The following is a 144,179-nucleotide window of genomic DNA, read 5'->3' as shown; positions in this document are numbered from 1 at the left end:
AAATATATGTGAAGAAAATGTCCGTTGAACAATCTTGAATACACTTGTTTAAAAATATGTCTGAAATAATGCACAGAAAGAGAAAAGACTATAACCATAAAGGATCTCTCAATTCTGATAGAAAGAAGTTTTAGGTACTAACCCAGAGGCACATACTTAAAACATTCAGTGTATTTTACAACACTGACATTCACAATTCAATAGAATTATCGAAGTTCACAAACATTCATCCAGTGGAAAGCTGGCTGTCTGCAGCCTCAGTGCTGTCCTGATCTCCTGCCCCAGGTTTCCACAGGCAGCGGATCCTGTGGCGCAGTAAGTGCCCAGCCACACTGGCAATAAATCATGTTTCCCAGCTTGTTCTTCTGAACTGCTCCGAAGAAATTTCCATCCCTTCCCTCTCTTTCCACAGTTGCACCAGTCCAACAAACTCAGCATAGGCTGAAGAGAAAATATTCCTCCTGTCAAATGGTATCTTTGGTTTGATAGGCAGCTAGAGCAGAGAGAGAGGTATTGGCTTTGTGTACAAGACAATAAAGTCTGGCACAGGAACAGTTTGATCCTGGTGTCAGAAAGAAAAGGGCAAACAAAAGGTGGATCAGAAAGAACAACAGAAATAATTTGTGTTATGGAAAGTCTAACGTAGGTACTGAAATCTGAGGTGCTCAGCCTGAAATTGGCTAAGCAGTGATTCAGTTATAGTCTAATAGTGCCAACATAAGAAGAAGGTTACTGGCTGTGGCTGTCTCTTTAATTTTGCAAAGTGAGAATAAGAAAGACAAAAAAAAAAAAAAAAAAAAAAAAAAAGAAGAAGCTGGAATGGGAGCAGAAGCTAAACAAAAACAAACCAGAAATAGCAGATTCCCAGCAGCAAGGGTGGATAATTAGCCACTGGAACAGTGTGCCACTGTATGTGGTGAAGACATTAAGTCTTCACAGCAAGGTCGGATCAACACAAGTTTTGATCTCTATGCAGAAATGACTGAGGTTTTTCTGACATGTGTTGTCCTGAACAGAGGACCTCATGACTTTTATAATTCCTTCTGTTCTATCAGACTATTTACGGGCTACATGATCTTTGTATACCAGGTTGGTAAAAGCATGCAAGTGATGCTATGTTGACTCTTTGTTCTACTTTTGTTCCTATTTATTAAGAGGGTTCTCAAAAGTCTGAGTAAGAGCCAGAATACCCTCAGGCTCTCCACAGTTGAATTAGAGAATAGAATGCAGCTGTACTGCCCAGGGGGTGTTGCAATGTGCCCTGCCTCTTCAGGAGGAATCTCCTGTCCTGGTTTGGACACTGCAGCCCATCCTGCAGTGCGTGAGAAGTGCTGCTACCTCAAGTGAGATTCAGAACAGGGAGCACACCAAGTGGGCAGAAAGCTAAACTTGCTCTTAGACAGTGCTGAGAGAGATGTTCATTTTTCCTTTTGTTTGGTCTAGTTTCGAGATGCAAGCGAGTAACCAGTGCTACCTCTGGATTCACAGAACAAAACCTGCTCTTAAATTGGAAAGCAAGGGTCACCCTGGCCCTTACCTAAAGAAACTGTCAGTTCTGATCAGCTTCAGCAATTGCCTGTCAGAAGACACTTGGCCAAGCACAGGTATTCATACCCTGGAACGGGATTCAAACTCAGCCTGGTTTAGACAATAGGTAACCCTGTGAATGTGAGCACTTTCCAAAACTTGCACTGAATACAAGGTGTGGCAAGCGCACTGGACCATGAAAAAGAAATTCAATTGGAACTACATGAAGTTTGGCTGTGTCTTACAATGGGAATAGAACTAAAAGATAAGTAAATTTTTAAGTACATCTATAGAACAAATGCCTCTGTGCTTCCCTCTCTAATGGTCTATCATTTTGTGCCTTTTTTCAGTCTAGGATTTTCACTCATCAGGTGTTATCACAGTGTTCAAATCACATCTTAAAAGTCCTGCTCCAAATCTGTCTTCGTGGTTGTTAACTACAGTTTATTCACATCCCATTAGTTTTAATTGTACATAAACAATTTTTGCCAAGTCCTCTCAAGGCAAAGATTTCAAAACACATGTGTTTTGAAAACAATGAGTAACGATGATAAGTAGCAATGATTATTTCTGCTAATGCTGGGATAAAGGTGAAGGTTAACAACTTATTCAGAGCAGAGACACAGAAGTGTCTAATTTTGTAGCAGCACAAGGTTACTTATCTGAGATCAGCATTAAGAGATTCGTCTCATGATGATCTTTTGATGGAAAGATTCTTTTTTGATATATTTCTGAATAAGCACAAAGGAGGCATGTTAACAGTAACTTCATAGAAATTCAAGGGAGCTCTGAAAAATAATTTTTAGGTGTTTTAGGGGTAAAGTTATGAACAACTATATCAGTGGCTCTGTATCATTCTTTCCTATTAAATGTTCAAGCAATAAAGGAGTTCGGGAATCGTTACACTAAAAAATGCCGTCCAGTACTCTCAACTTGTGCCCAGCAGATGTTTCAATGTACAATTTAAGAACTTCTCAGTAAGTGCGAGTTAGTTGTCCCTCATCATTGCATCTCCTCCTGATCCAATAAAGATTAGCCTACGCATGAAATTTTCTAGCTATTTCCCAAAACTATTGTCACTATTTATAATCACTTTAAAATTCTTTTTAAATTCCTTGTTCCACTGACTTTCTGTTGTTGGGAGTTCTGCTTTGCAGGTCGACTTTTCCACCATTCTTTCCTGAACTTGCTGTTTTCCTCTCTCCAGTGCTGTTCTTTGTATTTTAGATGGGAGGCACACTTGGTTACAGCATTATACCTTCTGCAGAGTTTATCATCCCATTCTTATCTCTGCAGCATATCCTGTCTTTAATTAACTGCATTCAGCAGAGCTCGAATGGCGCTCTGGTGAGAACCTGTCCTCTCTGCTGGCCTGATAAGGTTAATTGAGAATTCTCTAATGTTTGGTTAGTTCATATTTTCTCATCAACAGGGATGAAATTCACTCACCATCATTCATCAGGGTAACTGAGGTCTGAATTCCTCCTCAGCCCTCCGGTTCTTCTAAGTCACCTTGACTCATCTTTTCCACAGTGATCACCCCTCCTTCCAAGTCATATATGAGTGCATTTAATAAGCACAACATACCTAAACAAGCTGATGTATCATATCCTAATCTTAACCATTCTCCTTATCACAGCTTCTCCACCTGCCCTTCTTTTTGAAAACAGGTCACAGGAGGCTGCAGAAGACAACAGCCAACTTTTCTGGGCCGCACATCGAGTCACCAGCACTTCACAGACACCTCAATGCAAACTAGCCTGAAAGGAGCCAACAATGAGCAACACAGGCTAAAAGCAGTGGAAGGTGTTACCTGTTAGCAGAATGAGCTACTTCACAGCATCACTATATCTCCAGTCTACACCATAGGTATTGACAAATAAGCAAAAAAACCCCGCATGCCCTCCTAAAGATGTCTTCAGATGCTTTGGAGAGTCTGAATGTGGGATTGATGTTGATAATATTATATGTTGTCTACATCCATCAGATTTGATAAAATGCCAGGAAGCAGTGTAATAGAAACTTTATTTAAATCTCTGCTATTAAAGCTATTTCAGCCTTTATCAGGAATTTCATAACAATAAAAAACGCATTGCTATTTTTTTCACAACACTGAAACTTTACTGGTATTTTGCAAGGCCTGTGGTTTCTGTTCAAGTATAAAACAGCTCATATTTTCCTCTTAACTAATGCTGACCTTAAATTACATCCTGCACTATTGAACAGTAGGAGTGTTTCCTATAAGACTTGGGAATCTACCTTTAACCTTTCACATGGAATAAAGCTCCTGGGAATCATAGTAGATAGTTTTACATGGAAATCTAATTGGCTAAGGAGCCGGCCTCATTTTTCAGTACAAATGGCATTCAGAAATATACCAGCTAAGAATCTGATTGAATTTGTCCAAGATGAAGATAAATCTTTATAGAACAGCCAATAATAGTACTATTGCTGTACTACTGTTATGAAGGATGGGGAAAAAGGTTTAATAAAAAAATGCTCTGAGACATTTAAACATTTTCAGCGTACACCAAAGTTCAGTAAATTCCCTTTTACTTTTAAGCTTTTTACATACAAGGGCACTTTCTGCTTTCATCTTATGCTTTTTCTAGATGGATTTTGGGGGATTGCTATGCACAAGAGCTGCAGATTCGCTGGAGAAGGGAAGTTTGTTCTCCCTGGAGTTTAATTCCAATTTTTCACATTAAAGTTGTGATAAAGTATAGTCACATTTAAAAACTCCTGGCACTGTATTAATTACAGTGCCTGGGCTGTCGGCTTTGTAATGGATGGTCTGTGCTAGAGATGCAGAAGCTGTTCCTAGTCTGGGTGGCGTTTTGTACTGAGTTTTACATCAGAGCAGTTGATCCACTCACACTGAACTTACTCCTGCTTTCTTTGGCAGAGAAACCCTAATTTTCATCTGAATAACAGCAGCTCAGTTTAGGCACCTTAAGGCAGTTAGTTGAGGAGGCTGGCATGGTCCCTGCTGCAAGGAAGTGAATTTGGGGCAGACAACATTGATTCTCACTCCAGCCTTGTCCCTCCCTTGCAGTCTGACACCTGGGTCCTTCCAGCATGCCTGGATAGCTGTGCAGTGTCTGAGCTGTGAAATACCCAATTTTTGTCGTGCTGCCTACCCACATCAGCAAAGGGTATGAACCTATCAGGGACATCTGAATGCAGAACACTTTCAAAATACCGAACAACCCATACAGACTGAATATATTACAAAATTTTGTTGATACACAAGAATGAAAATGGTCCTTGTGTGCCGTGAAACTGCTGAAGTTTTTTTAGAAGTCGTTTTTCTCACCCAAACCAGGTCAAACAGGAAAACTTTCTCAACTTGGTCACTGTTAATAATAAGAAAGAATGGAAATTATTGTAACCTTTCACCACAAAAGTGTTTCATTTTTGTTTGAACATTGTAGAATTCTTTTTTGTACAAGTTAAATCAGTTTGCTGAAGTAACAGCCACCATAGAACAAACAATCTGAATTCTTTGGTTTGGAAATCAAACTCATTTTGTTGGATTCACGATATTTTTGTGAAACTAAATCCCAAATAAGAAGTTAACTAAAATCAGTTCTTTTTCCACAAATACATATGAATCTTCAGAGTAAAAACTTTTGATAAAAAATAAAAGGAATTTCTCTCTGCACTTCAAGTAAGAGTGAAACCTACCATTTATTACATCTTTCTTTTTGCAAACATCAGAGAGCTCCAACTTTTGTAACAACATGGTTAAATTTGTTATTTTTTATCTGCATAAATATTTCAGCAGCTGCTATAGGCTGCAGTGTCAATGTTTTTTTCTCAGTATAGGAACAACTTGTCCTTGGGAACCTCTTTTCCTCATTTTTATAAGCTTGTACAGATACGCTTAAACCAGACACATTAGGAAACGTGCCATCAGTGCATTTCATGACCATAGCAGTTTTACTACTGTTGTATTTGATTAGGCTGCTTTATTCATTCCAGTTATCTTCTTCAAGGTCAAAAAAGAAAAAAAATCAGTGCTGCAACAGCTGTTTTCAGAGTGCTTTTCCTGTGAACTAACCCATACCCTCCCAGTAACATAAGGTCAAATATAGTAATTAACTGTTCATAAACAAAACGGTGATATATTATAACTACAGCATGGAAAAAAAACCTTGCTACTTCCTGTAAATGTAAAGAGAGGTGATTTTCAATAAATTGAAGGGGAAAGATGGCACCATTCCCAGTTTTTCAAGGCTGTATGTATAAGGATCCATTTATCACCTTAGTGACAAGTTCTGGAACTCTTGTCATTAATGCTGAAGCAAAACACATTTGAATGTCATGTCAATAAATCATTTGCCAACTAGAGGGTTGAAGGGTTTTACAGTTGTTAATCTGGCTGGTCTGGGAATAGAATTTGCACACAATTTCCTTTCATTATCAGGAACAAAATAAATCCAGATTATTACAATCATGGAATAAAAGAGGGAACCTTTCAAAGATTATTAAAAATGCAGAACATATGCAAAATAACATTGTGATGTGTTTGTTTTTCTTATTTTGATGTACCTATGTTAAAAAGTGTGTAAAATCCAATCATTTGCCAATTGCTTAACCGAAAACTGATCACATTTTTTGTAGTCTGATTGATTGTGCTGTGTTTTTTCAAGAACCAGGCAAAACAAATGGGCACTGAAGCACAATCTGAAAATGAGCTAATCAAAGTTATTTTGGGCAAATGACAAGGAAGCACTGCAGACATGCAAGCCTGTAAGGTCAACATCTGTCAGCAGTTCACCCTGTCCCATGAAATGGAGATCAAATATCAGCATCTCGCCTGACTGTAATCATGTCAGTGAATCAGGAAGGGCATATTCAATGGGATCTCTCAGGCATCCACATCCTGGCTCTTTAGTCATTGCTATATCAGTTTATGCTCCATTTATGTCTTCCAGTGGATATAATGTAACTTTACACAGTGGAAGGTGCCATCAGAGCAATGAGGCAGAAGGCAAAATGCTTGTTAAACAAACATTTTTTATAATAGTTGAATTCTAATAAACAGTAACAACCACATAGATGTTCAAAATGTGAGAGATGCAAAATCCTTTCCCACCACTACCTTAACCAAGTCAATCTCTTGTATTTTTGGAGCCTGGAAAAGTTTGATCAAAACAAGAGTTGTCCACATAGAATTTTTTCAGTTTTGAAATTTAATGTGTTTTTCATTGGCTAAATAATAGGCCATCATGGTGAATAGAGAAAGAAAAATGTGTGAATACCTGTAGAACAATGTGTGCTGTGTGGTAGTGGTGGTGAGCAGCAGAAGCTCAGTGCTGGAGGTGTTACCTGTCATTTACAAATGTCTTGAGCAATCCCATTCTATTTCAACCTCCCAAAACAGAAATGGGCACATACTATCCAGTGGAAAAAGAGAGAATCAATCTCTATACCATAGACACCCCATAAATTCTGGTGTTTGCCATCCAGGTAGTAGGGAGGTTCAGTGCTTTTGTGTTAGCCCTCTTCTAAGGCAAAGCACCAATACAGAACGTTGATCTTTAATTAACATATGACATAGTAAATGTACAAAACACCATGGAGCTGCAGGGTAATACAGATGAGTGATATATGCCAGCTTTATAAAGAAAAAGGTTTGGGAAAAAAGTGGATTCCCCAAAGTTAGCATACTGAACTTGATGATATAGCTCACTTAGTTGAAGAAGACTAAAAATTCAAATGCATAAATGGCTTCTGAATATTTATGAGTAGCCTCAGTGTTGTACAGAGGAATAAATTTGGAACCAGAAAAATATCAGAGTACGAACCAAGCTCTTATGAGCTCTTCCACTTTCACCAGAGGCCGTCACAGAAGGAAAATGTTTACTCCAGCCAAAGTGACATGATGTTCAGGGGCTGGTCAGGATTCAAGAATAAGCAAGGATTGCTCATCCCCATGAAAAACAGAGGCATCTGGAAGACACAAAATAAAATGTCTCCTAGAGCATCTGGATCTACTGAAGAGCACGGAGAGTTACCATCGCCCTTGGATTGTTCTCTTTGCCTTTCATGCACGTGCGTTCAGTGTTGCTGGCCATGATGGGGATCAGCCTTGACACCCCATTTGTCAGCAAAAGGAGAGAGTTCTCCCCTTGAAGCTCTTAGGCTTAGTTTCTCAAGCTTGTGAGATGAGGGAAAATTATCAGTACAGAATCATAGAATATACTGAGTTTGAAGGGACTCGTCAGAATCATCAAATCCAACTCCTGGCCCTGTGTAAGACACACCAAGAATCACACCACATGTCTGAGAGTGTTGTTCAAATGAAATACTCCAAAAATAAGGCCTCCTTAATTACTAATTCACGAGACCTTCATTGAGAGGAGTACATCAGAATGGCTTACTGTAGAGAGAATAGCTTATGAATAAACATTTTATTACATATGTTAATTACTTTATTGGTATATTATTTTTATTAAGAGACCATATGAAAAAACAATTACTCTTGAGGGAACAATTAAATAGGAAATAAGTTGTTAACAGATTAAACAGACCAGATTTAACATGCCTTTGATAGCAAAAGCTGCTTCAGAAATGTAGTGAGTAGTACTTGTGTTGATTTCTTAGTACTTCTTTTGCTGCAGACATCACTGGAAAGTTCCTGTTGTGTTCTACAGAGATTAGGCTGTACATAATAGTCCTTACCGAAACTTCAGTTATACACTTGCAAGATGAAAGGCTATTGTAGAGTTTCAAAAATATAGCAGGTAACAAGTGTGTTCTTCAGCACTGAACAAAATTTAACTTGCAGTACCTGGAAGTATTTAAGAAGCCTAATTCTGGAGAATGAACAGGTTTTTTTTTAACTTGTATTCAATGAGTACATTCTTGAATAGATTGCCACAAGGTGGATTTCATTGATCTGCCTAAAATTACAGACAATTTCACTTTGAGTTACTTCTTACAGCAATGAAAATTCTGAGAAAAGCCATCATTTTAAATGTTTACTGCAATTGGTATCCAAAGGGATGTTAATGATTTGAAAAGTGTAAAAGCTCATTTTGAGAGAGTAGTTAAGTAGTTAAGTTTTAAGTTGCATATGCTTGGCTTTTGAGAGACATTTCACTTCCACTTCTCCCAGATAAAAAGCTGGTGGAAGAGCCCCCAGCATGATTTTTACTGTCAAGACAAGGTCCACATCCATGAGTTTGACAGTAGGCAAAATAATTCCCCCAAGATAAATTCCTTCTTATGTGGGGAAATATAATAGCATCACCAGTGGTGGTTTAAAATGAATGTAGGATATATTTCATCACTAGAACGTACAGTCTTTGGTTTCCTTGTTTCAAGAGTAAAAACCAGACTCATCATCTCATTTAGCTTCTTGTTGCCTCCATTCTTCTATAGCTCTGCCCAGGAATGTCAGTGCTCAAGCAGACAGCTCAAGATGCTGGTAGCAGGGTTGGAAGGGAACTGTTAATTAAGCACTTAAGTCTGGGGAGGGAAGACTTGCTGAGCAGACCTTGTAGAGGAGCACAAGATCTGGGTACACATCCACAGAAATCCATGAGCCAGATGGCGGATGTGTAGAAAAACTATGGAAGTGGAGTTAGCTCCTGCTGCTGGCCTCAGGCTTGCCCGAAGGTCCTCCTGCAAGTGGCAAGCAGATTGGAGGCAGGACAGATGCAATGGCAGGCAGCCCTGGAAAAGCACAGACCATTTTAAAAGGACCTAGATTTAGCTAAAAGCTTTTTGAAAGACACTTAGTGCAATGCTTCTCACCCAGCTATAATGGCCTTTGGCAGGTGGGTGTTCACTGCTTAGGTTTCCATTTTAGGCTCTCTGTCAAAAAAGAGGGAGAAATGGGCAGTCTTAAGCAGCAGTTCATCTGACCTATTTTAATGTGCTGCTGAGGAGGGTTTGAATTGCCCAGAAGTGCATATTTCTGGTCAGATAAATTTGGCAAATGGTCAAATGAAATGTGCTTTTATTCACTGCTTTGGGAAGAAGAGATTTCTGAGGAGGATCCCAGCATGGAAGGAGTGTGGACAGCTGCGGGTTGATTTCATTTTAGTTGCTCTGACTATTATTTAAGCCTGTGCTGAGTACTGCATGAATACCATGCTTAATGATGATAGAAAGTGTCAGATTCCCCATGTGTGGTGCACAGATGGTCCACAGTGACCCCGATTGTGCATTTAAAGTGTGCAGAGACCACTTGTACCACACATATTCAGGGGATTTGAAGCCTTCCAAAAACATCAGCTTTGCTGCACACATGGTGAAAAGTTGATCCTCACATAGCAGGAACCTGTGATGACAAAACTATTCCAGCTTGATCCTTTGTTAGCAGTAAATCCCAGTCAAATGTATACATTCCTTACATGCCACCATTAGCCAAGGTAATGTGGGGGAACCCAGACACTAGACAGCCCTACCATTCCTGTAGGAATACTAGAACAATTCCTCAGAGGGATCAGTGAGATAAACTACCATGACGGCAGACACTTGGCAGAGCAGAACTGTGTCATAGCAGGAGAAGTACTTTGAGGGTCAATTTAACCCAGGCTCCCAACAAAGAACAAACTGAAAATTGTATAGGAATCCTACAGGCTGAAATTTCACCTCATATTTGTCTCAAAAGCAACTGTGTCTTTAGAAAAGTCTGCTGGTACAATTGAATTCCAATGTATTTTCTGTTAGCTAATCAATATTTAGTATCTAAATCTGGCTGTTTTTCCTTGATTCAGCTACTATTTTTCATCAGTCCCGAGAAAAATTATCAAGACGGGGTATTTTATATATAGTGTCACTATTTTATACATAGTTCAAAAGAAGACCTATATTTTTTTGCAAAATGGTAGTTTCAAGCAATGTTTCAACCAGCTGTCACTGATACTGTGTTACCAGACGATTTTCTGTTTTCTAGAATTTTCTGCAGTTTGGGCAATGCATACAGTGGTAAATCAGTGTGAAACCTGCAGACATTCTAGACTTGTTCTTGTTTAAATTATACACAAATCAAGGATTATGGGCCATCAGATGTTGTATGGCATGTTAATGCATGACTGTAAGGTATTAAATGATTCTCGTCTGAAATTCTACATGCTGTTTTGGCAAAACTCTAGAAGACTAGAGAGTTTTAGAAACAGTTTATTTATTTACAGCAGTGCAAGCTTCTTCATCCTAAAGACAGTTGTACACTTCAGTGAATTTCTCCCATGTGTATGACTAAATTTAGTAATGAGAAGTAAAGAAATCCTCACTGACCAGCTAATGGGTTGGGATGCTTTCTGGACCTGAAAAGTCGGAATTTGATATTTTCTCTCAGTATAGGGGCACTTCAGGAGACTGCTTTAACTACTCCTCTAGAGAATATGATACGATGCAGGAAGGAAACTGTTAAAGCTAAGTTAGGTTTTGGGCAAAGTCCTTAAAGACTTATTGAAAGAAGGCAAAAAACTCTTGTTCAGTCAGGGAAGTGGACCTTGGCTTGCCTGAAAAAAAAGAACAGAATTTAAATTTCTCACTTTCTTCTGTATACAGTTCTCAGAACAATATCTGCATTTTCTATTAGTCACATTTGTTGAAATTGCTGTAATTGAAAATTAAATGTTTGGGTTTTTTTATTTTGGCTTGTCTTGTTCTTCAGTGTGAAAACAGGGAACAAAGCACTCATGTTTTGGTTAAAACTGTTCATTTTACTAGCTTGATTTGACAATGCCAAAAATTTAACCAAATTTATTCAAGGAAATCAGAAAAATTAGTTTTCTACTCAATCCTCTAGCCTAAAAAAAAGAGACAAAAAAAGGAGTTATTTCATGATGGATCCTGGCAGACCTATGTACAGGATTGAATGATGTATTTGTAACAACAGTAGCCTGGGATGGAACAGTCACAGTGAGTTTTTACACTCATATGTTTCTTTAGGTTTTCTCTTTGGGGTTTCTTGCTGCCAGTGTGAATAACAGGAGGAAGCTGCAATTCAACTTGCGATGTCCAGAGATAAGGGAAGGATTTTTTTTTTTTGAATGAGAGTGGCTGTAAAGTCTGTATTGAGTAGAGATCGAGGACTGTAGCCATGGGAACCAGGCTGATGCTGGTGTCTTTGTCTAAAGGAATCAAACCTCTCAAAACTCCCAGAAGCATCTTTATAAGAGCAACAGTAGCAGAACTGACAGCAGGAAGAAAAGCTATTGTTGCCCTGCCAGTAGAAAGTGGGAATGTCAGGGTTAGGGAAGACTCTGACCATGATTTAACAAAAAAAAATTATAGTATATACAAGAAAATTCCACCAAAACCCTCCCAAAACTCTAAAAGCTGCAAAAGGCTCTGTGTACCAGCTGTTGGGAGCATGAGTTTAAATGTAGGAGGGAATGACTCAGTCCTCAATTAAGTGAGTTTTGTGGGTATGAGTGTCACTTGCACGTGTATAGATGGAACAGGGGCCCCAGCTTAGAAAACAGAGTCAGCAGCTTTTAACCCTTGCATTGAAAAACTAACTGCACAGCATTTTTTCCCCCCAATGTGATAGGAACAGAGAAGAACTTTGGAATCATACGCAGCTCCTCTTCAGAAATACCAACTACCCAAAGCCTGAATACAGTAGCATCACAGAAATGTCTGCTCTGACAAAAACTGAGAAATTGCAAGCAGCACACTGTCCACCAACACAGCAAGAGACAAAATGGTTTCATATCTGTTTTGGAAGAAGAGAATCTCTAGGCAGATGGCATTTGGCCAGGGAGCCTGCTCCCAGGAGGCTGATCTCAGAGCACTGTCCCCAGTGTTTTCCCCTGCACCGGGCAGAAGACACACACCAGCAACTCTCCTCACACATGTGAGAAGTCAAGACCTTTCCTCAACACTCATCCTCCCAATGCCCAGAGCTGCTCTTGGGCTGGCAGCAAGTACAGATCAAGATATTTTAAAAAGGGAACATAAATCCAAAGTTCCCTGCTAAAAGCTGCAGTGGTCTGATCAGCACAGAGGCTGAACCTCTGATCTCACAGATGAAAGGGACTATCTCTGATGTGCTGACTCCCATCCAGCACACTCAGGGTATGCAGAGCTCAGCTTTTTGTGCTCTCCTTCAACAGTGCACCACGAGAGAAAATCCCCCGGTTTGCTCCCAGCCCATACCTTATGTAATATTTAAATGTAGCAACAGGATACCTGGAAGAAAAAGATCCAAATCTATACATGTGCTCTTCCATAAAATGGACTAAAACCTCAGGAGATGCTAGCAGTAGCCTAACAGGCACTCACCCAGCCAGACATCTAATAGTTTATGATGCTAATCAATAGAAAAGATTCTGGGAAGTGACCTTGAGAACTATTGTCCCAGTGTGGTGTATATTTTGAAGCAGTGGGAGATCCTGATGCTTTAATGCAGTAATTTTGGAAAAAGGATATGTGGAAGGGTAGTGAAGATCTGAAAGGGTGCTATTTGTGGAAGGAAGGTATCCAAAAAAGGGTAATAATAGTTAATAATAAGGGATAATCTTTTTTGAAAAAATGGTTAAAATCCAAAAGACTGAGTCAAGCTGTTTCAGCTGCGTTCACAGCTTCTCTGTGGGTTTGTTGAACACTCATTTTATGATCAACTCATGAAACTTCCCTTCTCTGAGGAAGGGGTAGGTATTTATCATGACAGCAAAATTTTGAAGGTTTATTCGCTACTATGGGAAATACAGACTTACACATGTTAGAAAGAGTAGAAAAGTTGCTTTTAACTATAAAGAAAAGTTTCTTTTCTTTGTAAGCTTAAAATTTATTATGTGTTGCACAAATGCTACACAGTATTCCAAGTACTCCTCCTATGCTGCCTTGTATTTTAAGAATATATTTACTTTTTAGTTCCAAACATATATTATGTCTTTTTTTCTATTCTGTATGCAGTTGGACCTTTTGGTTTGGCACTGGACACAATGCCATTAGATTTTGAACGGTTTGAACCACTGTTAATGCCATAATGACTTGGAGTAGTTTCTGTGAAAGAACACCTCTTTTGATCAATAAATGCTCTATGGCATATGTTTCTACATTTCAAGATCCATGTATTCGTATCTTTATTTCTGAGGAAGTCAGTATTCATTAAAAGGAATACACTTTTCAAGTGTATCACTATGGTAAGGCATTTTTCATGTAGAGGTAGAGAAGAAATTGCAAGAATTTTCATTCCCAGGTGTTAATATAAAGAGATTTAACCTTTTTTTTTACATACTCTTAGTTTTATTTGTGAACTTTCATAAAAGTCAGAAGACTAATGTCTCAGTCTGTAGAATAAAGTTAATGGCTCAGCTAAAAACATTTTAAAACGTGGAAAATCTGCTGAAATACAGCACCTTGCAAGATATGTTTCTTTAAATGCTTTCTTCTGTGTCCTGAAAACAAAACAAATGTAATAAACCACCAAGCTACCTTAAACACGGCTTGAGTAGAACAGTTGTTTGTGTGCTTAATTGCAAGTATATGAGGTGTGCAATTCCAGTATCTACAGTGAGGTCACTCACAAGTCTGAACACAAACAAGTGTTTAAGTACTTTGTTGGATCAAGTCTTTAGGAAAATTACTGTTGCAACAGAAAAATTAAAGTCTCACTGTTGGGATTTGACTCCAGGAAATTTAGCATAGGTGATACCACTCACAGAAACCCTTTGTGGTACCTCATATCAGGATAGACAAACAGCAATGCATTTTCTTCTTGCTTTGAAATGCAACAAATGTCCTTCTTGCCCTCCTTTTGACTTGTAAATATCAGAATTCAAAAGCATGCTCTGAACAATTTTGGGGTTGTTTTGGGGTTTTTGTTCTTTATAGTTGATTCTAATATAAACTAATTTTTATGTGTTTAGAGGATTGAGGTGAAAACAGGAATACAACAAGAAAGGAAGGAAAACTTGTTTGGAGAAGGAAGACTACCATGAAAAAGAGGGATGAAGAGAAATATTAAGTATTATCTAGAGAGAGATGAGGACAATAAAGGGAATGAGGTATTGTCAGATGAGATATTGTCAGATAGAATCTGCAAAGAATCTTGAAAATGAGGATGAGGAAGTCTGAATTCTGTAAGCAAGACCTATAGGGGCTGTGGTGAGTGAGCCTTAGGTTGGGTAAAGTTTATTTGAAATGGCATCCACTGTAAAGGTTAAAAAAGAAGGGTAATAGGAAGAGGTTAATGATAATTATGAGAGGATCAGTGTTAATTTTTTTAATCACATACCCACTAAAAATGGCTGCTGTGTTGAATATTCCAGATTAAGCAAAAAGAATTAGTGAAAGTCTTAATGTGAAGAGAATGAAGTGAGAGAGATCAAACCTAATACTGGTGATTGAGCAATGGGGGAGGGAAGGCATTTTAAGAAGAAGCAAGAGAAGTTCCATTTCAGAGCTGCTTGACCCTGAGAAACAACAGGACTTCCAAGAGAGAGTACCAGAGAAACAGATATAGACACAACATGCTCAGAGAGAAAAAAAAAAGGTTTTGGATTTGAGGGTCAGAGGTAGTGAGGGGAGAAAGAGAAAGAGAGAAAGAGAGAAAGAGAGAAAGAGAGAAAGAGAGAAAGAGAGAAAGAGAGAAAGAGAAAGAGAAAGAGAAAAAGAAAGAGAAAGAGAAATAGAAATAGAAAGAGAAAGAGAGAATGAGAGAAAGAGAAAGAGAAAGAGAAAGAGAAAGAGAAAAGAGAAAGAGAAAGAGAAAGAGAAAGAGAAAGAGAAAGAGAAGAAGAGAAAGAGAAAGAGAAAGAGAAAGAGAAAGAGAAAGAGAAAGAGAATAAGCCATGCTACAGGCAAGGCATGGTGAGCAATACAGGGGTGGGAATCTGGAGATGCCCAGGGAGCCACTGGAGCCCACAGAGAGGCTTCATCTTGGAAAATTCAGCCATTGAGTGATCACAGCTGAAAGCATAGGAAGTATATTTTTTTATGGAGGGATGGGAATGCTGTCAAAATCTCAGTCTTCTCTTCTCCCAAAATGAGATGTGCATTGAAGAAAAAGTAAAAGAAGCAGAATTTGGGAAAAGGGGGAGACAAGAGAAATAAAAGACACCAAATTATGTCAGGATAAGATGTTAATGCAGAAGAAAAAGAGAGAAATGAAAATGAGAGAACTGAAATTTGAGGCCACTGCTATAAAATCTGAAAGGACCAGAAACACTTTCTGGGATGGACTATATTTAAACTTTCCTCCAAATAATTATACCCTTGCAGAGCCATGATGTGTTAAACTAAAATGATGGCTTTCTCTTCCATGTCCGGCACAGTACTCGGCGGGTATTAAATGGGGATGTGTTGCAGTTCAGCTGCAGGTACAAGGCAAAATGATGCATTTCTTTGCTCGAGGCCCTCATTATGCTCTGTAAACAATCAGAATGGAGATTTATTCTCCACTCACTGATTTCCTGCTCTGGGGTAAAAGCACGGGGGGGCACGTTAAAAGAAAGCACTAAGACACTGATTATCTGCTTTCTCCAAGCCAAATTGGTTTAGGTTTCTTCAGGCCTCCTAGCAACAGTTTTATTATTATGGAGTCATTTCCCCCCAAATACTTCTAAAACAAGTATCAGATTCATGTTTCAGATAAAAAGAAAGTATATTCATTAACTCCCAGGGCCTGTCTATTGAAATAAAAGCCTCAAATGAGACATGCAACTATGGTTTCATTATAATATGTTGACTTTAATTTTTTGGTTTTGTTGGGGTTTTTTTTACATTATTTAACAGTGAATGGTTGATGATCAATACATAATACATCTATTCCATAGACGAGAAAAAAATAATTCCTGTTAGCGAATATTTTTCTGCAGTATTAGCATATTTCACATTTCTTTTAATCTAGCTGTAGATATGAATCATCGCACACACATGCATCACTGTTGTTTACTTATAAACCAGCTATACTGCATATTATGTTGGAAGTAAACACATATATGAAGAATTTATTAAGTTCTACTTAATTGTACTTTCGATTGTTTACAATCTTATGGCATTCATATTTCTTTTGATATCCCAGGAGAACTGTGGTATGTTAAGAGAATTGAGCTAATCTCATAAATATGTATTCTTTGTTTCATGTTAAATTTTTCAGACGTTGTTTTGTTACTCAGATGCATAACTCCTTAATAACCATTATTTTAATCCCCAAGTAAAAGATTATTATGTAGTCTCCTTTTCAAAAGTAGCTTGAGCACCAAGAAGTTGGTGAGACTTGGGCTCATATGGAAGTTTCTGAAAAAAAAAATAAATAAATTCTTCAAGCTTTGAAAGACAGTAAATTCTGCATGGAGAAAAGATACACAATGGAGCACATTTCTCATTCTCTGATTTTTCTGCTATGTTAAAATTGTGATTTTTCAGAAGGAAAAATGTATCGTTTTGGTCATTTGTCTTGCCTTAACCACAGCTGTAACCTTCCCAATATCTCTATGGAGGAATGGTAGCTGAAAACTCTTTTCCCCCTTTCATTGTTTTCCTTTATTGAGGGGGTGTCACAGCAGTGAGGTCTCTGGTGGGGCCAACAGCTGGTTTTGTAGTGTCACTTTGCTCAACCACACCATGAATTGCAAAGGACTGGGCCAAGCAGATTCTTGAGGACACAGGTTTAGCCAGGGCAGGCGTGCGCTGCTTCCAGGGGAATGTGGGGAGTATCTACAGTTTTTCTAGTGAACTTGACTAAAGAGGTAGAAACTGTTACATCCATATTGCAACATGTAGGCGCTTCCTTGGTAAAATGCAAATTGACAAGAGTTTCAACTGTAAAAGTCTTTTTAGCATTAGAAATCTTGCTGGGTAATTTACAGAACGTGACTCCCTTGAGGGCTGAGTCAGTTTATATCTAATTCACTGTGTTCCTAGAGATGTTTGTTCTGCTCCTTCCTTCAAGAAAAGCTCAGGGGATATGCCAAGGAAGACCTGGACTTGTGAAGGAAAATGTACTCTGTTAGACCATTCTGGTCAAGTGAGATTTTAGCACCTTCTTATGATTGAACTTCATTCAGGTGCAGAGAGTTTCCCATTACTCCTTCTACCAGTGGCACATGTAAAGACAAAGACTTTAATATTAGAAATATAGAATATTTAAAGTTAGCAAGCATTCTTATACAGCCAAAGTTGCAAAATACATTGAAGTTTTAAAAAATGAAATCTTTCAAAATGTCAAGATCTCACCTGGCAAGAAATTTGATAGGGAATATGCAAAGGGAATACATGCTTCATTAAAAGTCACCTGAGGTCTAAGACGATAGTTGTTTATAACGCAAGATTTCTTACGAATAGTAGCAATTTGTAGCATAACATAGGACAGTGATTCAGACATGAGCAGTTCTAACTTCAGACTTTATTTTGAACATTGGTTATTTTTAGCAAGGGTACACATTGAGTTTAACATGCTCCATGTGTACAATACAGTAACAACAACAGAAAGAAAGATAAAAAATTTTAAAAAGACGAAGTCTTAGCTTATTATCCATTTATTAAAATGTGTCTCACGCTTCTTATTAAGGGGACTAAGCACAATATACTCAACAGTTGTACAATCTTTCCTGACTGGTATATTTTAAATTACTTTCAGCAAAAGGAAGTCAAATCAATCTCAAATTTAACAAAACGGCAAAGGACAACTTGTATTACTCCCCCCATCCTTCACTCTGTGGGTACAAAACTAAGCTGTCCCTGGCTGGTTTAATGACCCTGCAGAGCAATGCACAGAGTATGAAGAGAAACAGCTTGGCACCTGCAAACCTCACACAGAAAAGACCGAAAAGTTTTCAAAGTGCAAGGGATTTTAGAGAGTTGAGATCCCCTTTTTTTTTTTTTTTTTTGAAAGAGCAGTTGCTTTATATGGAGATTTTTATTACCTAAGGACCTAAGCTTGCTTCTGCATTATTGAAAATACATATTAGAGTACAGCAAACAAGCAATGATTTATTATGGATTCAAGAGGATTAGTAACATGGTTTTGTCACTTTCTTTTATGAATAAAACACATCAATAACAGCTTTGCAAAACCAAGTAATGTAGAGCACAATATACTGAGGAAGACAATAAACGAAACTTGGAAACTTTAGTAGACAAGAATATTCATTTATATTTCTCCTTGAAATCAGCTGTATGCATCCTTCTTAACTATTTTACATACCTCTGAAGAAACTTCATTTAATATAAAGCTGAACCTATTTGAAGCTGAATGTACACCTTGACTATATGCTTAAATTTAAATCTGCAGCATTAACAACAAATAAATATTTCCCTAAAGGTTAATAGCGTTCTCTCCATGTTTTGGGGTTTTTTTAATAGATTATGAATATTACATGCAGATAGTCAAAAATCAGGAAAATGCTTGAGTGGTAGTCAAAGTCTATTACTGAAAATATGAACTAAACACAAATTAAGTTGGAGGCACACCTGAAAAATGTTTTGTTTCTGAACTCAGGTTGTGCTCTTTATCTTTATTAAACATTGTAAAATTAGGAATTATGATTGCAAGTGAAATTCCACATATAGTTTGTGACAATATACCATTAAATATTGCACAGTGGTTTTCCTGCAGCTGTGAATTGTATTAGGGCTGTTTCAATGGCGTATAAAACACAAGAATCCAATCTTTCTTCACATGCACCAATAGTTCCCATCATTTGATTCACATAAAATCTCCTTGTTGCTAGTGAAAAATGGCTGATGAGTAAAGTAAGATATATCCCAGTATACGGTACCTTTAATAAAATATCTGCCATTTGAACAATTGTGAATGACTTCAAGAGTAATTCCAGAAATTCTGGAAAAGAAAGAATAAGTAAAAATAAAAATAAATAAATAATTAATTTTATTTTAAGAATAAATAAAATTTTTATGGACAAGTTTATGTTACAAATTATACTTTCAGATCCTGTAACATAACTATAATGCTACCCTGTATCTTTGCAGCGTTGTTTTCCTCACCCCCCTCCCCCCCCCCCCCCCCCCCCCTTTTACAAGTATTTTGCACACTGCAATTTTACAAACATCTACAACAGATCTGTTTGGTGTGAAATAAATACCTGCATTGCTTCACTCAGCAATCAAGTAAGCAGTATTTAACTCCTTTATTTAATCTATTAAATAATAAGGTACTACATGCCTATGTGCGTAGTACCTTCATGCCAAGATTTCCTGACAATTTTTATAATATCATTTTGCATAGGGCCTGTGAAATAAGAAATAAAAAATATTTATTCAGTTCCTGGAACAGAAGCACAGGCAGGATGTTTTCAAAAGTGGCATCTCTGATCCCAGCTGTGGAAAGGCAAACATTCGGAGGCTATTGAGCACCTGTGACTGCCCTGGAAGTGGAGCTGAGCACAGTCCCTACCCTGCCATACCCAGTCTTGGCTCCATCCCTTTGAAAAAGTTTAATGCATGGCTTTTCTGCTGCAACTAAGTCTTATAAGCAACCAAGTACAGAAAAGAGGCAGTTGATGCTCCACCTCCTTAATACAATATTAAAATCCTGTTGTTGTTGGTTGGTTTTTTAATTTTTTTTAATGTGGCTATACAGTGTGTTTCTTCAATGATTTATGCTATTTAAACATGCTGATTTGCATGCTTTTCCTGTTATTGTGTTCAGTATGTTGAAAAAGTGTGCTGACTGATGTGAAGTTTTATCTAACTCTTCTATTTTAAAGTGCTGTTTGGGGGTGATAACGAGACCACCAATTGGGAGCTGATACTCTGCTTCAGCTATTGACCCATTCTGGAAGCCCTGCATGTCTCTCTCTTCTGTTTTTCTGATGTAAAATATTTCCTTTTGGAAGATACTTCAATGACTTCAAAGATTAGTTCCCTGCTAGGTTATACCTACTCCTGCTTTCGAAGAAAATAACTGGCAGTGTTGAATAAAGAACTCAAAAAAGTTCATACCATCTTATAGCTTCTTGGTCTCATTCCCATTTCCAGTCTGTAGATAATTATCAAAGAAAAGCAAAAAGTCTGAATGAAAATACAGTCATGGGCTTCACTGGAGTCTCTGGAAGAGCCCCACAGGTTCATTCAAATGGACTTGTGGAATAAGTCACTTCTTGCTGAAAAACTGCATTGTTCTTATGGGGGTTAATCATAATATTTGTTTTATGGTGTGAATTCATCACCATCCAAACTGCTTCTACACTACTCATACTCATCATCCCGCCTGATCCTGCTGTATATTTTAAATACCTTTACAGAATCCTTTTTACTTGCAAACCAGTGTCTAACAAGCAATGGGACTTCATCACATACCTGTTTTACAAAAATCACCTTTATTTAATAGGGTCATTAAATGAAGTCATTATTGGCTGTGTACAAGAATTCAGATTAAAGTTTATAAATACTTTCTTCTTTTTTCTGATCTGTTACACTATGATTCCTTTAATCTTCAACTTTTCTCCTGCTTTTAAAAAAATTATATTAGTTTTGATCCATTTGTATGTCTATATTCTCTCTTTTAATAAACCCACTCCTTTTTATCTTTATCAGCTTATTTCTGCTTGCTTTTTCTCCTTGTCATGGTTATTCATTTCTTTCCTCTGTATTTGAACTCATCCCCTTTCCTTCCTTTCAAGCTAACCAATGTAGACTGTATTTACAGACTGGATTTTTTTAAAGAATAACATATCAAAGTCAGACTGCAAATATTACTTATGCCTGATGTCAGTTATTCACTGCTTGTCACTTCCAATGCACACATCACCAAAGAGCCTCCACTGACACTCTGGTCCAAAGTATAAAACCTCTACCATTACATTTCAAAAAATAACAAATCTTTTCATGTCTGAGCTGTCAAAAGAAGCTCTTGGAACAGCCAGCATAGAAAGGGACACAGTCACTACCCACACACACAATATAAGTATGATCAAATACCTACTAGCAGTAAGAGCTGATAACTTTGTGGGGTGGCAAGCCCTTTCTAAGCAGCTCCAATGCAGCAACACAGATTGATTTTTTTTCCCCCTTTTTTTCTGATCTGCCCTTGCTGGGGTATTTGATGCATTCTTCAGAGCAGGGCCTGGGAGTAGCAGTGCCTGGGATGCAGCTGCAGCTCCACTGGAGGAATGCTGCGGGTGAGTGCCAGGGTGCCATTGCACATTTGGGGTTAGACAACATATAAGGCCACAGCAAGCCTGCTGTGCTGCTTGCTGAAGCCAAGAGAGAAAGAACAGGCAAGGCTTGGAAAGCGGGGTAGTTTCATGTTCTGCAGAACTGCTTTAAATAATCGCCTCTCTGACACCACAACACAGAGGGACATTGATGCAGCTCAGCCTGTGCCCTGGTAGGATCCCACACCAGCTGGGGTCCAGAGGTAAGGAGAGAGCATTGCTGCCAGCTCTCATGCAACTTACAGCCATAAGTCTTCTGGACCCCTCTTGATGAAAACTGGGAAAAAAATGGGAAAGAGTTGGTTCAGGAAAGCAATTCCTGCAGCTGAAGTTCTTGAGAGAGAGGCATCTCCTCTTTGAGCAGAGAGCTTTACAGAAGAGGAGAAAAAACATGCACATGACTGTAAAGGCATACAAGTTTTCATGTTCTAACCTTATATTTCAGACTTTGGCTAAGATTTCACTTTAGTGTGTTACTGTAATTGCAAAGTACTTCAATACAAGCAGACTGCCCCCATACTTAGCAAATTGTACAGATACAATAGACACCAAGAAATAAACATTATGATTAATGTATCTTTATTTTGATATATCATAGTTGTTTAAACAAGTAATTAATTTTTACATATAACTGAGTTCATGCTCATCTTTTAATATTCCTTCTTTTTTTCCTTAACTGTTCTCAACATCCTTGTAAAGCTAACTTTCTTTTCTGAGGAAAACAACTACATCTTTAAAAAAAGGCTAAATCAAGCTTTCTTTCAAACACCACTTTCTGGATTAATGATTTACCAATCCAAACCATGTTTAGTTCTTGAGAACTTGGTGTTGTTTCGCCATTTTCCTCCTGCTATTCTGAGCTAGTTCTGTACCTCATACAACACTCAAATAATGGAGAGATCCTGAAACCAAACCTTGATGCTTTTGGATTTATTCACACTCAAATATCCACATTGCAACTCATCTGGCATGGGTGATACTCAGTTACACTCAGCAATTTTGACCCCTTTCAAATTTTCTAAGTCCTGGGATTTAAGGGAGAAAGCCAAGCAACAGACTCCTGGCGTCATTCTCTGCTAGTGTTTGCTGTGCGCTATAGGATCTGCTAGATCTTTCTTATCTCCCCTTCTTATCCAGACTTCTCTGATAGTATCACTTCCCATGCTGGCTTGATGAACTGAGAAGAAACGCCTGCCCCAGTGTTTGAGAGCTGTGCAACAGCCAGAGTGCTGCAGGCTGATGTGAGCACAGAAGTAGGGTGGGGGCTTTTTCCACGGATGAATTATGATCCGCAGTTTAGTGTCATCACATTTTCTATCTGTTACTGATTCTCTTGCTAGTGCCATTCCCTAATGTGGTCATGAGTGTGTTCCTACATTCCTCTGGTACAATACTGAGAAATGTGATGCTCTGTGGTTTTAGTTCCTGTAATGAGAACAAGACAGGTCTCCTCACGTACAAAATTTGTAATTATACAAGACTATATCATGCTACTGGCAACTAATTATAATTCTCCGTTGAAATGACATTACTTTATTACACATCATTAACATAAAATGTCAAAACTAGCATGATAGTTGCTTTCACACAAAAAATGAGCCTACTTCTCTAAGTGAAGGTAACAAAATTGCAGCAATTTTAGTATCAGTATTTTAATATATTATAGTTAATGTGGTATGGTCAGAAGTTTTTCCGTATAAAAATCATAAAAAGGGAATTCTCCTTTAAAAAAATGTCAGTGACTATCAATTTTGTCCTCTGCATTTATTATGCATATTAAATAAAATTCAAAAAACATTAAATGTCAAAGATGAGGGGGTTGAACTTATACATAAGTTCATATTTTGCTATATATGCTTAGAGCACAGGGTACACATTACAACTAATTTACTCTCCTCTACCACTGAATAAGTGATATTACTATCATATTGCATACAGTTAAACTGAGACAAGGAATTGAATTCCTTCTGGCCAGACAGTAAGCAAAATGCTGGTGCTGGGATGAGGGCACAGGAATCTCTGGAGCAGGCTGAATATCAGGATACAACATTTATTTCTCATTTACCTCCCAGGTTTGAATGTTTCTAAACTAGATAATAAATATCCTTCTTCATCAAGGATCTGTAGGAGACACTGGTGAAATCAAGCCACAGTTGGCAAGGTACCTACCAGTTCCTTGACAATATTAGGATGTTGGTAACATATAAAACTGATGTGAGGGTAGAATTCCCTTGGCAGCACACTAAATATGCCGCTAGTCACATAACCAATGAGTATAATTTGCAAATGTGTATGGAGAATCAGTCTTGACAGTTTTGTTTACAAAGGCAGGCAGCTATTTGCTGATAAGAGATCTGACATGCTATTCATCTTGCTGCTACTAAGCCAAAGGGATTGCAACTATGATAACAAACTGTTAGATTTGATTGTTGGAATGCTTATGCAATGTTAGTAATAAAGGGTGTTTAAAAGCATATCTCATTTGTTCTTGGGCAATCATATGGTATTTCTTATAATAATTTTCCTGGGACTCTTAAAAGGACAAGCTAATTAAAGAAAAGATATCTGTCTGGCTCAGCTTTAATGGGTCTGTGTTCTCTAAGTAGGTGTATGTAGGAAACAGGAGCAGACGTCTCTTTATTTCTCTGCTTGCACGGGTTGAGGCAGGATGTCAAGTGACACAGTCATGGCCTCACATCTTTCAGTTCCTTCATTTTGGCTGGCGTTGTGTCCACACACCTTCCAAAAATGGAAAATAAACAGCCCTAAAGATAGGACAAGGGTAATGTCTCTAAACTGAAAGAGGATAGGTTTAGATTAGATAAGGAAGAGATTCTTCACTATGAGGGTGGTGAAACACTGGAACAGGCTCCTATACCTGAAAATTTTCAAGGCCAGGTTGGACTGGGCTCTGAGTAACCTTGTCTACTGGAAGGTGTCCCTGCTTATGGTAGCGGGGCTGGAACTGGATGGCCTTAAGTATCACTTCCAACATAAACCATTACATGATTCCAAGCAGTGCTGAGACCTTCAAGAAGCTGAGAAAGGAGGTTTCTGGCTTGTTTCTCTTTCTTACTGAGCACCAGGAAGAATGGGTCAGCGTGACTAACACCTCTCCTTTGTCATCAGACCCCTGCTTCAAACAATACCGAAAAACCACTTTTCCCAGCACTCCTCAATACCTGCACCATTTATAGCCTGAGTAACACGTTGCTCACACATTTTCTTACAAAGCTTATGATCAAAGTAAAAACCCCCAAAACTTATCCAATACTCTCCAGAGCAAATACAGGACCAGAGAATTCAGCCATGTTTTTGTGAAATGTTGTTCACTGTGCTTTGTTGAATGTGTACATGCAACTCAGTAATGCGCAGACATGGGCTGATTCAGCTGTGATGCCTAAAGTAGTGTTTTGTCTGGCCATCTCACTCCCACCTCAGCAGGCACTGCTGGGCTGGATCATCTGAGCAAGCACACCAGGTAGACCATCCGAGTTTGTGCACATGCCTCACTAATGGATTTAACCAAGGCTGAATACACTAAAATACTTGGTGAGGGAATAGCTGCTGCAGGTTACAGCTTGGTCAGCTGAGCTTGTATCTGACCCCAGCTCACACCTCCTGGTCAGCAGACTCGAGAGAATATTTACAAGGATAAATATTATACACCGTTACAGGGGTATCAGCAGCTAGGAAGGCTGCACCACTCAGTACTTGAGTTGCTGTGGCTTATTCAGCCTGAGTGCTGCAGTAATTCAGGCAGCAGTCGGCATTTTTTAATGTATTTGAGCACATACACATAAGTCCACACACGGAAGACATATCAGAACTCCAAACTTTCCACAGCAGGGATTTTAGAGCTAACAAGTGGAAAATGAGTGGCTTTGTTCTGTCATTCTTACAGCTACAGGTGACTTTGTGAATAGCGTATACTGTGCCAAACTACAACTGAAATTCTCTTTGAATGCAAGCAGGCCTTAGGTTTAGCAGCAGCTGTGAGATGGAGACTTACTATTAATGGCAGATTCAAGTAGCGTGAACAGTAACGAGGCTCTGTTTAAGGTGGACACAGCTTGTCTGCATTAGAACAGGACCTTGAGAACCTGCCTTAATTAACATGATTTTAAGTGGTGTCAGCTGTTTCTGAGTAAATCTATTGATTAGAGCAACAAATGCTTTATTCTTGGTCTTACAAGAATATGGATTTAGGAAGAGAGCTATGAGAAATAGGTGGGGTTTTAGTTTTTTTTATCTCAAAACCTTTTGAAAGATGTGAGATATTTTAATGGACTGAGAGGATTAATACATTTTTTAATAATCTGTTATTTGGAAAGTACAAAGACGAAATCCGTCTGGAATGTGATAATTTTATGTCCATGTCTAGGGGTTCTTGACTTAGTTCCAGACAACACAATTTCTTATTCACAGTTTTTTACTTCTATTTAGCTGCCTCATTAAGTGAATTTATTCAGATACATGCATGTTTATAAAATTATTTTCTTGACTTAGATATGATTTATAAATCAGGGGTTATAGTGTTTTAAAATACAAAGGTTTGTGTACGAGGATAATGATTTAACGTACCCTTAAACGTCATTTAGGGCCAGGGTGCTGGTTTCATTAAAGGGATCTGGCAGGTGATAAAATCCATGGGTGCTCATGATGAGCTTAAGGCTGTAGCTTGCCTTGCAGTGGGAGGACCTTTCACCACTGCTTCAATGAATTGGTCATCTGTTTGAGGTTTCTCTCACTAATCTTGACAGTGAGAAAAAAGATCATATTTTAGTAGCTATATTAAAATGTGAGGCATTAATTGTATTATTCTATACTTCTTCCCAGAGGCAGCAGCTGCACAGTGTGGCATAATTTAAATAAGCTATTCATCATCTGATGCCTGGGTGTAAACAACTTACCAGGTAGTAGTGTAAGAAACAACTCCATAGCTCTTGTTTTGTCAGAAAGGGCACAACAGAACTGCTATACACACATCTAGGCTTTAGCAAACATCTGTGTATTGATCTGAAGTTAAAACATTGATAAGCCTCTGTTTTGACTGGGAATTGGGAAATTTGCTGACCAGAATAGGTCATCTAATTTCACATTACAGTTGCATTTACTCACTCCTCCCCTTACTATATACATCCAGACTAAAGAATGAAGGGCACAATGCACATCCTGTAAAAGTTAGCCACAAGAGGTGGGATGCCTGTGGATTGAACATGTGACAAATGACTATGCCGTTGTGTGGCAGAGGCTCCATTCAGCACACGCTGCAGGGCTGATGGTTGGCTTCTGGCCCTAGTGGATAATGCAGCAAGCAGATCTCAACAGCACCTAGGATGTTTCTTACACCTCTAGCACACCGGCTTTATTTAAGGCTGACTGATGTCTTAGGCAGGCTTCTTCATGGTTTCTACACTGTTTTGCATTTTCAGACTTTTTACCCCCAAGTACATAATTTTTTAATTTTAAGATAAAACAAAAAATTATTGCCCCTACAATACAGCTACAGGAGTAAAGGTTCAAATTCACATACTTTTCATTCCCTTTTTCTGATGCAGCTATGCTAACATGTGCAGGAAGCAGAAGGTCCGTGTGGGTAATGTGGAAGAGCTCACATGCCACAGGTTCCCCTCCTTCCTCACATACTTCATGGACCATGCAGAAAATTTCTAGCTAATAGCTAGGGGAACTGATAAATCATCTGTTTCATTGGAGCACAAAAATGCAACATGGTCTAGTACTAAACCTGAGGAGCTGGCTTAGCATCTAAAGCCCTGTGCTATTCTGCCCCTCTTAGTCTGGGAAGCAGAACTCTGAATAGTGAGAGCTCCCAAGTGGGATCTTTTAACTGCTGGGGCTTAATGAACATTATGTGAAAAGACCTTTTTTAAGTAGGCTGCTTAGAGTTTACTCCCGGTTTTAACAACTCTAGGGTAGTCTAGTTTTGTTGCTGCGTTCTTAAAAGTCCACTTGTAGATATACAGTGACTGCTCATTCCACCTGTATGCAAACGACTAAAGTATCCTTCAGAGGTCTCACACAAGGGCATTTCTGTCAGTCTCTTCGAAGTTAGATGTGAATCAGGGGAAATTCTCCCCCTTCTACTGTTTTGACTGGCATGACAACATTGCACGTGTCGACTTCACGTACCTGAACTGAATGACTAAATCGGTAAGCTTGGAGGAGATATTTGGGATGAGCACTAAAGTACTGTAAAAAAGATTTAAAAAAACCAAAAAAACAAAACAGAAAACAAACAAAAAAAACCCAAAACAAAAACAAACCAAAAAACTTTGAGAAAGGTACCTTAATTGGACATGTAGATCAATAAGCAAATGAGCAGCTACGTTTGAAAGATCTGTGACCTACCACAGACAATGGGGTAAAGGTGTATCTGAAATTCGTTTTTCAATGCTTCTTGGTTGCTGCCAAGCACAGAATACTAAGATACCAATCTTCGCGATGCCATCTACCCTGAGCAATAAAAAAACCCACCCTTAATTTAACAGGAGTCACCAGTCAGCTCCTGAGGCATAAACAGGCAGCTGAAGCACCGCGCGTAGGCTGACTTTAGCGCTGGATGCCGAGCAGCGTTTGGCACAGGTGGAGGAGTTTTCATCACAGACCCAAATTAACTCCGGTGAAGTTGCTCCGCGCCTGCCAGCGCCGAAGGAACAATCTCCGTGCGGGAGAAGCGCCCAGCGTGCCGCCCGCCCCTCCCGGCGCCGCTCGGCCGAACAAAGGCGGCAGCGGCGGGTCCCCTTTGTGCGGCGCTGCCCGGGGAAGGGGCGAGCCCAGCGCCCGCCCGAAGCTCCCCGCGCCGCCGGCCCGGCCCTGCCCGGCTCGGCTCGGCAGCGCGGCGGGAGGAAGCCCCAACTGCGCGGCGGGCGGGCGGCTGCCAGCGGCCCGGGCCCGCCCCCGGCCCGGTCTCCTCCTCTCCGCCGCCGATCCTCCGCCCCCTCCGCCTTCTGCTCGCGGCGGCGGCGGCGGCGTTCTCGGCCCCGGCTCCTCGCGCTTCCCCGCGGCTCCGTCTCGCTCCTCTCCGGGGCTCCCCGGGGCGCCGCGCTGGCCAGGACGGTAAGGGCGAGGTGCGGCGCCGGCTCGGGGCTGGACGCGGCTCCGTCCCGCGGCTCCCCCGCTGGCTGGGGACGGCCCCGGGAGCGGGGGCGGGCGGGACCCCCCGCTACCGGCCCTGGCGGGTGTCCGGCGAAGGGGCTGCGGCGCCGCGCTGCCCCGGGGACGGGCGGGGGGCTCGCCCCAGCCGGGGGCTGCAGCAGGAGCCGCCCAGCCCTGCCCTGCCTAGCCCAGCCACGCTGCCGGGGGTCTGCGGGCGGGCGGCTCCGGGCGGGGACTGAGCGCAGCCCCGTGGGGTGGGTGCCGCGGGTGGTGCCCTGGCCGAGCCGGCTTACCCCCCCGCCTCTGGGGCGGCGGCTCCGGCCCCCAGCCCGCGAGCGGGTTCGCGGCGGAGCGGGTAGGGCGGTCTGGCTCCTCTGAAACGTCTCGCTAAATGGCAGGGGAAAACATATGGCCCAGGAGAAAGGCGCTGGAAGCGATAGCTGTTGGACTCCTCCGAGTTATTTCCCCGAGTCGGTGCGAAGTGAGAACTTCCTCCCGGGATGCCCTTTCGGTGGGATGCGGGGCTGAGCACATGGCTGCCTCCCCTGGGTCTGCCCCGCGTCTGTCACAGCACCGCCTGCCAAGGGGCCTGCCGGTGCCTGCTCTCCTTTCCGAGTGCTAATCTGACCTCAAGAAAACTTTAGCTGGGCGAGGGAAGGAGGCTGCTCCAAAAGGTAATTTACTTAAACGCGCTGGGTTTTTTTCCTGCTCGTCCTCCTTCCCTCGCTCAGGCCAGGCGTCTGTGAAAAGGAGGGAAAGCAATGGGATTATTTGTGTCTAAGGGTCCAATATATATGGCAGCTGATAGTTCAGAGAAGGAGGTTAAAACTTGCAAAGACCTGGTACAGGCAAATTAACACCTCCAGTGAATCGTAGAGTTTACTTTTTAAGCTTGAATTTCATGGTCCTTTGCATGTTGATTCTTCCATTTTAAAGTCTCTAGGTACTCCGATATTTAAGGATGAAGCATCTTCTTTGTGCTTGCAATGACAATGCTGTTGCATTTTGTAAACATTAGGACAACTTTTATCTTTAATGTAGACCTTTTTATCACTCATCTGTACTGAACTGTACTAAATACTTGTACTGTTTGTAAATCTGGTGCTGATTTGTTGGGTGGCTTTGCAAAGGTCACTTCAGTTCATCCAATACAGGCTTTTTTCTGCAAAATGCCTGTATTGATTTAACGTGGTACAGGGTCAGACTTGGCATTCATAAATTATTTCACATTTGTACTTGTGTGCTGTGAGAGCCATGCTTTATAAAGCAGCAATTCCTTAGTTGTGCCTTAAAGCCTACTGGCAGATCTTGGTGTGTGGTGTACAGGAGGTATGCAGCTTTATGGGCATCTAATGTTAAGTGTCCTACTTATTAAAAATGTTGAGAGCTCTAAAAGGGTCAGTGTAATCCATACCACACATGTGCTCAACTGACCTAGAATTAACAGGATAGAACACTTTTAAGCACTTCTGGAGTGAAAGGTAGGATGCTGTTTCCTCGTGCATGGCTAACAGTGACCTGCTTTTTCGAGGTATCCAGTGCCATGCTCCCCAGTTTGGAGGGTGACAGACCACACACCCCACTGCTGGAAGGGCTTGGCTTAAACTGGTGAGTCTGGTCCTGAGGGCAGAAGGCACCAGCAGCCTGGAGGTGCTCCATGGGGAGATAAACACGATGGTGTTGTTGGCCAAGGGAGGTGGGTGCAGAGACCACTGTTGATCCTTCGTGGACGGTGGGCAGCCCTTGCCTCAGTGTTGGAGCTGGCAGAACTGTGCACCCTCTCAGGGCCCCCATTTCATGTGGGTTAGTAACTTTGCATGTCAGTTGATATTTCATGCTGCGGTACTGAGTTTCCCCTCTGGGTTTCAGGAGGGAGCAGGCAGGTGCCTGAGCTCAGCCGCCTAGGTGCAGGCATACCAGGAATGTGGTGATAAGTGTGATTTACTGCCTCAATGGGACTGATAGCCTGTGCCAGCAAGTTCACTCTGCTGCACAGAAGGCCTGGACTGCCTTTGTGCCGCTGCATCAATATTAAGCAAATTGGATCACAAGCTAAAGTTAAGAGGGAAACCATGTTTTCCAGGTTCACATAGAGATCATTCACTGTCACTTTGCCAGAGACGCTCTTCCTATGTTGTAGCAGTTGGCCACCTGCACCCTTCTTTGCCCCTCTTAGGCTTGTGGTGACCATGTTGAAGATTCGGTTGTCACAGTTAGTATAGGTGCAGTCTTCCACTGGGTAGGAGATGGTGTTCTGTTAAAGGTTCATGCTTCTGTTTCAAAATCTGGAGATCTAAGGTTGATTTACTGAGGTGAAACTCAGTCAAATTATGGGACACAAGTTTGCAAGCGTGTTTTGATTGCTCGGAGCTACAGAGCTCATTTTGGATAGTGTGCTAGTGTGTCAAGGGAAGGTGTTTCTCAAATGCGCTTTGTAAGTATGTTTCCCAGTGCTGACTAGTTAAGTTAGAAGTCAGTACACTGAATTATCATAGGGTAGATTTTGGCCATTAATTGCAGTGGAATGCAGAGTAAATGAAGGCTTCTGTTTACAGCCTGCCCAGAACTAGAGGGTGTATCTTTAAATTCTGGAACATCTCTGGTCTCTCACTGGCTGACAATATGTCTTGTTTTCTGCTGCTAGATTACGGTTCCCTTCCACAAGGCCTTAAGCACATGTGTTGATCAGCCACAAGTTAATAATTTCAAATTAAACTGAAGGGTAAGTATATGTCAACTACAAAGTGTTTTTCTTTCAAGGAAGCTTTATTTTAGTAGGGCAAGTTCTGAGAATTTAGAAGAACTAGTTTGTGTTGTCCACGGAGCTAAAGGCCTGTATGAGTTGGAGGTTTAAATTAAAAAAAAAAAATAAAAAAAGCTTGGACTGTCTTAAGTGAAAAGTACAATAGCTGCTTGGAAACTGCATTTTAAGGAGGGGGAAAAGCTTGCCAAGTGGGGCTGTGGATCTTGCTGTGAGAATAAGATACTGCAAGTTACCAGAAAACCTAAAAGGAATGAAGTAAAGGAGGGAATTGTTTGTTGGAGAACAAAAACTGCAGGGATAGCATGTCAACTGCCAAAAGCTAGAGGATGAAGAAATTTAAGATGAAGAAGGGGGAAAAAAATAAAAAGAGCAGGGGAAGAGAATTTGGCTATGATGTTGTGAGCACCAGGCTGCATGAAAAATGCTTGATGCCTCTAAAATTAGCAGTTCTTGTTTTAGTTGTTTAGTGTTAGATATCCATGAGGATTTGAAAGATAGGATGCCAAATGGAAATAACTGGAATAAATATCTTACAGCTGCTCCCAGTCAAACTAAGTCTAAGGGTCTCTGCTTTTGGGCTCTGAAAGAGCTGGTGCAGGGCACTGGAGCCAGGTTAAAAAGTAGGATTGGGTGTTATCTGTTAGGCTGAAGGTAGCAATTGTGATAGCAAGATTGCGAAAGATGTGCAGTTCCATTTGTTTTAAAAGGAGAAGAGAATGATATCTTGACACCTTTTACTCTGGTCACAATAGAATTCAAAAGATTTAGAATAAGTTTGGAATGGAAGAAGTAATTAAGTATACAAAGCTAAGTGGAAAACAGGATAAAATGCATCGTGTATTTGCCACAATTAGGTCATGGGAGACGAAAGTCATATTATTATTGGTTAAATACTGAATGTCCTAGACAACAGGAGAAGAAGGCTTCAGTTCCATGTATGTACACCAAAAATAACTAAATTGGAAGTGTGAGGCTTAGCTAAAAGTCTCTTGAAGGAGAAATTACGAGTTTGCCTGCCTGAATAAAGGAAGTATTCATGCCCTGCATCAGTGTTAGTGGGGACCCGGTCTCTTTACTTCTCTGCACTGAGGTAAACTACATGAGAAGGATGGTTGCTGATGAGACAGAGTTGGGAAACTGTAGTCAGCACCGAGGTGGGTTGGATTATTGCACAGGAAGAATTGAATGTCTGTGATGACTGAAACAATAGGAATGACAGGAAGTTAAATAGCTCTAAAAGCAAATCACTCTACTGAGTGATTGTTAGCAACACATCTGCTATCAGCTGGCAAGTCATCCCTTAAAACAGGTTTGTAGGAAAAAGCCTGATTGCCATAGTCAAACGGGGATGACTCTTACTTGATACTGACCATGAAATGGGAGCAAATGTGGTGCTCAGGAAGAGCTCTTCAGTGAAGATAGACAAGTTATTAGGCAAGGCATGAGGGTGACTTTGTGTCAAATACTGTACATAGTTCTGGGAACTTATGTACAGAAAATATTAAATCCTAGTGGAACGTGTAGATGGACATCCAAGCTGCAAAGAGCATGTATTGTGAACAGTCTGGAATTAGATGAGAGACCAAAACTTAAACTACTCTGGCTTTTGTGTCTTAGTAATGGTAGAGATGGGAGATAGCAGCTGCTTAGAAATTCCCTGGGGCAAATTCTTGGAGGAGAGGAAGGGTCATAAACTGAAGATTCATCTGTGATTTTGGGTTAAAAACTTGATGTACAGAAGGGTAATTTGATGAGTGAACACAAGAGTAATGTATGTGGGGAATTCAAAAGGAGTTTCCTTACTGTCAGATTTTGGATGCCTTTCTAGCTCTGTGTATCCTGAGCCTCAGCTAAGCATCAAAGTTTGCATGTGACTGTTCAGGACTCAAGCAGTTCACGTAACTGAAGCTACCATATTTTATGCTTTAGTATTCACAGTTAATCAACAGAAATAGAAGTCACTTCAGTAAAGGAGGTGTGATGAGCAGAAGCACTTATTTTTTGGGAACGTGTGTTGTGTAGTCACATGATGGATGGAATTTATAGCAAGTAAAAACACTTATCTATGACATTAGCAGCTGTTTTGTTCTCTTTTTAGTGCATAATGGAGTGGAATGAAGCTGATCTCATAAAATATTGAAGATAACCACAAATTCATATGTGTGGGGCAGAAAATGCATAAATGGACGTGCAGGCTGGAGGTCAGGTTGGCTGACTTGCACCCATAAATAAATAAAAGGGTTATGCTCTCCTGTCGGGTGAGTGCCCGTCTTTATCCTCTGCCTGATTTCATGTTCTCTGGTCTTAGGCTGTGCTCCCAGGAGTAGGAGACTGTCTGAGAAGGGCCTTGGGCAGAGCCTTGTGCAGCAGATGAAGTGCAGAGCTGTTGAAGACCCACGGTGGGGGCTCCCAGCTGGTGGGATGTGTGCTTGTCTGTGGCTTTGTTTGCAGTACCTGGCCCAGGTGTTGGTGCTGAGCCAATGTGACCTAACCACTGGGAAGAAATTGAGGTATGAGGTGTGCCAGTTGAGACACTTTCTCTAGTGACAGTGTTGAAGACTTGGCTGGTACACAGTGAGGAGACATGTGCCCCAATGAAAATGCAAAGATGGCACATGTGGTTTGAAGGCTATGCCATGTTGACTTTGTTTGATCTTTGCTATAGCATCAGTCTCTGTCTGTTTATAAGCTGTCCTGTGGCTGGCCTGCATATGCCCAGTGAAACTTCTGGAAGTTTTGAGATGACTTCAAAAAGAAAAATGAATATGTCACCTGTGTGAATGTATTTTGAGAAGAACCATTGAAAAAATAAGGTGCTTTGAGTGTTTTGGTACATCAAAGTGAGATCAGTATCTTGATATTGCTTTATGACTATTTGTTTTGAATTTATAAGGCAAGTGTCTTACTTCCTTAGAAATAATCCAGTTGCAAACTCCCTTCCAGTGTAGTTTATTAAAAAATCTGAACTGTTGAATTTTAGGTTTTTGCTCTAAATGCCTGTGCATTTTTCGCTTTGAAGAGGAGGTAGGTAATGAACTCAATGTGTCAGCATGCCCTATAGGAAGTAATTGTGAAAAGATTGTGTTGAGCCATCAGAAGAATAATTAAACAATCCCAGGGAAAATAGAAGTTATTGTCCTGGTAGCTTTTAGCACGCTTTATTAGGCTGTTAGCTTACTTTTTAATTGACTGCTATTGCCCTGTTATACAAGTGTTGGGTGTATAGTTAAAAAAGATGAAAGTAGGGCTGTGCTGGGCCTTATGACATCTTTCACTTGACAGCCTTCAAGTCCCAAATATTAATGGATGAAGTGGAAAAGTTATTTCATGTTTACAAGGGAGAGAGTCAACCTAAATTCAAACAGTCTTCAGCAAATCAAAGAGCAGAGCACTTGTGTCCTGATGCTTTGCTGTGTTCTTTAAAAACAAAAATCACTCAAATAACTTCCTGTTACAATTTGAGGTCTTGGAAAAGTCTGCATTAAGAAATGGGAGGAAATGTTTTAAGACTTTATTGTACAGGGAAGATAATAATAGAGTTAAGTACTGTCTGAGTCGTATTCTTCATCCAGTGCTTGTCCACAGTATTAGACAAGTCTGGTTTAAGTAACTACCTAAATTCATGAGTGGACCCAGACCTTTGGATTTGTAATGACCTTTGTATGTTGTCTCTCTCTATTTGACAAGTTAATCTGCGCATGCTACTACTTGGGAGGTCAGGCAACCACAAGGAAACTGTTACTGATGTATGCGTGTTCATATAGAGATATATGCAGTTTAAATTAGGATGGAGGAGAATCATTTAAGTAATGCTTGGGTGGAACACTTTTGAGACAATGGTGATGATGATAATATGCATTTTATTTGTGCTTTATTTCATATATATAAGACTTAATGTTGCTGTGATATGTTTGTCAATCTGTTATTTGTCTTGCTGTCTAACTCCAGTGGCTTTAGACCATTTTTAAAATCTTACTTAAGAACCTTTTGTCATGTCTCATGCAGCCACATAGTTCAAGACTATATTTTGAAAAATTCATATTTATCACTAACATTTATAAATTGCTCATGTAAGTACAAGTAAGTAACATGATACATTCTTTGTGCCTCTTGTATTTAAGTGCAAGATTCTTATTATCTGTGTTGTTTTGCCTTTCTGAGCTGCAGTATTACTGAATTTTATTACTGTTGGATTGTCCCAGTGTGTTAGTTCAGGTGTTGAATGATAATTGCAGTGAATGTCAGTCCTGAATGAATTTAAATGGTAGGCAGTGTGAATGGGACTTCATGGTTTGCTTTTTTGCTCCATTTGGATAGATGGTATTTTGTCACTGAGGATCACTTGTGTTTATCTCTCTACATAACAAAACTTGATACAATATGTAAGGTATGTAGAGACTTACTGATAAATCAGTTCATTTTATTGATTACAATCTGCTAATCAGAAACTAGAACTGTAATTCTATAATGTGATTTCTGCAATGTGTTTGTACAAATGCTTGGGGAGTATTGCAGATGTGAAAGTCGACTTTTTCAGATTTCCTGCAAGGCCTCCATGCATGCTTTACTGAAGGATTTCATGTGTTCTAGTTAATTTTGTCTTTATTGTTGCTGTGCTGCCTCCATCTTGCACAGTTTTCTGTGCAAGTTTGGGGTTTCCTCCTTTTGTAATATTGGGTCCTACTTCCTGCAAATGAAATGATGCTTATTAGGTTGAGCTTCAGAACTTCTAGCTGAAGTGAATCCCCCAAATCTCTGCATATTTAAAACCACAGATTTCAGATCTTTCCCCCTCGTGCCCCTTTCTTTCTGTTTGATAGACTGTGAGGAAAGAGACACTCTCATGAAACATTGCATATAAGAATGCACAGTGCTCTCTTTAATTTGGAGAGAAATGTTGTTTTCCTGCCATCTTTGCTGTAGTCATTTGAGGTGTTCACTTGTGACTGAAATAAACGAATTTGTTTATTTAGAAAATAAATCTTGATTTGTTTTCTGATGGCCTGTTTGTTATAGCAAATTTGTGCTATCACAAATCTTTTTCGGACTGAGAATTCTTTTTTTTTTTCCCCCTGTTTAATTGAGACATGATCAGTATCATTTCTCTCTTCCTTTCCTCTCAATCTCCCTTAAACCAAAACAAACCCTTCAGTCCTTAAACAAAAGTGTCTTTGTTTTTACATTTGTTTTATGAAATTGCTTGAATCCTTTGGGAAAAGCTTTCCTCTCACAGGAAGAGAGGAAGAAAACCCCCCACCCTTCTAAAGCCAAAAACAGCAAGCCTGCTACCAGACATTACTTTGTTTTGCTATCTGAATAGTAGCAGATTGCATTAAAAAAGCAATTTCTCATCTTAATGAATGAAAAGTGCAATTGCAGAAATGCACACAAATGGACAAATTATTTTCACTCAGCAAATGGAAATTTGGTTGTATTCAGGGCAATAGTTTGCCGCCTGCCTTTCTGGGAGCTTCTTCGCATTGTTGCTGTTGGGAGTGAAATTTTAAATGGGTATTTCGCAGTTCTGAGAGGTGGGACCATCAACTGCTCTTTGACATTTCTGATTTTATTTTATTTTTTGAGACTATTTATTCCTAGAAGTCTCTTAGCTCTACAGCTTCATTCCATTCTGATGCAGTGGCCCCCAATGGTGAAGCCATCCATCCTGGCGTACTAGGCAGTTGTGTGACCTAGAAACCTGGAAACTGGCAGCAAACATGACTTAAATGAGAGATTGGACCAGAAAGACAAAGAATTACATGAAATATCACCCTGCTAGTTTGTCTGCATAGGCTTTATCCAGAATATCTACTGAAGAACAGAAGTGCTGATGAGCTAGAACAAGATTATCATAGCAGACTTTCTCCCAAATGTAATAAAAATGTAAAATTGGGTCAGTGGCCTACTATTCTTGATCACCTGTATTATTATTATGCAGGCTGAAGGGATCAAAAATGAAGAAAAATTTTCTGAGTAAATGCTGAATGTGAATGAAAAAATAAGGAGACCTCCCTTAACACCAGGAAGTAAGGGCTTATCTTCTGAAGAGTGAAAAATCAGATGCTGGGCTAAAAGAATTGATATGAAACTGTCCTAGAGGACCCCTTTGAAAGCATTCTATGGAGAATTAGGTGTATGGTGGCCTCCCTGGGTTCCATTGGCACCTCGCATTTTAAGCAGCTCTTGAGTTTTGCCTGACGTTCCCTCTGTTGGTGCCCTGCATTGCTACTGTCCCTCTTCTGTCCCCAAAGCCCATGCAGTGTCAACTTAATAGCTCATGCTGGGCCTTCATGTGTGTGCAGCCTGTGCAGTCATGGTGATTTGGATACTGTGCACCCATAAAATAGCTGTGTCCTCATGACTGACTTATCCATAGTGTCCTGGTAAAACCTGCATGTCATTTTGTGGGCTTACTTTTTATATCCTAAGCTTGCAGTTACACCTGCTTGTGCTTCCAGTGCCTGGGAAGAGAACTGTGTGCTTTGTAGCGCCTTCTGGAGTAGCATCCATACCTCTCATAAACAGGCATGTGCCGAGATGATTATACAGATGTTCATCTTATGTCTGAAACATTTTTAAGTGCTCTTCATGAAGACTAGACCAGAGAAATTATAGGCTTTGGAGAGATAGAAGCTGAATTAACTTGTGCTTCGCTGGCTAAGCTGCATTAACGTTTTCATTACTTCATTGGCCTAAAATGCAGTAGGAAAAAGCTGTAAGGAGAGGCCCTGTTCCCCAGCTATGCTGAATTTAATAAAATATAGGATTTCTACTTCTAAACTTTCATTATCCAAGAACCTCTATGAACGTATCAAATGATGCTGTTTAGATTGTTGCAATCAACTAATTTGATTTCCCTATTACTTCTGGATGACTGTTACTGAAAAGATTTTTCTTTTTTTGGTAAGGTGCCTTGCCCCAGTATGAAATCAGATCCTCACACTCCACCTCCTATATATATTTTACTAGATTGTGTAGGCTGTGCTACTGAGCCAGAGAGGAATATTTGTCTCCTGTGCTGTTGTTGTGGTCAAGGCTAATCAAATGCTACTAGTGCCAGTAAGGCTTGCTTTACTGATGAATAGCAGGATGGTGCTATGTATTTTGCTCAGAGGGGGTCAACATAGATGCTGAGTAGAGGAGCTGCCCACCTGTCAGATCCGTGCTCACTCTCGCAGTAGCCTTTGTTTGAGTTTGCTGTGTGCCCAGAACACTTTCCCTGAAAACACTGTTCCCTGTAGGTGTTGCAGCTGACCTGGGACAACAAGGTGCAGACTGGAAGGACAAAGGCTGTTATCCAGAAAGCCCTTGCAGTGGATGATGTGGTTAGTATTGCAGCTCTGCAAGCCAGAGGCTGTCACCTGTTGCTGCAGGTTCAAGCCCGGAGGAATTGTTGTACGAGTTGGACATGAAGCCAGGGAGGCAGCTTGTATTATGTAGATGTGACACAGATACTGTCAAATGCACAGTTGCCTGCTGTGAGGTTCCAGTCTTTCTCCTACATCTTTCCCATGTCTCGAACTTCTACTAATTTGAAGCTGAACTTCTAATGAGAAGCAAAAAACCCCTGTTCTTTAATCAGTGTGATTTGCTTTCATGGAATACTTCATTCAACTTAGTGCAAATTGTGAAAGCCATGTTATATTTGAAAATTGTGTCAGCTGTTCTTGACATTGAACCAGACAGAAGAGTGCTGACAATCCCCATGAAGTCTGGCTTCAGTGAAGTGGAATTTAGTACCGTAATATACTGAGATAAAAGAAGCAATAAAATAGTTCTCCACGTAGTCCTTTTTGCATTACTGTTCTGGAGTTGCAGCTGTGGGTTTCCCATTGTTTCCTTAATACCTTTCCCTTCTTAATAGGCAATATATAGAATACCAAACTCCTAAAATTCACTTATTTATTATATAAAGTGTTATTAGAATAACTGGTATGTTGGAGTGGATATAATGGCCTCTTGTTCTACTGTAGAACAGTCACATGAGCACAAGTTCTTTCTTTCTTTCTTTCTTTCTTTCTTTCTTTCTTTGAAGTTGTTTTGCAGAGTTACACAGAAATGCAGATTTTTCTCAAGTCAATGTCAGAACTCACTTTTTTGTTATTGCAAAGATTTCAGTCTCTGACAAGATAAACAGAACTGAGGTGACGTATATCTTGTTCACCAAGTTGAACAGCTCTTACAATTTTTTTCCATGATCAACTAACTCATTGACATGGCAATTAATAAAAGTGTAAATGAGAATGTCGAACTCTGTGGTCACTGCCCTGTTAACTTCACTGTCACTTATAGTGAGTGCTCTCCAAGGGTAAGAAAGAGGCAGAGCTTGGATATGGAGGAGGGAATTAGAGTGTCAGAGTATGGCTGTTAACTGTGGATTCTGTGCTTTGTACCTCTGAAGGCTTCTGACAGTGAAAGGAGTGTGCTATTAGGTTGTTGTCCAGTTTCTCTTTTTTTTTTTTAAATATTATGATATCTCTGATCACAAATTCACAGACTGGCAGCATAAAGTATAGGAGAACTTCTTTTCCCTGATGAGAAATTACAGAACATACCTGCTTATATGTTCTCAGTTACACGATGGTTTTTCTTTTAACCAATTCTCTTCTGACTTGGGAAGAAAGTTCCTCATGAGAAGAGATGTATTCTACATGGAAAGCATGCACAAAGTTTTCAGATGATTTAAAAGCACATTTCAAGACAGATCAGAGTTACCTTGATTTATATATTTGATCTTCAGCCTGACTACGTACAAAATGTAAAGTGAAATAAAATTAAGATGTCTGGTTTATTATGTTGTCTACTCATAAAATGCATCTAAGTGCTCACAAGGGAAAATTTTCTTGGGAAAATGATTAAAATGAAGTACCGCCTTACTGTCTCTTACTTTTCTGTTGTCTTAATTTTTTTTTTATTTTTTTTTTCCTTCTAACAGTGCCTAGGATGTGTATTTGAGCTAACCATTAATGCTTCATTTTTGATGTCTGTAGTACCTTTACCTGTATGCTAATGTATGTAGATGAACAGGCCGGGACTTGACCTATATAATACAAGTGCCTTAATTTACTCCTCTGTACATTCCTGGGTGTGGGCATTTAAATATAAAAGGAAAAGAAAAGATGAGCTGGTTCCTGGTACAGTAATTCTAACTGGAGACTGATACTTGTGATAGGAGGGCAGTTATCAAAATAGCCACCATCTGATGCTGGTTTTTCCCCATTGCTGCTGTAAAGGCAGCTTGTGGAGATTCATCTGCAGCCGGGCAGAGGCCAAGGGCGTGCTTGGGCAGAGTCATTCCTCAGTCTCCCATTCCATCTTGATGGCAAGGATGCATGTGTTGGGCTTGTCCTGGCAGCAGGGTGCACCTTGCAGCTGTGCTTCTTGATGATCTGGGGAAGAGGCAGCCCCTGGAAGGCCCAGAGTCTCCCTGCTGTGCCGCAAGTTCAGACTTCCTGCAGGTGCCCATGGGACACAGCCTGGCCTGCTTCTTCCCTGGATTAGGGCATGGCTGACCTTGGGGTTGGATCATAGCATCTACCTGGCCATCCCTCCTGAATCCTTTGGTGTCTCATCTCTGGTTAAGTGATGGGCACTTAATAGGAGAACCACACATGATTGGATGCTATGCCAGGAATTCAGCTGTGCAGAGCACTCGCAGATCATAGTTGAGATTTTGCATCTTAAATAGAGAGAAATAACAAATCCTTCACATGAAAGAGTATGAGAATACGCAAAAGAACATTTCCCGGAAAGCATGCATGCATGAGATGGGGAAAAGGAGTTGATCTGGTTTCTGATTTGTGCCATTAACTGTGGCATCTGCAACATTCCTTAACAGTCGAGAAACTGTTATGTGGATGTCTGCAGGTAGTCTTGAGTCATCTTGGAGACAGAAGACTGAATCCTCCTCTCTATCCCTTGGTGTTCTTTCTGTGACATGATGGTGTCCACATGTGTCCACATACAAATAATATTCTTTGTTAAAACTCCTGAATGTTTCTGTGGGGACCTGATCTTCTAGATGAGCTTTCCCTTTCTGCAGCTGGTTTGGAATGAATCTGAGGAAACAGTTCCAGTACATGGTCTGCATCCAAAGGAGAAGCGTTGCTCCTCTGAGGACTGTTAGGTATGGTAGGAACGTAGTCCTTAGCAGGAGGGCTGGGCTCAAACTCTTGCCCTGCCCTGTGCTTTGAGAGGTTGTCCTTGAATTCTGGGCTACAGCATTGCTCCCCCACATCCCCTGAAAGGTGCTGAACAGACTGGTGACAAGGCAGACTGAGGTGGGCACCCAGTGAAATGTATTTCCCAGGTGCTTCTCTCAGGTTCTCCTAAAATTCCTGAAATGCTCTTACGTTTATCTTCCTGTCAATCCTCAGAGCTGGATTGTCTGGAAATAGTTATTTTCTTGTAGAAGCTCTTGCTGATGGTATAAGATAGCTTGGCAGCATCTGTGAGAAAATAGTTATGTGAGGAAGAGGTTATTTTGAGATTTTTGTCTTAACTGGAAAAGTACCAAAAGCTGGGAAGTGCAAAATACATGTGGGGTTTTTTTTCCCCCCTGAAATTTCACACCACTTTTCAAAATAAATTCATCTGCCTTTAAGTGGGTGAGTCTTTGCTCAAAAGTAGTGATTCCCAAATGTTCATATTTGAGCCAAGAATAAAATCTCTTTTTATGCAATCTCTTCAGACCCTGCCTTTGAGAAAGAAAGAAAGAATTTAGTCTTCTTTTAGAGACTTTATTCTCTTTATAGAACATAATGAGTTTGCTTTTCAAAGGAAAAACTGCGAATTGGAGTGAAGGGGCTCTGTTGTATCTTGGCTTGATTTTATGCAGGATAAAGCTGTTTAGTATTTAATACAGTAAACTGTTTAAAAGGATAAGTTATATAATTACCATGAACTTTTAAAAAATGATTAGTATTAGTACTTGATTGTCAGTCAAGGCTGTGGCTTTGTAAGTAGGGAAATGGTTGCAGATATAGTCAGAGCTTTTTAAGATTTTTTTCCCCCTTTCTTTTTGTTTATCCTTATTTGCATATCTTTGCATAAAGATGTAAACATCTTTAGTTTGGAAGCTGAAATGCTATTTTGTTTCTCCAAGTATCTTTTAGTATCAGCTCAGTGAGTTCCAGTTTTTAGGAGCTTGTTGACTTGCCTCTGACACTTTCTTCATAGTCAGATATGGCAGCTGATGTCTGAGGGCTTTAAAATAATAATGAATGCCATAAAATTCTTGGTTTACTTAGTGATGTGATCCTGTGGCTTGATTTCAAATGAGCAAACATCCGTATGGTGTACGGGAATAAGTAAGTTGTCCCTTGCTCTCTGGTACCTGTTGCTGGACTGCAGCTGACTCTTTAGGCAATAAAAGAACGTAGTGGTAGAGTATGAAGTGGTATGAAAGCACTCCTGATGGCAATCATCTTGTCATGTATGCTTGAGGGACAGGGTCAGAAAGTAGCCTGCAAGCATTTCCACTTCAGAGTGTTGAATTGTGGTTTTATTATTGTCGGTATTTGGCTAATAATGGGGAAAGAGTTGAATCCAGTTTATAAGTACAGTTCACCAAGTTCAGTTCTATTCCACTTCAAGAGAATGTAAGCATTACCATTTGCTTACCAAATGTAAGCAAAATGTCTCTTGCTCCATTAGTACTTAAACTTTTGTAGCAAAATGACTTAGGCCTGAAAGCAATAGCTTTGGTCTCAGAGGCAAACAGATGCTTCTCTAAGCTGCTGCACTGGAAAGTGTATTGGTCTCTGGCTCTCTTTTTATTGTACTCTATGCTAAACTTATAATCGCAGGATTTCGAAACCCTTCCCCATGCACTTTTTAGTAGTGACCCAAGCTTTCCGTGATACAAAATGAACCTGTGGACTTGAGAATGTTTATTTAGCTCCCAGGTGCACCAGAAGAGATCCCAGATATAATTCCTGAGGTCCCAAGCCCAGCCAGAAGTTTCCTCCTGCAGCACCTAATGTTGTAGTACAAAAGTATCAGAAAAGGTTGTGTGAAGCAAAAGGAAATAATATTTAAGGATTAGCCTTGCTCTTTTTCTAGTCATTTTCCAGCACCAGATAAATTATAATATTTAATTGTGGGGAATGGGGAATTCCATTGTGTTTGAAGGATTCTTCTGCTCCTCAGTTTGTGGAAGCCTTTACTGAGTGGGTAACCTTCATCACTTAATACAGGAATTTACATGGAGGTGATGCAAGGTTCACAGAGTAGTCGTGTGGTATGGTTGTCAGCTTGAACTGTTTAATAAGTTCACAGCAAGAAGGGTTTTGTTTTGGGGGTTTTTTTTCTGTCTTTTCTTGAGCTTTTTCCTACTGTCAAGTCAGTCCCCAGGAATGATGGGTTGTGCATGTGTCACATCCATGTTATCATTTCACATCCAGGTTATCATTCTGGCAAAATCACTGACAAGCTGATATGTGTAGTTATTGTTTGTTTTTTTGGAGAAGGCAGATACTCCACTTCCTAAGCCAAAGAGAAATTTTTCTCAGACAAAACCTGATCTCTTTGTAAGTACTTTTAAATCCTGCCTGTGTATTGCAGGTGCATGGCCTGACCACATGCTGCCTGGTGACTGCTACTTCTGTGAACAGAAGGATTAGAATAAAGTTTCAGCCTTAATCCTGGGTTTCCTGCACTGATTCACTTTACAGTCTTATTCCTGTTTAGTTGCCTGTGTGTTAAAAAGCATGTTTTTATTTATACTTCCTGTCACCAAAAAAAAAAAAAAAAAGGCACTCACTGTGGTATTTTGGTTTTTATTGTTGATGAACTGTGTAAAGATTTATGCCTTTTTTCCCCCCCAGACTCTTCACAAGGTAGTAATTAGCCATGTGCTATGCAAATTCATGCAGACAACAAATTGGTTATGTGTTAATTAAAACTAAATGATGGCAATTTTATATTTAGGTTATTTTAAAATGCCTAAATTATTTTGGATATGAAGTCTTAAGTGTTTTTCAATGCATGCCTTAATCCCCTCTGTATTACTTTCAAACTATAGTAAATATATATGGTTTCTTACGTATATAATTATATGTTATAATTAAAAAACAAACAGCAAACAAAAAAACCACTAATATTTGTCTTCTTCAGGGCTTGAACTGACCTGCAGAATTTTGTGAAACGTGAAAAATAATTGTTCACTTTTTTAGCGGTCTTCCTTTTTGTACTTTTATGATCTTTGCGGTTTTAAATGCAGTGTGCAGAAATTGATCTGCATCTAAGATTTAATATTGGCCAGGACAAGATCTTGCAATTAAATTTGTTCAGCAATATGTTTAATGGACAAGAAATGGGTAAAAGACTGTTTTCACTTTATGCAGTTTTTTATTTATCCTTCAAAGTTTTGCATTTAGGGAGCTATTTAAATCATCTGTCTTTGTAAGTTAAATCAATAGCAAGCATACAAGATGATTTAAGCAACAGAAAAATTAGTTTCTTGGTGTTCTAACAGATTTAGAAGAAATATTTTTGAAATGTGTAGTAATGGCATAGGATGGATTTTTGAGTAAAGAAAGCATATTAGAAGCATATGTCTGTGGTGGGTTAATTTTTTTTTTCAGGTTTTCATGTCTTAATTTCAGTTTCTTCACCAGTCTGTTGCAAAACTGGGCTTAGTGCCCTGGTGAGTCCTCTGAGAGTTGTGTGAAAATCTAAAGTCAAAATTTCAGGGGTTTCAAAACCACTAAGTCAATAAGATGTTTTACATGGAGTTGGAGTTAATTTATATTTGGGTGCTGCGAAAGTATAAATCCATGGCTAAAGTGTACAGGAAAATGAAATCTCTGAAGGTATATAAAGCTACAGGGGGCTGCTGGGGAACATTCCAGATGTTGACAATTTCACTGATGTGTTCCTGCGAAATGATTGCCGATTCTCCCTCATTCTCACTACTCAGAAAGGTGCTTAAGTGAAAATTAAGCCTGTTGGGAGGAAGAGCTGATTAGCTCTTGCATCCCATATGATGGAGTCAGGAGCTTTCCCCCCTGCATGGGGAAGGAAGGGAGGATAGGGAATTCTTCCATCTCTGAGTCCATGTATTTGTAATCTCCTGCTGTTGTTATTCAGAGGCCTAAAATATATATTGGATTCTGCTTCAGAAAGAAGATTGAATACATATTATTGTAGGAACAGTGTTTTAGGTAGTTTAGGCAAGAAAGCAGGTGTTGTTTAAAAATGTCTACATGAGTGCAGAGTCTTCCTTTGAGACAAATAAATTTGTTTTCAATACAATTGAGTGCAGTTAGTTTGGGGTTTTTTCAATTCTTAATAGAAGCTCAGCAGTAAGCCTTGAGCGCAGAATAAATTCTTTATCCTATGTGTTTTGTGTGCATTTGTCTTTTAAATCTGTTTAACAAAGTAGTGCAACAAATTTGGGATTAGCAACATGCTAGTTAGCTTTGCTGGAGGAAGCTGGGACAGAAAAATGGGGAAAATCATGTTTTTTGCATTAGGTGTGATGAGCTGACACAAAGATTAGCTGTATCATGCATTTCTTTTCAAATGGTTCCTGACCTCATGGGTGCAAGGAAGTTGTGATTCAGCTGTAGCAGGATAAATTTGGCAAAGAAAATAAGCATGGGTTTTGTGCTGATTTGTATATTAGCAGAAAGATATTCTCAGCTCTAGACTTTCCTTTTACCTCTCACAAATTTAAAAATAAGGTTGATTTAGTGCCAAATGTCTTTTGTAACACATACCCTTGTATTGTATTTTAGTGCTTTATACTGTTTGTAGTGCCGTTATTTTTTCTCTGGATCTGCTCTGACATGTATGAGATGGAGGGCTGTAAATGCAAGTAAATCAGTACTGCTTGCAAAAGTTTCTGATATGTTATGAATTACACATTTTAAATTTCAGTAACATGAAATCCGGACTGTAAAATCCTACTTTTAATCTAGGCTTATTTGGTTATGCTATGTTAAATCCACTCCTAAAAATACTCAAGCTTTTTATTATTATTATTTTCATTCAAGATCAAATCTCTTTGAACTATGTAGACACGCACCTGTGCTCATTTTAATCCCTCTGTAGTTTTCATCAATTATCACAGCAGGCAAGAAGAAAATCAAATTGTAAAATGCTTTTAAAAAGTAAATACATGCAACTTGGGGTTCAGGTTTCTGTTTTAATCAAACGTCATCTGTATTCATGTTCTTAGACAAAGCTGAGTGAGGGAGGAACACAAAAAGCCTTTTTCTCTTTTCATTATGAAATATCTGTTTTGAAGTGCTCTGTCATATGATGAGTGTAATATGTTAGTGTTTGTGGAGGAAGGCTGTGTTGTGTGTGTATGCTTTTTTTTTCAGCTGGAGAAAATCTAGGTCAAGAGATTTCATTCTTATTAATAACTTAAAGCTTTATTCCTCAAAAATTATCCTCCATGGCCAGAAAGCATACTTACTGGGGAAGCACTGTTGCTCTCAAACGTGGATGGCGGCATTTTCCTTTCCATCAGGGTATTTAGATGTTCACCTTAAAATCATAGAGTCATTTAGCTTTGAAAAGATCTCCAAAGGTCATTGAGTCCAACCATTAACCTAACACTGTCAGCTGAGTCCACCGCTAAACCATGTCCCTGAGCACCACATCTACACGGTGACTCCATCGCTTCTTTGGGCAGTCTGTTCCTGGGCTTGACAGCTCTCTTGGTGAAGAATTTTTTTCTGTTATCTAATCTAAACCTTCCTTCACACAGCTTGAGGCCATTTCCTCTTGTCCCGTCATTTGTTACTTGGTAGAAGAGACTGACCCCCACCTGGCTGCAACCTCTTCTCAGTAGTTGTAGACAGCAGTAAGGTCTCCCCTTGAGCATCCTTTTCTCCAGACTAAACAGCCCCAGGTGCCTCAGCAACTCCTCCATAAGATTTCTGCTCCAGACCCTTCACCAGCTTTGTTGTCCTCTGGATGTGCTCCAGCACCCCAATATCTTTCCTTCCCTTGTGTAATTTTAGACACCATCACAGAACCTCACGGGAGCCTTTTCTTTGTGTGTTTGTCAGTGTGGGGCTGAGCTTGGGGCTGGGGGCTCATGGCATTTCCCATTGCCTGCTGTCCAGCTCCATGCCATGTCCCCAGTCTCCTGACACATGTGTGACCACACTCTACCCTAAAGAAGTCTTATGGTATTGATATAACAAAATGGACCACAGGACTGAATTTTTTGTTTTCTTAGAAGTATACATCCCCGTCAGCAAAATAAACGAATATGGAAGCTTGCCAATTCTTGTTGTAGTTCGTTGGGAGATGCTAAGACATGACATCTTTCACTTGGCCTTGTCTAGCTTTCCTGTTCCTCTTCCTCAGCAGCTACTGGCCTGTGTGTTTAGCCGCACAGCACCAGTGACTTGGCCTGGTATTATGTATCTAAACTGGAAGCACTTGGAAGAGTGCTTGTTAAACTGGAAGAATAGAGAAATTTTTGGCTCTTACAGATAGAGTAATCTACTGCATTAGAGGTTTAACAAACTTGGGGAAAATGGTTTTGTGAAGCCTTTAATTTAATCTTGATCTTTTGTGTCACCCTAGACTTGAAAGCAAAGGTAGTTAAATTAGGATAATTAATCATGGAATAACTTACACAGGGGAATGTAATGAATTTTCCATCAATCTGCAAGTTATGTAAATCAAGATAAGAATCTTCTCATAAACATTCTGTTTGTAAGCTGTGGACAAAAGAAAATTAGGTTAATTTAGATGCCCTCTCTGTTGGCATTTTAAGTTGTTTCTGGTGTAGTTCCTTCAAATACTAGGACTTCAGCCTATATTTTGATGTCTGGAACTGTATGAAAGAGGGCAGACTTGAGGGAGAAAAGGTAATTTTTAATTAAAACGTTTGTGTTTAGGATTCCTGTATTGACTTTCCTTTTCTCCTGTTCCTGTCCAAAATCTTGTTCCTACAAGGTTTGGAGGTTGGACAGGAGACTGTTTGTGTGCTGCTACAGGATCAGCAAAACTGGATTTGTGCAACAAAAGTCAAGAAATATATTAACTGCTTTCAGGAGAAGTCTTCCAATATCTGGAGTTGCAGGTCCTGACCTCCCAAAGGGAGATGTGCTGAAGCCTTAGACATTGTAGTCAGCCCATGTGATTAATATAATTGCATCTTCTTTGTGAATAACTTCTGTAGATATGAAGTGGAATTTGAAGCAAGTCAGTTGACACCCACACAGAACCAAATTATAACATCCTGATTAAATTGCTATGTAGTGTAAATGCTAAAGTATTGTCAATACAAAGAAAGTTTGTTCCCAACAACTCTTACGGTGTTGAAATTCACTTGAAATTTGCTGGATTAAAAAGTTAACTTGCATAGTTAGGTTATTTGCATGTAAAATGAGCAAAGATTATCAAGATCATTAAAAACATAAAACACATGAAAGAATAATGTTAAATGTACCTGACAAATTCTGTTCACATCCCACATATTTTATTTTAACTTTTTTTAGTTGATGATCAGATGGTGACTTGATACACTACTTTTTCTTGAAAGTATAATAAAATAATTCTTCTCTGGTTTGTGTCAAGCAGATTAAAACATATTCTACTTGAATTGCATCATATGAAACACTTTCTCAGCAGGGTCTGAGAAAGCGTGCTTCTGAAAATTTATCTCGTCTTTATGACCATAGAGCAGTGGTGGATCTGGAAGCATTCAAGGTCAGGTTGAATGGAGCTCTGAGCAATCTGATCTTGTTGAAAATGTCTTTGCTCATTGCAGAGGGCTGGAACTAGATGGCCTTTGAAGGACCCTTCCAGTGTAAGCTCCTCTGATTCTGTGGTAATAGCTGGACATTTAAATGCATTGTTTGTACACTATGCAAATGTAGGAGTAGAAATTATAGTGGTGCAGTAAAAATTAAGATGGATGCCTCTGTAGATGTTTTGATTTATTTTTAAGAACATTTTGTTCCTTCTGTCTGGTGCTTTTGATAATTTTGATTAATTTTGTGTATTGCACAAGCATCTCCTTAAATGCCTCATACTGACCTTCAGAATGTTAGAAGTCAGCGTTTGGGATTTAGTACTTGTTTAGGTGCCTGTCTTTGTAAATAACTTGCACAGAATTTTCTGCAGGGTCATCATATTGTCAACTTTTACAAGGAAGAATGCCATGTCAACGTTTTATTAGCCTGGTGGAATCATCAAAATGCGCATCTTTAGGGATACGTGGGTGCCTCCAGTGAAAAATGCCTGTTTTTATGTAGAAAAATGTTGCTTGTGATTTTTGGAGATTTTTTTGTTAGTCTAATGACCAGCATAATTTTCTTAGCTATGGGTTCTTTTGAGAATCCAAAGGAATCTCAAAAGTGTAAAGTGTTAGCGGTCCATCTCATTATTTAAGAAGAATTGCTAGGTAGTTTCAGGATGAGTGACAGGGTAGGACAATCGCTCAGTTACTCTTTGGCTTCAGAGTAGAACAGAGTCCTTGCTTTATGGACTGATGATGTGTGCCTAGCTGTAAGCTCCCATGCACCTTTCCTTTTATGACTGGTGCTTTGAAATGGCTATCTACTTTGTAAATTCTGTTTCCATTTTCTAAAGTTTTTTTTTTTTTCTTTAAATACTCTGCTCTTTCCTTATTCCTTGGTCTCAGTGCTGTTAAATGAGGGTAAGAGTTGTCAAAGGAAGACTATGCACGTGGCTCTCTGTGGCTTTTTGTCCTGCATCTATGACATGATGTGACTGCTTGATATAATTCCTTTTATAAAGTGTTCTATGGTATCTTATGCTATGCTGAGTTATGTTTATGTCAGAAGAGTATGAGATTGTAGTCTCTTAAGTTTTACTCCTGTTGTGACATTTGACAGTCAAGTGGTCCAAATCAAGGTCAAACCCATGGACGTGATCTGCAACTGTTGCAGCTTTCATGCTCTTCCATAGTGCCCTGATACCAAGTTGATAAATGTTTCTAAAAGAAGCAATAAGTGGCGGAGTCCTCAGAAAGGAAGTGTAAAGCCTTCTGATTCAAACTGTTGATTTATGCTGCTCTTAGCAGTAGTGGTTGGTTTGGCTGCTTGCCCCTTGCTTGTTTGCCAGCTTCCTGCTACTTGGAGATGAACAGGGTCCTGGATTTGCTTTCTCTGGGGTATGGAAGTGCTGTACCATTGCACTGAAATTCTGGTTAGTAATAATGTGCATAAACAAAACCAATTTTTTTTTTTATAACTAGCTTTAAACAAAGTAAAGTAATCAATTGTGGCATCTTATGTATTTTTTCCTTCTGTTCAGAATTGCCTTGAATGGTCTGTCTCTAAGCTGGAGTTGCATTGGTAACTACATTGCTTATTGCTTCTCTGTTTCTCAAAATTGTGGTGCACAGCACAAAAATGTTGTTATTAAATGCCTCTCATAAGGTAGGCTTTTGCAGACCTGGCATGTTACGCTTAATTCCTGCTTTAATGACCATCTGCTGAGTAATCCTACGTGCTGAGCCCATGGCCTGGAGATGGGCTCTACTTCTTTTCATTGAGGGAGGAAGGCTTTTGGTAAGACATCCCTTTTCCATGGTGTGCTGGGCATGATGCAAGGACTCTTTACACAGCCTCATTAAAGTTAAATCATCGATATCCTATACCCAGCACTTTTTCCCTGCAAGTATGATACTCTTTTACTGTTCCTATCAAGGATGATAGTGTAGTATTGGAACAGGTCACAAAGGGAAGCAAGAAACTCCTTGTACTTTGTTGTAGTCCAGTATTAGGTATATTTAATAAACAATAGTAATGATTTCATGTAGTTTCTAGGAAAAGTTTTTAATGTGTGTTCTCTGAGGTTTCTTGACTTAAGCCCTGATGAATCCCCAGCTTGGTCAGTAGTGTGGGTCCTGGGGTACACCCCAGTTATATATACTGTCCTGGGGAGCTCCCGTGCTATACAACCTGGATGTGAGAGCCAGGTCCCCAGGCTTGGCTGGGGACAGGGATTAGGTCTGACTGCTAAAGCAGGCAGCACATCTGTGACTGGCTGACATCTGCATGCCCTTGTACTTGCCTTTTTTTCAGTGTTGATATGTTTTCATAAATACTTCCGTACTCACTGTCTTGTCCTTTGGCAAGTAAGTTTTAGAAATAATGTCTGATTTATATCCTCTTTGTATATTTGACCCTGTGGCCTGACCCCAAGTCAAAGCTTTGTATATCTTCTTATTCCCAGCAAAGTAGACTGTAGGGTTTTGTTTTGAAGCCCAGCTGTAGATTTAGTATTTCCTATCATGGGTAATGTGTCTGTTTCATGTCTCTTATTACTAACATTTCATTTGTTGATTGATTTAAAGTCAAAACTGATGTCACCTGTTTGTATCTTTTCTTCCTCCAGCTGTAAAACATCCAAAGAGAAACAATTACAGTTGAATAATAAGGAGCCAAGTTATTCTTCCTGGTTATACTGAGTTGTGAAGAGGGAACTGACAGTCTGAGTATGAAGCAGGGTAAGCAAGTGGATGTCCTCAAGCAGAGATAGAACAGAGATTAAAGTGAATTCTTGCTGCTTTGGGGTTTTAATAACTTGCTGATAAAAAGTCTTTACTTGGAAACTTGAATGTGGAAATGTGGGCTGAAGAGTCTTTCATGCTAGAGGAAAACTCATCTTCACAGACTGTAATGTCCATCTGTGTTTCAGTCATGTGTAATGAATTGATAAATCAATGACTGCTTGCGTAAGCTGATTCCTCCTGTTAGCTGTTTCTTACTTATGAAGTGCTTTACTTTTTTGGGCCTAATACTTCTGAAGTGTTTTGTTTGGGGGTTTTCATGGGATTTTTTTTTTTGGGGGGTGGCTAGGGGATGGGCTGGTGGGGTTTCCTCTGCATTTGCAGCTATCTCATTATTAATATTTGTGCTTGTTCTAGTTCTGAAGCTTATAAATTCAGTTCTTGTTGTGTTGGCCAGTGAGTAAACAAAGGTGACCTGAAACTCCTCCAAAATGTGCGCATGGCTTGGTGTCCTGTAGCCATTTGGCACTTTTTTACTTCCTGATTTCCCGTAGATCTGATGAAAGTGTTGTACTGCCTTTAGTCATTCAGGTACCTTGGAGAACCACTCTTGCAGTTCCCTGGCATCATTCCTTGGCAAAATTGCTTGGGCAGGTTTTGCTTCCGCATCTGAGAGCTGAAAACCTGAGAGCTGTCTTGATCTGATTATTTAATGGAATTGGGTGTCACTTTTATTGCTTTGAATGTTGATCATTGTCCCTTGGTCATACCCAAGGGAGAAGTGACACATCTACTAGGAAGGGTTAGGATTCTCATGTCTCATGCTCAGCTTATTTTATGCAGATCTGCCAAGATGAGGGAAGGATTAGAGGGTACAGCAAATTTGTTTTATAATTTGTAAAAAAAATCCTATTTCTCCTACTGTGGCGGGATTTGCAACAAAAACAATCATGAGTCCAAATCTGAGGTCGTTAAGAAACATTTGTCTAACTTTGATGTTGCAAAGACTTTTGAAAGTGTTTGTAACTATCCTTAAGATGATAATGGCATCACTATTAAAAGCTAGAGAGAGGTGTCACCCTTGTTAGATCTAAAGTGTCTCATGCATAGTTTTGCTTATATTTCCATGGTTTTCTTATGCTTAGTAGATTTCCAATTCTGCCCATTAAGTGCTGCTGATTTTTGAAGGTTTGTTGTGAGAATGCAGGCAAGCAGAGTAACAGACATATTTCCCTTTTGAGCTGCAAATAATTAATTGCTCTCATGTATATTTGCATCAATGTCTTGTCTTCAGATTTTTCCAAATAGCAGGCAAAGATGGTGATAGCATATGGTTGCTTCTAATGTTTGTTCCAAAGTCAAACCAATTACTTAGCCTGCATCTAATGAACAACAAAGTGGTTATGCTTTCATGGGGACTATGAAAAATGAATAAAGCTAAATGGCAGACTGAAAGGACAGTTCAGAATTTGGCTTACTTCTGGGGTTGTACCCAGGCTGTCATTCAGAAGCCATTATATTTGGGATATAATTTTGAGGCAGAGTATACTGACTTCTTCCCTGGATCATAAATAAGGTCCCAGAGAGTACATAATTTTTTGAAAATTTCAGAATTACCTACTTTAATTACATCCTTTATTGGAGCTTTATTGTCTTTTTTTTTTTTTTTTTTTTTTTTTTTTTTTGGGCTCATAGAGAATTCACCAGAAACTCCTACAAAAGGTCTTTTATTTTGTCTTAATTTCTGCTTCCATTCTCTATTTTATGGTTCTCTGTAATGTTTGCAGTAATAAGGCACTGTGGCATTTTCCTATTCCTTTTCACAGTGAAAACTTAAGAAACCAAATTGTTTTGAATAAATTTCCTGGTCTTATTTAAAATTAATCATGGTACAAGGCCCCTTCTTAAGCCAGTCTTCTGGTGTCACTTTGTGCTGGTTTTGGCTGGGATAGAGTAAATAGAGTAAATTTTCTTCATAGGAGCTGGTCTGGAGACATTTTTTGGATTTGTGCTGAAATCAGTGTTGATAATACAGAGATGTTTTTCTTATTCCTGAGCAGAGCTTGTACAGTGTCAGGGCCTTTCCAGCTTCTCACACCACCCCACTCTTCAATCATTATACTTGCTTTTCATCCTGTGCCTCATTTTCCTCATTTTGCAGCCTTTCTTTGAACTCTTAGTTGGCTGTTGTCACCAAACCAGGAACATTCACAAGTTTACAGGCTTTCTTCTTTCAAGTCCCTTGGCAAGAGGTGTATATTCACAAAGATTGAAGAGGTTAGGAAGTGGTACATTAGCATATAAACACAGTTCATAAATTCCCAGTTGCAGTTTTCAGTTGGTACCCCTTGAATTGTGTTTGTGCTTTCAGCTGGGGAGTACTTTCCATCATCTGCTTTCCTGTGGAGTTTCTTGAAGGAATGTTTTTCTATAAGAATTATGTTTATCCTCTTAATAGCCACCTGTCTTAGCCAACCTAATTCTGATTGCTTTTTTTGTTGTCATTAGTTTGTTTGGCATCTGCCTGTTGTTCCTCAGGTGTGCAAAGAAAGTGACAGCATGGAAACACATCAGGTCCATCCATACTGCTGCTTTTTTCAAGGACTGTAATTTCCCTGCCCTTCATTCCCCTCTACAACAATTCCTTCCTCAAAAAACACACTATCTCTTTTTGTTCATCTTTGGAGCCTTGTTTTACCAGGCTGCCCGCTGATGCTTAAGCACTCTAATTACTCTGTCATGACGTCTATACATATTTTCATTTATTTTTTGGCTTTGAAAAAACAAATCCTATCCTGTAGAACCAGATAATAGGCTGGCCAGAAAACCTGTTTTTCTGTGTTCTTTTTTTTTTTTTTCCTATTATATTTTAATAACTGATACAAACTGTAAATGAAACCCTTGGTGTTGGAGAGTAGAAAAGAGAGTAGCTGAGAATGTGGGCAGAAAACTAATAAAGGTAAAATAAAGATCTACTTTTTGTCTCTTCTTGTAGATATTTCTCAGACATGCATGTGTACACACCAGCAAACAAAAGTATTAGTGTGTTGGACTTGATGATCTGCTTCTAATTGAGGCTTTGTTTCAGTATAATTAACGTTTAGGAGATCAGTGCACTTTTGTGCTTCTGAAAATGTACTGTAACTTTCCCTGACAGTTTATAGTGGCTTGATAGCTGTGCTGATCAAGAGTCTCCTAGTGAGATACAGCTGCAAGAATCATGGTAGTGAAACCTTGAAACTTTTAAAGATGTTGCTGCTTTCCAGTTGTCTAGTGGATGTACTTCTTGCTTGGAAAAATTAGCAGTTTTTTCATCAAACTTTGCAGGGAGTAAGGCTCCTCTTAGTATCTTATAGGTGTCTTACTTTGCAATAAAATGTATCAGTCTTGATCTGAAATGGAATTAATGCTTTTAACAACTGGGTATCAAGTCAGAAAACGTGAATGCTATTCCATCTCAGAAGTAAAAGGTTCAGTACTGAAGATACTTTTTACTAGCCAACAGAAGTAATATAGAGTAATAATTAAAGTAGTGGGGTATGAAGTATGAATGTATTGATATTAACTGTGGGAAGTGCCTGACTTGAGATTTTTCTGTATCTCTTTAATTTGATTCCTCCATCTTTTCAGGGGCTTAATGCTAAATATGGGAATGCATTGCAACTTAGTTTTATTGTTGATATAAATGAAAAGATGTCTGTCTGCAGGAGTAGAAACTGCCAGAGTTAGTGGATATGGACCTTTTCTAACAAAACTCCACTAATGTTTCTGAAAATTGTGTTCTCTAAATTTATTATACCTTTTAATTTATGCTTGATGGAAGATTTTTCCTGAAAATTATAGAGATGTGAGAGTAGTGAGTCTGTACCTTTTGCCTGTGAAAATGTAGGGTCTGTGTTAAAAAGGTTGAATAGTTTTTCACAATACACATTGCTAGATATTCACTTGTTTCTTGTCACATATAAAGCTGAGGTCTTCTCTACCTTTTCTGCTTTGTTAAATAACTTTATTCTCTCACAGAGGTTTGGCTGCAGAGACATTTATGTCTTTTTTTGACACAGAAAGTATAGCTTATTTACCTGAGTAGCTAGATTCCTCCAGCTGCATAGTTTCAGTTTCCTGACTTACACTTCTCCTCCATGACAGAGATCAAGGTAATGCCTTATCAAAGCATCAAGTTATCAAATGTTTACTCATATGCTGCTGAGCTTCCATATCAGCTTATTTCTTTGTGAAGAAATCCTACGTTTTTAAAGACTTTAGTTTGGATTGTGGGAACCTCATGGTAGACTTGAATCGGGTATGAAGGTTTAGATTGATGCCTTTGGGATTATTAGAATAAGAAGGCCATTCATTCATTCATTCATGAATCCTTCTAAATTACATTTGGCTTCTCTGCCATTAGATGTGTATTTTTCTAAGTATTAAAACTTTGATTTTATATTTAGCAAGAGAGGAAGAACATGGCAATTGAGGATGAAAAGTCCTTTCAGAAAAAAAAAGCCCAAAGACTTGTTGATACTGGACAACGAAGCAGGAAACTACATGTGTTATAAAAGACTCCAGCTTGTTGGATAAAGGCTGAAACTCAGGATGTAGTTTATAAATACAAAACAGGTTCTTAAAAATATTTTTAAAGTGCAGTTCTGAGCACTTTAGCGAAGCTGACTGATAACCATGCAGCTATTTAATAGAAATATATTTGTGAAGATGCATACATACACTCAATACCGTACTTTCATCTTTAAACATGAATATATTCAACTCAGTGTTATTTATTTGCCATATGAGACTGGTAACATTCCTAACAACAGAAATTAATTTGGGATCATATTTTTTGAAGATTCTAAACCAGCAGTTTGGTGGAGAAGCAAAAAGAAAGGGACTGTAATTTCAACAGGCAGAAGGGAAGGAATTTGTGAAGCTGAATATTTACCTGCACAAAAAGTTGCAACCTTTTTTCCCTGCAGTATTTTGTCACAAGTTTTTGTTTTTAAGCAGTACATCTAGAATTCTCCTGGAGATTATTGGGGGTGTCTTCTATCCTGACCACTTGATAGCTGTTAAAATTTGTCACTCAACTTGGAAATAAAAGTGTTTGTACTTGAACTTGCTCAGGCTGTTGGCCAAGCAACATGGCCGGAACAGATTTACTTTACTGGTTGCAGCTAGTGACCATGTTCAGTTTGTTCCCTTTCACTTGTCAAATATGAACTTGCAGGGATCCTTTTGCTTACACAGTTGCTTTGGTTTTTAGACTGAAATGAGCCTCATTCAGAATTGCTGCTTAAAATACAGTTATTTGGATATCAGAGTAATTTGTAATAGTACAAGAGTGTGTTTCTGGCTAATAATCTGTTGTGCTTTGCTGTAGTAAACAAGGCAAGGTTGAAAAACATTTTTTTTTCTTTTTTTTGCCATGATTTCAATTTTTTTGTCTTTTACCAAATACCAGAATACCACTACTACAGCAGGCTCATAATAGCTTAGTAGCTGTAATGCTTCGTCGTTCTGAATATGCTTACGCCTTCATCTTTCTCTTGTTATTTTTTTCCAATTCTAAGTATTTACATGCGGATACCAATCTGTCTGAAATTCCCCCCCGTTACTTGTTTCTGCTGTACCACTTTTTCAAAGGTAGTCAGTCTCCCAGGATGAGACTTCATCAACACAAACAAACTCTTATCTTCAGTGTACTAATGGTAAGACCCAAACTCAGTCAGGGCCTCCAAAGACTGTGAACAAAGAAGCCCATAGTAATTGGCATCTGACGAATATTGCTGCCTGTTTGGTTTGTTAACAGTATGGGACCAAAAATGGTTTTCTTGAATTTGTGCTTAAACTGTTTCTGCATATATTTTTGAGATGTTTGTTAAAGGAGCCCGGTGTTTCATCACATGGTCTGTAACCTGACTGCTGTCCTGTTTCTCGAGTGAATAGCTGATTAGAAAATTAAAGTAATTTGAAACCACTCAGAATTGTTTGCTTAAAGGAAGCTGCTGTGCCATCTGCTTGTGCCAGTAAGGGTGCTTGACCACATACTGTCAAATAAAACCAAACCACAGAAATCTCATGTACCCAAGTACTTTTCTGTGTGATTAGAGCTGGTCTTACCTCAGGTGGCATTTTGAGAAAAAAAAAAACATGAACAGGGATTTAGGTCACAGCTTGTAAATGACTACATTTTGTATGGTTGTTTTGCATGTAAAAAGCTGTGCTGAAACGCATTCATTTCAGGAAGGCAATCTTGTTGTCCTTCCCTTCTGATGGTGGACTTTAAGGTTTTTTATTTTTAATTTTTTCTGAGCATAAGGTAGTGTTCTGGAGTGGACTTTTAACAAGGATTACTTTGTCAGCTGGGTGGAGGTCATGTGCAGGGAGGCTAGGTGGTTTGCTGATGGTGTTTCTTGCCTGCAGGGACACAGCACTATGTCAGTCCCCTGAGAAGATGATGTGTCACACTTGTGCTCTTTGTCCTGAAGCATTTTCAGTTCATGCTTTTGAGCACTTTCACTGTCGGGAAAATAATGACATGAGAGAAGTTCAGAATTGATACCTGGTAAATTTCAGAGTTTGGAGATTATGCTGTTGGGACTGGCAATATAAAGGCTAGAGACCATCTATAGCTGACTGAATCCTTGTCCAGTATTGCTAAACTCCTGTTCACAGCCTTTAAGTCTCCAAAAGAAGATATAAGGTTCTAATTTTGGAAATTTACATTGTTTAAACCGAGATGCAGCCTTTAAGGACACCATTCTCTTATCCATTCGAAAGCTGGCTTCAATGATGGAGCTAAATGCCTTCCCTGTTGCTGTGTCTCCAGGTGTTGCTGCAGGAAGCCTCTGGAAGTTCTGAGGTGAAGAGATCTGCCTTCATCTGGAGACCTCTGCGAAAGGTGAAGACCTTCTAACAGGCCAGGCAGCCTTAGCAGGAGTTCAGAAGTCTTACACTGAGGTAAAGTGATTCATTTTTCAAGCAAATTGAATGTGTGATATAGTTTTCAAAATCAGGATTTTTCTTCTTGCAAAATAAACATTGAAGTGCATCTCTGAGCTTTCTCCTTCTTTTGTGTGTTTAGCTCCTTGCTACCCGAAATAAATGTTGTAATAGCAAATGCTGGGGGAGGGGAGAGGAAAACAACATAATGTGCATTGTAGGTTAGAGCCAGAAGTAATTCCTTAGATTATTAGTAGAAAAATATATCTAAAGTTCTTTGTTGGCAAGGGAACAGGCTGTTTCTGAGCTCTACAGCATGCTCTGTTTTTAGAAACATATCCCACTTCAAGTGCCACATTCAGAGCTCGCTTTGAGTGGCCACAAAAATATGGAAATACTCTCTGGTATCTTTACCAATGGGAGAAGAATGAGGTTTGTATACAATGCTTTTCTGTTTATCAGCACTATGTATTTTCTTATCATTCAGACCCCATTCTGGCTTGTACAGGATAAAAACTGATGGAAGAAAGGAAGGAAGATGTGACCCCAAGAACTTTGTTGAACTTACCAATGTTATTGTTACACACACTTAGGGAGATTTGACTATGCTAAGGTTTTGTTTGCCAGTGTTTTGAATGTAGTGATGGTATATGCAGGATCTTTCCTTCATACTGACACGACTAATTGAACTAAGTGTAGAGAGTTGGCTGAAAAAAGTGAGTAGTAGTGGAAATGTTTCCTACAGATTTATTTAGGATTGAAGGTAGGTGCTTCTAAAGTTCTGTCAGCTTCTTCATTTTTAAAAACTACCTGTGGCAAGGTGTTAACTTCATTATTGGAAAGCTTCTTAAATGAATAATTCTCGATTCACCGGAGAAGAATTGCAGTTTTTCCTAGTTAATCCTTTATTGATCTTAATTTAAACTGAAATTAGAGCTCTGAACTAGACCTAAGTTCATTGTCCTTCTGTCTGTGGAGTAAAATCAAAATCAGTGTTGAGTTCTGCCATTAGCACAGGCAGTGATTCAGCTCATAACCTTCCCTCATGATCTGCTGTACATGCCTGGGGATGCAGCAAGTGCAGTAAGCACAGGTAGGCCCCCTCATCCCTTTGCTGCACCATGCCCTCTCTTTGCATCACATTTCTTGGATTTTCTTCACTTGGAGAAACCCGTGTTTCTCCAGTCCACTAGCAAGGTCACCTTGAACAACTGAGGACACTATATTCAAACCTTGACAGAGCAGAAAAGCTGCTGATCATGATTACAAAGTGATTTCAAACTGAAGGCAAAAACCCCATCCAGAAATACTTATCTCTGTAATGGTTCCCTTTGTTACATTTGCCGTAGGAGTACACAAAGGAATGCAAGTCGAGATAACCACACATTACAAAGATATGGCATTTCTTCTGGGAGTTATTTAAACATTTATTTATTTTTGAAGTGCAGTTTTGTGCATTGAGGGAGTAAAGGCTTCACAGCAGGTATCCTCAAAATCCCAAGGGGTGCATGGATGTATCTAGGTGCGATGGTGGTTAGGTTTCAAACACAGCAGTGTTAGTGTAGTGTTGGGTTTTGGTGATGCGTAGAATCCATGAGTGAAATGTAGCCTTGAACACTCTCACTTCTTCCAGCAAGGCAGTTTGTTCTGTGCCTCTCTGTCTCGTTTCCCTTTGTTGGAGGGGTTTGTTGCTAACTAGAAACACATGATATGAGACAGCCAAATGTTCTGGTGAAAATCAAGGATACTTCATAGCTGTGAAGATTTTATATTTGCCCTAGATTCTTTTTTTTTTCCTCATTGATGCAGCTGTAACTGTTGTAAATTATATGAATAATTGATCAAGGAGTTCTTGTTACCTCAAATCATGTTATGCTTATTGCTTTTTAGAACTGTTCTGCTCTTTGTTGTACTACAGCATTGCTCCTATGCTGTTCTCTGTGTGTGGTTTTTATGGCCTTGAAGTTTTCTTCTGCTTCCGACCCATTGCTCCTCCCCTCTTTCCCCTTCCCTGCAAGAACATGTTGTTTCTGCTTCAGTATATTCCACGATCTAAGTGAAAAGCAAAGTCCTTTCTAATCAACAGCAACACGTTTTAAAAAACCCTTCCCAGCCCTGGGAACTGTGCAGTGCACACATCTGGTTTCACATAAGCATGAATTGCTGGCTTCACAAACACAGAGCATGTAGTCCTTGCCACAGAGTTAGCTAAAATGTTCTGTAACTTGAGACTCCATTCGAAATAAAAACAAAATTGTATAGCTTCTTTACCATGCTAATGGAAAACATTTAATTTGCTTTTTTCAAGCCAACCAAAAGTATGACACAATGCTGTTCAGGCAGATTTACAGTGCATTTTCTTCCCTAGAAATCAATACAGCTTGGAGGGGCTGCTGTGGAAGCTGGCTAGCTGGCTGGCTAGCCACAGCTGGCTAGCTGCTGTGGGACTTGCAATCTATCTGCATTCAAATGTAAACTTCTGTACCACAAACCAGAACTGGTGATTTTGATTTATTCATACACCACTGTATCTCTGAGATTGTGGTGCTGGATTTTATTCTTTGCTTTATTGCCATTAATATTAGATTGGATTTCAAAATAACAGGTTCAGTGGGCTTATGATTTTTTTTTTCATGAAATCATTCAGTGATTTTCTGCATTTCCTGAATTACAGTACTTAGGTCTGTGGTAGCGATATCAGCAAAAGCAGATCTATGTACATGGGCATGTGTGCCTTTCAGTGGAGTCTTTTTTGCCCCTTTGAAAACAAACAAAAGAAAGGGCAACACCAAAAAGCAGGCCATCATTCAGTGTGAGCATTAAGGGCTAGCATAGTCATTTTCCACTTTGTACAGAATAAGCCCTGAATATTAAATGTTGTTTGATTTCTCTCCTACTAGAAGAGGTATAATGCAAGAGTTCTTTGTGTGAGTCCAAAAAATGTTTTTAGAGGAGAATGATGGGGTTTTTTCATAAGTGAAGCCAACAGTGCAGATTTTCATAGTGCACCAACTATTTTGCCTTTGTTTCCTCTCTGATTCCTCACTGCCTCCGCTAATAGCTTTGACTTGATTTAAACTCTCTGCTGTAAAAGGCTGTTGGTGTTTCTCTCATTTTTTTTTTCCTTAACTGGATTTCAGTCTTGCTTTAGAGCTTTCTTTTGGCAGAGGGTCTTTTCTAGAATAGCCCTTAGGGATGCCTGACACTGCTTTTCTCCCTAAATGCTGTATTTCTTTGGGAAGCCTGTCACTGGTGGTCTGTGTCCTGGTCATACTTAGTTCTACCAGAAGGAAAATCACAACTTGATTGCTAGCTTGCCGAAAGGACATTTCATCTTCTTTTTAAGAAGAAAAGTTATACTTCCATTTCTCATGCAGCTGTGAACCAGGTTCTTTTATCCTTCAGCCATTTTTCTCTCATACACTTAACAATCTCATGGTGAACAAACAGCTTGAGAAGATGTTGCAGAGGGATTGAGGTCCTTTTTGCAGGGATAGCTCGGGATGGGTCATGTGTTAGGAAAGAGGAGTAGACACATTTTGGAAATGTGTTTGGCCCATAGGTTTTCTGTTTGACCATTCCAAAGTTCTTGTTAGCATGAAAGGTCTGTCGTAGTTTTCCTTTTGCCGTTTTCCCTGCACTAGCACTGGAAGTCCAGGCTGGAGTATGCTATAAAGACTTCTAAAGCTACACTTTGAATAAAGCTTACATTTACTACAGAATATTTGCTTTGCATGGTTACAGTACAAGGACTGTATTCCTGTGTAAACACTGTAATGAAGTTGTTAAGGAGAAAAGAAATGCTTACAGCATTTGCACTAAAGTTCATGGAGCATGAGATAGCTGCGCTTAGGATTCTGGTACTTTGTAAGGATTAAAAAAAGCTTCTCAGAAATAAACACAAATAACATTCTCAGACTAGCAAAACAGCATGCAAGTGATGGGAAGAGTGGCACTAATTATTATGTAGAGAATAATCTGATTTGAAATGCCACAATGGAATCCACTTTATGATCTGACCTTCCTACATATGAATTGAAAAGTAGGAAAAAGTACAGGGCATGACCTAAAAATGGTAGTCTGGAAGCTTCTTTAGGTATGTTGGGTCTTATTTTTGTCTAGCCTGAAATGTAGTTTTTGAGTCAAACCTGAATAAACTGGTTTAAGTGTTTATGTTGTCCTCATGGTTCCAGCTCTGCCAGACATAGCTACTTTAAGAATTACTCTTACTTAGAATTTGAGTCCTGCTGGTAGCAGTATGCTGTCAGGAGGATGCAGTTTTGCTGTTAAGAAACTTAATTGAGATAAGTCTAATCCTACTGTATGCTTCTACTTTTGGAGGTAGTGTAGAAACTTGTCTTTCCTAGTTAGGGCACCATACCATTCACTACCTGCTTTATGGGATTTCTTTCCCTTTTTTTTTTCTGAATTGCTGGCTTGGTTAGATATTAATATTCAAAACATTTCACACAGTTGTAGATGGCATTATACTGTGCCAACTTTCAGACTTACAGAAAAATTAACCAGCTCTTGTTTTCTATGAGTCAAAGAAGGTGAGAGAAAATAAATTTACCTATAGTCTCTTTGATTATGCCAAATTTAGTTTTCCTCTATACAGGATGTTTACATTGTTTTCTTTTATTTATGTATCAGTAGAGATAGAGTAAGGATTAGGATAGTGAATATCTGTGAGTTTTTGCTGAGAAGATTTATAGGTTTCAAAACCAGAAACTCTTTGCACACATTAAGAATTTTCATATTGTCAGTTTGGATTGATGCTGAACCAAACTTCATTAACCTGCTTCAGGAAGAGGTAGTATTGGCTATTAAAGAAACAACACAACCAATAACAACCAAATTTAAGAATTCTCCTACAGGTGTAGGAGGATAATCTACTTCCAATATTTGTTCTTACCTTAATCTTTTGCGTTTAGAGATTAAACTGCAAAATTACTTCACAATGAGGTGATCTTTTGAGTTGTCTAAATCAGCCTTAGGTTTCATAAAATTAGCAGCATAACAGATGACTTTTAGAGAAATAGGCTGTTAAGAGTAATGTTCTTGAAATAAGTTGGTTTAGAAAAGGCACGCTTTTCAGGCTCTCCTAAGAATCAGTAACTTTGTAAATCATTTAATCTTAGGCAGTTAGATGTCTGTGCGTGAGTAATTAGCAGTTGTCTTTTCTCCTTTCTTCTAAAAGACCTGAAACTTTTATAAGACCAGATAGTTATCAGTAACTTTTGACTCACTGAGAAGATCTAGATTAAGAGCTGAAACTTTTTGTTGTTAAAACAGCAGCTGACTTGCTGTGTGCCCTTGGGCATGTCCTCTTGACTTCCTTGTGCCAATTTACCATTGTATCCACTGCTGTTGCCACCGCCATAAAGTTCTTTGTAAGCCTGTAATCAAAATACAGTTGAAACTGTTTATTATTCTGAGTGTACTCAACTTCATTTGCTATGCGGTTCTGCATATGGCAGTGTAAAGTGCAGTAGATTTATGCAGTTTAGTCTGTAAAGAACTTACACAAAATAAAACCACCTTGTGCAACATGTATTATAGTAAAGTAGATTTGAAAAAAAAAATACAAACCCCACAGACGGTTTTATTTTGGATTTACTAGAATATACAAAGACTGCTAGTGGGGGATAAAGCTGTTTGGTTAAAAATGGGAATGCTGTGACTATAAAAGTTGAGAGGGGAAAAAAATCTGTCTTACAAGGTCTACGTGGCAGCCTTAATTTGCCTGAGTCTTTAGCAGAGGTTTCCCACTTCTGTTTCTGCCAAGTAAATTAAATTTATGAAGAGAAGCTAAACTCCAAGCGTTGGACTGTTAGTGTCTTTTGACAAGGTTAATGTGCTGAAGCAGAATATTGATAATAATGAGCTGACATTTAACAGTGGACCAGCTGAGAGATCCTTGTGTTCCTACGTAATGTGAAGATTGAGTGTCCTGTGAGCTTATTGTTTTATGTTTTGTACTTGCTTTTGCATGCATGCCAGGACATGCTCTGGGAAGAGGCATAAACTTTTTTCCTTTTTTCTTTCACAAATACATTTCTTTCCTGTCTAGAGCTGGAAAAGAGGAGCACAAGAGGGGTTTTGTTAAATACGGCAAAATCTAATTACAGCTTGATTTAAAGCCACATTTACACAATGGCTGAGGGGTGAGTTCACTTCCAGAAAAACAAACTTGCTGGCTTCCTACTGTGCATCAGGGAATGTGAAGATGCATGTCCTGGAGAGCAACTGCCTCCCTCTGCTGGCATCAGCTTTTCTTACGCTGCGCTCCAGCTCTGCCACATGATATAAAAATGCAACTGTACTCCTGCGCAAAAGAAGAGTGATGCATGAATTCACTGGGGTGTGCTCATCTTACTGGTTCTGCCACAGGTAATACAAGGGGCATCACGTGTTCCATGTGATAGGCCTGATGTCTGTTTTCTACAAGCTGCAGAAACCTTCTTCCTCTAAAGGAATGGTTGTTTCCCCCAATCTGTATCTTGAACAGCTATGTCCCTGGTGGTTCAAAGGGGAAATGTGCGTGAACAAACCACATTTTCTTGCCACGGTGGTTTTCGCTTAGTGTGCACCTCTGGAAAATGCAAGATCTTATTTTGTTTGCCTGCTGAAGTAGTTGAAAATGTGGTTTTCTTTCTTCAACTGGTTCAAGTGTTCTGCTGTTCTTTTAACTCGATTTCTTAGATGACAAGGTTGCACATCTCCATCTTACTGAAAGTTCATCATTTGTAGTATGTTTTTCACTTCCAGGGATACCTTTTGCTCAAGAACCCCATTACAGGTGATTTCCTAACAGCAGCTCATAGTGAGACTGTGGTCTTTATTCTTCCCTTTCTGGCCAATGACTGCATTTTTAGCAGGTTTTTTATTATTCAACTTGCACTTTATGCTGCTACTACTCCTTCCATTTCTCCTACTCTAGTTCATAAGAATTAGAATAGCAGAGTTTAGAGGGTAAGTGTATGCACCGCCACTGTCTAGAACAGTGAGGCTCTGTGGAGGTAGAAGGTGGCTGGTGGTGAGACTGAAGTTGCTGTGCAGCTCAAGAGCATTGCTGAGGCATGTTTGGAAGCTGCTTAGTGAAGAGATTTGTGTTGGTGAGGGCTGGGGCAGGTGGGTTGGTGTACATGGGAAGTCTGGGGGAAGGAGTAACAAGCATAGGGTAGGTGGGGGACGGAAGGGGTCATTGATATTCACAGAAATGAAGGAGGGACAACAAAGCTTGCCAAGAGAAAAGCATTGCAGACACACTGATGGAGAGGCAAAAGTAGAGATGGAGGGCCTAGCATGGGCAGCATGTGGATGGAAAGCAGTGGAGGGAGATATGGCCCTCTGAGCTGTGTCTTTGAAGGTCTGCAGAGTGCTTGTGAAAGAAGCAGTGAAATGAGAGAGTCTGGCAGGGTATTTCTGGCAGTTAAAGAATCACCCAAAACTGTTGGTCCCCCAGAGAGCTGACAGGCCAACATGCGAAGAAATGTTGAAAATTTGAACAATTTAATTTGAAGAAATGAAGAAAGAAGACAGGATCTTTAGGATTAATCGTTCTCTCACCACTGGAGTTATCTCCTTATTTTTTTTGTTTGGTGTCAACTCATTTCATACTTCTCTGAGAATTTCAAACCCAGCCATGTTACTGTGGTACTGGAGAACCATATCTGAAGTTGATGATGGGGGGAAAAAGAGGACCACAAAGCTTGCTGTGATACTGAGAGAGTGGTCAGTGGATGACCATCACATCTCTGTGTATAGCTGTATACAGTTGCACTCCAAAAAACTACAAGAAATTCTCTTTACCATGAAGTCATACCCAGGGAACCGTCCTTGAATCTTAGACTTCAGTTTACACAAACTTTTGTAAACAGCAAATCACCATTTCTTTCTTCTTCTTGAGATATTTCTGGGCTTTATTTGGTCCTTGCTGGAGTTCTGTTATTCAGCATTTTGCTTTTTCTCAGAGAATTAGTCATGTGAAGGTCATCAGCTGCAGAAAGAGAAATAAGTTTCTTATTAACAGACTTCTTAATAGGCTTAAGTATAAATACTTGTGCTAGATAAATGCACAATTTGGAAGCTAAGTCAGCCTTCCCTGATTTTATGTGTTGACATCTTCAGCATAGTTTTCTGATATGTAAAGTATTTTCCAGACAGAAACATGGTTTTGCATAGATCTGTTTGATACTGTTTAACAACAACAACAAAAAAGTTAAAAAAATAATATTACTGTGTCTCTTTTATTGCTGCTGCCCATCACAGCCACAATTTGTAATTTATGCTAGGTTAGGTGCTCTAAGCTTTCAAAGGAGTGTTTTCTCCTGTGTCATATAAACAATATTTGATCAGAAGCACTCTAGAGTGAACTGCTCAAATAAAAAAAAGGCCAAGATACATGTCCTCAGCCAAAAATCAGTAATTTCAATGTGATTCAAGTTGTCTTTATCTGGAACTGTTTGTCATTGATGTGTATTCAGTCTGTTTTCCAAGCTTGCTGTAGTCAGATCAGTTCTAAATGAAGTCTTCTGCTGCCTGTGGATTATTCCTGTGGGGTTTTGTCTTCTGTAGAGCTTTCTGTTTGTCACCTCTCTTCTCTTTCTGTGTTCTACTACCAAGAGACAGGTTGAAAGAAATGAATAAATCTATATAAACAATGCTTACTTTATGACTGTTTCAAGTTGCATCTTAATAACTCATTTCTACAGGAATATCTTTTGCAATGCTCATTCACTTTCTTCACTGCAATAGGCAGCCTGTAATGAAAATGTTGACTCACCTGAGTGATGTCTCTGTTTTCTTTATTCTCTAGAACAGATTGAAAGATAATTTTAAATTACAAGTATTAGATCACATTTCCTTGGACAATTGCTTTTGATTATACCAAGTTACTGCACTCACCTATTTAAGTCACAGTCAACATCTTAAATATCAGTGTTAAGGGAAGCAGGAAAAGGTGTCCTAAATGATGATTGCTCCATATCTTGTTAGCATAATATTTTGAGTCTCTTCAAATTAATGATACTCCTTGTATTAAAGAACTCTGTGTTAAGAAGAAAATTGATTTATCTTGCGACAAAAAATACAGGTAATCTTGGCAAGGGGGGGTGGGGCAGAAGGGATCTGTGAGATGTAGCCTGTATATGCACATAGTGTAGCCTTTCATTCTTTTTTAGATTGCACGACAGCAGCCTTTAATTTTTGAATGCTTTAATTTTGGTGCAAGTACTCAAATGACTCACTGGTTATCTAAAGCATCAGGTAACTATACCTATCTTTAGCTTTGTTCTGTCTTCTTATCCTTGTTTCTATCTTCTTTTTCTCGGTGGTAGGCTACAGTGAGTTTAATTAATGTTTAGAAAAACAAAAACCCAAAACAATGTGGGAAGTGTGGGAAGTGCTCCCAAGTGTTCTCATGAATACAGCCTCTGCAGGCTTTCTCTTGGGATGGTCAGGACTTTTGGAGGATAAATTCTCAGTCTCCTTTCACAGTACCTTCAAACACAACTTGACCCCACGTGCTAATAGGCTGCACTTTTCAGTTGGAGAAGAGATGTCTTCTCTCTGCTACCTGCAGTGGTGCCTTCATTTTGGTGGTTGGTCTTTGGCAAGGCATGACCCTGGCCTTAGCTACTTTCCTCTTCCACTGAGGGATTGCTGTCTGCCTCAAAGCATGGTATTCAACCAGGGTAGGGGGATCAGCCCTTCTAGCTAATTCTATCAAAGTGCTGAGTTGCAGGGGTTCAGACAAGAAATCAATACCCTTTTTCCATCTGACTGCCTCGAAGATTATGTAAATTAAATATGTCTGTCTGTAAAAAAAGTTATGTCTACACTATAAGAAGTACAGTTGGCAAGTATGAGCTGCTGTTTGTGTTGCTGCTAGGAAGGATCTTGCCTGAATAATTTTGTTTTCAAAGTAGTTTTTGGTAAGTTCCCCTGAGATTTGTAATAGTGACATGCAAATAATCTATACAATAATGACAATTCTACTGTTTTCCTCACAAGTTGTGTAGATTTGCCTGCAGCAGGCTTTACAAGTTGATGAGGTGATGAAGATATATTGCCACCTGAGAGGCATCCTTTGTTTTCTGGAGTTCTCTGCCTATTAATATCTTTCATGTGTATTTGTGTTGCCTTTTTCTTCTTTGACACGTGCTTTTTTGATTTCCTTTGGTTTTGTTGTGTTTAGGCTTTTTCTGACATAGTGTACTTCTCAAGTGCAGACACGTATCTCCTTCACAACCAGAAGCTTCTACGTTTTTCCAATATCCAGGCCAGCTCACTTATCCCCAGTTAATTAGTTTTGTATTTTGATTTCCTTGAAGAAGTTACCTGTAAGTTCTGCCAAACATTAACTCAGACTCAGCTGCAGTAAAGCTGGAGGAGTGTCATGGTGTTGGGAGACATGAGATGTTCTAATATATTATGTAATTGGGAAGACTTTAAGGAGTCTCTGGTTTTACTCCAAATTTTTTCTTCCACTAGTTTTGGGAATTGAAATAATAGGTATACAGAGACCCAAAAAATGATTTGAATGCTGCAAAACATGACAGATAATTTTCAGACTTTTCCTTTGTGCACTCTTATGTCTGTGAAAGTCAATTTAAATCCCAAGTTCTGAATGAATACAGACTTCTGAAATAGTTATTTTCTCTAACATAGAGTGTAGAATTTTTTTCATACATCTAATTTGGTTGGGTTTTGGTCTTGTTTTATTGATGTGATGCAAAAGTAGCAGCTCCTTTTACCTGATGCAGTATACTAGTCTACCACAAGAGTTTATTATATCTGGAGTATTCCTAGAGGAAATGCGCCCTCTGAATTCTTCCCAACATCAATATGTAAAGGCTGTTTCAGTTTGTTTTAAATGAATCAGACATGGAATTATATAAATGGGGAAGTTGTGTGTGCTCTGAACAGCTTGAATGCTGTAAGTGAGATAAATTATTAGAGTTTTGCAAAGTTAGCCATGCACATGCTGCAGCCTATCAGCATGAACTGATCAGCATGAAAGCTCAGTACTATGTGCAGGGTTATTCACATTGTTTCCACTCAGTCCTTCCAAATAGGAATATCCATGCTAGTGAGTGGAATATGGTGGGAATGCCAGCAGCAGTCCAACTGAGTATAGAAATTATGACATTATTCAAGTTATGCCATTTTTCATAGTTATGCAGTTTCTGTTATAGCATACAAATAATGCATACAGTGAAGTCCGTGTTAACCACTTAGGCAACTTTGAAACTTGCTAATGTTTCATTTTTCTAGCAGCCTTTTTACTGTGGTTATGCTGCTTATGTTTTGACTGCAGACTACTGGAATTTGCTTTGAAAATATCAGTGTCTGTTTTATTTGAGGATTACTTTTGGAGCAGCTTCTTCTATAAATCCTGATTAAGGCAGAGGTCAAGGAGAGACTTTCTTGGCTCATGTCAGTAAAGATTGCATTGTTGTACAACATGCAGGAGATAAATGTTTGAGACTGACTGAAAGGTCCAACTCTGACTTCATTTAGTCTTGAGTGCTCACCTTTTGACCTGTTCTTCCCCTGTTTGTGCCTACTTTCTGTAGGGACAAAAAGGGTTCCTGTTATGCTATTAAGGTGATGTTGTATGGGATTACTGATTTCCCTTCCTACCTCTGATATGTTTAGGACTTTAAGACACTGCTGAGAGTCATCCACTTGATGTAGTGGGAAATCAATGATCTCAAAAATGCTCTGAGCTTCACTGGGTACATTATTAGAAAAGCTGAGTTATACTTCCTGTATGTTGGTGCTCACAAACTGTATGTGAGTTTACAGTGAAGACTAAGTTCAGGCCTGTAACCATTACCCTGATTTTTCCTTATCTTATCTTGATATAAATTCGTGACAAAATAATAAATGCCCGCTAATGTGATGTGTGTGGAAGCAGTGTTAAATTGCAGTGCCTGTGAGATGAAGGTTGTTATGTATTTGCAATCTGCTTAATTTAAAACTGAAAACTCTAATGCTTGTGCTTTTAGAAACGTGTTCTGGAAGTGCAGTGGAGTTGCATCTGGGACAAAGGTCTGAAAGGTTCCATCTGGTTTGGGTACTTCATAAGAATTGCCACCTGAAAAAACTCTGGTTATTGACACCATTGTTATTACAAGTGGTGACTTATGTGAGGCTACTGTGCCATGCCGACCTGTGCTTCTGGGAAATTGGGCACCTTTTTTTTCCTCCCAAGACTAGGAAAGGAAGCTGAAGAAAAAGCCTGCTGATTTGCCCAAGAAAGGTTTGAGAAAGCAGAACAGTAAGAAATTTGTCCCCAGAATGTGGCAGAACTCCCCTAGTGCACATTTCCTGTCTTCTTCAGAGCACTTCTTAGCTCTCATGCTAGTTTTGGTAGGGTCATCATTCTCCCCTTCACCTTAGTTGAAACACTACGTGGGGAGGGAAGTGTCTGCTTAAGTGTTCAGAAAAGGATGGAAAGGAAGGGGTGGGTGCCACTTGGTTTGAGGAATGGACACTCATTTGTCTCCATTTATGCCGAGTTTTTATAGCCCTTCTTATGTGACTTGTGTGCTCATTTTGCATTAGAGGATTGGACAAAAGCATCAAGCAGTTCTTGGAAGAAGGGTAAGGGGATCTTATCAGCTCAGCAAAATTTAACTTGCTAGGTGTACAAGCTGCCCAAGATGAAAGTATGCTCTTCTTCAGGAACATTATATGGAATAAGAGTCCTGATGACTCTTTCATAAAAGAGCTTTTGGCTTGCTCTATTAAATAATTAAATCTCTCTTCCTGGAGAGGCTTTTCATCTGTGCCAGCAAAATGCTTCTGGCTTCTTGTAAGAAGACCGTGAGACTGGGTTCCAGTATGGCGAGTCATGGTTGCTGGTTTTATATGGACACAATTTCTAGAAATTTAATTATAATCTTTCTGAGATTAAAATCTAAATTTATTTTACTTTTGCCTAAAAGGGCTTGACATTTAATAGGCTGTCTTCAAACTCATTATCCTTGATTTCTGTGGTAACCAGAACCATTGCATAGTTTTCTTCTGGGAATCGTTGTGCTAAATATCTTCAATTCTTGTGTAAAGTAATAAGATCTTAGAGTTGCTCTGAAACCCTGAATTATGGGTGTGGGCTGGAGACCTGAAGTCTGAAAGGTTTGCAATCTCTGAGCTCCCAGAGAGCTGCCTGGCAGCAAGGAGGGTTTTGTGCAAGTGCCTGTATGCATTGGTGTCTGTAAAGAACCACTTCATGTTCCAACAGTTGCACCTTGACTTGCTTTCTAGTTGCATCTTGCAGCTCAACGTAAACACCTTCTCGCATAGAGAGATGTAAGAGAGTGAAAAACAGTCTTTGAAGAATAAAACAATGGTATTAGAGAGCCTGTTGGGTCTTCATTGTCATCACAGATCAAAGAAAACCTTGGAGCTGCTCTTTCTACTCAGAATTGGAAATAACATTCTTAATTACGGAAGTGAGCAGGTCTGACAGAGTTTTTTCTTCAAAGGGAGGAACGCTATACTTCATCTTTCAGCCTCTGCGCTCTTTGTAGCATAGCATTTTTGAAAAATTACACCTGTCCTCTAATGGAAGACTTGTATTTAAAGTTTTCCCAGGCCAGTCTTATCTCAGCCGGCTATACTCAGCATCAGGTTGTGTCACTCATTTCAGCAAGGTGATTATAGTGAGCGTGCTACTAAATAGAGAAGAAGAAAATGCCAGCAGGGGTGATGAAGATTAATAATGTGGAGATGCTGGTAGTTTACTTACTCTATTGCAAGCTCTTTTTTCCTGCTCTTCCACTAGAGAAATCAGTACTTGTCTACCAGCTTTCTGGCTTAAGTGATGCTCTCAAATCCCTATTTTCCACCAGCAACTACAAAAAAAAAAGTCTCAACTTATGAAGCCTGTGTGGCTTGTTTCAGTGTAGTTTTAACCTCCCATGTCCTTGTTTTTAAGCACTTAACTTTTGCTACCATTATACCTTGTGTTAGGACTTCAGTATCTTACATCAGTCATGGGGGGGGGGGTTGTTTGTTTTGGGTTGGGGTTTTTTGTTTATTTTTGGTTTTTTAGGGTTTTTTTTATCACCCTCTTTTTTAAACCTTTTTGTTCTGGTCTGCAAATGTCTTTCTCACTTAACCATTTGAAAGCAGAGGCTGTTTTTTCTATAATCTATTTTCCAATCTTTGACTTACTAGGGTCATGCTCATTGGTTCCCTGTGAGTCAGTCATGCATTATACAGGATCCATGTTCTGGATGAACTGTTTAAAGCTATTTCTGAACTTATTGTAAGCACTGTTATCCCTTTCTGTGGTTCACCAACTTTTGTGGCCATTTAGCTGGTGAGCCAGAGGTTGTGAAATGGTGACTACAAGGCACATACGTTTTGGTTTTGAGAAGGTGTTGGTTGTGCTGACAGGTGTTACGCCTTTTGAAATGGACAGTTCATACTTGGGTCTCTGCCTGTAGCTGTGAGGAAAGGAAGTGGAGGGAAAAATAAGTAAACTAGAAATACAGGAGGACACAAAGCGTATTTGTGTAGTTTGAGGTGACTGCTGAAACATTGTATAGTTGTGAAGAAAACTTTGCACTGAAGGAAAAATGGGTGGAACTTGAGGAATGGAAAGTTGACATTGGTATGGAGATGTGTTGAGTGGGATGTGAAGGGAAGCATGCTTCAGGATGATGTGAAGTTTTTACCTGACCTTTGAGATTTGTGTGTCCTTAAGAATAGAATCATACTGTGTTATTCCACGTTTGGTTTTGTGTCCGAAATGCAAGTGCTCAGCACAATAAACTTCTTGCAGGCTTCACTTGAGATCCTTTTATGCCCCATCCATCAGCAGTAGGATGAAGCACATCTCACTGACAGCTGAACTGGTCCTCCCCCGGCTCTCCAAGGTGGCAGTGATGGACTGGTGTCGTCATTTCAATCAGTTAGGTCTGCAGTGAAGATACTGGTAGTATGTAGGTCTGTGGAGGGTGAGGCATGGTAGCGTACCTTGGAATGTGGGTGTGGGGGGGATTTTTTTGTTTGGTTTTTCTATGATTCTGAGATAAAAGTGAGTAAGAATGCTATAGAAAATAGTCTGTAGGGATCAATCTTAGTGCCATCCTGCAGTGAGTCTCTGGCGTTAATTAAGTGACATGTCTGCCTGTTATTAAGCTTACAGGGGAGTTCTGTCTGGGGATTTCATGTATATAATGAGCATATTTGGAAAAAAAAAAAAAAAGCTTGAAGTTACAGGTTCTGTCCAACTCCAGTCATGATTGAGAGCATTTACAAATGCACACATGTGGACAGATAACTGCTTGCTTACCAATCAAAATTGGGGCAATCCAAGAAGTGTCCCTGTGCTACACAAAATGAAAATAAGTTTGTTCGTGCTGAGTGCCAACCTCAGGACATTTGTGACTTCCAGAGAAAGGTTTATGCAGCAAATACTAGGCCCATGTTTTATTTTCCTCTGTAAATGATGGGCCTAGTGATGAGTTTGCCACCAATTGGTAGACTTCCCCTATACTTGCTAGGAAAGGAAAGAGCTCAGCAAATAGCCATTGTGAAATCAAAGGTAGTTTTCAAAAGAAAAAGAAAATAATGCTAGATAAATTTATTTGGGAAGGAAAACTGGAATGTAGAAAAAATAGTGGAAAATTGTCCCCTTATCTTTTAAATTGTATGAACGTCAGAAGTGGCATCCAAAAATCTTAAGATTTTGTTGTTATGTAAACATAACCATGGGATGGTTTAACTTACTTCTAAAAGTCTAATGAATGCATCAACCCAAGTAAAATACTCATTAGAGTAATTGGTTCAGTTCAACCTCTCAAGGCTACAGCTTGGAAATATACACACTATTGCCTTTAGAAATGCAGCGTGTTGATTCACCAGCCATTTTGCTCAACTCATTTTGATTCCATATGCTTACTATACTTTGCAAAATCTAATTAAGTAACTGAGATAGCAGTTTGCAAGCAATATTTGATATATTTTTAAGCCAAAGGTTAAGTGGTATCCAGAGGAAAACCTGTTCAGTTGCAAGACACATCAAAAATTTTTAAGGTATTCTTCTGTTAAAACAATTGGATTTGGAAGTACTTACACAATTGATGATAATATAGTAAAAGGTTATTTGTTTCCAAAATAGTAATCTGTTTGTTAATTCACTTAGATATGCCTAAATGAAGTGTAAAATTCATTAATGTGCTAGCTAGACAGTTTTCCCTGTAGGAAGCTGGCTTTAGTGTCATATGATGAATTCATCATACCCTCATAGGTTTTCCTCTCTCCTCCCCTCTGTGATGGGCATCTGCCTTGGACCATATGGTTTTGGAAAATTTTAATTGAAATTCTTCTGTCAAGGAGCTGAGCTAGAGAAAGCCTAACTTGCTTATAATTGCTAAAAATGTTGTAGAGACCTTCTGTTTCCATGCGGAGGAGCGGGAACTTGAAGCTTAGCACAGGCGGGTGACTTGTGCCAGGGACAGGCTTTTGCTTTCGATGAAAGTCTGCCGAATATTGGCCAACTTGTGTACCTTTCACAATTTGTTCATTTCCAACAGAGGCTTGCTGGAGTCTCTTGTGACTGCGTCCTCATGAAACCTGTGTTCTCTGCAATTTGATGAGTCTCCTGTGACTGTGTCCTTATGAAACCTCTCTTGGCTTCTCTTGCTGGCACATCTATAGATGGCTCTATCCTGTCACAGGTCCAGTGCGTGGTCCAGGTGCTCGTGTGCCATCACCACAGGTGACAGGGCAGATTGGTGAAGCTCTGCATTTTCCTCAGTTGGAGTTTTAGCCACCTGCCATTGCCAAATGTGGGTTCTTGTGAATGACCACTGACTCTCTTAGCCCCACTGTGCAGTTTCCCTTGCCTTCCTGACCCAGCATATCACGGTGGTTAAAAGCCAGTGTAAAAATTGACATGCGCATTGACGCTCTTCTGGCTGATCTGCAGGGCTAAGCACAGAGGTTTAGTGAGAATTGATTCTGTTGCCGAGGCAAATAGGTGTTTCTTGAAATGCACCTTTGCAGCTGGTTGTGTATCCTTCAACTACAGCTGTTACCGTGATGTTTTTAAAAAGAAAGCAACTCCTGGAATAAACACCCTGCTGCAGTGGTATGTTGAGAGTGTGCTGCCAGGGCAGCCCTTGCTGGGCTGTGGGTGAATGTGCCCTTGGAGCCAGCAGCTCTGTGGGAGGAAGCAGAGGCTGGCTGCTGGGGAGCCGTGCTGGAGCCGAACAGGGTGAAGCAGCGAGGGCTTGGGGAGCTGCTGGGCAGAGGGGGGACACACATGTAGGCTTAGCAGCTTGTATGTGAGGGAGCCAAAACTGACAGTCCCATAGCAGCTGAAGCCTGGTTAATTTCTGTTTCTGGTTTTTTTGGTCATTTTTTCAAGTGTCATACATGCCTTGGTGGTTTGTGAATGGGGATTAGATTCAAAGAATTATTTGAGTCTCTTTGATTTTATTTTTTGTGTTTGTGCATCTTTTCTTTTGCTTTGCAAATGTGAGCATTCCCAATAATCAGAGGACTAGGTTAAAGACTTTTATTGATCTTATCCCCCTGTTGCTACCTTTGGCAAAATGTTGTTAAAAAAGCAACATTTTGGATCTGATCATCAAATCATTGTGCATCTTTTTCACATTGTGCTGTGCATCTTGAACTCTTCCAGTTAAGTTTTTAACCCTGTGTAACTGCCTCTCCTGGCTTTCTTCATTGAAGACATAGCTTCCTGGTTTTGAGCAGTATGGCTGAAAAACTTGGAAAATTTCACAGTATTTTATAGAAGTGTAGTTTATAAAAATTGATGAGCTTATTAGATGGTGTAATCTAAAAAGAAGGACTTAATAAAACAGCCTTCTTTTTTCAAAACACAAAACTTAATGTTGACTGAACATTGAATCAAGGAGCAAAATGTCACTATTCCTGCATTTCTTTTTTATTTCTAGCCATATATAACTTTGAGAATATTATTTTTACAGTAATGAAGTCTACTTCTAGCAGAGAACAACTCTTCATGAGCAATTTTCGGTGGCAGATTAGGAAAGCTGGGACATAGCTATTTACGTATTGCCAGTAAATATGGTCTTGCACTGCTACCACAATGAGATCTTGTTCCATTAGTAAAATTTTATGCAGTACCAAATGTAATTTTTGTACTGAAGTAAGTACAATAGCTAGAAAGTGTTTATAGACAGTCTTTAATATCATGCTCTTGGACTGTGCCTTGATACTGTATGGTATTGGTGATAAGAGTAAAGAATTAGGAAAAATGCCACTGTGGGCACAGTGGAATATTCATTATTGCAGTGCAGTTCAAGATCTTGCTAATGTAATGTTTATGGATATGGTTTATGTGTAACTTAGTGAAACATCTTAAAAATGCATTGTAGTTTGTATGTGCGTAATGCTGTAACATTATGATATTTTTGTAATCTCAGTCATGAAAAATGTACTGTATCTCACAAGAGAGATCTGGCACCACAGCTGGTTTTTCTGATAGTCAGGCTGTATATTTCCATCTTGTCACTGATGTTTGAAAACCTGTGTAGACCTTAGGTGATTATATGAACCATGTGGGAACAGGAGAACAGCTGAAGAGTGTTTTTCTGTTTTTGCTAAACAGAGGGAGGATTAATTGAACTGTCCTACCAAGGAAGACTAAACAAGCTTCTGTATCTTTTTTTAATGATTATTTACCTGATGTTTTACAAGCTCCCAGCATCTTTCAAATACACAATGTCCTCTTGCATCATACCATTCCTTTGTGGACTTATTTATAAAATAAGCATAAAGTGAGCATGTAGGACTTAGTTGTGTTAGTTCCCCATACATCTAAATAGTCTTTGCTCATGAGAAGTATTTTACAAACGACTTAAGTTTTTTTGCATAACGGCATAAATTTCCTTGGCATTTGCACCCTAGCCTCATGAAAGCTTAGTTAGGACTTTATGTGCCAATGCACACAAAAGCCCCGTGATCATCTGGGTGTCCACCCACGGTAAATGTAAAGGACAGAGGGGGTCCTGTTGACTTCTGTAGGGCTACTGTGCACCGAAAGCATGTGTGTGGTGCCTCGCTGAACTGAGGTCCACGCTGTAGACTGTGCAGTAATGCTCAAGACTTGCTAACTGCTCTGCGTGGTGCTGCCAATGTGAACGTTCAAAACAAGAATTCCTGCTGGCAGAACAGGCAGCTTCATTTTATTGTCTCCTTGAAACAGACCTAGCAAACTACGAATGGCCAGCTTCGCAAAGGGCACGCCTAAATAGATCCTTGTGTTCAGAGACGGAGACAAACCCCCTCACAGGTGAATCACTCGGGGAAACAACAACAACAACAGGAAAACCCAACCAGGAATTTGATGGTGACGCGCCCAGACAAACCGCACTCCCAGACGCTGATGCTGTGGGCTGCAAGGTGTGATCGGCCGGGCCGCGTTTCCGCGCGGTGCCTCAGCAGCCCTGCGCTCGGCCCAGGGCTATAATTAGATTAGCAGCCTGCTCAGCAGCGGTGCCAGCCTGCGAGCCTCAGCGAGCATGTGCTGGATTCTGCATGTGCCTCCCGCTTATTGGCGGCCCGGGTTGCTGCCTGCCGGTTTGATAGGTTTCCCCAGTAATCTTTATGCTGCATTACAGACATAGATACAGAGGTACTGCGTGCATGCAACGGGAGAGGTGCTCAGCTTGTAGCGTAAAAGAAAGCCCACAGATGAAAGGCACTGGTCTTTGTTGCAAAGCATCAGTACTTAAGGACTGCTAGCTGGGAGCGGAGAGGTCGGTGAAGGAGTTTTACTTGGTGGTAATTACTTTCAGGTCTTTATCTCTCCGGGAAAACAGTCATGCATGAAATGAATACTGTTAATCATGTCATCTGTTTAATTTGATCTTGCTTTCGTTTATATCATGTATACTCCGGTGGGAGAGCCATCAGATTACAAAACATATCATTAGAGTGGGTTCAGTTCAAAAATAGGGTGTGTTTATATGAGAATATTTCTTTCATTTGAAATTCTGAGCCTGTGCATGAGAGTGATTTTCCTGGTTGCCTTTTGTTATGCTGATAGAAATATTTCTTTTATTGGAATGTTTTCTGCCAAGCAATTGAATTAGAGCATTTCTAACTATTAGCATATGAAGATAAATCTGTAAATATTGATCGATTTAAAGAATAATTTTGTGAAATATTCTTTAATATGATCACAGCAATAACTATCTTGATGGTTCTTTTGCAACAAGGTAGAGGGATGAGGAGTATTATGCTATTGTTCTTTCAACAAAGATGCTGGAGCCTTCATGTTTGGGTGGATTCTTTGTTTCATCTACTGGCTTTTATTTTAAGTGGCTTTCAAAATGAAACCGAAGCTATTCAGCCTGGTAGATTTCAATATATCCTTTGCTTGCACATACATGTATTTTATAGGTATTTATTGTTCTTAAAGACTGAATTTTGGCCCAAAGCCTTGTTTATTGTGAGAACTGCCTTCAGCAGTAGAAAGAAACAAGATATATATATGCCAATCTTTTAATCTGTGATTCTGAGACTGTTAAAGTATTTATCATAGCGTCATACTCATTTAAGTTTTTTTCATACTTGACCTACGCATCAATTGATCACAACTTTTCCTATAAAAAGCATGCATATTTAATGAGAACAGTCTACAGTGAAAGCTGTTCAGAACAAAAGAAAGCAAGCATAAAGTATTTTAAAAAGTCTCATAATGTAGTCATGACTCATTTGATGAGTTTTGAATATTAAGGCTGACTGGTGAGACTTCAGAGTTAATGCCCTTGTCTGTGTCAGACTCCGGAGCCCACATGAACTTGTATATTAAGTCACCAGTCATCTGGCTGGCTGGCTGCCACCATGCGTCCAAGGTACGAGTAGATTGTCTCAGCCAGGATCAGAAAGGTGTTAGGAACAGGAGCTATTTTAGTATTAGCCTTCATTCTTCCCTCTGCACTTATCCTTGAAAAGGTTTTTTCTACTGTATAAACCAAAGTAAAATTTAGGTTGTTCCCTTTTAAAGTATGTGGTGTGGAACTGTGTTACCTTCTGAGTAGATAGCGTCAGATGTGAGCATTTATTCTGTTACCAACTTTATATGGCAGTGGGCACAGCAAAGACACATTCTTTATTATTTGTGATTATATATTCAAACAGAAGAGTATTTGGGAGGTTTAATCACAGCTGGTACATAACAAGTTTGTTTGAACTTTTGCTGTTGATGAAAACAATTAGCTTGGTGTCTATTTTAGTCAAGAGCAAGTTGTTTTTCCATATTCCAGGAGCTGTTTTTGAAGTTGTTTCCTTTTAGGCAAACTTGGAAAACGGCATTTTTGCATTGTGACAGTTAAGCCTGGACAGGGAGGACTCAGGATGTGAAGGCATGTTGTTCTCAAGCTGTTTCATATTCCCTCATTGCCCCAAGTTACCAACCAAAAGGGTTTTAGAGATGCTCTAAGCTGATTTATGCCTTCTGCCTTTTTTAACAGAGGCTCACCTTAAGTAATTTATCTATGCTTTTATGACCTTTTGCAACAACATTCCATGAAGGAATAACTGAAATCAATGTTACCAATAATGAAATGTGGAAGGTAAATACCCTCAGCTGAATCACATGTTTGCCATATCCAGACAAGTAGGTTTCTAAGAGAGGAGAGACTGGTATTTTCTACTCCATGTATTAGGCTATTCTTATTTGTTAGCAGCATGAAGTATGTCTGGAAAAACGCTGTAAAAGTTATCATATTATTGGTGGTAGATATAGGTAATACCACTACCACTGGAACTGAAATGATGCACCAGCAGCAATTCAGGTGTGGATGTCTTTGCCTCCAGAAGGAGCTGTGATGATCTACACAAGCATCACAAGAAAACATGGCAGTACTGAAACTAGAACTGGTGATACTGTAATTTAACTTTGCAATAGCTTATCAGCAAGGAATATGCTACTTTGTTATCACTTCATTTTGTTACAACCTCACTTTTCTTCTCTGTAAACTAAGATAACAAATTGAAGCAACAGTTTGTATGAATTACTCTCTAAAAAGTTGACATCCTTGTTGCTATAAGCACATTTTAACTATAACCAGCGTATTGCTCCAGGAAACTTAACACATTTCAGATTATTATCAATGAGATTTTGTATTCAAGCTTTGTCAGTGGGTTTCTTGATGTAAAAGTTTTTAATTAGTCTTTTGTTAGGAGATGTATGCATAGCATGTTTGTTATATGCCTCTATGAACTGTTGTAATTTCTGATGTGTTGCCCTGTAGTTAAATATCCAAGTCCTTTGTTATGTGTAAAAGGAAACTTTTTTTTTCCCCAACAGGAATACAGTATGTACGTGTATGTATATATATGTATGGTAAAGGCACAAAAGTATGTTGTGAAAATCAAGATCTCAAGTCTTTAATTTATATATGCAGGTAAACATATGTAAATGCATGCATATTTTCTACCATATAACTCTAACATATGTTTGTGTAGAAAACACTTTCAATGTCATACCAGTATTCTCATCATAATCCAATAGAAATACTCTTGGAAGAGTAATGTTAGAAACACCAGATTTGGCTGCTGGCTGGAGATGGGATATATGCAGTAAACTGAGCGGCTGTAATAAACAGTGCTGCACTAGCTCTTCCCTGTTAAGATGTTATGTCCTTTTACTGCTATGCATATAAGTGAATTTTGCATTACTTAAACCCTTACCAAGTCTAGAGGGGAAAGATGATACTTAAGGTTAATGCATTTTTTTTGTAGCCTGTTAGCAATGAAAGAGATACTCCAGAAAAAGTCGTGAGGATTTAAAGTATTACCACAGTGTTTATTTTGCAGGATTTGTACTTACATGCCTTAGAGTTTTTAAGGCGAGTAGCAGCCGGTGATATATGCATAAAGGTTTATATTAGAATGAGAAAAGTGACATTGTGCCCTAAAGCTCCTTTTTGCTTTTCCTCTGTTTTTGGAACCAACTCCAGTCATTACTTTGCTGATGAAATGACTGTCTGCTTAAATGGTTGGGACATTCAATAGCCCATCTATAAATGCTTATTATAACACCTTGAGAGTTCACAGGAAATCAATAGCCTGTTTTCTATATTTTGTTGAGTTGAGGTAATTTCATTCTTCGAATCTGAAAACTTTTGGGCTGGGTAGTGTGAAGGTGCAGGATGAGCCCTCAGTGGAGATTCCCTCTGTGGGCTCAGCACAGTGTGCATGGGCTTGGGAAGGCCATATTGTTGTGATGCTCTCCCCACACTGATGCAGCAGCACTGTTTAATGGGGTCCAAAACGTTCCTTGTATGCAGGCAACTGTTGCTCCAGTTCAGGCACATGTGTCCTCCCATGCTCTGGGACTGGGCACAGGAGAGCCGGTTACAGGGAACGTCTGCCCTGCCCTGCCTTCCCCTCCTGCAGGGCTCTTTGCCTGGCACCAGTTACCCTGGGGACTAACCATGTGGATTTAGGGACTGGATGAATGAAATATGTCTAGCTTTGGTTAGCTAGACATTTGCAATGTTAAGAGCAGAGTTGTGTTTTATAGAGCAAGAAGTCAAAGTGGCTCTTTTTTGCAGTTCTCACAATGGTATGGCGAATTAAAAGCAAGATGGATATTAATTTTTTTACACTTAATCTTCTGCTATGATTAATTTAAATTGTTCTTAAATGTATTACCTGCAGTATTAAGTGTGACTTGACAGATTAAATACAGAATACAGCCAGCAAATAGTAATCCTGGATGCTATTGTCTGCATAATCCTGGTAATAAGATTGCTGTCTTAATTTCACGTTGTCTTTTATGGATGTGCTTCAGCCACCTGTAGACACAAATATTTTCTGCATCTTTCCGTGGAGCACCTGGAGCTTCCAACCCGATCCTCACTTTGTATATATATAATTTTTAAACATTAATTGTCTGATCCATAACAGATGCTATTTGGGTTTGTGCCCTGTTGTGTAGCTGTTGCATGCTTCTGCAGTATATTGTTTTATTAATTGAAACAATATTTATACATTGATGATGATCCTATGGCCATCTACTTATTTGGCTGCTTATTTGTTGGGTATTGTGTATCATCCATACCTTCCTGGATGTGTATAATACAAAAACCTCAGTTAATGGAAAAGAATGATATTAAATTCTTGCTTTTCTTTTAAGAGAGCTTAACATTGTGAAGAATGGTAGACTAAACCAAAGGTTATTCTGCTTCCTGATTAGGAAGTCTGTAGAAACAATGCTGTGACACAGTAATGCAGTGTGTCAGAAGACTTGTACATGTTATTGGTGCTGTTTAACTGGAGAGAAATAAACCTAGATTTGCAGTGGTATGCATATTTTCACAAGTTTGTGAACATTTGGCTCTTCCATCTATTTAGGGTCCTTTGGAGCCCACAGATATCAGTGGGTTTTTTAAGGTCTGGTTTTGTATATAATATTGCTGAAAGAGAGATGTTAATAGAATGTGGTGTGTTGGCCTATAATACAAAAGCACAATATGATACAGTGTCTGTGCCAAAACATTTCCTGCCTGTATAATCTAGGCAGAAAAAGGCTAGAGTAGAAGGGAGAAATTGAGACAATAAAGATGAATTATCTTTTATGTGACCACAAACTGTGGAGTTGCAAGGAAGACTGAACAGTCTGTGCATTAGGATTGTAAACCATCACTGCAAATGTCTTTACAAAGAGTGAAAAATATAAGATCAGTGTAACTATTCCTGTCTATATAATCTCTTCCAGTACAAACTTCCTGGGGTAAGGATGATTTCCTTCTGTCTCAATGTCATAATTGTCATTGAGTATTTTGGGCATTGCAGTCATCTGGAAATGAGTGTGCAGCTTTGTATTTCTACTGTGACATTACAACAGCAGTCTAGTCTGAAGATGTGTGAGGGATGTGATAAATTATATGCCTTCCTCTTCCATTACTGTTACATCAGCCCTACTGTAATCCATGGTTCTGTGCCATGTGGTGTCCCCCATTTTCCTTTACCATATTGTGGAGTGCAGACATTTCTATTTTGGCCCCTAGCTCTCTAGGGACTGGGCAAAGTCTGGCAGGGGCTGTGCAGTTGCTGTAAATTTTCTGTGAAACACAGGTACTGTGGTGGGTGCAGCAGAAGAGGACCTGTAAATATGATGATGTCATTATCCTCCAGTGTTTTGGTGCTTCTTGTTTCTCTTCACCACAGTTCTCCTCTCCTTTCTGCCACCACCATTCTAAATTTGTCTGCTCCATTTTCCCCATTTATATCTACTCTTTTTTTCCCCACTTTCTCTTGTCCTTCTTTCTGCCCTTCAGCTTCTACCTGCCGTTCAACCTTGGGCTCTTTGACATCTTCGCAGCTATTTCCCCTTTTTGGGAGGTGGATATCTGTGCTGATTTCAGCTGGGGTAATGGAATTTCTTCCCAGTAACTGGTATGGGGCTGTGTTTTGGATTTGTGCTGAACACGGGGCTGATAATATAGTGATGATTTTGTTATTGCTCAGCTGGGCTCACACAGAGCCAAGGCCTTCTCTGCTTTTTGTGCTCCAACATTGGTGAGGAGGCTGGGGATGTATGGGAGGCTGGGAGGAGACACAGCCAGGACAGGTGACTCCAACTGACCAGAGGGATATTCCAGACCTTATGGCATCATGTTCAGTCTATAAAGCTGGGGGAAGAAGGAGGAAGGGTGGCTGTTTGGAGTGATGGTGTTTGTCGTCCCTAGTCACCGTTATATGTGATGGGGCCCTGCTCTCCTGAAAATGGCTAAACAGCTGCCTGCCCATGGGAAGCAGCAAAGTAATTCCTTGGTTTGTTTTCCCTATTTAACTGTACTTATCTCAACCCACGAGTTTTCTAGCTTTTACCCTTCCTATTCTCTCCCTGATCCTGCTGGTTGGGAGAGTGAGCAAGTGACTGCTGACTGGAGTTAAACCACAACAATATACAAAAATATCACTTATGCAGATGTACCCAAGGATGGCACACAGGTTAACAATGTGAGTTCTCTTACCAAAGATGCTTGATTTTTTAAGTTATTATGTATTTATTTGTTGGAGCAAGATGTCCTTGACTCCTGCTTGGAAAGCTCATTCTGACAAATACAAATCATGCCCCTGACCTTTTCAAGTCTGACATATCTGCTTTTTTGCTCTCAGCCAGTTACCTCTTTACTGAAAGCAAGCATCTCTGTTCATCTTCCTGTCATCTCTAGATGCGGTCTTTCTCAAGTGATTTATGAGCTTTGCTGACTACTTTCCTTTCTGCAAACGGGGCTCCTTTCTGTCATACCTTCATGCAGGTACCTCATACCAGCTGTGCTTCTGTAAGAGCTTGACCCAAGGAGCTGCTTCTACTCCTCCTGCTCTTTGAAGGTGTCTCAGACAGTTGTGGCACGTTACTGACCTGAATTTTGACAGCTTCACTGGTGCCTGCAGGGCTCCAAGATGTGTGGGTACTTAACTGCCTTAAAGTCACATTTATTTTGCTGCTCTTCTTTTGCTGGCACTTGGCACGTTTGCTGCACTGGGTGCCTAAAGGATCCTGCCACAGGCTGTCCACTGGGAGGAGGTTTTTCAGACTGCCTTCATTAAATCCTCACAGAAAGCAGCCAGGCAGATTATGCTCTTGCCCTGTGCTAAAGTATACAGGATTTGGGTTCTTCGTCTGTAGTGTGACTTGATGAGGACTATGGTATGTGTAGAAAAACTGGGATGCTTTTTTACTCTCAACTCTTGATTTTGAGCTCCCTAAAGAGACAGAGTTTTTGCAAGTATTTTCTCCTTCCTTATGCTACAAAACAACTTATACTTGCATATTTTACTTCAGCATGAAGTACTGAAGCCTAAATTTGCAACTCTGAAGCCTAAATTTCCAACAAAAGCATGTCTGTAACTAACTCTTAAAACACGTCCATTCTTGGAGAAGATTACAGATACTAAATCCATCTGGTGTTGAATTACCATTGATTACCATTGACTACTCTTACTTCTGGCTTTGTGGAAAATAGTCCTGGAAGCATAAGATCCTACACAGAGCTTATTTTTTTTCCCCCTCCTACTTTTCACTGAAATTAATTATGGATTTTTCAGTGTGTATCAATACCTGATTGGAGGAAGTAAAGAACATGGAGCCTTCTCAGTGGTTTTCCATGACAGGACAGGAAGCAATGGGCACAAACTGAAGTACAGGGAATTCCATTTAAATGTAAGCAAATACTTTTGTACTCTGAGGATGGTTAAATGCTGGCATGGGTTACTCCAAGAGGTGGTGAAGTCTTCGTCTTTGGAGATTTTCAGAACCCAACTGAGATGTGGCCCTGGGCAACCTGTTCTAGGTGGCCCTGCTGTCAACAAGGGCTTGAGCTAGACAAGGCTCCAGAGGTGCCTTCCAGCCTCATCTGTTCTCTGATTCTGTTACTAGAAGTCTCCAAACAGCAGGCCAATCAGGCCTTGCAACTCTAGGCAAGTTAATTATATACATATTAATTCTGCAATCCAAACATTTTATAGCTGGGTATACCCTAGATATGAGTGTACACATGTATTGGTAGGTGTACATTTCTGTCTCCAGTGTAAACATACTTGAAAACTAGCACAAGATGGAGAATATCAGAGATGGAAAAGGGAGGAGTAGAATGTTTTTATATATATTTTTTCAATATCCTAATGTCATTTTATACAGTCCACACATGCTTTATGTAGTCATTGAGGTTTTGGGGTTTTTTTTTTTTTGCCTTCTCCAAAAATATGCTACATCTGTATGGTAAAAAAAAATGCTGGCTAAAATTGCTTTAAAGAAAGCTTTATTTTTATTAGATGATTTCTCTTGGGCACTACTTATACACAATTGTATCTTTGTTCTGGTGCACATTGAGTGTAAGTGGGCATAAATCGTCCAGGAGGAGATCTGGAGGAGAAAAAGCAGAGAGCAAAAGGCTCTGGGTCAGAAGAGGGAGGTTCACCCTCAGCTAGACTGCTCTTTCTCAAAAAGGTAGCTCCAAATTAAGCAGTAAACACATAAAAACTGGCCTGAGTTTATGTATCTAAATAGAACACTCAATATTTTGGATTTTTTCAAATACTTTTTGGAGTCCTACATGTGCATAATTACAGCTTTGCTGGTATTCACTCTATTTCTGCAGCCCACAGCTGTGTCTGGCTGTCTTATGGTGTTTTTGAAAACTGGAAAGCTGGACAAGGCTGACTGCTAAAATTACATGTAGTCTCTCGGCATATAGGTGATGCTGGGGGGTAGCGTTGGAGGAAGCTGTCTGTGAGCATCCTTTGTAGTGTGGATTGGATACTTTGTAGGGAAAAGGAGACGCACAGTTCTTCATCATGTCCCTTCAAAGCCATGAATCTTGAATCCCTTGATTCATGGCTTTGAAGGGACATGATATAGTATTAACACATTTTCTTTCTCCTTTTCAACCCATGTTAAAGTCATTTTTCCCTTCTTTAAATAATGACCATTATGTTGTTTGGGGTTGAAGAGATTTTCCTTGTTTATATCTTGGCCAAGATAAGTGACAAAGCATGCAGACTTGAGGTTTTACATATAAAGTTGAAAAAAATTATCTTTCTTCCCATAAGCATTTGGATTTTTATTTGTTTAAATAAATGGCAATGCCAAGTTCTCTCTTCTGACTGTTCATGGTCAAATATGGTCTGGGGTTTAGTTTCTCCTGCTTGTTCGTAGGTCTTGAAATAACTTCTTAGAAATGCACTCGCGAAAATAACAACAGTAATAATAAAATCTGTTTTGAAGTTGAAAGAAACCAAACTCTGGTTCTGAGAGCTTCCTTAGCTCCATGTTTAACACAACAGCTTCTGTCACAGGCACTAGAAAGTTCGGAACTTTTTTTTTTGCTGTTGAATTTTCAAAAATTAATCTGATAAACCCTTTAATCCTTATGAACTGTACCATTCATTTTAGTTTAGCAGTTATGCCTTTTACACTTGAATAGATTACTTGCTTGGATCAGTGCAGTTGTCTTTTGAAAATCATTTAGAGGTATCCACTGGTAGTGAAGATGTCTTGTCAGGTATCACAAACATGCAGGAGGAATGAATGGCTTTGTACTGACAGCTCCAGTTTCCCTTCCCTGCTCTTCTTTGCCTCCTTGCCTGTGTGTGTTTTAATCATCTCTTCCTCTCTCTGTCCCCCAGCCCCTTTTCTTCCCAAATCTATAATGCCCGTGTTTGCTGTAATTTTTCAATTTCAAGGACTGTTAGGCCGTCTGAAGCAAGAAAAAGTCCTGTTCATACCTTAAAGTGTGAAACTTGCTTTTCATTTCCTTTTCATGATATACCTGGAGATGTTCTCATGTGTGATGTGACATTCTTCAGTAGAAGTGGGACCTGCCTGGAATTGAAGCTGCCCTGCAAGCCAGAGGTCGGCTTGTTGCTGCCAGCAGTGAGGGAGCACAGGCTGCCAGTAGTGTGACTGTTGCTTTGTTGCATGGTTCTGCCCTTCCAAACTCCACAGGGAAGAGACAGTGGAATTGTCAGTTGTTCCTGTTTAACTACTTGGAGCATTTACATGGTGTTCTCTGAGGAAGAGTTTACTTGGAGTTTACTGGGTTTTCTTTTAGGAATTTGATATCAGACCTTCAAAATGGGGTTAGCAATAGTGCCTTCACCATTTCCTGCTTTTGAGTTTCCTACTTTTCCTCACTGCTGGAAAGGAGTTTTCATTAAGTGTGAAGGTGTTGGATGAGCTCTGTTTTTAGGATGTTTCTTCCTTAAGCCTGCCAGTTTGAGGATTCCGTCGCACCAAGCCCAGTGCTGATGAAACAACTGCAAGTTCCACCAAGGCAGACTTGCACCAGGGGTTTTTATGTAGGGCACTGTGACAGAGGTGTGACTTCTTGAGATTGTTGCAATGTTTGGTTTCTTTCAGCCAGAGGTACCCATCAAAATATGGCTGTGTACCTTGCACTTCTGCATCAGTGTCTTTGTTCTGCTGTGGAAAACTTTGGAAGTTCTGAGTGTTTTTGTGAAGAGGAGAGAAACCCAGCTATGCTGATGCCTGTGGGGACTCCATTTGAGTTTTGTCTTCAAAATGAAATTGTTTATTGCATTTAGAAAATAAGCAGCTAAGACTAAGAAACAGGTAGATGAGGTGAATTTTTATTACTGGTTTATTTCAATTTTTTACGCTTGTGGGAGAAGTCAGGTGGCCCAGTTACTAATGCAGAACTGATACAGCCTCAAAAAAAAGTAATAACATTTTTCCTTCTCAAAGAGAAAAACCCTACTAAGTGTAATTCTGTTTCAGTCCCCATTGCATCTAGCATGATTTTAGCATAGTTTTGGAATCCAGGGGGATTTCCTTATTTCACATAAGCTGTCACCTGAGGTGATTTGTACTTCTTTAAATGTACTCTCCCTTGAAACTTAAGTCCTTAAATAGTCTACATAAGTTTTGAATGCTTGTGTTGCTTTTGATATAGTTGGATTAAAACTTTCATTTCAGTATAGATACAGGGTTTGTCTGTATAATTTTTAAGTACATGAAAACAGGGTTCGCATTAATGTCCCTTTTACATTGTCCTCTGCTCAGCTGGAATCTTTAATTTGCTTTCAGAGCCTTTTAAACCCCTGAAGTGTCCGATATTTCTTGTCAATAAAGGTCACTTAACTTGTGTAGGAAGTGCAATTTCTGTTAAATTAGTCTACTGAGAGCCTTGCACCTTAAGAAGCCTTTGTGATGATCTTTCCAGACAAAACAGCACTTAAACCACTTTCATAAATTCTCCATAAGGTAAAAATTCAGCAATCCACTTGAATCAGAAATACCTTTTTCTTCCTGCCTTCAACATGTTAGTCTTTTATTTTAATAATAATAATAATGAAAAATGAGATGTAGACAAAAGCAGTCATCACCACATACCATACAAGAGGAGTAGAAAAACAGACCCGGCCTTCCTACCCCTATTTTATTTCTTCCAAGGCCCTCACAAGCAGGAAAGCACATATCTTGAAGATTTTCCCAGTGTGGCATGTCTGACATGTGGGCTTCTCTGTCTGCCCATGCTATGAAATCTGCCATCCATGTGTCTTATCCTACTACTGAAGTACTCTGTTGTCATTTTCCTAGCCTGGATGAAAGCAGCCTTGTCCCACTTACATCAATTCTGAATATTGCTTGAAGAGAGCATTTCCCAAAGCTTGTGGCTTTGATCATATCATCTGTCTCTACATCTTTTGTTGGTTCCTTCACTGTTGTAGTCAATATTGAAACTCTTGGTAAGATATCCTCACATTATCTGTCATCTTCCATTTATTACCAAAATTTTTGGTTTCTTGTCTCCAAAATGCTATCCTAAGTCACCTTATCATTACACCTCCAAACAGTTATCTTTGTGCATTGTTTTACATTCTTTCCACATGGGAAGAGCTAATACTGTTTAAATAAATTCAGCGTGCTCCACTGTGTTATGGTCTTCTTTTAATTTACCTAGTATCACTAGGCAATCTTGCAAAATGAGTATTAGTAACATTTCCATTAAGACCTAGAAAAAGATCTTATCAGAAGGACCTGTGTTTGTGTTTGCATTGCATCTGCAGAATCATATCTGCTCGAAAGAGTTTTCTGTGCAGATGATAGGCAAAGGCTTGTAATGCGACAGCAGCTTGCTGTGGTATCACTGATTACAGAGAACAAGTCTAGTCTAGTGGCATTTCTAGGTGAATGGATTTGTCTGCAATGAGAAATACCATCAGTTACAGAAGCAAATTGTCCTGGGAAGAAAGATAAAGTATTGTGTTAATACAAGATAAAGGAAATCCTAAAGAATAATGAAAAAAAAAAAAACAACTTGTTATGAAGCTTTTTGGTATTGAAGGTATTAAACAAACTGAGTATGTGTTTTCTGGAGCTTCCCAAAATGATTTGTGCATGTCTGGTGGCTGTGGGAGTAAAGGGAGACATTTTGGAAGACTGGAGGGTTGCATTGTGGCCTGGCAGAGGGGATGTAACGTACCTTCAGGAGCCAGGAACTGGAATAATTATTGCACTTCTCTTCCACTGGATATGTACAAAATGGGAGCAACATGGTCAAACCCATGTCATGGTTCCAAGCATTAATTAGTTCTCTTTAATACCGTTCTGGAAAACCAGTGAGAGTTTTATTGTTATCCTTTCAGGTTTGGTGGTGGGGTTTTTTAGAAGATGCCTTAAAGTCTTTAGGCCAGTTTGCCAGATTATTCAAAACTATGCTGCATGCACTGGCTCCTAGTGGAGACAATTGGTAATGCTACTGTGAGGTCACTGTTAACAAAAAGAGAACAACCAAAGGAAAAAAAAAATAGCCACCACCAAAGAACCCACAACCAAACCTATTTATTGAGGCCTTTACCTCTGTTTCCAGTGTTCACATAAAAACACCTGGAAGTGCAGAGCGATTAAAATCACTGGGGGACTGTTGACAGAAATCAAAAAACTTCTTCTGAACATTTACTGCTACTGGATGTTTAGGAGAGATTTGCAAACAGTGCCTTTCTTAAGAATTAAGGAACTCTTATTTGGTTTTGTTATAGTGAGAATTACAAGCATAAAGAGTGTAACAGGTCCCTTGGGGTTGCCAAGTGAATTGTTTGTGAGATACCATCACAGAGATCCACTTGGTAGCACCACACTTTCATAAGTGAAAGTCACGGGTGATGAATTAGGGCGGATAAGTTTTCAAAAAGTACTGGGTACTAGTTTAAAGGAGGGAGCAAACAGAGTAAAATCAAGGAATTTCCTGGTTTAAAAATTGAAGTAAGTACAGGAAACAAGATGCACCTTGAAATTCAAATGGACTCTGAGCCTTTCTCTGTCTTAGAAATATAGTGGCCTATTTCTTCTGGTTTTACCACAGGGCCAACATTTTGTTGAAGGTATTTTAGTGTAAAGGTAACGCCTGAGAAAAGTTCACAGTTGCCATTAAGGATCACAGAAAATGAACAAAACCACTGGGGCTGGGCAATTCCCAGCTCTGGCCTGGACTGCAGTGGGGGAAGCTGGAACAAGCAGGAGTCCCTGAATGGTCCCTGAAGCCCGTCACCCTGGGACAGCTCACCTCCAGGGTGGAATCCCCTTGACTGTGCTAAGCCAGTCCTGTTGCCAGTGCCATTGCTGTCAGTGAAGAGAAATGGGTAGGTGCAGGTATGGCTTCTCCAACCAGCTTGGGTGGTGGAGGTGATCCTTCTCCTCTGCCAGCTTTGGAAGGAATAGGATGCATGGCTTTTATGTGGCTTCAGTTTGTTGGCTGCGTTGCTGTGTTTGGAAAGCTGCTTCTGAACCTAACTCCTGTACTGGTTACAAATGGTTTAATTTCCAGCATAAATTTTTACTTTTAGTTGGCAGCATTTCCTATACTGATAATGTCAAACTTGTTCCACGAGAGTGTCCGTTTTTCCCTCCATATGTACTCTTCTGTGGAGTGAAGCTTTTTTAAAAAATGAAATTTTTTTTCCAGCATAGTTTGTATAGATTGTATGCATCTAATGCCAGTTTACAGAAGAGTGGTGGAAGAATCTTTGCTCCATACCAAAGTCTGTGTATCCTCACATACGTATATCTGTATCTATCTATCTATCTGTCTATAAAGTTTTAAAATCTAAAAACATTTGGCATGACAATGGTGTGTGATTACAAAGGCCAAAAGTTTTGTGCAATTTGGCCATTGCTTCCCACTGAAACTGATAACAGGTGTGGGAATTGCCTGTAATGGCCACTGCCTATACATTTAATGGCTTGCGAAGAAACCTGGTCTCTTCCACAGGAGGACAAGTTCAGGGACAGCTTTTCAAGGCACTCATGGTTTGTATGTGGGTGGTAACTGAGGAAAGGGTGTAGCTGGCATCTTCACAATTAAAAATCATCAAATCATCTCATCACCATCACATGGGTGCTTTGCTGTGCCACTCTTTGGTTCTGGGGGTTTTGTAATGTGTAAGAAAGCAGCAGCTGGAAGTGGGTTTGAAAGATGAGGAGGGACATGCTGTTGTTGGGGCTGGGGCCATACTGGGGCTGAGCTGGTGTGTTCCTCATGTACCTGTCAGCATATTGAGAGGTGGGTGTGCCAGTCCATTGACTGAAATCTCTTAAGGTTTGGTAGTAGTTGCTAAGCAACTGTGAAACACTTCAAGATGGATTTTTTTCCTTACCCATGGTCTGTTTTTTCAGTGGAGGAGGTGGGGAGTGAGGAGCACTCTGGGGTGGCTGCGCAGAAGCCCCTCTCCTTCCTTCCACATGTCATGGCCAAGGGGATGGAGAAGGACCCAGGCTTGTACTGTGTTCCCCCTGCTAATTCACAACTCTTTACACTGTTACAGCAGTTCCTTTTTTTTTTTTTTTTTTTGCCATGTACATAAATATTGCTCAAGACAAGAGAAGACACTGTATTTTAAACATTCCTCTGACAAGCAGCGAAATTTTTGAGGAAAACTTTGGTGCTTTAAGGCAGACAGTTGTGCAGCAAAGGGACATAACATGAGAGGTCTGATGATGATGATCCAAAAGGGCTCCCCACCCTCGAAGGACAGGTATGCTCTCAGCATATTCATCATTGAAAATAAGTTTTGCATCACCTCATCAGTTTGCACACTATAAAAACAACCAGGTGTGTGAATTGTTTTAGCAGTTGGCATCCCGTCTATTAAGTCGTAAGTTCTACAGTTGGTATTTCAAATTATTTCCTCTAAACGATGTCTTATGTGTAAGGATTATGTTCAAGTGATTGCAGCTTGAAATTGGCTGGTGTCTCATGCATTTTTATCACTAAAATACAATGTCCTTGTTGGCAGTAGCTTAGTTTTGGTATTTGATTTGTTTTCAAGCACCTTACTTTTACAAGTCATGTATTGTTTTTTGGCAGAAAGGCAGCTGCTTGGCATTCAGAGCCACTAGTTTGCAGTAACAGTTGTTGGTTCTGGTCCTTATTGGTTTTTCTTTCCAATTAAGATGCAGCTGTTATGACTTCTGGAGTGAGGGAGGATTATTTTATTTAATGATGTAAATGGGAGAATTCTAAAGTAAGGATCTGTCCTTCAAAACAGCTGGGAAAAGACCAGGTTGTGAGGCCTAGTGTTTAGTGAGAAGTACCCTGGGCTGTGATTTTTGTGAAAACGGTGTAAAAAGATCTGGTGTTTCTTTTCTCATGTAAATGGGAGGGAATTAATGATTCGGAGAAGATTATCCTAAAGGATTTTTCACACTGCATCTTTTACAACATAATAGGAGAATGTACAATTGCTAATGCCTTTGAACTTGTTTTTTTGGTGACGTTTGGAACACTTGCAGACATTAGGCTTTTGTACTTTTTTGAGAGTAAAAATAAGATTGTGGTATTTTTAACTTTTTTGCTCAGGTATGTGTTCAGTGCTGTATAAGGAAAATCCCTGAGCCACCTTTTGTTTTAATTATAACCTAAAAGCTATAATCAGCAGAAGAGGAAGCCACACACACAAATCATTGCAGTGTGTTGCAGACTGGACAATTCTGTTAAACCAGCCCTCTACAGTTAGGAAGTCAAGCAGGCTGAAGGTGGACAATGATTTGAGCTTCATGTGTAATTTCACTTTGGTGTCTCGTTCATGCATGTTTGTTTTTTGAAAAGATTGTAGTACACTCTTTCCCCAAACTCCATCCTACACCCACACTGGAAATTGAACAAGTTAAACTGTTGCACTGTATATACATACTTAGAGAGATTGTGTGTATGTACATATGTATATATGCCACTACACACACATATATATAGTGTATTTTGACCGTTGTTCTCCTTTATATGTTCCAGATGTGATTTTTTGGAAAGCTGGGGGTGGAGTGGGATGGGAATCCCATGGTACTCTGTCCTTTACTGTTGTTTCATGGGGCAAAGGAAGATGAGGAGCAATTGTGGGCTCTTCTAAGTCTTCTTGGAAGGTCTTGCATAGTGTCTTTGGACACTGTTTCCTCCTTCTCCTCCAGCTTTCTGAAAGGAATATGAATTATAGCAAGTTGTTTCAGTAGATTAATCAAGTAGGCTTAGGCATTACCTCTCAACTATAAATGGCAGTATCATCTAGAAGAATAAAAACTAGTCAGCCAGACCAAAAGTAGGAAAGTTGGATATTTGATATATTCTCACACTAATAAAGGGAGCAAATGTTCTTATTAATTTTCATAACAGAAGTGTATCTAACTTGACGACTTATTGAACTGAGAAATTGACTTAGAATGTCAGTGCTGTTGGCAGGTGATATTGTAAACCAGTACATCAAGCTTTTATTGACACAACCATAAATCAACGACTTCTATTTTCCTCTTTCATTTCAACACATCAAGAGTCAGAAATAAGTTCATATCATCTCAATATTTTTTTGGCTTTTCTTTTCAGAAGCGGCTAGAGCACAGGAATGCCCCGAAGAGGTTGTTACGGCAGGCTTATGATACAAAAAATACTCAATTACATACTATCTCTTAATAGAAAATATCCAAAAACAAGTCTTCAGGATTTTAATTCAAATACTTGATGCTGTTTGAATAAAGACTATTGCATGAAAACTTGCTGGATGGATATGGCTCCTTGTCCATATGGAATCCTGTAGTGGCCCTTGTTGGTGAGGGTTTGCTGTACAGAGAGCATGTATTCTTGGGGTGATGGTTTTCTTTTGGAGATGCAGAGAAACTCATGTGTTTAACAAATTTGTGTGAATGTAGGACAGGTACACTGGTCTGTGTGGATGTGATGACTATGAAGATGATGTCTTTTGAACACTGAACTTTATGTGAGAATGTTTTTAACTTGAGTATTCTCAGTTTGAAGATTGTCTGATCAAGGATGGCAGGTTGATTTTTAGGGCATCCAGTGCCATTTAACATGCCCCAGGGTATCAGAGACAGCATGTTGGGAAGGATCCTGGTATGTAAGAAGCTCTGAGAGTGAGATGTCACTGTGTTTTAAATAGTGCTGTGACAACTAAAGAGTGCCTTCTGTTTGTGAGCAGTCTGCAAAGGTAAAACCAGAGGTGGGGTGTTAGAACTTTGTATGCCTGGGAACTGAAACTACAACTACCCTTAGTAAGTCCTGATTTTTTTGCTGGTGGTGGTAGTTCTATTTCTGTTATTTATTCCTGTATGATAAACAAAACAAATTCTCAGCAGTATTTTTAATAGGTGTAGGAATAGCAAAAGTAATTATAAATAGTTAAAAGAACCAAATACAAAGGAAAAAGCCCAATAAAACCCCAACCCTCCAAAACTGAAAAGGCAGGAGTTTTTATAACTTGCTTGGTCACTAACTCGTTTATAGTGGCTGTATAAAAAGTGGTCCATTTTGGTAGTACATTATGTTACCATGGTAACATTGACATACTAATTTAGAAACCCTTCAGGCTAGCTCTGAGAACATGAACATTGCACTAGTATACCAAAACATGAAAAGACTTATTGTGATGTTGTGAAAGTAACTGCTAAATGTTTAGGATGAGCCCTCTAGATACATGTGGACTTTCTTCCCCCCCAAAAAATTCTATTAGGATCCACATTTGCTTATACTGTTAAAAATTTCTGAACCAGATTTTTCTTAATGGTTTTACAGTGTTTCTTACTAAATCCTTTTGTTTTCTCCTTGGGAATGGACCTTGGGGTCCCATTGTGAAGGCCATGCTAGATGCAGCTCCTTAGTCCCCCAGCTGCAGGGGCCTGTTATTAGGGGTACTTTCTTCATTCTTCTTGTATGTGGACGGGAAATTGCACTTCAAGTCCTGGGTGTTAACAGGGCCTGCATCATCTTACTTGTGTGTGGTCACAGATTTTTTCCAGTGCCATTGAATTGTGTCAGCTGCACCAGTGAGTTTACTGCCATTTAATTTCTGCATATTTGTAAAAGAATAGTTCTGTTGAAGTGCTATGTAACTAGTACTATGATACTCACTTTATAATAAACCAAAAAAAGTTTCCAGAATTAGGGAAACAGGAGAGTGCCTGTTACACTTCCTGTCGTGGGCAACTTCCCATGTGGTAGAGAAATTTGTAGGCTCAATTCCTTGGACCTGTTCTCGTAACACCCTCAAAGGCTGCCATGAGCGCTTGTTTCTGGCTGAGGTTGGCAAAAACTGGAGTTGTGTGGGATTAGCAAGGCCTGAACATGTCTGAGATGCTGCTAAGTTATGGTCTTTTTCATTACAGGGGATTTTTGGCAACAGTTCTTCACTCACAGTAGAAAGAACCATGTTCTTTTGTTTCACATCAATATATACGTGCACGCAACTGGATTTGTCACTTCTTTACCTAACTCAGTTAAGCAAAACAAATTTTAGCATGAGAAATATGCATTATTTGTTAGATCTCAGTTAAACTGATTCTGTAGTCTAACTAAAGAAGAATTTTGCCCAAAAATAAGTGACAAAAAGATTGGAATATCAAGAAATACAGTTAAAACAGAGTTGACTAAACAGTAATCTCCTTTACCAAGTCTGCTTTGTAGCAACTTGGTGTACTTGTTTCCTGATAATTTCTTAAATCCTTTTTTTGGGAGTCGAGGTAGGTTTTAATCTTAATTTTTTGAGTGGTACTAAATTGACAAACCTGGAAATCAACAGGCAGGATTAGGTTGTAACACCATCTTGGGCAAATGAGGGTGTTCTACATTCTGAGCTTTTGTTAAAAAAAAAAAAGGGGGGGGGGGGAAGGTGAAAGGCATTTGAGGCCTTCTGGTCACAAGTATTACTGTTAAATCTGTGAGCAAAAAGCAGCTGACAGATTCTCAGGTGTCTCTGTACTACAGAAATGGTTCATGTGCCATACCAGCCCAAGAGGGTGTTGACTCTGAAGCAGAGCAGCTTCAGCCTGTGTCTGAGGGCTGCTGTATCTTCTCATCTGAACATGCAGTGAGTGCTCCTGTGTGCAGGGGTCCTCTGCAGCTCGAGGGGAGAAACGCCCCAAACCAAAACAAGGCGGTGCTGCGTTCGTGCCAGGATTTCAGGCTTTCCCATCAGGATTAATGCTGTGCAGGTATGAGTTTATAAGGAGTAACCAGTGCTGTGAACAGGGCATATCATATGCATTAACCAAAGTAGTTAAAGTTGAGATTTCTAAAAGAAAAGCTGAACTAAACTAGAGGAAATCATGCATGTTTCTCACAGTTATAAATCTACTCGCAATTGAGCCAGGCTACAAATTCTGCTTTTCCTCCCTGTCTTCCCTACCTCCTTTTTAGGAGATTACATTATTTTTATCCTGGATCACTTCTTTATCTTGATTTTGCTGCCCCTCTACAAGCAGCTGCACCAGTGTAACCCAAGGGTTTTTCAGAGGAGAAAGGTCTTGCTGCCACACAAGAGGCAGGCAAAGCCATGTTCCCAGTGGAGTACAGGTCCCAGCAGCCTCATTCAACTGCAGAGGGTGCCTGCTGCCACCCATCCTCATCACTAAGCCTCTTCTCTTGGCAGCCTGACCCTGCCCAGACACACAGTCTTCAGTGTCCTGGTGGTGTGCTGCTGGCCCAAAATGGCATTGTTTTAGGTCAGAGAGGTAACTTATCAGTTCTGGAACAGTGCCTAAGGAAGCTAGTCTCTTGGGGTGGGCTCCTGACCAGATCTCAGGGTGAGGTTGGGGCACACATCCGTGGGACCCTTCCAAGGACACTGGTGCTGGATGTAGCACAGAGAGGAGCACTGGTGGGGATGGAGTGGGTGGGAACCCAGCCTGCTGTCATCAATGTGGGTGAAAGGGGGACCATGTCTTAAGGCTGAGTTTGCATGCTGGGTGGAGAGTGCAAGCTGGAGCTGCCGAGACCACAGCTGTGTGTTCCAGCCTGGCTCTGCTCCCCCTTCCCCTGCAGCCTCCTGGCCCAGCCAGAGGCCATGGCGTGGGGGAGCGCGTGGCGGCTCGTGCTGTTGAGTTATCCCAGCTGTGCTTCAGCTGCTCCCTTTCCCCTGCAAGAGTAAATAAATATTTAGAGTTTGAATTACATTATCTAGCAAGAACAATTTCCTTTTTTCACGTGCTTTGCTCCTTAGAGCTCACTAGCAGCAGCAATGACATTGGGGAATTATCTAGAGACAAAAAAAATTGTAAGTCTGTCTGGATTTACCTACTAAAAATACATATTGGCAACGGTCGTTTAGTTTAAGAATTTGTGTCCTGCCTGAGCACCTTGTTTATGTTGTCCAGTTCCATATCCCTTTGCTAATGATTTTTCTGGATATCTGAGAGCCTTTTCTCATCTCCAGTTGCTAGAGAATCAGTATCCTATAGTTTTTCAAGCTTGGAATAGATTAGGGTGATTTTTTTATAACCGTGATCTAATTAATTTCAGAGGGCTTGGTGGGAGGGGATGGGGGCCAGTGGTGGTGGTTTCCTTCATTTCTAATTTATTTCTGTGTTGAGTGCTGGGTTTGGTTTGGGGTTTTTTTGTTTGGGTTGTATTTTTTGTTTGGGAGGGTTTGGGATTTTGGAGGGTTAGTTGTTTTATTTGTTTGTCTCCTTTTGTTTTCTCTGAGTGTACTATTTCCCTGCTTGCCAGATGAGGAGAGTAATGCAGGGAGGCAAAGCCGAATCCCTCCAACACCAGCACACCAGCAGCCACCCGCTGCCATGCTGCGGTATGGAATGTGAAAGCAGAGGCTATTTTGTTTCTTTCCATGCCCCAAATCAAAACATCCACTTCCAGCATCCTGATGCAGGCTGTTTGTGGGCCAGTTTCACCTTCCTTCACCTGGAAGGAAAACATGGGTGCATCACCTCCCGGCTCTAGGGGCTGTCACTTCCCACTAAGGTAGGGTGCTCTTACCCACAGCGCCTGGGCCAGTGTCCCATTTGACACTTAAATTTTGTCAAGTTTAAGTGTCAGTGTGCAGTACAGACTGGTTGGATTTATGGGAGAGTGTTCCAGGCTTCTTTTCCAAGCACGTTGTACGGATTTTTTTGTTCCTGTTGTACGCTCTTTTTCAAAAGCTGCATGTTTTGTCCTCGCTCCACGGTTATTTTTTGTTTGGTTTATCCTACCTTCCCTGAATACCTTAGAAGTTGTTACTTCTTTGTGCACTCAGCAATGCTGCCCATCAGGAAGGAGGTGGCTTGCAGGGCTGCTCATTCAATTTTTGTTCCCAGTTCAAAGCTTTTATTTGCCTATACATTCATATTTTCCATCCCCGGTGAGCCTGGGCTTTGCTCCTGGTGTCAGTGACACAAGTTGCACGTTTTCTCACAGTCTAGCAAAGGGATAGACAGACAACAAAGCTGTTGTCACAACTGGAATTAACATGCCATATGGTCCATAAATCACTTTTCTTTTCAATATTTGTCTACTGCAGAAAAATTATTGAAAATAGTCATCCATTTCCAAACTCAAGTCTTCAATACAAAATATTTCTTTTTCTTCCCCAACTTCCTGTGTTTTGTTTGCAGAGGCACTGTTGGTCTTAGACTGGGAAATGAAAAAATCTCCTCAGGTGCTAAAAATAACCTAACTGTAACTCTATAAAGAATTATTTTCTGCAATTTCTTGCTTTTTAAGCAGCAATGTTATTTAGTATTCCCAGTAGGTGGGCATCTGTCATGTCTATTTTTCTCTAATACAGCAATATAATCGCTGATCCATGGGCCTGTTACTGATGTCTTCTCCTCAGTTTGCAGCTTCCCATTGCTTTATTAAAGAAGTCAGTCTAAGCTTATATAACTTTAATTCTGGGTTGTCGGGGTTTTTTTCCTTCAAAATAGGTTCTATTTAATTTCTGCTAGTATTTTAGGACTTCCAGTCAAAATTACTTCAGCAAAATAATCTGATGGGGAGTGTGATAAAACAGGATTTATCTGTGCATTTCTTCAGAAACTTTGTCCTGCTTTGTCTCTCCAAAAGGCTTCATTTTTGTCCCTTATAAACTACACTCATCATATGAAGAGGATTCTGGTGCTATATGAATGACATTTGAATTATGGAGAGCTGAATATATATGTCTGGACAAATATTCAAAGTTCAAAAGAACCTAAAGAGGTCAGAAACATAAAACAAAATGTAGAACTGCAATTAACTTTGCAGAAGTGTATCCCAAATGAAACTATTGCATGTTGTGGAGAGACTTCAATAAGGGTAATGCCATAAAATACTTGGGAATGATACCAGGAAGGGTCTGAAATACTGTAGGAGGGAGCCTCACAACAGTTGGCCATATAAAGATGCCCAACTGCAGGGGGAAGTAGTGGCTCTGAAGGTTTGATTCTGACACCACTGAAATTGGATCCCTGTTTATGTTGGCTGGCATTGCAACAAACTATTTTTCTAACTTCTAACTTTCTATTTTTCAAACTACTTTGGACACCTCATCTAGGCAGTCAGTTGTAGATGCTTTATAACTTGGGAGGTATTGTCAAGAATATTTCAACTATTTCAGGAAAGAAAAACACAAATGTGAGGAATAAAATTGAGGATGAAGTTGAAGTACAGAAGAAACTTTCAATATAGGTGATGTAACAAGAATCAGGTATTAACAGAGAAAAACTTAGAAGTACTCATTTTTGAGATGCATATATCCAGAGAATGGTCTGCTACAGAAACTAGGAAAAGTCTCTGCCACCCGTGGTTTCTAGTTCTAGCTCTTACGAGCCATTAGCTAAGAGATGCTAGAGAATAATCTTCAATTGACAGGATTGGAGTAACGATCAGTCCATTTTCCTAATGTCTGTAATTCCTAATTGCTCGTTAATCTTTCAGATGAGTGAAAGTTATAAGAACAATACCTGTCTCTGATTCTCCTGCAAATCTCCCACCAGTGAAAAAAAAAATTGTACTCTGTGAATGAACTTTGCTGTGTCTCTAAAAACCTATTACCTAAATTAGGCTATATGAACTTCACTTACTATGATGGATCTGCTTTCTATTTTCATAATACAGAGATGCTACTGACTTTTCTTTCTTTTGTAATTTCATTCTCAGCTCTTACATGTGACCTATCTCCATCTACATAAAGTGTGGGGGGTTTATTCCCCCAAGGTGGATCTATTCTGGCACATCTCCTTGTTCTGTTCTTTAAATCTGAGATGTGAACAATAATTTAGATTGGAAAGGACATACAGTGTCACCAAGTTCAACCCTTAACCCAACACTGCCAAGGCCACCATTAAATCATGTCCCTAAGCACCACATCTCCACGTTTTACATACCTCCACTCAACACTTTCCATGGGCAGCCTGATCCAGTGCTTTTCATGAAATTTTTTTTCCTAGTATCCAATCTTGATCTTCCATGGCACAACTTGAGCCCCTTTGTTCTTGTCCGATTGCTTGTTACCTGGGAAAAGAGACTGACCCCATCCTACTACAAGATCCTTTCAGGTGGTTATAAAGAGTGATAAGGTCTCTTTTGAGCCTTCTTTTCCCCAGGATGAACAACCCCAGCTCCCTCAGCTGCTCCTCATAGTACTTGTGCTCCAGACCCTTCACCAGCTCATTTCCCTTTCTCTGGACATGCTTCAACAAACATCTCAATGTCTTTCTTGTAGTGAAGGGCCCAAAACTGGACACAGGACTCAAAATTCAGGCTCACTAGTGCCAAGTACAGGAGATCACTGCTCTAGTCTTGCTGGCCACACTATTTCATCCTCTGGGTAAAACATCACTAACCCATGCATTTATCCAAAACTCATTAAAACAAAGTTCCTCCTTCTACTTGAGCCTGTCTAGATTGGTTTTCCCCTCTAGGGATCTTCTGCAATGCCCAGTGACAAGCTTGGCTGCTTTATTTGCTGGTGAGTATTCAGTCGTTGTTGCTTCTCTCGTAGATCCCTCTGTTAATCTTTGTCTTAGCCTATAGCCAGTGGGCAAAGTTCTTTCCAGGTTACCTTCCATTGGACTGCCCATTGCCATCTGTGCTTGAGGATGTCCACATATTGCAGTTTTGAACCAGTAGGATAAGAGTTTGGGGCAAGCTAAAATAAATACCTCAAATTGCTGTCCATTAAGCTTTTCCCCTCTGGATGCACAAGTAGTTAAACACCACAGTTGTGCAGAAACCATTTAAACAGTTGTTGTGTTGAGCAGAGTGTATAATCCTTTTCTTTTTTTTTTTTTTTTAGAACTACAGGAGAATAAACACAAATGTTGAGTCCAACAACTAGAAAGCAGTTTGAGTAGGTGTTGTTACAAAGGTGCAGTTGGAGCGTGCCCTACCTGTCTCCTGCTCCAACCCTCCAACAAATAGCAGAGCCCCAAGGAAAGAGAGCTGGGGCTTTCTCCCTTTCACCTTCCACTACCATGGGACCTGACTACATTTCCCAACCTCTTGCAGCAAGCAGCTACTTCCTCAGGGAGTTTTACTCTCTTGAATGTGGCAGGGCTGGCTCATTTGCAGCCAGGTGGGTGCTCTGCTGGTTTGACAGCCTCAGCGCCCGAGGTGCCGTATTTATCATCCGTGGGCTCTGGCCTCGGCACCGTCTTCCCCTCAGCATTTGTCAGCGCTGAGGCAAGGTGCTGGCACGACTGCGAGCAGCCTCCAGCAGAGATAATTCTTATCGTGTGTGCTGCTGGCTCAGCTCTGCTTTGCCTCACATGGTGACAATTCCTGCCTGCCATCGGTCCCCCCTTTGGATCCCAGTCATGCAGGCAGCAAACACGGCCAGAGGATGTGTGTTCGTGCAGTTTTAGTGTTTGCGCCTTCAGTCTCCATCAGCAAATTTCGGGAAAGTGAGTTCTTCCCAGTCACTTTGCCCCTTTCCTGGCGTACTCAGCATTCAGTATCTCCTGTGCTGACCTTGTTCTTTAAATTGCATTGGGACTTCTCTTGTTCGAGACACAGGTCAGCAGGAAAACAGTCAAGTGTGGAAAAACATGCCATGGCTGTTCACTGGGGTCAGAGCAGCACAAGTGACCTAAATTTGAAATGCTCCATACTCCGTGGCTGATCCAGCATCCTCAGGCTGCAGCCTGTCTGTCTGCTGCAGTTGCAGACCAAGAAGTGATTTTGTTCAGGAGCAAGATTTCCACCAATTTAATCCACTGAAATTTGGAGTTTGGAAATCTGGGGCAAAATGGAGGGAAAAAGAGAAAGTGAGAGAAAGAAATGCAGAAAAAGGCAAGTTGTAATTGAAAAGCTTGAGTGAAACAAGATACTGCATTTTGGTCATACATGGGGTGTGTTTTGGCAGTTCAATTTGTTAATTTTCTGGAACAGGCGTGAAATTGGTATATTTATGTATATAGGAATTAATAATAGCTTACAAAAGCAACACATTAGCTTTTTTTGGGTGGGAGGAGAAACCAAGAGCTGCCTGAAGGCGAAACATTTCTAATTCCTGTTTTCAATTTATTTTTTTGTTCCAAAATTTTTTTTTTTTTTTTTTTCAGAGAGCTCGTTTTTCATTGTGGTGCTGGAGGAGAGCATCTGTGCAGTCTGCATAAATTGATTTATGCAGGGGGCGGCCGACTGACTGTGCTTGGTGCTTCCTTCAGGTCACGGCTGCCACGGTTTGCCACCGTCTTTTCTGCGTGCATGAGCACGGGCAAACACGTCCAAGGTGTGGGAGTGCCACTTTGAGGACAGCTCGGCATCAGCCCCCGCACACGCCGGCTGTGATGCCTGCTCATAGAAAAACACAGAGCAGAAAAAAGCCAGGGAGGTTTTCCTCTCTAAGGTGAAGCTTGTAGGAGCATGCCTCGCATTGCTTTTGCTGTTGAAAGCAGATACATTTTTGGTGGTTTGCTTCTAGGCTGCTGAATGCTCCGGACTTCTTTCCTGAGCCCCAGTGATGACAGCAGTATCTCAGGAAGGGAATTCTGTCATTCCCTCTGGTACAAGGGACAAACCCTGGGTCAGTGGTGATGACCCAGGAGTACTTTCTGCAACTAATGTGAAAAATTTAGGGGGTTTTGGTAGGGCTTTTGAACACAACAGGAGAAGAGGGTTTGGGATGGATCCCATCCCACCCCTTTTTTTCCTTAATTAGGAGAAGTTTCTGAGTGATTGTTCTGGTTGAACCATCCAGAAGAAAACAGCAGCATTCCTGCAGGGGCTTGCAAGAATTTATACTTGGTTTTTGCTGACACCTATTTTTATATCAGAGATGGCAAAAACATACTGACATATCTAGTCTATCTGCTTGTGAATATATTTCATTTCCATATGCATCCAGCCTTGCAGTGTGTTTGATAAGCTAGGTTACTTGTTTTAGCTCATCTGTGCTTCTCCCTTCCCCTGGAGCTAATCCAGAAAATGTCTTGAAAGAGAAGGTTTTGTGGGGGGGGAGAAGGAGATTTCATTTGCATCATGAGGAAAATATGAAAAGTTTTCACAAGATGTGATGATTACATTTGATATCCTGTAGTTTTTGTTAGTCTAAAAGTGATTTTTTTTCTCCTCTCTCTGAATCTGAGTGACTGGGAGGGGGATGGTGATCATCTATTCTACTTCAATATTTTAATCTAGGAACTAAATAACATCTTTAATGAATAGCTTCACTCTCTGACAGTATTTCTGACATTTTCCATTTACTCTTATCTCCTTCATCCATGAGGTAGATTTTGTTTACTCTTCATAAAATTTTTTGCATTGTAAACAATAACATTTTGCTTAAGATCTTCATCCTTCTCTGCAGGAGAGGGAGAAGTATGCTGGGCAGGAAAGCAGTGATTTTTCTGGCATTCAGAAGAAAATATATAAATAAATACTGTAGACACACACAGAGCTACATATATAGAAGTAATGTAAAAAAAAGTGTATTTCCAATTAGTGTGTCCAGAGAAGGGGGATGGAGCTGATGAAGGGTCTGAAGTCACAGTGTGATGAGTGGCTGAGGGAGTTGGGGGTGTTTAGCCTGGAGAAAAGGAGCCTCAGGGGGAGAACTCATTGCTCTCTACAATTACCTGAAAGAAGCTTGTGATGAGCTGGGGGTCAGTCTCTTCTTCTAAGTAACAAGACAAGAAGAAACAGCCCCAAGTTGCCACCCTGGGGGTTCAGATTGGATATTAGGAAAGTTTCTTCACTGAAAGGGTGGTCAAGCATTGGAACAGGCTGTCCAGGGCGGTGGTGGAATCACCATTCCTGGAAGTGTGGTGTGTGGATGTGGCACGTAGAGGTATGGCTTAGTGATAAACATGGTAGTGCTGGATTAAAGATTGGGCTCAATGATCTTAGAGGCCTTTTCTAACCTTAATGATTCTATAATCCTAATTATCTCTTCAGGTTTTAGGCTTTCTCCTGCAACACTGGTATTAATGGTGACATTTGACATTTCAGTTACTTGTTTTCTGCTGCTGATGAATGAAAGGATATAACTGAATTCAAGTGGGGGGAAAAGCAGTTTTATAAGGATTAGTAAGGTAATGTAAAAAAAATCATGATTGGGTATAGAAGTTTTCACTATCAGCATGGTATATCTTCTCAGTGCATGCATGACATCACATGAAAAAGGTTACATTGATAGAATTTGGTGTTTCACTGTAAAAATGTAGCACTTACAGATTTATTTAGCAATTTTGTGTGGTTTTTACTCCAAGTTATTGTGCTTTTATGTACTTCAAGAGAAATGCACATATGTATGCATGTAGGTCTGGCATATTTACTGACATAAATTTCTTCAGACAGAGCAGTAGTTGTTCACTTTGTGAGCTGTGGTAATTAGGTAAATGTTCATACTTGTTAAATTTTATTTTTTCAAGCTACTGAGAAGAAAACAAAAAGGATTTACCCAAAGATTATGCCGAAAAATCAGAATACTCTATGTGCTGAAGTCCTGGAGCAATTACAAGAAACTAAGAGAATCTTAGATGGAATATGCAGTTCTTTATTTTAAATACTGCCCAAATTGGTGATTTTGGCATTTATTTCTTGTTGACTATTGCCTCCCATACATTTTACAAGATAAAACTTAAAAACCTGATTTTTGATCTACCTACTCATTCCTGTTTTATCTTATCCTTTTGCTTTTATCTGTATATTTTAATCCAGAACTCATAATGAAATTCAAGTTTTCAAAGCAGTTCACAAAATCTGCAATTTAATGCATGGTTTGTCACTTTTACTTTCATAACAGCTGTAAGATAAATAAAATAATGAGATATTTACAGCACAAGGTCAGGCAGTTTTTGTGATAGCAGCTTTTCATATAAGATTATAGCTAAAAAAGAGGGGAAGTGCTGAGTTACATAATTCACTAAAGTTTGACACTTAGAATTTGTGTTATAACAGCACTTCATAGGCTATAGATGGGGCTGTTTCAAGTTCTGTTGTAAATCTGACTTTACAAGGCTTTAGTGTTCTTAGCCTAATAAAAATCACTCTAGGATTGAATGTGTGAAATAAAAAAAAAGGTGGTTTTTATATATTTTAATGTTTCGGGTATTTTGTCATGTTAGATGTTTTTTCTCAAGATTGCATTGCTCTTGGATTTTTGAATAAATCTTAAAGCTTGCCTTCATGTCTGAGAGAGGAGGGGCAAGAAAGAAAAGGAAAAAAAAATAAAATGGCATCCCAAAAATAGAAGTCTTGCATTTGCACAGTAAAGTTTAAGGTATCAATGTGAGCTTTTGGCACTGGCCAAAAGGGCATAAATATTGAGCATGAAATATAGTGTAATAATAAGTGATAACATTTTCACATGGTTGAAGTATAAGCCTTCCAGGAGCTACAGAGGATAAGCTGTAAGCCCCAGAAAGTCAGCTCCTCTGGAAGACTATCCCTGTGCACCACACACCTCTCCTTGTTTGAAACATCTAGGGTGCAGAGCAGGAGAGGAAATTGCCTGTCCTGAAATTTTGAGGGTTTGTGTAGTTTTTGCATGGTATTGTTTGAAGGATTCACCTGCTTGGCAGCTGCTAGGAAAATGCCAGCAGTTAGGAAGTGTGATTAAAGATATCCATCTCGATTCCACATAAGCAGCAGTGGCTTACAGGAGGAGTTAGCCCTCAGATAAACATGCTGCACTTTGCCATTTAGGCAATCTTGGTGCAGGGCAGTGCTGCTGTAACACCCTGCCCCAGAAACCTCCCTCCCTTCCCTTTGTGGTAGTGATGCTAGAACAGTAAGAACTTGAGCTCAGGAATACTCTGTTAACACTTCCCCAATCCCCATGCCACTTTGTAATCTATGCTAGTTGTATTCAGTACTGGAGTTGTTGCTTCTGTCTCCCTTGTCTAATCTGGAAGGAGGGGACTGTCACATGCAAGGGTGACGCCAGCCCGACCATGACCTGCAAGGCTTTCAATGACCTCATCTTGGGGGAAGGAAATCCATGCAAGAGCAAAAACTTAAGGCCAGGAGGGACCTCGGAGCAAACATCTACAAATTTCTCTCATCCCTACTCCTTCCCCTGTGTCCATGGGCTTGAAGTCATTCGTTTCCTCAGTGAGTAGGATAAGCTTTCATCAGTGTTAGGTGACAGTAGCGCGCTACCCTTCTTCACCAGGTTGTGGTGTCCCAAGTATCTCTGGCATTGCTGTTCCAGCCTGTTTCCACGCACAGGGCATGTTGCATTTTGTTGCTGTTGGGTGAAGGAGAGGGGAAGGCTGTTGACTCTGCTGGCACATAAATTATGCCACAGAGACCCAAGGGAGCCCCCGCAGTCACAAAACCTGTGGCACACAATGGATGCTTTGGACAAGGGCACACTGTTGTTTTGTCTGACATTCAGCCAGCCCCTGGGAGGGACCCCTGGGCTGGGCTGTGCTCTTTTGGGCTGGCAGAGATAATCAGGCTTGCATTGCACAGGTGCACAAGAGACCTGCCAGGGATAAAAGGGGTAATCAGCGTAGGATAAAAGCAGCTCCAAAAGATAGTTTGTCCTGTCACCTTGGTCCCTGGCAAGGTGGCCAGCTGCCAGATTCTCCCAGACAGCTCCAATATGGGCTTAAATGAAGTTTAAGACTGCTGGTTGTTTATCTAATGTTGTTCCTTGTTCTGTACAGGCAATTGCAGAACTTAAGGATTCAAATGTGGGGAAAAAAAATGTTTCTTCAGATTTTTAAGTATTGCCTTCATTCTGCATATGTAAGAAGCTATGGTCCACAGCTTTCCTCACAGTTAGGCAAGAAAGTAGCTTTTCTTTACGTTAGACACTGTTGCTTGCAGGTAGAGAGGGAGAGATTGAAAATTTAGGGGAGTTGTGAAACTATGTTCCCCTCGCATATACACTATGGTAAAAAAGCAAAGGCTTTTTATTAGTATTATTTGTCCTATAGCTAAATCTTCCCTTGAACACTTTTGTGTGCTGTATTGTTTACTTGTGTTTTCAAACTTGGGCTTAAAGCTGCCAGGCAGCTGGGGAATTCCTTTCCCTAGTTCTTGTCCACAAGGAATTACTGAACAGGAACAGAGAGAAGTTCCTGCAAGAAGTAAGTCAAGGACAGGACCTTCAGGTGAGAACATCAGAACACCTCCTAGAGAAAGGGAATTAAGGTATCATTGGTGGTTTGAATGCTTTATTTGCCTCAATTTGCATCCTTTGAACTCATATCATACTGAAGTCATGCCCTATCAGGCAGGACAGTTGTTCAAGTGCCCAATATTTTGAGCATGCACGACAGCAAAATCCTTTTTAAATGATGATACCTGTATGGAGTATATCTGGTTGTGTGTTAGAACTATTAGACATAGGAGGTTTTGTTTTAGGAAGTGTAAAATAATGTGCCTGCCAGCAGCTGTGCAGCTTTGGTGTGAGGAGAATTGTGCTTGATGGTTTCAGAGGTGTAGAACAAAAAAAAAAATTAGTGTGCTCATTTTAACCCTCTGTGCCTCCTGTAGTTTCATTTCAAAGTACGGAATCTCTTACTTTATGCAGTTTCTATTCCTAGTGACGGTTTAGTTAAGGGACAGAAGCACAGACAGGTCTGAACACAGATCAGTTGTTTGCTTTGGTATCAGCAGTGCGTGGTGAATTGGCAACACAGCAAGTCCTGTGATAAGAGCCAATGTCTGGGCCATAGGCAGTCCCTGTGCTCCACATTGAAATCTTCTGGGTATCTCCTCCTCTGAATGGGGCTGAACATAACATGAGGAGTGTGTTATTACAGATAGTTAGAAAGCATCAGATTCTTGAGAGGTGCTGTTCTGATTTGAAGGGAAAGGAGAGGGACAGAAGCTGCTCTGTGTTGGCATCATGGTGCACAGTGGCTGCTTGTGTGTACCACCTCTGCTTGTGTTGTGGAGGTCCTGGGATAGACAAAGCCAAGTTTAGTCACACACATTTTTTAATTGCATAACCCTTTGTGGGTGGCTTTGTATACTCATCTAGTACCTGATCAGAAAATAGGAGTAGTCATACTAAGCCTTTTGCCACATGTTTGTTGAGGTTGTGGAAGCACACAGCCGGGGTTCTTTTGCATTGTGTAGAAAGCGAGTTCTTCCTTGGAGATCTGCTTATTTTTACTTTTGAATGTGTGTAGATTTAACTGAAGAACATGTGTTCACACAGTTGTGCTATTTAAGTTAATGTGGGGTGACTCAGTGTGTATTCAGTGCTTCGAGCCCACAGCGACTGCGACAGGACATTTTATTGTCTGAAGACAATGCTAATAATGGTAGCATTAAAACAGTGTTGGACTTTCACAAGAAAATATTCTGTTCCCAAAACTGCCAAGGGACAAAGAGATTTGCCATTGTCAGACAGGGGAACAGGAGCTGGCCTGCAGTGCAAACAGTGTCCTCCGCTTCTGCTGGGCTGGGGTGTCCTGCCCCTCTCTGCTCCTGCTTCCCGGGACCTGCTCCAGAGTTTGTCACAGCAGCAATCACCTCTGCAAAGCAAGTACTGCAGCTGTTGGCTGTGCTGAGAGCTCTTGTAACACAGGCCCTTCCCTGGATGATCCTACTCTAAGCTGCATTCATCCAACAGGTGAGCTATCCACCAGCATCTTGGCCAGCTGAAAGGGCAGGCACTTCTTTGCCTGCCCCTTCCCTATCGCTGCTCTGGTGCTTGGTCCCACCAGGTATGCAGTTTTCTGGCAGAGAATTTGGGATAGGTGTGGTGTTTTGCAGTTAATGCATTGTGGCTGCTATGGCATTCCCATAACTGACAAAGTGATTCAGAAGTGACGCAGTTTACGTTGGTTGTGCATTTCTTTACGGTGAACTTTGGTGGAGGGATTGTAGGATGAAACCAATGTGACTGTGGTGACTAGTGGAGGGCAGCTGTGCTGTCTTTGTAGCTGAGGTACAGATTATAAGTGCAAATAAGTTGTTCATTATGAAATTGTTAATCATTACTTATATATTATTAAAACTTAGTACCACCTCTTATTGTGTAAAAAGAATAATAGTTTCCTTATCGAAAGAGTTGTTAATAATGCTTGGATCCTGAAAACAAAAGATGCAGAAGTGGGAGCTGTACGCATTTATTCTTTCATAGGAAATATTTAAAGTAAAACATTTGCACCCTCATAAGTACTCCTTTGCAGCAGGTTCCTGGTATGCTGGTGTAATAATCAGATTGGATAATGACAGCAGAGACAATAAGATGGCAAAATGAACGGAAGAAGAGACTGTTGGCAGGGCAAAGATACTGGCTGGAAACCTCACCAACCATAAACCACATTTGTAGTATCATGGCTTACATCCAGTGTGGACAGCATTTATTCCAGTGCAAAGCCATTTGGAGGTTCACTGGTGGTGAGCACAAAGTTTGCTTCTCTGCATTAGTGACTAGCAGATAAGACAGCTGTGAATCCTGGCTCTGAGTCTTGCACTGAACATCTGGAAAATGAGAATCCACTGAGTACTTGCTTCTTTAACAACTGCTTTAACAAGCAGCATTTCCTGGGAGCCATGTGACAAAGTACCAGAGGGTTGGGCTTATCTCTTAAAATGGATCCTTTCAAAATGTAGTTTGTGTTTGGTGGGGATAGTGAAGAAAAAGAGCTGATTTAAGAAAAATTGAATGGGGGAAGTGTCACATGTTTTGCAATGTTGAGATTCCAGGCATCCTTGCTGTGAAAAATGGGAGTTTAATTACACAGGTTTTGTGTGGGTTTGCTGAGTTGCTTTAGTTTGTTTGTCCTCTGTCAGTCTCTAATAATGCTATTATTTACTTTCACTAAACAGAATAAATTAATTCAGTGATCACTGTTGCTCAGTGTCATCTGGGAATACTAGTACTGAGTTATATCACTGCAAATATTGGTATGTTCTTGCTTGTACTGTTGGCAGAAACACTGGAGAGAGTCAAACAGCTTAACTCAATATTGCTTACATATCTTCTATTTTCTTTTGACAAAATCGTTGCATGGTTCTGCTTCAGTGTGGTCTTCTGTGAGCTGCAAGGAGCAGATCACATCATTATTGAACTGGCTAGTTCAGTCCATGTGGTATGTACCACAGAACTTTATGAAGTGCTTTCGGCAATTTCCCTGCCTAATACATGTTTTGGGGCATCAGGCCATCTCCTTTGATTAGACAGTTTCTAAATAGCAGCATTTGCTATACCTGTCACTTGATTTTGTCCCAGTATATCATGTGTGTCCCTGCATATCACCAGTACAGGGAATTTGGGGCATGTTTTCAGCATGACAGCCAGGCTTGCACAGAATGGCACAGCCCCTCTGTTTAGCCTCTACTGGCAGTTAAACACTGGCATTAGCAGCTTTTTATCCTTCTCACCCTCTTTCCTGAACTGATTCCTTAATGCTGTACACAATGCAGTCCTGCACAGCACTGCCTGTTAAGTCGCTGCCTTGCTGAATAAATTACAGTGCCTGCCGCTAAAAAGGAAGAGGTGATGCTTTTCTTTCTCTACGTGGTTCTTGTTCTCTTCCTTATGTTTTCTTGATTTTTCTCAAGTCCTATTTTGTGTGCTGTTGGCAAGTAAATCACTGAGAGATGCAAAAGAGCAGAGGAAATGCCCAGTGCATACTGAGAAGCAAATATTCCACTCTTTCAAGCATGGAGAAATAGAAAGAGGTGGATATAGATGGTGATGAATTTAAACATGTACTTATTTATTACTCTGTCCTCTATGTCTGGATCAGCTGCTGCTGAGGAGAGGGTGAGAGAAAGGAACACTTGATTTTTGGCACCCCTGACACAGAGGTGGCAAAATGAGATCAGAAAATCGTATAGGTTGGAGGGGACTTGCAGAGGTCACCTAGTCCGTCCTGCTGACCATCCTGAGTCCCATCTGATCAGGTTGCTCAAGGCCGTGAACAGGACACTTTTGAGCATCTTCAAGGATGAAAGTCCAGCAGACTCTCTGGACTTCTGTTTCAGTGTTTCACTTCCCTGAAAATAAAAAGTTTTCTCCCCCATATAAAGCTGTAAAATCCCATGTTGCAGCTCTGGTCGATGCTCCTCTTCCTCTCTGTGCACCTTTGAAGACAGTCTGTGTCCCCTCCCAGCAAGCACTAGGGGATAAGTGGGTAGCTCTCCCTGTAACCCTCTCTTTTCATGACTGAGAAAACACAGTGCTCTCACCCTCTCCTCCTACACTCCAACTCCTCAGCTGGCTCTGGTGGGTCAACATGGGTCTGGCACTGGGCAGCCCGTGCTGCTCCAGGCAGCATGTCTACAGGAAAAACTCTTTTCTTGCCTGCGTCCCATGAGTACCCTGAGACTGGTTTCTCTTTTCATGCCAACTGATCTTGATTTCTTTCCTTTTTCAACCTTTTTGCATGACATCTCCAAAACAGTAGCGTTTTCGAGTGCTTGCATGGAGTATGATGTCACACCAAAATCTATGTATGATAGTAGAAAAGAAAAAAAACAACTGTTAATTCTTAAGTCTGTTGCTTTTTATCTCTCATGATGTTCATTTTTACAACTATACCCATCCAGCAAGACTTGATCCTGACTTTTTTTTTCTTGAAGGACTTAATATGTGTTGTCCAGTGTGAAATTAAATATTCTGCATTCAAATGCAGACATCCAAACCAAAAAGGCGTATGCTACTCCAGGTCCAGTATCTATGTGTAAGTCATATTCTGTTAGCAAATGAAGTGGAAAAATGGCTCCTAAATAGTTTCTTCTGCTGCCTCCCAATTTTTTTATATTAGCTTGCCCCTGGTATTTCAAGAGTTTCTATCCAGGTAGTGTATACTCTAACAGCAAATCTAAACACAGTTTAGCAGGGCAAAGAACATTTGGAGGCTGGCTCAGTGCCCAGAGCCTGCTTTTAACCTCTGCAAAGGCCCTTGTCTTTCTCAGCAGCACTGAGTGCGGTATAGATATCCAACATTTTCTAGCTAGGGGAGAAAAAAGTAAATTTCAAGATAGAATTTCTGGATCTTAGTGAATCAGGCGTAACAAATACTGGCCTGAAAGAAGACATCAGATTGTAAAGATCCTAAGAGGCAGGATCAGGCATGCTTACTTAAACACTGAGGTGAATGAGCAGAGAGCTATGGCACTTGATGAATTCTCATGTAATTTTTTAAGATATCCACTATCTCCCAGCTGAAAATTCACACACAGTTATTCTGTATATATATTCTAAAAACATTATGACCATTAAATGTTTTCTAATATATGTATTAATTCTGCATGGTTAATTTAGACTTTGGATGATGCATTTTATTCTTACAAGTATATTTGAGAATTCCTCTAGAGTAATCCACCAACTCATCAAAGAACTATTGAGTATAAGGTAAAGCAAATAGTATGTCAAGAAATTGACAACTTGATTTTATGTTGTTATTTCTCACTGACTGAAGAAATTGGATCTGTCTCTCCATCCCTAAAATAAAGTAATCCCAACACAATATTGAAGCACTCATAAAGAGCTGTTGCTCATAGCATGATGCTCCTCTTGGAACTTGGAATAATGTGCATCACTTTACAAGGTGCATGAATAAAATATTAGAAAGGTAGAGTTTGTGACCTAGTTAAAAGTTACCTGCATAATCTCTTCTCCTTGGTTGAACTGAGGAAACAACTAGAGTGGTGGATATCTTTACGTACAACAAACGTTATCTTAATTTTTGGGTTTGTTTCTTTTAGTGAAAGGGTAATTTTTGGATGCGTGCTCTTTTGATTTGGGGCTGAGCATAAAATAGCTAGACATCCGAAAACTTAATATGCATGGTGAAATTTAATTAGGTAACTGCATAAAAATCAAAGGGATTCTTTTGTAGATAGGAAGCAAGAATCCCCTTTTGGTACTTTCAGCACATATGCAGCCAAGTCCTGTTTTCATCTTCTCTTCAGCAAGAGGTGTTAATAATAGATGTGTATGATCTGCTGCCAAGGGTGATGGGCCAGGAATATGAGGAGGAATGGACTATATTCCTTCCACTTGCATGGTGCCTTCTTCATGTAGCAGAAGTGCACAAAGTCTAATATTTCAAAAGGCAGTCTTCAACTTTGTACAGTCCAATTTGATCTGCTAAATTCGGTCTCCACAGACACCAAACACCTATTTCATGGTCACAGTTTGACTTTTGGATGCTAAGTACCTCTTGAAAGTATGCACAGAATCTCTGAATTTAGGCTTAATGAAGCATTTCCATGAAAAATACAAGCCTAGTTTTTCATTCAGTACCTGAATTCATCTTTCTTTTTTCTGGTAAAATTATGAAAAAAGTATATCTGTTTATAAAAACGTTTTTATATCTATGATGTGGACTAACTGTTGGAAAAGATAGTACCTAATGTGCTCCAGTTACACCTCTCCAACATAAGTTATTTATTTTAAAAAATGGTTTTATTTTTTGGTAGATTAGGTAATACTGAATAAAATTATATTTGTTTAAAAATTTGTTCAATTAATGTTAACTCTCAGAATGAGAGGCTACCTACCATATTTGTGAATCAGTATTATGTGAGACTCATTTAAAAAAAAAAAAAAAAAACATAAAAAAACCCCCACCATGAATCACAAAATGAACTAGGTTGGAAAAGACCTTTGAGATCAACCATCTTTGAGATCAACACAAAAACCCGCTATGCAAATGAAGAGATAGAGGATTCCGTTATGGGAAACGCCAGGTACACTTTCTGAGCAAGATCACTGACACATCCAAATATGCATATTTCATATAAACCATCAGGCTTTTTAAATCACCTTTTGCTGGCAGTCATCAAAGCCAGCAAAATGTCCCAATGTTTCATTCAGGCAAAGGTCAGTGATGAATTGAATTTCATTGTCTTAGACATTTCCATTTCTCTTTTATGACTGTGTCACTGCCTTGGTTGTTTGGGGTTTGTTTTGTTTTGTTTATCCCCTCTATTATGGTATTTTTTTTCAAGAAAGCTAGACATATATTTAATCTATATATATTAATCTCACCAGATTAATATTTTTGCAAATAAATATTTTTAGGAGGTGTTTTGACATAATTTTTTTTTCCACTCATGGGAAACATGTCAGAAGTAAGCTTCTCTATGTTGTCCAGCTTGTGGTTCCCATCTCCTGCTGTATTAATGCACTGTGTGCTCCTCAGCAGAGCATGGGCAGCAGCTTTGAGCTTCCTCTCCACTCATTTACAGGTTGGCCAGCTTGGGCATAGAGCATTCCTCTCTGTGTGTCTGCACATGTCAGTGTGTGGTCTTCTAATTAAGATTTGTTGTCATCCACATAGTTCAAATAAAGTTTCATGTGTGGTTTTCACTTTTCCTGTTGTGGTATTTCTATGAGTTCAATGTTCAAGGGCGAGACTGCTCTGAACATTCATGAAGGCTAAAAGCAGAACAGCTATAGAAAGTAAATTCAGATATAAATATTTTAGCTTTTCATAAGACGTGTTTAGTTGGCATGATGTTGTCATCTGAAAATTGTTCTATAATAATTTCATTCCATTTTTCTTTCATTTCAGTTTTCATCAGCAAGGCAAAACAGTCTTTGCTTTAATTATTCTTCATTAAAGTTCAAATATTTGAGATTAAACTGAGATAAGCTTTGGCAATTCTCAGGTTTTGGTTGTTTAAAGAGGAGCCATGCTTAGGAAGCAAACTCCCTGATTTCCAGCAAGGAAAAATGGGAAAAATCAGCTACACTCCCTGAATCCTCACTACAGTGCCTGCATGCTTACCCCAGGCATGGGGCACCCCAGACATGGGGTACATCATGCTTTTGAGTTAAGAGATGCTGAAGAAGATACATCCTTGACAATGCCGTTGAGAATTTATGAGATGTGTCCCTCTGCTGATAATATCCAGGGACAGATGTCTCTTCCATTCTTCAGATGTATCTCAAATAAGAAATCCAGATGTTAGGCTGGCCTCTTTCTCCATTTTAAAATCCTCACTGGGCTCTTGCTTACGTAGCACTTTGGTCATTCCTTCCTCTGGGATTTTAAAATTTTGAATATGCAATGCCAGTCACAGGACTCCCAAGATTTGGTTTTCTCGTATCATGGGTGCTTTTTATTGTAAGAATATTGCACTAACAAAGGACCAACTAAAGGGATCACTGGTGGAACGAGGTGGAGTTTTCTGTAGTTTTGTATGTTATGTTCACATTTCAATGACTCTTAGTCCTAAAGGTTCCAACCTCATTTTGAAGATATTATTTAATGAGTCTTCTAAATGTGTTGTATTACTGGAGTGGCCTGGCACCACAAATAGCAGGAGAGTTTCTGTCCTGCCAGTACCCAGCCTGCGTGTGGCTGTCCCCAAGTCAGCCAGTCTGTGTTGAAAAGGAACATCACTACTTCCTGAACAATCTGCATATCCTTTGCTTACCAAATGGTCAAAAAAATACATTTCTAAAAAATAGTAAAAAAATGTTTAGAATTTATCTAGTTACAAACTTAACTTTAAGATGCACAGATCTCCCCATATTGGTTGTTAAAATTTTCCACTTGACCTTGATTTCACCAGCAGATAAGAGATTTCCTGTTAAAATTAGGATAATGAGCCATTGCAGTATGCCAGCTGCCCAGCCATTGTGGACTGTTTTTCTAGGCGTTCCAGAAGGATTTTTTGGAGAGAAATCTGAATAAGTGTGGGATTTTGTAGAGAAAAAAGCTACAGAGAAATGTCAGTTCAGAGGAGAATTTGGTAGCTCACGCCCATATAATTAAAGAAGTTAATATTTTTTTACAGTGTGAGTCTAGTCCAGAGTTTCTTATCTTGGTTTGGGTGCTCCCTGTCTAGGTATGAGGCATTTTCTGCCCTTACAGAGGAGATTAAATCTTAGCTGATGCTCAGAAAGGAAACCAGCTTTGTGTAAATCACTCAGTGTCATGAATTTTTTGTGATTTTGAGAAGTCCGATATCAGCTGTCCTAATGTTGCTTTGGATCTCAGATGGTTTGAGTATCTTCTTATTTTTTCTTTCTCTTACTTTTTTCTCTCTTTCTCTCTCTCTCTTTTTTTTTTTTTTTCAAAGAGAACTGAAAAGATAAGGACAGTTGTTTTAAATATTCATGTTGAGGCTATTTGCACCTGTCTAGTAGGAGCCAATGTCAAATCAGTTCTTTGCACATATCTCAGCTTCTGTATGCTTGGCACTGCATCAGCATATCTATTATTGATTTTTAATAGAAGTACTGTGGGGGCACCTAATTTTCCTAAGAGAAAGTATTGTGGAGAGCAATCTTTCTTGTTGGAGTGAACCAGGCAGGGTGGGGCTTTGAGCCAACTTGGTCTAGTGGAAGGTATCCCTGGCCATGATGGAGATGTTGGAACCAAATGACCTTTAAGGCCCCTTGAAACCCAAGCCGTTCTGATTGTACGAAACAAATCTGCTTGCATAGGCCTTCTTAAGTTACTTAATGGGAAAAAAAAAGTCTAAGAAAGAGTGTCAATGAGAAAGGAGTGGAATGGTGACTGTGCATAGCTGTTAGTGCACACCATGACAGCTGGTGTGCACCATGGCAGCCCCACTGTGCCTGCCTGCAGGAGGCAGGTCTGTGCATCGCCAGGAAGAAGCCCTGAGCTCTCAATGGTAAAAAACATTTTCAAACTCTACTGTGCATCCATTGTAAAGCTGTACAGCAACATATCCTGCTGTATTTTCATCTGAGTCATACAACTGCAGGAGAAATGAAATCCTGGGCCTCCAGATCCAGGAAGAAATCCAAGAAAGACTTAAAAAGCAGCTAAGAATCAACTATAGTAACTGTCAGACATAAGTTGCCTTCTTGGAGGCCAAGCATTTGGTATTGGTTTATCACAAGTAGGTTGATTCTTCCAATGCAGGGCTGACCTTCTACTCTACTGCAAATTCCACTGAAGGAGTGGGACAAGCGGAGTCTATTTATTTCTTGTCTATTTATCATCTTCCTGTCATATTTTTATGGAGAAAAACAAGTGCATGTAACTTGTCAGTGTCCTTTCTAGGTTCTTCTGCATTGGAACTGAGCCATACAGGGAGGTAGCTGGAGTATCCAAAATTTGGTGGCAGGAGTATACCATGGTGCTTGCTAAACACGTAAGAATTGCACTTGCATGAGTAATTAGAACTTGAAAAATATTCATGTGACACTTTTTATGCTAAACAGTATATTAAATTGGGAAAGGAGGGTCTGGTGTTTTAGTTGTCCTGATGAGTCCTTGCTTATAAAGTCTACTGAAATTTATGCTATATTCTTCATTTTCTCTACTTTTTCTTGCAGTTCCGTGTTAATGTTTAAAAATACTCACTGTGGTGTATGGGGCCCTTCTCAGCTGTGCTAAGGGTGTTGTGTTGATTAAGAGATTTGTCTGAAATGTGTTGCTGAAGGGCACTATCTTGGACTGATAAAGTGCTACTGGACATCTATTACCAGAACAGTTCATCTCCTTAAAGAGGGCAATTAGTACATGGTTGTGCCTTGGGCTGTCCATCGTGCATCTACCAGTGCTGCCTGTCTGAGGATTTGCTGTCCTGCTGGCAGAGACATGAGTCCTCACACAGGGTTGCTCACACTGCTGCTTCACAGTCCCATGCGTGAGACATGTAGCCATGAGAATATTGTGTGTTACACTGAAGAACTTATACAGTCTGTGACTTAAACAGTTCAGAACTTGGTCTGCCTCCACATTACTCTATAAGCTTTATCAATTGATAGTTTTGTCAGTGCACACTGCTGTTGCAGATGCTAAATAGCTGGGGTTTTGTTCCATAACATGAATGATGAAACCAGTCATGCACTAAAAGCTCCACAGAACATGCATCTGATTGAGTTTTGTATGCATATCTTCTTCAGTCTTTTCTGTCCTGAGTCCAGAGCCAAGCTCAGTGAAGCCCATTTGGTGTGTGCTTTCCTGGTGGTTTCACAGTTTAACAGATACCCGCTTGGGAAATCCTTGAGACCTGGAGCAGCATGTGTATTGTGGCACCAGAGGATTATGGCAACTCACTGTACAAGAACTACTCCAGTATTAATACTTCCACTTTTTATTACTGTGACCTCTTTCTAACACTTGGAAGATAAGATAGGCTATATATTCTTAACATAGTGTACGCTGGTGGTCACTAAACAACAACATATTCCACTATATAGTTCACACTGACAATCATATCATAAATGTGTCTGTTTGAATTACTACTATTGGAATAAACCACATGTATGTGAGTTATTATGTCGATATACTTGTATCATTTAGAAAGTAAAAGTGTATACTTGTTGGTACGGGAAGAAGAAAATTCTCTTGTCCATGCACTTATGTGATAACTGTGTTCTGGAGCTCTCTTAAAAGCCATTGTAATATGGGTCTTCCTCAGCTTGGCATTTTGCCCTTCTGTTGGCTGTCACCAGCCTCACAGCCAAGAGGAAAACTGCTTCTCCCCTTTCTCCATCACTGCCTTTTTTCAACACAAAAAGTTGTGTAGAAAGCTGCATCCTGCAGCAGAGCTGTTTTCCTCCCAAAGAAATACATTGACTTATTTTTCCCTTACGTGTTGCACCACAAATGCTTAATTACAGGAGTATTATCTCAAAATTTAAAAATTATGTGCTTTTCTGTCAGCCAATTTATTGTGAAGATATTTGGAATCTTATTTGTGTCAGGTGACACAAAATACAAAGGTCTGGACTTTTTTTCTGTGTGGACTTTAATAACTGGTTTAAACTCCAATAAGTAGCTAATAATTTTGGGGAGAAAAAAGAGAAGGTGTTTCATATGAAATGAAAGATGTATTGATTGACTAGACAGGAGTAGTGTTTTGTAAATACAATATTGCCATGGTTTAAAAAAGCATTATTTAAAATAAATGTTTTAGAAAAGGGAAAGAGACTAAGGAAAAAAGGCAAAATTTTTACATATAGGCATATAAAAATTAAAGAATAGATTCTTCTTGCTTTCTGTTGTTAGCTTGGAACATATCCTGTCATCCCTCCCAGCAAGGAAGGCGTGGAGGGTTTTTAAGCACACAAATATTTTGTTCTTTGACCTTAACTTTGAGTATGGGAAAACAGGTCATCACTGTACATTCCATATTTTCATGTCATAATCAACTAGCAGCTGCCCTGAAATAACACTAACGTTTACATATTGGTATTTTCCCCTCAGTTACTTGTAAAGTAGCTGACATTGATTTCATGCCCTACGAACTTTTTATCATAGAAACAGAGTTCTGTTTTTTTCTTTGCAGTATTTTCTCTCTTCTTTTTTTGGAAGTAGACAAAAACACAACAAAAGGGATTGGTTATCTATAACGAGAACTTAAAAGGCACAATTTTTTATTGTCCTTCATCAGTGAATTAAAAATTGCATTTTGACATTTTGGCCCTGTTTGCATTTATTCATTGATCCCTGGCACAGATGAATTTCATCTCACACATCAGATACTGTGTCATGTGCAAGCTTGTGTTCTGAGACTTCCCTAATGACCTTTTAATTAGTTGTTGTTATTACACAGCTCATAGGCTTCAGCCACACTGATGTCATCATTTATCTCACCTTTCATGTGAAATAGTCCTGGTTGCTGTTGTGGCTGCCTTACACTTCTTCCCCTCCCTTCTCCTGGCATGGACTGGCCTTGGTGTCCTATTTCCATGACCTTCAGCACTGACGTGCATGCACCTGCAGTGTTACTGCTATGTTGTGTTTTGGGGGGTTTTTATGCCTTTTTCATATATTCTTTTCATGTCTCCTTTTTTCAGAATCCTCTGGAGTACTGCGTTCCCCCGTTTGGAGTGTGGGCAAGAGTTTGGCATTCTGCTTTTACAGGTACCTTTTTGAATTGAAACGCACATTTTTTTCCCCAGGGGTTGATAAAAGGAGAGCAATTCCAGAATGATTTTACTATGTCCTCCTCTGCTGTCTCGGGAGGTATGTTGTGATAATGAGTTTCTCTTCCTCCGCCTTTACTAGTTGATTGGGTTGTCAGATTCATTAGTTGCAAGTATATATTTGAATGCCATTTCAGAAAGATTGAGGCTTTCTCTTCTCTTGTTGGCCTCAGTCATGAAGCCTTCTATGTATCAATGTTGCAGAATCCTTTTTGCAAGTACTCCAGTAGTTCCAGGCTTTTTCTCAGCCTTTATTCCCAACCTGTACTTTGGTTACAGTCTCTCCATTCAGTAAATTTGTTCTAGCTTTTCAAAATGGAGACCTCCAGTGCGGCTGAAGGCTTCTTGCCTTAGTCCTCCAGAGCTTTCTATTTATTTCTGTTACTTACCTGACTCCTTTTTGGAAGTATTCCAGTAGTTCTAGGCTTTTTACCATCCTTTATTCCCAGCCTGTACTTTGGTTACTGTTTTTCCATTCAGTAGAATATGTTAGCTTTTTGTAACAGAGACCTTCAGCGCAAACAAGCACTGGTAGCCTCAGTACTTCTGAGCTTTCTGTTACTTATTTGGTTATTACTGCTACTTTCCAAAACTGAGTCACACAGAATTAGAGAATGGGTGAGGTTGGAAAGGACCGTAGTGGGTCATCTGATCCAACCTCCCTGCTTAACCAGTGTCATCCTAAAGTACATGGCACAGAATTTTGTCCAGACAGCTCTTGAATATCTTCAGTGAAGGGGACTCCACAACCCTTCTGGGCAATCTCTTCCAGTGCTCGGCAAAGAAATTCTTCCTCAGATTCAGGTGGAACTTTCTGTGAATCATATTCTGCCTGTTGCCTCTTGTCCTATTGGTTGGCATCTCTGAGAAGAGCCAGGATCCATCCTTTTGGCACCCTCCCTTCAGATACTGATAGACATTGATGAGGTGCCCTCTCAGTAGTCTCTTTCTCAAGGCTGAACAGGCCCAACTCCCTCAGCCTTTCCTCATAAGAGAGATGTTCCAGTCCCTTAATCGTCTTTTGCTGGACCTCCTCCAGGAGCTCAATGTCTCTCTTGTCCTGAGGAGCCCAGAACTGCACACAGCACCCCAGATGAGTCCTCACCAGGGCTGAGGAGAGGGGCAGGATCATCTCCCTCAGCCTGCTGGCAGTGCCCTTCCAAATGCAGCCCAGGACACCATTGTTCTTCTTGGCCGTTAGGGCACTGTTGGCTCATGGACAGATGTTATCCACCAGGACCCTCAGGTCCTTCTCTGCAGAGCTGCTCTCTGGCAAGTTGGCCCCCAGCCTGTGCATGTAATTGTTCCTCCCCAGGTGCAGGACCCTGCACTTGCCCTTGTTAAACTTCAGAAGATTCCTCTCTGCCCATCTCTCCAAACTGTCAAGGTCCCTCTGCAGGGCCACACATCCCTCTGAGGAATCGACCACTGCTCCCAGCTTGGTGTCATCAGTGAACTTGCTGAGGAGGCATCTGCCCCTCATCCAAATCACTGCTGAACAAGTTAAGCAGTACTGGGCCCAGTATAGAACTCTGGGGGACATCACTGGTGACAGGCCTCTGACTAGACCCTGTGCCACTGGTTATGACCCTTGGAATCTGCTGTTTAGCCTGTTCTCAATCCACCTCACTGTCCCGGCATCCAGCCCACACTTCCTGAGTTTGCCTAAGAGAATGTTGTGAAAGACAGGGTCAAAAGCCTTGCTGAAGTCAAGGTAGGCAATATCCCCTGCTCTCCCCTCATGCATCCAGGTAGTTGTTTCATCACAGAAGGCAATCAAGCTGGTCAAGCATGATTTACCTTTAGTGAGGTACTAAGCTGATACTAGTGAGGTAATAAACTGAACACATTCCTGTCATCCATGTGGATAGACATAGCCTCCAAAATGAGCCACTCTATCACCTTTCCAGAGAGGAAGATGAGGCTGGCTGACTGGCTGGTAGTTCCCTGTATCCTCTTTCCTGCCCATTTTGAAAGCTGGGGTGCTTTTTTCCAGTCCTTAGTCACAAGTCCATCCACAACACTCTAGGCTTGATCTCAAGGTCTGAGCAGAAGATTAGCATAAATCTTAAAATCTTATTTTTGTCACTAAAGCTCCAAAACAAAAGGTGTCAGGAATAATGGAAAGAGTAACTTCATCCTTGGTGAGTACAAGTAAGCCAGCTGAAACCCACGAGGGCAGGAGGGGATAGGAGCTGAACATGTGGCACTTTGTAACAACAGTTGTACAATTCTTGAAAGATTAATAGGGCACTTATGGTATTTCATTGTAGCAAAGAAAAAAAAATCAGTAATCAATGTCTGATGTGTCATGTGTCAAATTAGCAACACATTTCACTAATAGTTAGTTTTAATTCTGCTCAGTAAAAGGCATTTCATGTTCATCTGTTTCCAATCAGCATATTTGGCTCCAGAACATAAATTTGCATAGTGTGGGGTCTTAAATTAACAATTATCACTGCTGTTTTATTTCAAGACAAAATGTTAAGTCTGAGAGTACACATGGCTAATTTAAGAGTAAAAATCTGTTCCCAGAATGTGAAAATCATCTCAGAAGCCATTTCTGTCAGCTGAGGAATTGGGAACTTGAAATTCCATATATGTTTCAAACATAGTATGAAATTTAGGCAGCAAAACCGTTTTAGCTGTGCCATGGACTGACACCAGGAACATTCAAAGATCTGTGTTAATTTTTGTGATCACAAGTTTAGCGACACTAATTTCACAGTCACATTTTATGTTTTTACCTTCCTTATGTCATGCTGCATGGGATTTATTTCTGCCATCTTAGAAATGGGATTCAATGTTTTGTGTTTGTACAGATGCTCCAGTAGGTCTGTAGTTTTGTTGGAAATATATTGCTCATTTTGTCAACAGAAAAGATTGGATTCGTGATTTATGATGAAAGCAGCATTCAATCCTGGCTGGGGTGACACAGTGAGCCCTCCCTTTTCATTAGCTTTTGAAGAATGCCTTGAAACCAGTTCAGGTCGGTGATGAGCTGGACCTGGGACTGAGGAACATCTTCAGCGGAGGGACTCACTTCCTCAGCAGTGGTGAGAATGGTGTGCTGGCAGGGCAACTGGGCAGGAGAGGTTACCTTTATGAAGCAGGCATGAGCAGATGAAAAAACAGACCCCATGTGTCCTCATTTGAGGTTTGATAGCTTGTTTTCTGCATCCCATTATTTTTCTACTTTAGGTATCTTAACCCTGCCGTGCAGGGTTAAGTCGTTTCAGTCAACTACTTAAAAACTTTCCTGATACTCATCTCTTAATGAAGATAAAGCAGTAGATACAAGATTGGCATACCTCTATCCAATTTCTGGGTTTGGGATAAATTTGTGTTACTTTGGGCAGCCAAAATCAATCCTGTATTTAACTTCCAGTTTGGAGATTTACTTTTGTTTACAGAAGAGGGGAAATTTATTAATATGCCTGTGTATCACATATCTTAGAGGAGAATGGATATGTAGCAGTCTTGGGGTAGTCCAATACTCTCAGGGAGGGCAGGAATGGGGGAGGAGTTTAAGCAGTCTTTCCAAGCAATAATCTGTGGCACCTGTGAGGACAGGTTGGAGAGCACCCCAGTTCAGGACTCCCCAGGGACAACAAGCCTGTTGTGTATCTGGTCATGCAGTCAGCACGTGAAAAGGGTCTGAAGCATTGCCAAAAAGAAGAACTGGATTTACTGAGGAGTCTGCAACAAACCTCAGCACTCATTCAATTGTCTGGTCAGTATTTCTGGTTGCTGGATTTACTCCACTATGCATTTTCATCCTGTAAGTGCGTGATGCTCTGAGCCTGGTATCCCTGTGATATCCTCCTGCCAACCACCCAGTGACAGCTCCTTTGCCCCCAGCCTTCTAAGCTCAGCAGACAGTGTGCCCCAGGCACACAGGCTGCAGGAGAGAGAAGATGTATCTCTCTCCTGCAACCCAAAAATGATTTAGGTTAGCAGGAATTTTGCTTCAGGAGGAATTTCACCTTTCTGCACATTGCCCTTATGCCAGCTCTGTTCCTTCTGCAGGATGTAGGAGCTGTGAGAGAAGAGATGAGGAAGAGAACTTTAGCTGTCTCTTCCTTTTTCCTGTAATCCTTCTCTGTCCCTGTAATCTACTCCTGCTTCCCAACTCACTGTTCAGTGCCTCTTCTATTCCCAACACCTTCACCTCTCTAATCTTTGCCTGGTTAATTAATAGCATTTCTCTTCTACCTCTCTGTGTCTTGTCATTTCTCACTTTTCTTTAGTCTGTCCCCACAGTCACAATTCCAGGTATTGGGTTTTTTTAGTTTGATTGTTTTGTTTGGGTTTTTTTGAAGCTAGGATGCCTCCACTCCCCCTGCACTGCCTTCTTCTCTCCCTTTAATCAAATGCAGTGGTCATGACTCAATAAAGCTTTTGTTTTCTTTAAGATGGTGAGGATTTTATGGTTTCTTAAAATCATTGGTCAGGAAGAATTTCCAGCATCATCATCATAACTTCACCAAACCCCTCTGTTAGGCAAAAACCATTTAAAAGAATCTGGACAGTCTGATTTCTAAAATGAGGCTTTTCAAGAATATTGTTTTAATGAAGGGTCATTAAATTAAAGAGTAATACAAAGCCCCACTTTGAGTGTCAAATTTGCATATTAAACAAAAGTTTGGATGCTCATTGACAAGTAGCTAGCTGGATGTTCATCTCCAGTTAAATAGGTTGTGAACAGTTTGTGAAGACCTGTAGTTTAACATGTGGACTCTGTGGCATATATTTCCCATACAGCAACCGAAAAAATATACTCAGTGTATTCTAACAGCGAACACCTCAACAGCTGTAGTCAATGCTGGCATAGTCTGAGGGGTTACACACACAAGCATGTGACTATGCACAAGTGTAGCACTTGTGTTGAGGTATACAGCTGTAATCATTAACTGTAACATCATCATAACAATGAAGACCTAAATTGCATTGTGTTCCAGTGCCAAAACTGGTATGTTTAACCATCTGCTTGAAGAACTCTGTAATATACAGATAGGTCTTCAAGACGTAATGTTATGCACGCCTTCAGTTTTCTTTCTTGACTTCTAACAACATGTACCTTTAGACATGAGGTTGGAGAAAAGGGGGATGAACTATCCTGTGGTATGGGAAAATGTCCTCTTATCTGGAGAAAAACATAGCTGTACCGTTCAAAAATGAAAGAAATCATCATGGAGTTGCTCTGAAGGTTGCAGTGCCCTTGAACACTGCTGTAAATCATGTATGGTTTGTTTTTGTTGGTTTTTTTTTTTCCAAATGTAATTTTAAAAAGACTTGATTTTTTTTTTTACAGAGTCAAAACATTATAGTGTGCTTATTTAAGAAAAAAAAATGCAATATTTCATGTGTGTAGAGTTGCAGTGCTTAGAAATGGTTAACTCAGGACAATTAGGTTGTAGACATTATTTTTAAATAGCCATGCTGACCTTACTGCAGTAATATCTCATGTTACAGAAAAGGCTGTTTAATACAAAGAGTTTTGACAAACAAGACCCCACAGCTAATCAGAAGAGCAGCTCAGAGTCCACAGTTGTCAGAATTAGGCCGCTCGTTGTATCCCCCTGGCTGAACATTATCATTTTTCTAATGGTACTGGTTTTTACCATGCTCATTTTTTAATTGTGCCTACTGTATTGCCTATTAAAGGTGGCCTTGTAAGTTTTTAATATCAGTGGCAGATGTTAATTAGCTACATTTTAATATTTATTTCTAAAGATTAAATGCTTGTGTTCATGTATAGAATTTATTAAAAAGAATTTTCCATGTAACAAGCTGTTAAAGTAAGAAAATATTTAAATATAATTAATTAGATGGCTTTCTGGTTTCTTGCTTGTAAAATCTTGACAAGCATTATAAGAAATAATCTGTATGCTAGGGCACTATTTCTTTCCAATATATTTTCACAACATGTAAGTAACTTCAGGAAGGTGCTATTAAGCTTTGTTTTGAAACTTTGAAAATAAGAGTTTTCAAAAGATTCTTTTACTATATACATCTCTAAAGGAAAGGAAATTTTGAGTATCAGGCCTTTTTCCATTTATAATAGCTCTTTATAGTTTCTGGTTTTTCTCTGCGTAAATTGTTGGAAATGTTTTTCTTTTCTGGGCTGTATTTGTTTATTTTGGGTCTTCATGTAGTTGAACATTTCTGGAGTTTTGCAGGATTAGTAACTCCAAGGGAGTGTCTAACTGAAGCTGTTTTCATTGTGGGTTTATGCTTATTTCTCACATAAAATCTGTTCATACCTATAATACTATGTTCCTTTAATATATTTCTCATTGTGCACAGTTTTAGAGAACTTCTATCAATGACTAAGAGTCTAAACATGGCAATCTGATATTTCAGGACCTTGGGCCTTTTATGACAGTCATATGAAAAGTCATTTCATATGACTTTTATGAAATTTTGCCTTTCCCACAAGAACAAGCTGGCAGCAGTGTTTATGTAGATAAAATCAGAGATTGCTGAATTCTTTTGAGAAATGGGAGATTAAATCAAATCCCCAGTCCCCAAAATGGGGCAAGTTTCTGACCTCCTGATAAAGAACCGAGTTTGCCTTCCTATTTCAGCTGAAATGTCCTACTTGCTAGAAGTTATTTAATTGCACTGGAGCAGGGTTAGTAATCCAGTTTCCTTCTCAAGTACCCTATGTGGTCTTTTTTTGTTCTTTTCTTTATTTAAAGAAAACTTGCAAATACTTTTGTTTGTTTGTTTGTTTTAAAGTGGAAGCCTTTGAAAGAAAGTGCTGGGGAAGGATCTGTCTCTACATACTGAATCACAAAATTGTTAGGGTTGGAAGATGCCTCTGGAGATCATCTCATCCAACCCACCTGCTAAGGCAGGGTCACCCAGAACAGGTGACACAGGAAGGTGTCCAAGTGGGTTTTGAATGTCTCCAGAGAGGGAAACTCCACAACCTCCCTGGGCAGCTGTTCCAGTGCTCTGCCACCCTCAGTGTAAGGAAGTTCTTCCTCATGTTGAGGTGGAACTTCTGGTTTTGTTTATGACTGTCACTCATTGTCCTGTCACTGGCACCACTGGAAAGAGTCTGGCACCATCCTCTTGTCACCCACATTTGTTACATTTGTATAATACAAGGTATAGCCTGGTACTTTGAGTATCTGCTCTGGAGGGCTGCTTCCAGTCTGGACTCCAAATCTAGTGGAGGAAGTGTTTTCTTTGTCATCCTCCACAGCTCTGACTACATTTCTAGGTCTGGCAGATACCTGCTGGATAAGACAGTGTGGATTACTAAAGTGAAGACATCCCTGTTTGTTCTACAGATTGGGAATTATCACCCGGCTTAGTTGCTTGGATGTCTGTTAATAGAAACAAGAGCTTACCTATGCCAGGTGGCATTGCTGCTCAGGGCATGCCCATGGGCCTCTTTCCCTGAACATGTCTTCTGTCCTACATGCTCATGATCGTTCCAGGTTTTTCACAGTTCTCTTCTATAGAAATGAAATCGGGAGATGGGCAGCCACGGATGTCATATAGGAGATGGGGAAAGTGTCCAGGTTTTGGACTTGGTTTGCTGTTCAGGACATAGCTGAGGCCATGTAGGTAGACAGAAGAGCTCAGAAGTGATTCTCAAGGTATTAGTTGAGGGGAAAAAGTACTGGCAGAGGAACATGTGCTTTGTGGTGAGATCCAAGCTTAAATAACAACAACTCAAGATTTTATGAGTGCTGCTGTCACTTTAATGGTGAACAGAGACTGTTTCCCCAGAGAATATGCCATATTGTGTGTGTGTGTTTCAGTGCTGTTGAGTTTTGAAGGCTCAGCTTGATGTTGTGGTGCAGCAGTACCTATGAAGGGGATAAACCTACAGAAGTCTTCTGGTCATGTGTCCTTGAGTCTTTGACTACAAGGCTGTGTTGGTAGGCATACTGCACATTTAATATAAATATTCATTTTGAAAATCTATACTTGCACTTTATCCATTTAAATCTGCCTTGATTTCTTAGTATTTCCAAGATAAAAAGTTCTTCTAAGCCAAAGTGATTTTTGTTTTAGGGCTTACTCCATAGTGTAATTAAGTCCAATCCCATAGCTGCACTGGTATGCTGCAGTAGGGTGCCTTAACATTCATACAAGTTTTCAGACATTTAAAGTATTTGGAACTATGTTTAATTTATCCTGATGTGACAAACATCTCAGAATTGATATTTCGAAAATACTGCTATCAAGATGTATGTTCTGTAGGTGAGTTGGTAACTATAATTTTTTTGGTGAGGGATACTGCAAAAGTTACTGAGCTGTTTCCCAGCTGCCTGATTACTGATGACATTTGTGCTTCTGTTGTTGAGGACCAGACTTGGCAGTGTTGTTGAGGGGATCACATGGATGATGGAGTCTGAAAATCCTGCTAGTGAGGTGATGTTTCTGTGGTAAATCTAGCAGGAGTTTTGGAAGTGTATCTCCACATTTTTGTGGATAGATTTTTATTACCCTCTTTGCAAGTGTATATGACTTCTACAGAACCTATTGCCATAAATATTTTGGTGGCTTAAAATATGTCTCACTCTGAAAGTGGGCTTGTTAGGAATTACCATGGACTTGAGATGGGAACTAAAATGAATACTAATCCGTTTAAATAGTCTTTGCTGAACTTCATAATTGAAATTATTTTGTTCTGCCTCCGTTTTCCCCCACTTTGCAGCAGTGAGCCCCAATTCACTTTTTTTTCTCCTTCACACATGGAAGCACTACCATCAGGAAAAAAAGGTGATTTACCAGGATGCCAAATCCAAGCATGGCTCTGAAGGACATCTACCAGGAGCAAGGAGATGAGATGCTAGCTTTTCCTATCAGGAGAGAAGAAAGGAAAAGTGTAGTGCATATAGCACTGCTCCTTCCGCCAGAGCAGAGCAGGAGTTACTGCACCTTGCAAAAATGGGATGGTGAAATGGGGAAGCAGTGTGAAGAAGTGGAGAAGTAGGAGAGAAGTAAAAGTCCCCCTTTTTTCAGATAAGAGGGACCAAGAAGGTGGGACTTGGAACAGCAGGAACCTATATCAGGGTTGGATGAATTTCTGAAATGGAAGTGAACACCAGGGCCAAGTATCCTGTACTAAAGAAGGGGATTGTGTTGATTTCTAAAAGTGCATAAATGATACTAGGAAAACTGTGTAGGTTCAGAAGACCACAGGATAAACTGGTAATTGTGGCCCTGTTGTGAGGAGGAGGCTGTAAGTTTAAAACATGATGGTTATGGAGCGATGTACAATTAAAAGTATAAAAGCGGCTTGGACTTGAGACCATTGAAGCTAGCTGATGAGCAAGCAGTAAGGGTGTTTCCTAAAACTTTGTGAAGTGTTTAGAGCATCATTCTTGTAAAATGCATACTGAAATAGAAATATTCACATAAGGCTACAAATGCAGTAAAACATTATATTCCTTATTATAATTTTTAGGACCTTCTCTTTTTTTGGTTTAAATAAGTGACTGGAATTATTGCAAGGAGCACAGTGCTGTTTAAGCAACATAGGGGTCCAAAGAGAACAGAACTGATTTCCACTAGCTTTTACAAACACAGCCTGTAGTCTTGCTCTAAATAATAAGATATTTTATTTTCCTTTCTACTGTCTTGTTGGAAGAAAGGGGAATTTCATTTCTGGGCTTTCTTGTGCATTTATGCAGCCTGTTGAAAGAAATCAGAGTTTTCATCATTGTGAGGTATCTATAGGGCAGTATTTAACTCAGAAGCATCACTGAGAGTGGATTACTGCTACTGGGTACGAGATGAAACAGTGATGGATGTCAGAACTAAAAAGAAGCAAAATACTGTCAAAAGTTTTTTTTTTTTCTTTCAAAGAGGCATCTCTATCCAGCTCCCAGTGAGCTCTAGACATATATTACAGGGTTGGTATGTAAGTATAGCTACTAGGTTGCTTTCCTGCTTTCCAGATGTTTTTACCTCCATGGATTTTCCAGCAGCTATTTCAACTTAACAGTATTAGCATTTCTGGTTATGGCAACATCCTGCTTTTAGCCTCATCATTTTCACTAAACATTGAAATAGAAAGAGTGCTCAGTGGTGACACTGCTGTATTTATGGAGAGTTTTGTCTTAAAAGCCTTTGATGTAAGAGCAAAGCAGAATTAGCATAAATATATCAGCCCATATTATGCTCAGCTATGCAAGCTATTGCAAACAATTCTAGTTGTAGTTTGGGGTTTTTTGGTTGGAAGTCAGCAGGGAAAAGTGACTGCCTTTGCCAAAGTTACTACCTTCCCACTTGGTGGAAATTTCTCTTGCCTACATGATTCTGCCACTCTTAGTTTTAGGTCACTGTAGTTCACATTATCCATGACCTTTTGAAGGTTTGAACGTAGACTTGAACAGATGCATATTGCTCTTACTGTTCACTGTATCATGTTTTAGGAAGGAACAGAGCTGAAAGTAGACACTTTCATTAGTATTTTGAGTCATGGTAGATCTGAAAGACCATTTCATCTCCTCATGCTTTATCTTGACAGTTAATATTATGTGAGACCAAGACTGCACATCATACACATCTTTATCTAAAATTGTTTAAAAAAATGAAATACTTCTGCCATTCTGGATATGGATGACCTTTTATCAATTTCAGCCAAGCTTACTTAGGCTTTGCCTGTTTTTTTAAACTTAGTAACATCTATATGTGAGGTTTACAATGACAGTTATCCACAGAATAACTTGTATCAGTTTTAGGCATACCTATTAGTATAACTTAGCACATAGACTCTCATTCTCAGTGAAGCTCTCATTTTTAGGCCTTGAAGTGACCGTTAAAAACTCAGCATCTTCATAATGGGACCTGCAGCTCTGAAGTGCATCCAGGTGTTAGAGGAACCTGACATTTTCCATCTGTGTCCTGTGTTCCTGTGCAGGCTTTGTTTTGGGATCTCTTTGAGTCCTGTTGCAGCCACTTCTTGATTACTTATCCTGGAATTTATGTCATGTTTATGGTGCATCTTGAGGTAGTGGTAGTTATATTTTATCACCTGGAAAATAAAATTGACACAGGCCTTTAAATATCAAAGAAAGCAGAGTAAAGGCTGTCAGCCTTCATTATATTTATCCACTGTACATCATCCTCCCTTCTGTGCAATCCCTTCATCTGCTGTCCCAGAGGGATGAATTAGGAGGATGAGCTTCATTGTGACTTTGTCAGGTGAAGCAATGACCTCACCAAAGTCAAGGACAGAAATTTCACTCCTTTCATTTAGACCACATTTTCCCATGGCTTCCTGCTGCTTTTTCTGTAACTTGAATATTGCTAAAATATGTAATTTTATGCCTTTCTGTGGGTACTTTTAGACAAAGACTGGCTGAAACGTGGCCAATGCGTAGGAGCTACAGGGCACCACAGAACTGAGGAGGGAAATGTGTTATTTACTGTCAGTTGACATCATTCAGTCTGTGTTTAGAATGCTGTTTTAGGTATGAGAGGAAAAAATGAACTCTATTATTGTACAATACTATTGTATTCATAATAGTGCTAGAAATAAATACTTGCCACAATGGGGTCTGTTCATAAATTTCTCATACATTTCAAGAAACTGCATATTTAGAATATATGGATCTGGGATTCCAAAGTTTATGCATAGTTTATCTCCTCCTACTGCCTTGGCTTTAAATTAAGGAAAGAATATTTTACAGGAGATTTATTTGTTGTTAATGTTAGCTGTATAGCTATTGCTCCTCTAGGCTGTGTTGTGTTCCCCTAAATCATGCAGATAGTGCATTGGTTATTTAAATATGACTATCTGACAAACATATTATGGACTCAAGAGTGATTAGAGTGTAATGCCTAGAATTATTTAAGTGCTTTGATTCTCTGCCTCTGCCACAAAGGAATCCTGAATTGAAGGGTCTGGCTGAAAATACAGCTTTAAAAACCCAAACTTTGTGCATTTTGTATTCTACTCAGCAGGACTTCAATAGTTGTGGGGTATTAGGACGAGCTCAGTAAGACCTTTCAGAAAGGTTTTATTAATGTATGCATGGTATTAAATAGAACTGTGTTTCAATACATGCATAAGGTTTTTGTCTTTTTCTTGAAACAATTTCTTAAGTCTACTAGTTTTGTAAGGAAGAGCAAAAATGGAAATCCAGGGTAAATCCTGAAAAACACAGTTCAGTCCATAGAAGGATTACACCTATAGAGCAGACCTCTGGATGTAAACAGAGAGAAAGGAACATTTCTTGGGTCCCTAGGTATATTTCACACATTTTCTGGGAGTGGGTGAAGAAAACATCTTTGCCTTTGAATTTCTACAGGGTGTTACTGGTAGCAGAGATATACTCAACAGTGAATTCAGATGCCTAAGCAGTGAGTTTCTTTGGAGTTTAAGCAAGAAAAAAGCCATTTCTATGCCCTGGTTGCTGAAATGATGATTTTCACAACTGGAATCTAAGTCTTCCTGAGACTACACTGTACTGCTGCTCTCAACCTCTATCCTTAACAACAAAATTAATAAGTTGCAAGGCTCTGTAGTGCCGCTGTGGTGTTTCAGGTGCCCATGGACAGAAGAGAAGCTTGTAGGAACTGAACTCACTTTCCCAGTTAGCAGTAGGATCAGGCTGCAGCCATCGCCAGCACAGGCAGAAGTTTCATTAGATTTTACATTCATCCACCTCTCTTTCATCTTATTTCTTTTTTAACTGTATCTGCCTAGTAATTTTTATCTCTCTGAGATGAGAATACTGAATGAGCTTTCTGGTGATATTCCAATTCAGTGCTTCAGTTAAATGGTGCAATTTAAAAATACACAAAAAGTTGATTCCTTTTCATAGCTGCATGTTCCTTAATTTATAACAGCAGCCCTGCAGGTACAAAGCCTCCATGGCTGGCCACATAACCACCTGGCTGTTATCCTCCAGGCTCCCTGTGCTGGCTCAGGTGGACATTTCTGTCCTGGCTCCCCACCAGGTCCTTGCTTTTCTTTCTAGACATGCCTGAAGCATGTTACCAGTTGCAGCATATTTCCATTCACTCTGGGGCTCTTGGCTCCATACGTGCTTGCAAACAAGCACACTTGTTCTCTCGGATAAACATGCATGCATGGTGGGATTTTCTTCTTTTTTTTACCCCTTTTAAGTGTGGTGTTGAAGCCAGTGTGGATGCTCAGCCTCCTAGGCAATGCTTGCTCACATTGATGAGGGCTATCCAAAGTAAAAAGTTGTTGAATGCCGGGAAAAGATTTCCAAAAGCAGCCTCGAGCTGGCAGCCTCGATTCCTGTAGCTCTGATCTGCAGTGGTGTTCAAAGCCACGCACGAGGAGGAGTATGGAGTTGACAGCTGTCCTCAGGGGCAGGACCATGGTCACCTTTAATGACAGTGGTCAAGGAGGAAAGTTGTCTTGCTTACTCAAGTTGTATTAACTCAATTGGGTGTCGGTGTTAAGTACAAAGATCTCAGTTGTTTTTGTGGGGTTTTCTTCCTCTTGACAAAACCCCTGCTCTCACATAGGTTTGATTTCTGCACACAGTATTAAATATACACATCAATTATTATTTATACAGGCACTTAGCCATCCTGCTCTGAGCTGGCAATGTGGAAAGATTTGCTTTGTGTATACGGAAGAGAAATGTGTACGCAGATGCATGTTGGAATTGCCTTCTGCACGTTTGGAAGGTTCATATTTAATTTCAAAACAGTACCAATAAATATGTTGATTCAAATGAGAAAAGCTTTTTCTCTTTCAGAGAGACTTAGTTTAAATTCAGGAAGTCGAACTGCTGAGGAGTTAGTGCTAGGATTTATAAAACAGTATTGAAAGACAAGCTTAATTAACATTTCACTACCCTTTCAATTGCACTGAACGTGTGTCTGGTTTATCACCCACCTAAATATGTTAGTTTGTATTTTAAGAATGCTTGTGACAGTGAGCCTTCAGGAGAAAGCTCAGCTTTTTCCTATAATCTCATTATAGCATTTGTATATTTTATTTGCTTGCTTTGACCTTGGATAATATGTAGAAAATATTTAATGTATATGTCACATGTTTCTAGGCATCAGTAATTGAGGTTGTTTTGTTTTTACTGTTAATGTAACTTCAACTGGAATTTCTTTGTGGGTTTGTTTTTGGGGATTTTTTTTTTGCCAAAATAATGTAAACCCTGTATTAGTGAGTTGGGTATTGATGGATGAGAACACACAGGATGGGAGCAACATGAAAGCAAGTACATCCCAGGGAAGGATGCTCTGTGTTCTTTAGGATAGAGTGAAGAAGTAGCAGCTGCTTTTCTTTCTCTCCCTGAAGATCACAATGATAATAGAAATGGGATATTAAAGAGGGCAGCGTAGATTAATGGGGCAGTAATAAAACAAATGAGACCCATTAGCAAAATCACTGCTTGAAAAGTAGATTCTGTGATAAGTGCCCTTCAGTGCCTCATGTATGAAAAATTGTTTCAGCACTTGTAATATCATCCATGGTGTTGGATTTTAGACTGTTGTGACAATCTCAGTAATAAAACATTAAAATAATTTTGATGAAGAAAAAATTAATTTGTGCTTACTGCTTGATAGAAAACTTGATTTATTATATCTACATGTTGAAGAAAAGTTCTTTTTTTCAAACCCAGTCATGATGGTTTTGCATGTTCCCAAAATCTTACATAAAAAACAAAAGCCATTTTTTGTTATTCTGTTAAGTCTGTATGGTGATCATGAGGGCTTGGAAAGCCTTCTTTTATTGCTGGAGCACCAGTGCTATGGATACAAATGTTCAAACAGACTAGGAGCTGGAATTGGTGGATTTAGTGACATCTGTTTCTATTTGTTGATTCTATATTAGATTAGCAATGAAAGATGTGCAATGAACTTAAAACTCTACATGTCTCTGTTTGCTCTCTGCTTTTTAGACTAGATTGTTTTCTGGACAATTTAATGAGCAAGGAAAATACACTTGATTGCTGAGATTTATATAGTATGTTGCCTATAAGGATAAAAAATGTTTGGGGGTTAGAGAGAAAACATGCTCACAAATCAGCTTAACTAAGCCAAACATATTAATATGACGTGCTTTTTTACTGGGAGATGGGGGGTCCAAGTCTCTGAATTGTCTCCTTCTGCTTCCCTTTCTCCCTCTAGAAATGTATGACTGCATTGTGGTGGGGCTTAATTTTTTTTTTTGATTTTTCTTTCCCCTTCCCCTCCCAATGTAATTTTGTTAAATTCAAGCTCAGAGTGTAAATATCAAACAATACATGTCTTTTGAGACGCAGAGGGGTGCTGGGCAGGAGCGGGGCAGGGGCACCCTGAGCGCTGCCGCCCCGTGCCAGCAGCAGCGGCCGCTTCCCGGGCGGGCGGCAGCGGGAGAGGAGGGCTGGGAGGCGGCTGTTGCTATCGCTCTGATGTCAGGCGCTCCCGCTAACGTGTGGTTGGTTACTCTGCCTTTCAGATCGCTGCCGCTCCCGGAGCGCGGAGGGGACGGCAAGACTCCCACGTCTTTCAGCGAGAAGAAAGGAGCCAGCGGAGCAGACTAATACGGACTTGTGTCGGGTGCCCTCGCCCTACAAAGGCTGCCTTTAAAAGAGAAACACAGTGTTATTTAATGAGCTGTGAGATGAGGCACTGCTGCTAACGCTCAGATCCCAGGATTCATCGGCTATTCATTGTGCTTAATGTACATGTTTCTGCACCGTGCATTTAGGAGATCCCAGAGAAGAATCCAAAACGGCTGCGGGGGAAAGACCACCAAACATGCCTACAGAAACATTACCGACAGGTAGCATGGTGAAGCCGGTCAGCCCTGCCGTGACTTTCACATCTGCCGTTCCTCTCCGCATCCTGAACAAAGGACCCGACTATTTTCGCAGGCAGGCGGAGCCTAACCCAAAAAGACTGAGTGCAGTGGAGAGGCTTGAAGCCGACAAGGCGAAATATGTCAAGAGCCAGGAGGTCATCAATGCCAAGCAGGAGCCTGTGAAGCCAGCGGTGCTGGCGAAGCCGCCGGTCTGTCCTGCGGCCAAGCGAGCGCTGGGGAGCCCCACCTTGAAAGTCTTCAGCAACAATGCAAAGACTGAGAGTGGAGTCCAGAGAGAAAATCTGAAACTTGAGATTTTGAAGAACATCATCAACAGCTCTGAAGGCTCCAGCTCAGGTTCAGGGCATAAGCACGGCCCCCGAAATTGGCCACCCCACAGGGCCGATTCGACAGAGCTGAACCGACACTCGTTCGCCGAATCCTTGAAGGTTTACCCCACACAGGGCCGGAGCAGCCCACAGGAGAGCAGCTCCAATGTCAGCAGAAGGCTCCTAGATCAGTCAGCAGAGACTTTCTTGCACGTCTCTCACAGCTCTTCAGACATTAGGAAAGTAAATAGTGCAAAGCCCTTAAAAGCAATACCCTGCAGTAGTTCAGCCCCACCTCTGCCTCCAAAGCCCAAAATCGCTGCCATTGCTACCCTGAAATCCCCAGAGATTGAGGCAGTCGAATCTGGATGTGGGGTTAGTAGAAGACCCTCCCTACAGCGATCAAAATCAGACTTAAGCGACAGATACTTTCGTGTTGACGCAGATGTTGAACGATTCTTTAACTACTGTGGACTGGATCCTGAAGAGCTTGAAAACCTCGGGATGGAAAACTTTGCAAGGGCTAACTCTGATATTATATCCCTCAACTTTCGCAGTGCAAGCATGATTAGCTCAGACTGTGAACAGTCTCAGGACAGCAACAGTGACCTTAGAAATGATGACAGTGCCAATGACCGTGTGCCATACGGCATTTCTGCCATTGAAAGGAATGCCAGAATCATCAAGTGGTTATATAGCATCAAGCAAGCTAGAGAGTCACAGAAAGTGTCCCATGTGTGAGAGAGAAATCCACCATAGAAAAAAGCAAGGACTGTATTTTTGTCTGTGAATATTCCATTTGTGAAGGGTTGTGAAGTCTACTTGAAGTCTTGTACCCTTCTCAAATCTCTTTGTGTTGCTTGTTGTGCAATGTTTCCAAGTTGCATGCCTGTCAACATGTGAGCTGACCTGGCTTCCACTTGAACAATAACTAACTACAAAGCCTGGCTGAGCATACACATTATCTGCCAAAAGTTTAAGACAAGAATCTGATTAGGGCTTCAGTATAATCAAAGTGTTTACATGGAAAGGTTATATGACTTACTTGGTATTTATGTGGTTCCTTGTGGATTTTATATATGTCACTTTTTGTCTTAATACAGATATTGTCAACTGACGTTACTTGTTTCCAAGTTGAAACAGAATCCCTTTGGGGGGAGGAAAAGTGGAATTGGCCAAAATATGAGGTTTGGGCATACGATAGGCAAAGCAGCCTTATCTCCTGTAGAAAGTGCATTATTGGCACACGAAACCTGTTTCTAAAAGGCTATAATTAAGAATAATGCTATATTCTTAAATTATGTATCGTTAAACTATGTATCCCTACTTGTAGTAAGGCACTGTTCAGTAAAAGTTTCTTTTTCCTAGGTAAGCTCCCTCTGTTTTACAGCAGAAGTAGTCTAGTGAGTCTGCTTGACCTCTCATAAACTAAATGAGTCTTGCATTTGGGTTGGTGTAAGCATTTTAATGGTTTTGTATTATACCAGTTGGAAAAGCTTAAAGAAGGTTGGAGTCAACAGATGAAAATGGCGTACATGCAGGATTTTGTGGGTTTGACTTTTACTCAAAGATTCCTGGTCTTAAACTTTTGACAGGAATAATTAGATCCTATAGCTGATATTGAATGCCTTTATTAGTCAAAACACATCACGACTACAAACTCCATGCTGTCTTAATTTTTTTTGTAGACCTATTTGAACAGTTAATGAACAAAAATGGAAACACACAGCCATATCAGTATAACGCCTCTTATTCAGAAGTAAATACACTCAGTAGCTAAACTATATCTGAAAAAATGTGATTATGTTGTCTTGCATATGCTATATCTAAGGCTGTGAAAGTTTGTTCCAGCTCTAGGAAAGTGTAGAAACATGACAGTATGTAGCTTTTCTTTTTTTTTTTTTTCCCCCTCCTTAAGATGGTTAGGGCTGCAAATCAACCTATTACAAATCTTTCAACAATCTGTCTTCCCAGTGGTTTAATTAACTGTCATTCCAACTGACAGTGGTTGTGTGGTAGTGGAGAAGTTGAAAGTAAGGTGGTCTGCTTCATTATTATTGTACTCATGCTTTGAAGTAAATTGCAGCACTACCTTATACTACATCAGATAATAGGAAACTTTTTTATTGTGTAAATGCTGTAAGACTTTGTATATACTTCAGTTGTTATAAAATCTTTAAAAGGAAGAGTGTTATGCTAATAAATAGCTCCTGGTGCAGGTATGGTAGGGTTTTTTTGTTCTTATTTTCATCCCTCCCATTCTTAAAACTGTATCAGGAACTCAATTGCAGTGTGTTTTAGTGCTGTAGAAGGTCTTGGTTAAATAATAGTTCCAGTAAAAGGTTTCTTTTACTAAAGTGCTTTTCAGAATATAATTTTTTATAAAATAACTATAGCAGCATGATCTGTCTGAAGAACTAGAAGAGATTTTCAAGACTCCTAAAATAGCTTGCTTCTTCCTTACCTAGCAATGTTACTGTTCCCGTTTATAGCATCTGTTCGTAATGGATCACCGCAGTCTTCTGAATTATTCTTCAGTAGTGCTTATTTATATATTTGAATATTAAAGATGTTTTACAAAGTCGGGTTCTATCTTTTCTCTGAGAAACCTGTAGCCCAACCTCTTACAGATAGCTACAGTTAATGCAGGCAAGACTGGAAATGGAGCCATGCAGTCATTTGTTTCCTATGGAATTCTCCTACATCCAGTTTTACATAATTGTTCTCTAAATGTTTGTTCATGGAGAGGAGGGAAGCACACATTCAGTTTCAGCACACATTCAGCTTCAGGAGGCTACTCTATGATTTTTACAGTTGACTTCACAACCTAAGACTTACAACATTCCTAGCTCAGACAAAAGAAGAAAAAAAAAAAAAAAAAAAAAAAAAGAGGAGCTCTGTATTTCAGCTACAGGCACATTTGTGACATTTTAAGCTCCATGGGTTTCAGTTGGCATTGACATCACACTGGTTTTTCAAGCATATTTTTCCAATAGTAAGTTCTACTCAGTTCAGTGACTGTTTTGCCAAGGAAAATAATGCTTGAGGGATTAAAGCCAAGTGTAATGCAGCTGTACAGCAATGAAATAAAGAAGTTAAAACTGAAATAAAAAATGCACCTACATTGTTCTCTCTCAAGTGTTTTAAGAATCATGATAAACATGCTACGTCAAGTGTTGTCAGCCAAAAACCGTAGTAAAGAAGCCTTTATAACTAGAAAGTGGATTAGAACATATGCTAGTATTCTGAACTTGTTTCCCAAGGTTTGTTGGGAATTTCCTTTTAATGACACCAGGGGTTGTGAGCTGTTTGTAAGAGGGCATTTCCTCACCCAAGATCTTAGGCAGCACCTTTGGAACAGCTTGGGCTCTGCCTTCACTATCCCTACTTCCTACGGTGTGCACATGAATAAGATTTTACGGGGCCTAGACCTTCACAGTCAGCTGAACTTGCAGCTCTGGTGAGACTGCAATAATAGAAATCATGGGATTCCAAATGTCCACAAGGCTTTGAACAAGCAGGTAACAATTGCCTTCATTTGTCACTTTATTACTGTTTATGCAGATAGTATTTAATTATTTATGGTCTTGTTATTATCTGTACATTTGCATAAAACCCAAATCATTGGTGTCTGATTGTTTTTGAATTCAAATGGGAATAACCATTCTATATAATATAATATTATATATTTTCTGCCTTTGCAGACAGGTCATGCTATCACGTCAAGACAGCATTATTTGTCTCTGCCTTAGGAGATTCCTGAGTGCTGAATGTTGAATTCACTAAGAGTTGTAACCAGCTCAAATGCTTAATCAGGGACCTGTTCTGGTCATGCTCCTGCTGTGTCCAGCAGGTATTTACCCAGGTGCAAAGTGCACAGCAAGTGCTCACAGCTAAACAACAGCTCTTGTTGCAGCTCTGGAGGAAAATGCAAGTCTGTGGTGTCCTGTGAAAGCCAGTACTGAGCCTGGCATTGACAATCCTGGCCACAGCAGTGAAGAAAAATGCAGTGTGTCTCCAGTGATTGGTATGAACTCATACACACACACATACACACAGACAAAAGAAACCACCACAGAGGTTTATGGTGGTTCTGTTACTTTGACTTGCCAGAGAGGGAAGGGAAGAGGAAAACAATGTGAGCAATTACACTTCGAAAGCTACCTACAGCTTTGCACAGAGGTAAACCATTTATCTGAGTGAAAGAGGTGGGCATCAAAGTAAAATAGTCTTTTAATCACTTCGTGTTATATAGTAACAACGTCATGAAAGATGAGAGATAGAGGATCTGTGCCTCAACTTTACATTCAATGAATACTGTTTCTGCAAAGGAGAGCTCTCTGCTGTGAGTGTACGCACCATCTGAGTGACCGAGGGCTTTTGAAGGGTAAACACAGAATGATGATGCTTTTGGCAGTAATTCAAAAATCAAAGGCAAGCTCAGACAACAGAGCCAATCAGTATTGCTGACTTACCTCGTTTTACAGCAGTTTATCCATCCGTGGAGGCCATACGCACTTGATTCTAGTCATTCAATGAAAAACAAAGTGCTTAATGGAGCTCGGCAGTACAGAGCTGAATAATTGCAGTCTGCAGGAGAACAGGAAGGGAACTAAACCTTAAAAACAGTCTTCCTAATACCTATTGATTATGGGGTGATAATGTTTAGTACATTATATTCAGAGCTCATTTGTTTATAGGAAACATTTTATTGAGTAGAGTAGTCTAACAAATCTGGGAGGTTCCATTTTTCCAAGGCCATAAAACTCTTGTTCTTTGTGATTAATGCTGCTACACCAGTAACTGAACACATTAGGCTTAGAATATAAGAGCATCTGGAGTTTTGTTCCCATGAATAGTAAGGGTCCGTTGCCTATTTTGGCAATGAATATAAATGTGGATATAAATGTGCTGTCCGGGAGAATAAATTGGTCAAGGTGTTTTGTCCTGAATTACAAGATAGCTTTATATTAAAATCCTTGCTACCAAGGCTTAAAAATTCACTGATATTCTGAATTCGTTTGACATTCCTTGCTGTCAGCAGAAAGACTCCAATAATCTGCCCTTTGAAATATGTCATCCATAGCTTAATGGGAAAGGCCATTAAAATTGTCTTTTCAGTGTAAGGACTTTTTATCTCCTGATGATGGCATCTGTTAAGTGAGCCTCTAAACAAGCACATTTCAGTCAGAAGTGTTAACCCATAAATGCCTTTTATTTTTCTCCCTGAAAGCCCAAATGATGATCAATAGCTGAGCCCTACCATTTGTTACAGTTACTACATTATTGCTAAATACTCAGTTGATGTTCCTTGGGCTGCACTGCAATCTAAAGTGGAGACACCTACACTACAGGATCTGTTGCCCCTTGTAGGTATGAGCAGCCTTTAAGCATATTCTGCATTTGGTTACTTAGGATCTTGGTTGTGGCTGCCCACCAAAACTGATTAATAATAAGCAGTGACTTAAAAAAATCATGGAAAACAATCATTTATAGATCAAAAAAGTAGTCTCTTGAATGTCATTCTTCTAAATTTAAAGTCATTTTCATGATGATCTTATGACAAGAGTAAGAGAGTGCTAGTATTTGTGCTATTATTGTTTCTTGCTTTGGCACAGCAAGTCGTCTCCGCCTTCTTGGTGTGTCGCCCTTTCTGAGTTTTCCCAGCTTTCTTCTCCTTTTCTGTGTCTTCCTTCCCTTGTGGTGTCTGGCTTTTACATCATCTCTTCTTTGAAACTTATGACCAAGGTCATATTCTCCTCGCTTAACCTCCTTTCAAAGCAACTTTCCCACAACTTGTTCTGTCTCTTATAACCACTGTGTTCATGACAGTCTGTTCCCAGGAGAGTAACTCTGGCTACAGTTGAGATGCTATGTCCTGAAAAGATAGTAATCTTTTTAATGGATTATTTTTAATTTTCTGAGGTGTCATATTATTTGCAGGCAAGATGAGAGGTGCTTCTTCAGGAAGATGTAGTGATTGAAAACACTTGTGAAGAGCAGGATGTCAAACATATCTCAGAAGTATCAACTTCTTTGTCCAAAATTGTATTTTTTTCTCTGTCATATCTCACTCAATGCATACCCCTGCTATTTCTTTGTGTCCAAATAAAATGCTGGCCTGAGGACAGCAGTGTGTAAATGTGGTACCATTCCA

The 144,179-nt window shown here is 39.9% G+C and overlaps 1 protein-coding gene across 4 annotated transcripts; it reads left to right on the top strand.

Annotated features, from left to right (window-relative positions):
• The first annotated feature begins 28,576 nt into the window (after nt 1-28,576).
• On the top strand, nt 28,577-141,961 carry FAM110B (family with sequence similarity 110 member B). Of its 4 annotated transcripts, XM_066180954.1 has the most exons (5): nt 28,577-28,700; nt 58,782-58,912; nt 121,805-121,871; nt 125,573-125,666; nt 137,349-141,961. In XM_066180954.1, exon 5 carries the CDS (start codon nt 137,651-137,653, stop codon nt 138,761-138,763), a length of 1,113 nt encoding a protein of 370 aa, XP_066037051.1. In that variant the 5' UTR covers nt 28,577-28,700; nt 58,782-58,912; nt 121,805-121,871; nt 125,573-125,666; nt 137,349-137,650; the 3' UTR covers nt 138,764-141,961. The 4 variants fall into 4 exon arrangements, with proteins under 4 accessions (XP_066037051.1, XP_066037024.1, XP_066037034.1 ...); XM_066180927.1 differs by lacking the exon at nt 125,573-125,666; XM_066180937.1 differs by lacking the exons at nt 28,577-28,700; nt 58,782-58,912; nt 125,573-125,666 and adding an exon at nt 78,565-78,669.
• The last annotated feature ends 2,218 nt before the right edge of the window (nt 141,962-144,179 follow it).

This window comes from Chamaea fasciata, unplaced genomic scaffold, assembly GCF_029207755.1.
Source record: "Chamaea fasciata isolate MVZ Bird 193981 ecotype frontalis unplaced genomic scaffold, bChaFas1.0.hap1 SCAF_1, whole genome shotgun sequence".
Taxonomy (NCBI): Eukaryota; Metazoa; Chordata; class Aves; order Passeriformes; family Sylviidae; genus Chamaea; species Chamaea fasciata.
Note: the sequence above shows the minus strand (reverse complement) of the source record. Positions and strands in the feature narration are given on the sequence as shown.

Excerpts from the sequence above, each read along its gene's own strand:
- FAM110B (XM_066180927.1), top strand. The coding sequence starts at position 137,651 with ATGCCTACAGAAACATTACCGACAGGTAGCATGGTGAAGCCGGTCAGC.